The 144179-nt window shown below is 36.6% G+C and overlaps 4 protein-coding genes across 7 annotated transcripts in view; 2 read left to right on the top strand and 2 right to left on the bottom strand.

Annotated features, from left to right (window-relative positions):
• Window positions 1-514, bottom strand: part of LOC140141281 (uncharacterized) — a 106979-nt gene extending 106465 nt beyond the window's left edge. Inside the window, exon 1 of one of the 2 annotated variants that reach the window (XM_072163095.1) lies at window positions 331-514. In XM_072163095.1, the coding sequence (XP_072019196.1) occupies window positions 331-409 (79 nt within the window). In that variant the 5' untranslated portion in view covers window positions 410-514. The remainder of the gene's footprint in view (window positions 1-330) is intronic. The other variant, XM_072163094.1, reaches the window with a different exon arrangement.
• A 36456-nt stretch (window positions 515-36970) lies between these two features.
• Window positions 36971-45468, bottom strand: LOC140141280 (uncharacterized). Its single transcript, XM_072163092.1, has 2 exons — window positions 45369-45468; window positions 36971-38610 (listed from the first exon to the last, which is right to left on the bottom strand). The coding sequence occupies exon 2, from the start codon at window positions 38571-38573 to the stop codon at window positions 37509-37511; it is 1065 nt and encodes a 354-aa protein (XP_072019193.1). The 5' UTR covers window positions 38574-38610; window positions 45369-45468; the 3' UTR covers window positions 36971-37508.
• An 11916-nt stretch (window positions 45469-57384) lies between these two features.
• LOC140141279 (superoxide dismutase [Mn], mitochondrial-like) lies at window positions 57385-89480 on the top strand. The gene is made up of 5 exons (XM_072163091.1): window positions 57385-57507; window positions 70693-70892; window positions 74067-74183; window positions 75499-75678; window positions 85533-89480. The coding sequence occupies exons 1-5, from the start codon at window positions 57479-57481 to the stop codon at window positions 85688-85690; spliced, it is 684 nt and encodes a 227-aa protein (XP_072019192.1). The 5' UTR covers window positions 57385-57478; the 3' UTR covers window positions 85691-89480.
• A 4521-nt stretch (window positions 89481-94001) lies between these two features.
• Window positions 94002-142967, top strand: LOC140141277 (uncharacterized). Of its 3 annotated transcripts, none has more exons than XM_072163090.1 (9): window positions 94002-94275; window positions 106709-107205; window positions 108502-108744; window positions 123018-123053; window positions 136111-136245; window positions 137341-137445; window positions 138400-138498; window positions 139737-139778; window positions 141363-142967. In XM_072163090.1, the coding sequence occupies exon 9, from the start codon at window positions 141462-141464 to the stop codon at window positions 142518-142520; it is 1059 nt and encodes a 352-aa protein (XP_072019191.1). In that variant the 5' UTR covers window positions 94002-94275; window positions 106709-107205; window positions 108502-108744; window positions 123018-123053; window positions 136111-136245; window positions 137341-137445; window positions 138400-138498; window positions 139737-139778; window positions 141363-141461; the 3' UTR covers window positions 142521-142967. The 3 variants fall into 3 exon arrangements, with proteins under 3 accessions (XP_072019191.1, XP_072019188.1, XP_072019190.1); XM_072163087.1 differs by having other exon boundaries at window positions 106705-107205; XM_072163089.1 differs by lacking the exon at window positions 123018-123053 and having other exon boundaries at window positions 106705-107205.
• Window positions 142968-144179: the final 1212 nt, after the last annotated feature.

Below are 144179 nucleotides of genomic sequence, written 5' to 3'. Positions count from 1 at the left end.
ATAGATGTTAAAGAACCGGGATAAAGACCTGGATCATAATTCTATAGAACATTCATAACATGCTGATCACTCGCACTTGTAAGATTAGGCCTAGTATCTTTGAAAAGAGCGGTATTGTTGCCAATCTATGATTGCAGACTTACACAGGTGATGAGTTCAACCTGCTTGAAGTGCAGGGCGATATATTCATAACTTGTATTCACCTATTGATATCACTTCTACGGTGAATTGGTTAGATATCCTTAACCATGTCAATAGTCAAAAGTGGACGTATCTGATTGGAATACAGTGGAAATTGTTTTTGGTGATTTAGATAATAGCAAGACTTACTTTGCAAAGTGTTATCGTGTGAGGCCTCCGCGTACTTCAAGAAAATGAAGTAAGCAAACAGCAGAAATTTACATCCCATTTTCGTTTCACGTTTTACATAAATTTCAGATTTGTTGCAAGAGCAGAGTCAAAGAAATTTAAAACAGGAATGGTGCATCCCAGTGCATGACATAGAGAGAAACATTCAAATAATGTCGCTGTAATCAGTTAGCTGCTTTTCTTGTGACGTCTAGTCTACTAGACATTCAACAGGTTACTGTCATTAAAATAACTCTTGCATATCAAAAGTACCTACATTCATATCACCGACGAATATATACAAGGTCACTCAAAAATATCTCAACCTTATCTCTTCTTTTGTTGAAATTCTGCATGATCATGTATTGTATGCTTAAAGGTCCGTAACCGGTCGACAGCATCATCCCCCCGATATTTTTCATTGTTGATGAGGTTTTGGTACCACATAATAGATACTATTTTTCTCATTACTATCCTGAAATTTGACGCTCCAAGTCGATGTTTTTCGGAGAAATCATGAAACACAGCGGTTTTTTACAGGCTACAATTTTGTAAATAGTAAAAATTACTTCGGATTTCTGGGCAGGGAATTAATTGCGAATCAACAATCTCCTCAACAGCTACTTTGGTTTCGCGTCATACACATTCTGCGAAAAAATCGAACCACACTAACTGCTGAGGAGACGGTGCGCCGTATTTAGTTATAAAAATTCCTCGATGGACGTAGTGGGCTAAATAGCTCAATTGGTTAGCGCATCATGCTTTTACCCGGTTGTTTAAAAAACAAACAAATGATCCCAACAAACAACCGTGGGGACCTAGATCTTTAAAAAGAATAGTGACACTACACCACCATTGGGGATCGCTTGCTACTTTGGTTTCTTCGATGTTCAATAATTGAATCAATTACCATTATCCCATAGGAAGTTTTGAATACCTCTATATATCATCTTCTAATATGGACAAAGGAGGCATAAACATCTTGAAAAGTTGAAAAGTATATCTGACCAAACATGGTCAGATATTTTTTTGGCGCAGTATAGATAACCAAGTAGTATTTTGTGGATATTTTTGTCGATTTATGTTGTTTTTTTATATTTTTTATTTTTTGTATAACTTGTATATAATAAACGAAGCCGATGTTAGTTTAAAATGTTTTGCTTCATTAAATCTATTGAAACATTCCAGTCGTGTTGATATTTTAGCGCGAATGATATTGGATTAACCATTACCATGCTTACACAAGTTGTTCTGAAATTAAAATGCTGCAGTAGGGTACGGCAAAATACTTTGTTCTCGGATCAACTTTGAACTCTTGAAGAATATAATGTAATAATGATACAAGAATACTAAATCTGCGGCTCCTAATTGAAACTATTGTATACAGTGATAGGTGGCGAATTGAGTGAATTTGTACATTCAAAACAATTCAGTTGTGGCTAATACGTGGGTAAAACTATTATTGTAACATTGTAAATGCACTTTCTTGTGTTAGTACCCGGATTAGTACATTGAGTTGAACGAACGTGACGAAACTAAACTTATAGCTGTGATTTCTGACTTTTTTTTAGTAAAGTAGGGTGTCAGCATAATTTTGAGGATAATAATTTCGTGCTACACCAACACCCAATAATGATCACCGTCCGGGGTTGCTAAAATTTGCAAATCTTCTCGGGAAAATTACACCAATCGGTAAACGACCATTTGCCATGATAATATTGTGTATATTTAAAGCATCACCACATTTCGCAGTACAATGAATTGAGAACAATAAAACTGTTGTATTAAATTGTAAATTTGAAGGAAACAGAAATTGAGGTTTAATACAAGTTTGAACGAGGGAATAAAAAGTATGGTTTATTAAAAGGGCTCATTAACATGCAGGAAATATCTCTTTATTGATTGTGTAGGTCCCACGACAGTGACAATCCTATGGAAGGCATTTGGGAGTTATGAAAACACATGGAATAATTCTAGGACATTTCTGGTGGCCCACTCTCAGAAAAGATGTTTCGATGTCTGAATATTGCAAAACGTGTCACACATGTCAAGTAGTAGGGGAGCCAAATCAAAAAATACCTCATGCTCAATTGAAGCCAATTCCAGCTTTTGATGAGCCATTAAGTAGCGTTATTATTGATTGTGTAGACCCCATAGCAAAAACTAAGTCGGTTATTCATTACCTTTACGTGCGCGTCAACAGGCTTCCCCCAAACCAAACCCTTGAGATACATTAAGGGGGTACTACACCCCTGCCCAATTGTGTGCCTATTTTTTTTATTTTTCTCAAAAATTATAGTGCGTTGGGGACAAGTAAGATATGTATATTATAGGGGCAAGGACTACAACTAATGCACTGGAAATTTTATTTCAGCACGGACAACAGTTGTGGAGTTACAGTCAAAAATGAGGAAAAACTAATATTTGATCAATAAATCAATAACTACTTGCTTTGAGTTGCTTAATTTTCAGTACAGTAGTTGTAGTCCTTGCCCCTATAATATACATATCTTACTTGTCACCAATGTGCTATAATGTTTGAGAAAAATGCAAAAATAGGCAAAAAAAATGACCAGGTGTGTTGTACCCCCTTAAAGCAGTGACTGGCTGCTGTGACTGACACCAAGGGGGTGACACTAAATTCACGGTTGTTCTATTAGCAACGCAAAATCTATGAAAAATTCAGCTGGTTTACTAGCTAGAAAGTGAGGCCAGTTATCGATCCGTTATAGCTCGTTATGAATAATTCATGTTCGACCCCTTGGATCATGTTAATTGAGTTTGGCAAATAACAACGTTGTTAGTTTTGCGAACTTTGCCTGTTCAATGAGAGTATAGCGCGCCCCCAATACATCTGGGCACAAAACAGGCGAAAACGATCCAGTTTAATGAAATGGCGGACGGGTATTCCCATCAGGCACCAGTGATATGTTTTTTCAAAGAAAGTCTACTAATTTGATATGAAATGACATTTTGCAATAGCAAAGTCAAAATTAGGACTTGCTGTCAATAATATGAAGGAAATATGTGACAGAGGCAAGGTGGGAAATACAAGTAGTATTTAAGTTATAATAACCTTTGATACCCGACCTGACCTTCCATCATGGCGCCTTATTCGTCTTTATGTATTTCTATTATGCTCTCAAGTAAAATAAAATACCACTCTGCTCTGAGCAGACAATGTTACTTGCTCCCAGCATGAATTATTGATTTTATACGGAAGTAAAGAAATGCACAGTGTATGTGCATGATGTGCAAGCATACTCCAAATATTTACGGTAAATCTGAATAGTGGTCACATGTTAACATATCATGTGCTCGGGAAATCACGTGGCAACATTTTAAGATTTCAGGCTTGTTTACTAGTTAATTGCCATTTGTACTCTTTATTATTTATCTTTGTTAATTAACATATATTTTGAATGCTGGTAAATCGTGGTTGACTACCCATGATATCTGTTAAATTCAATGTTTTATGAATATAATTCTACCACGCAGAGGGGGTCACGCAGCAGAATTTCACATCACCTGACAAATTCATGTAAATTTCAAAGTTTATACATTTAATATATTTAATATGATACTAATTTTTGTTATAACCAACTGGTACACGAAATATACTAGCTTATTACCTATACAGAAAGGTGATTATCAGCCTTCACTCAGCAAATTGACATGCCCGGCATATGCAGCCATTCTCCGTCTGGATAACATGACTGTCGCCCTCAATACGTCTGGGCGCAAATTTAAATAACAATACGCTATTTACATATCAATGCGGCCTCATGCTAATTAAAGCTGCCCCATCCAGGAGTTCATCTATGCTGACACTCATTGACATTACTTGGTGTCTATGAGGTCGTGGCAGATTTTGAGTTCGAAGTCAAACAGGGGTAAAAATCACTATTTGCTGCATAATAAGTGTCAGGCCCATAGCTAGGATTTGGGGGGGGTGGGCGGTGCTGATTTTGCAAAAGTGGACTCATTTCCAAACAGGGGAGCAATTTTGTGAAAAGTGGACTCCTTCTCCAAATGTAGACCTTTTTGACCAAAAGCTTAAAAAATCTAATTTTTGGATCGCTACGTTCGCAAATTCTAATTTTTTTTGGACTTTTTGTATACTTTTGCACCCCGCACCGGCGCACCCCCCCGTCCACATGCCTGTTAAGTGCTGTTATTATCAGAATAATACCAAAACCCTCTAGCATTATGTTGCAATCAGATTTGGCTTAAACATGGATGATGTTGATATGATTAGGCGAAGCGTCCAAACAAATCCCTTTTTTGTAAGAGAAATCCCTTAGCAAATCCCGAAAGAGAAATTACTTATATTTTTTAGAGGAATCCTCAAAATTTGTGATTATTGATATGTTGGTATGGGTGATGGCTGGAAAGCTTCGAATCCCTTAGCTTGATACTGAGTTCGAGATTATACGAGATAATAGCCACTGGAGATTGTCAGATATCCCAATTACAGCTATTGTTATCAAGTGGCTGTAAAACCAGCTCCCGGGGAGCAGTGCTATAGATCGTGACCACAATGGTAAGGGCCGCTACAGACTCTGAGTATCCGACGTATAATATTTGATGTAACATATCTACGTTATTTAATCTAGTCCATTCTATTTCCAGTAATGTTTAAGTTCCAACGAATATTTGATGACGTAAAATCGATAATATGTTACGTATAATATCTGGTAGAAATATATTATCGATTTTACGTCATCAAACATTCGTTAGAACTTTAACATTACTGGAAATAGAATGGGACTATATTAAAAAAGTAGATATGTTACATCAAATATTTTACGTCGAATAAAAAGTCTGTAGGGTCACTAACTATAGGGGCCTATCTGTGTTTGGAATCGATAATGGATTAACTACGCCACTGTTAACAAATGACTCTAAAAATCACCAAAAATAGGTAAATAAATTACTTTTTTGCAATTATTTTCTCTTGTTTTGAATGTTTTCAGTCAAAATTAAATTTTTTGGCCTTAACAGCTGAATTTACATGCACACAACAATTTCCGTTAAACTCATTCCACTTATTTTTACATGTTATTTTGTAAATTAAAAGGGCATTTCGTGATCCACAGCCTCATTCCCCACTTTTCTCCAAAAAAATTGAGATTTTTATATCACTGGAATACTCTGGCTACATAATGTTTATGTACAAACTATTTATTGCAGATTAATTCGTTTAGCAAAGATATCGCGAAATTTGAATTTCGTTCTGGTGCACCAGAACGAAATTACAACGTATTGTCTATGGAGCAGTGTAATACACATAATCATGCATAACTCGCAAACGCAAAATCGGAATCAACTGAAATTTTGGGAATATGCTTTTTCGTGGATATGTACTGAAAAATGTCATAAAAAGAGTATGCTAGGATCACGAAATACTCCTTTAAATCAAATGCTGGAACTGAAATTTGCAACTCACTTTGTTACGTTATTTTTACATGCATACAGCAAATTAAAAAACAACTCAAACATAAACAGGGTGCTTTTTTCGTCGCCTTATGCATGTTTTTCTTGTTTAGATACTGGGTGGATTGATTCTTTTCAATTCCAAGGTGACTCGGTGTCCCTTTATCTAAAGTACTGAAAACAAGTTATAGCTAACCTTCGTGTTAATAACTATTCAGTAAATTTACATTGGATTATTAAAAGGGCATTTCGTGATCCACAGCCTCATCCCCCACTTTTCTCAAAAAAAGTTGAGATTTTTATATCACTGGAAACCTCTGGCTACATAATGTTTATGTACAAAATATTTCTTGCAGATTAATTCGTTTAGCAAAGATATCGTGAAAATTGAATTTCGTTCTGGTGCACCAGAACGAAATTACAACACGTGTCTATGGAGCAGTGTAATACACATAATCATGCATAACTCGCGAACGCAAAATCGGAATCAACTGAAATTTTGGGAATATGCTTTTTCGTGGATATGTACTGAAAAATGTCATAAAAAGAGGATGCTAGGATCACGAAATACTCCTTTAAATCAAATACTGGAACTGAAATTTGCAACTCACTTTGTTACGTTATTTTTACATGCATACAGCAAATTTTAAAAAACAACTCAAACATAAACAGGGTGCTTTTTTCGTCGCCTTATGCATGTTTTTCTTGTTTAGATACTGGGTGGATTGATTCTTTTCAATTTCAAGGTGACTCGGTGTCCCTTTATCTGAAGTAATGAAAACAAGTTATAGCTAACCTTCGTGTTAATAACTATTCAGTAAATTTACATTGAATTATTCAATTCAAGCAGACTGGAAAATATCGTCAAGTGCACGAATCAGTTATAATGATCATAAAGATAGTGACATGTCTTTATGTAAGACCAGTCATTTGTTAATGTTATTTATAAATTCCATCATACTGGAAAATGCGACAATTCGTGTTTGAAGAAATTGATTGAGAGACCATGAAGATTGTGAGACATAACACCCAAAGTTTGAACCCTTAAAAAAGTAAATGTGTATCGGTAGATTTGCATGAAATTAATGTTTGAATATACGTATTCCGGTGTGTTATTGCTAAGAGTTGGAATCTTAATCCTGCGATTTTTCAGTACATGTAATGATATGTATTGTAATACAATGTAATGTATAAATGTCAACCAATTTAATGGAATGTAATGTAATGTCAAGTTAGCTCAAACGTTAAGGCGTTCGACTATGGTGTGAGAGGTTGCGGGTTCGAACCCTGGCGGTGCCTAGTATACTCTCGTGGAAAATTGAGTTAGCTTGAAATTCCCCTGGACAAGGAACTTGCTGCTAATTGTCTCATTGTAACCGTACGAAACTCGGAGAGCTGATCCTGGTTGCGATGGTTATTTGTGGAAGGTCTAGGGTGTGCGCTGTTGTAGCAGTAAAGTCCCTGAATTGTTGTTAAATGGTTTATGGAATGATGTGGGGCCGTAGTGGTCAGCGACAACCTGTAAAGTGTGCTGAGGCTTGTGGATCAACGTCTATGCGTTGTGCCTGTGCGTAGCGCACTATAAATGACTGCGCTTTTTTTTCTTTTTTTTAAAATGTTATGTAAGCAATACTAAATTGTAATTAGACAGGGTTTAGTCTATTGCCAATCCAATATCATGTCATAATGGATGGGCTGGCGAATATTTTGAGAAGTGTCATTATCCCACGATCCATTGTCGTGGTAGGACAAGGTAGGTCAGTGTAAAAGGATGGTGCAATAATTATGTGTACCCCGGGGTGGTGAATTCTAAAAATGGTCTACCAAAAATCGCTTGACCACCCCCCTTTAGCCGTGTCACCCCCCCCCCCCACACACACACACACACCCCACACCCCAATCAGCCACTCGACGTTCTTCCAATATTGTCCATGATGATTCTTTTCTTAAAGATCAAAAAGTATAATTTTTCGGGGGTGTGGGCAGTAATGTTTCCAACAACTTACTCTGAAATGCATCCTCTCATAATTTGAAATCGTATTTTCCTTAGCATACATTCTACCGCCGTGAAAGAGATTATGACTAAAATACGTGTAAACAATTGTTGTTTATACCAAGGGTGGCAAACGCTTGAAATGGCTTGAGACTGAGAACGTTGCAATATAATACTCAGATTCTATATTATTATCTGTCACGACATGATATATATTTTGCTAGCATAAATTGTGCATGAAGGCATATAAATAAAGGTGCGTCAAAGCCGGGGCGTCAAAGCAATGTCAATCTTAAAAACGGTAAAGCACACCGCCGTTGCCGTCATTTGTTTTTCCACTTTTGTATTGAAATACATTTAATAGGCATGACCAGATATTTTGGTGGCAATGGGGTACTTGGTGTTATTTCATGGCTAATATTGTTAAAATCTGTCAAATAAATTATGACCTTATTTATTTGACCTGTCACGTTTCGCACTGATGCTTGTAATGGACCAACAAGTGGGAATTGTCTAGGGTGTGCGCCCTTGAAGCCCTGGATTGTTGTTTAATGGTTTATGCAATGATGTGGGGCCGTAATAGTCAGCGACAACCTGTGAGCTGAGGCTTGTAGATCAAAGTCTAGGCGTTGTTCCTGTGCGCAGCGCACAACAAATCACTGCGTTTTTTTGTGACTATTGCCTTCAATAGTTGTGAGACAATGGTGATTAAAAGATTTGATGGGTGTTCGTGTTAGAGGTGTGATAAATTATTATATTTTCCTACTCCCATCTACCTATCTAACAAATTTTCTGCTAGTTGCAACTAGCAGAAAATTTGTTAGATAGATTATTGTATGTCAAATCCAATAAATATTTACTCACTGACTTGAGCTTTTGCCATCCAGGCTGATGGCTTGATCACAAGTCATCTGGTCCATTGCATTTCCCGCGGTGTTTGGATGCAATCTCTCACTCCTCGGGATCCAAGTTTTCACCGCTTGGCAAAAACAATTTTTGCCAGCTTTTGACGGCAAAATGGCAAAAATTAACAAAGGGATTTATAGTTCAGTTTTTTCATCTCAAGGCCAGATTTTGTAATTATAAGTAACATATTAAGAAATTAAAGGCATGCGTTTTCATCGATCAAGTGCATTTAACCGAAATTTGGCATAATATCAAATTTAAAACTTTTTCATTTTAAGACTTGATGAGACAAAAAATATGTTGAATGATTCATTAAAAGTTGTGTGCTACTGTTTATGAGCTTTCTGTGTTATTTTTTAATATTTGAGTGACTATATGTGAGTTTTTGCCATTTTTGCCGGTTTAATCCGGGCAAAAGCTGGCAAAAACAGGTTTTTGCCAATTTTGCCACCGGCAACGGCAAAAACAGCGATGGATCATGTACGTGACTCAGAGAGAAAGAGCCGTCATCGCGGTTGATTGATTTGGCCCCCTTATTGCGGATCTGAATTGCTTCTCTGATTCTTCTTGATGCGGCGTTGGAGTCTTTGTCTAATATGCTGTCCCCTCCCAATTGAAGACATGATTTTCTTGAGGAAGTATGTCGTCCATGAAACTGTCAGGTCAGTGTCAAAAATTTGGTTTTGTAACATGAAAACTCTAAATTATAATTATCTACAAACCTGATGAATCTCTTCACAATAAAGAGTGAAGTACTCGTAACCTGCAACTTGAAGTTCATTTTTTAAAGCAGCTGTACCGCACTTTGATTCTTTTTTATTTGAAAATCCAGCAAGTCTTTTTTTTTTTTTTGCGACGGCCCTGTATCTTATGAGTACGGGTTGGAATTTTCGATATTTGACACTTACATTAGAGGGGAGGGGAAGGGGTAAGCGTCCAGTAGCGTAGCCAGCAGGGGGGGCAGGGGGTCAGAGTGCCCCCTGACAAAATATGAAAGAAAAAGTGCCCTCTGACAAAAAAATGAAAGAGAAAATCAGGAGGGCAAAGGAAAAGAAAAGGGCAAGGAGCCCTTTTCTAGCAAAATTCAGGGCCAAAATAGTGTAAAATACAAAATTTCGCACATTGTAACAATAAAGCCCTTTTTTAGCCGGATAATGGGCGAAAATAGTGTAAAATACCATTTTTTTCGCACTATGCGCGCACATCATCCCAATAAGGCCCTTTTCAGGGAAGCTCGAAGACCTACAGTCTCTATGTATTGTATGATGCAACTGCATTTTTTTTCGTCTGTGCCCCCAAAATTTTATTTTGCCCCCCCCCGACCAAGAAAGCTGGCTACGCCCCTGGGTAAGCCTTCTAACGAAAGGACTTATTTTATTTTTATTTTATTCATCTGGCAATTAACAATAAAATTGAGACAAAGCAACAAATTGGGTCTACTGAGCTGCCGGGGAACACTGAAAGCACAAAAGAGCACTGTCACCACAAGGCGCAGCGCTCCCAACTCAGCAGACCACACACATACAAATCATATTGGAAAAAAATACAAAAAGGCATCAATACAAATTAATCATCATGCTCCATATAGTGAGATTTGAATTGAGATTTAAAAGTAGACTTGCTACAGGTGAGATATGAGTCTCTGATATCAGATGGAATTGAAGACCATAACACTGGGAACTTAACTAAAAGACAGTTTTTGTAGGCATCTGTTTTAGGAGTGATTTATTGTTTAAAAATTAAAGCTTCATGTCTCGTATTAACACGCCACCTGGAAAAAAGAAAGGGATAGGCATTAGTAAGACATGAACAAGCGAACGAAACAGACAAATAAGTCCTTCTAGTTTTCAAAGTTGTGAGATTTAGAGTTCTGAGTCTGTCCTCGTATGATTGATCCCCCTACGTTGACAAAGAATTGACCTAGTAGGACGATGCTGTATTTGTTCCAATTTATCAATATTACATTTCTTGTAAACATTCCAAACAGGCGAGCAGTAATCTAGTATTGGCAAAATGAGCGACTGGTAAAGTTTGAGTAGAACATAGGAGTTCTTACTTCCCGCGACAATTCTGGTAAAACCAAGTAATTTATTGCACTTTTTGACAATGTTGTTGACATGACAATTCCATGAAAGATCACTGGAGACTATTACACCCAAGGTTATCAGTAGTAGCAAGACTAGTGTTATTGACATGGTAGACAGGAACAGGTTTGTTTTTGCGTCTGCTTATGCACATGACTTAGCAGGCGCGTATTTTGGGGGGTGCTTTGGGGGCGCCAGCCCCCCGGGGTAAAAGTTGGGGGCGGCCAAAAGGAAGAAGGGGCGGCAAAAACAGGGGCGGCAAAAACGAAGGGGCGGCAAAATGGAATTAGTAAATAAAAAAAAAGGGCTGTAAAATTTGAAAAAGCATAAAATTTTTTGAAAAAATGGTACTATACATGAAAATGTGCTGCTTTAAGGGCGCTAACGCATGAAACTAGCACCGCGAAACATGACACGTTGTCGGCGACCAGTAAGGAATGATGTTATCCATTGCAATAAAGGTCCGCGAATGCCGTAGGTCTTATGAAGCTTTTTAATGAGCACCTGGTGTGAAATAGAATCAAATGTGCGGCTGTAATCCACGGATATAAGATCGATAGCAGTTGGATTAGTCCGACGATCACGGGCACCAAGCCATTCTGTGGTGGCTTCACAAAGTGCCGTGGTGCATGATTTGCCTGGAGAGAACCCATGCTGATTTTCAAACATGAGACCATTTGTGAGCAGGTGACTTCTCAGCTCATCTATAGGTCTATAGTTAGGCAAAGTAGAACAATCACCCTTCTTGTACACAGGGACTACATGGCAATTTGCCTAATGCAGGACTTCCGTTTATAGGACTTCATCAAACTTTTGGGTTGTTCCATTTAGTTCATAGGGCATCCAGAGGACATATGGATCATTTAGCTGCCGCCTGATATTCGTGTCTCTTCAGGTACATCTTGTCTATATTTCGTAACGCTTACCGGTCAGTGATTCTGTGAAGGACGTCCCGTGATACCCCTGTTGTCCACTATAATTAAAGACAGAGATAAAAAGAATTTATCGCGTCTGATGTCACTGTCAATTACGATCCTTGATTGGTTTACACAGGTTAATAGCGCGTAAAAGGAAGACCGATCTATCTGATGCTGATCGGAGAAAAGGAATAGCAGCAAATGGCGAAAAATTACGTACTTTTACGAGGCAAAAAGCAGCTTTTCTAGGCATTGTTGACATGGTGCCTCCGCGAAAGAAAGTTTCCTGCTATAAAGACCTAACTTTTGAGATGATTTGCATGTTTGAAGGTGCAAAATTAACAATAAGGCGCCCGGTTATACCGCCGCGCACTGCGTCATCATCTCTATATCTTCGTGTCAAAAATTGCCGTGATAGTACCATGAATCCTCTCATTTTTCAAAAGCTACGCATGGCGATTTTGTTCGAGATAGGCCGAGCGACTCAGGCTAAGCATACCATTTACATGATATGAGATACCATAGCCCTGCCATAGAGCCTGCCGCTTAGTTTCTATTCTGCGATTTGCGCATGATCAGTACCACATACAGTGTTACTATTATAGAAAAAAGTTTTCAGGTAAAACGCAGATTTTGTTTCCAGTACACTAACTCGAAAAGCAATACACTAATTAGCGGGGCCTTGCTGTTTGCTGTGGATATCTTTAACTGCATTTTATAAGTAAAGATTTTGAAATCCAAAGTAAAAATTGTGATATTTTCAACTGTTTGAGAAATGAATTGAATACAAAGGAACCCGTGTAAAATCCAGCTGCTGGTATCTATAATACAATGTACATTTATCGACTTTCTTTATCTGCGTCAATAATAGAATATCGATTCAATCGAATTGAATACATGTCTCCATTTTGAGTTTGTACTACACCTCTGAGCGACAAAGCGATCGATTTCTAGCCAATCAGATACGGTAGGCCTCCTTTTCTTGCGTTCGGTGAAATACCAATCGCCCGTCGCGTCGCTCACCAACGGAGTATTAAGTTTATATTTATAACAATGGCTGTTGACACGGTGCCGCGTTCAGCAAGTCATCATCACAACACTTGTAAACAAACCGTGCTCGAATTTGATTGACAGATGACGTCAGACGCGATCAATTCTTTTTATCTATGTCTTTAATTATAACCGAATCTAACTGGCACGTGGCTATTTGAAAAAATATTTCTCAAAACGGCTACCTTACCTTGTATTGGACTTATTTTGAGTTATATTTAAGAAATAAAGGGTAATGCATTATCCTTTACACGAAAATAATGTGTCCGAGGCAGTAAAAACGTAAATAATGGGTGAGGCGCAGCCGAACCCATTATTTAAACGTTTTTACTGCCGAGGACACATTATTTACGTGTAAAGGATAATGCTGCGCCCTTTATTTCTATTCTATTACCAGAAAATAGTGCGATTTAAAGAGAATTTAAAGAGAAAATATCATTTATTGGCACAAATATTTTAAGTTGTTTACTTCAAGGTGGAGCGCGTACGCGTAAGGGACAGCGCGTATCGCGGAAATATTGCACGCGTAACCAAGCGTAATGCTGTGTTTAGAATGTGTTACGGCGCTTGACCCATTATTGCAGAATAATGGGCTCTCACGTGACGAGTTGCAACAAATCACAGTGCGCGATTTTGAATAATGGGTCGTGGGGGTAATAGAATACATAATAAACATGAGCATTTACGGACCTTTAGAAGACGCCAATTTGAAGACACACCCACTGGTAGCACCTCCTGTAATGCGAACAGATGCTGCAACTGTCACTACTGAGAGGAAGTTTTGAGTGAGAAAACGGACATTTTGGTGAGAAACGGCCAACATGGAAAGAATTTAAATGTTCTCATTCTTTTGGATGAGAAACTTAATTCAATATTTTTTCTTTGAACAAGTTCATTAGGAATGTTGATATCAACTGTGAATTTTGTTCATTTTGAACAATTCCAAGTAAAAACGAAGTTGGTTTACTCACGTTTTAGTGACGTTTTACCACTACACTAGTGGCTTCATCAGACTGGCAACTCATCACTTCTGACTGCTTGCTTTTATAGGCAACAGGAAGCACCGTAGAGGGCGTGATGAGTTGGTCAAAGATGTTGTTGAGCGAGTAGGCCCCCTCGTCCTTGTTTAGAGTGTCTTGTCCTTTTCGGCGGATCCAGATGGCTTCTTTCAGCCACCAGCCAAGTCCTTAGCTGATATTTTGAGCCCCATAGTTGGCCAATCTGAGCACCACGTTCTGAATTCGAAAAGTCTTGCGGAAGACCTAAAAGACATTGTCCTTACAGAAGATGAGATCCTCAATTCACATGATGTGGTGGCGCTGTTTACTAGTACCCCATCGATCTCACTCTTCATGTTCTTCGTGAAAAACTAAACGAAGACAAAGACCTCAAAAACAGAACACTCCTCAACATTGATGACATCATCGAACTTACCAAATTTTGTCTTGCCACGGTGGCCTACTTTAGCTACTCAGGTGATATTTACCGCCAACGGTTCGGTATGGCGATGGGTAGCCCTCTCAGCCCCCTTGCTTGTAATGTATTCATGGAGTGGCTAGAACAGAAAGCTATTTTCACAGCCCCGGTAGCCTGCCGCCCGCGTCTCTGGAAAAGATACGTAGATGACGTGTTGGAAATAGTACGCAAAGGAGAAGTAGACAACCTCACAGAACACTTAAATTCCATCGACCCTACCAACAGTGTCAAGTTCACTTACGAGCAAGAACAAGAAGGTTCGATTCCCTTCCTCGACACCTTAATTACTAGAAAGCCGGACGGATCAGTGAAACTTTGTATCTACCGCAAGAAAACGCACACTGACCAATATCTTCAGTTCTCCTCCCACCACCCCTTACATCAAAAGCTGGGTGTTGTTAGAACGCTGCTAGACAGGAGTGACGCGTTGGTTACCGAGGAAACGGACAGACAAAAGAGGAGGGTAACATCCGCGAAGCGTTGACCACGTGCGGTTACCCGGATTGGTCAATCAATAAAGTCAAAAAAGACAGATCCACTCCTAAGACAAAACTTTCCTCAAAACGAAAAGATGATAGTGAAAAAACCAAAGGCATGGTTGTGGTTCCCTATATAGAGGGCGTATCCGAGCGTGTGTCCAGGGTGTTTAAAAAACACGGATTTTCCACAGCCATGAAGCCGCATCGTACCATCCGCAATATGCTCGTCCATCCAAAGGATAAACTTCTCCCTCAACAGAAAGCGGAAGCCATATATGAAATACCCTGCAGGGACCGCCCAAGTTCCTACATTGGTGAAACTGGTCGCCCCTTTGGTATCCGACTCAAAGAACACCAGAAAGAGGTAGAGAAATTTGAATCAAAACCATTTACTCGAGCAAAACGCCAATCATCTGTCACGGACATTCACAAATCCGCCATCACTGATCATGTAGCCTCCACAAATCACTCTATCAACTGGGAGGACTCAAAAGTGATTGATCGCGAAGCCGACAAGACCACCAGGTGGCTGAAAGAAGCCATCTGGATCCGCCGAAAAGGACAAGACACTCTAAACAAGGACGAGGGGGCCTACTCGGTCAACAACATCTTTGACCAACTCATCACGCCCTCTACGGTGCTTCCTGTTGCCTATAAAAGCAAGCAGTCAGAAGTGATGAGTTGCCAGTCTGATGAAGCCACTAGTGTAGTGGTGAAACGTCACTAAAACGTGAGTAAACCAACTTCGTTTTTACTTGGAATTGTTCAAAATGAACAAAATTCACAGTTAATTCAATATTGTCTTATTAAAACTGGTGAGGATTTGTAATCCCCGCTGAGATCAAAACAAACATTATTATTTTCTCATCCAAAAGAATGAGAAAATTTAAATTTTACATTTTGGCCGTTTCTCACCAAAATGTCCGTTTTCTCATCCAAAATTTCGTCCAGTGTGTGCAAGTCATTCTTTGGTGAGAGTCTTGTATTGTGACTTCCCGGAAAAAAACTCTTGCTAATCACATTTGCGTATCTTATACCAAATTTAATTTGTGAAAATAGTTAAATTGGTAATTGGGTCCAAGCGAAAGAATAGATTTCCAACCTGTGATTGTGGTAACAATTTATTAAAGCAAACAACATCGAACAATAATTATTTACCATCTTTCCTGAGGGCATAATTTTACAATTTGCTGCTGTTGCGGTAAACAAATGAAAACCATTGATTCTGTTATCGAATCACCAGCAAGAAGTTGAAACCTTTATTATGTAAGTCTGACCAGCTTGTTGTGTAATTTGGTTTTCAAACCCTTCTAATTTAATATACGAGCGTAGATTTGTTTGAACCTCACCTATCACAATTTGTAATAGGTCACAAGATAACAATATTACTCCCTATTCCAGAAAAATACAGCACTTATTTTTTGGAATTGAAAAAAATTAAAAATATTATCCTAATTTGCCAAATGAAACATAGATAAATCCTAATTCTTTAGTTCTAACTTGCAATAAAAGTGAAATTTATATTTTTGCAATTTGAGGGAAAATGGGCCCAAAATATTGGGCTGTGAAAGTGGTCAAGGAAGCTGTTTTGTGTCAGTGCATTTTGCTGTTGTGTCAGTTGGACAACTGTTTGGTTACTGACATGTGTTTTGAGTAGAGTATTGAAGTAACCCTGTGTGTAATAATTATATTGATTCATTTTGATGGACAGGATTTTAAGCTACCGTCTTATTCACAAGTTGTGAAAATTATGATTTCTTTTTGAGTTCAGTTTATGAGCAACTGTTGCTATAATACGGAGTTATTATCATTGTATACAACTAAGTTAGTCGTTTAATTTTATTCGTTTTAATAATAATAATAATAATAATGTGAATTTCTAATGCGCTCATCTCCACCAAATCAATGGCGCTCAAGGCGCGATACATAGATTAACTTAAACTACAAAATAAAAATTAATTTACATTACAACTTAATCTACACATGAACAACAATCAACAATGATCAATAGGTGAACTAAATATGGTGATGCACATCAGTAAAATGCTTCTTTCATTAAGTGAGTTTTTAAAGAACTTTTAAACTGTGTTAAAGATGTACTTAGTTTAATGTGGGTTGGCAGAGTATTCCAGAGACGTGGTGAAGCAATTGAAAAGCCCTATCCCCCCATGAATGTTTTGAACGGGGTTCACAGAGAAGCGATTTGTCACTAGAACGGAGCATACGAGGAGGGTTATATGGTTGGAGGAGACATTTGATATATTCTGGTGCAAGATCATTTAGAGATTTAAAAACAATGAGCAACAGTTTGTAAACAATTCTGTAACCAACCGGCAGCCAATGTAACTCTCTTAAGACTGGAGTAATGTGAGATCTCTTTCTAGTTAATGTGACCAAGCGCGCAGCAGTGTTCTGAATACGCTGTAGACGTGCAATCTGATCTTGAGGAAGGCCAAACAAGAGGGAGTTGCCCATATCAAGCATTTTGAAATTTTGGCAGCCATCTTGGAATGATAGGTCCTAGGCTGTTGTAAATGACTCTATTGGATTCCTTGACCCTGAAAACATGGGTATAGACATCAGAATTGTGCTGCTGGGTGCTTCTCTGGCCAAGTTATGGTGATTTTAAGGGATTTTGGCGGCCATTTTGAAAAACACCCTCTAGCGAGAGTTCCCCACACTTTTCGATGGTGCAGACCCCTCTCATTTTATTCAGCGTCCTCAAGTCTATAAAGAAACACCTTCAAAACTTCTTGTACACAACCCGAGAACGGGACTTCCATTCTGTACCCTACTATAAATGAAATGATTGGAAATAAAGGAATAAGCTTTGCAGGTGACCGACAGAGCAGCTGATTGGCAATTCCAGTAGATATTTTGATTTATCAATGAAATGCCACAATGTCATTTCCACAATCGGAACAGCAGATGAATACACCCAAACGCACAAAATACATAGAAGTATTCGACGTTTAGATTGTAATTTGATGTATTTAGGATAAGGTTTAGACAAAAGAAGATATCGGTCGAGGCAGATCAATGCAGTAGTGTAGTATCCCGCCATCAGAAAGACAGTTGTATAATAAGCATAAAGCTGACAAGCAAGTTTTCCCCATGGCCAATATCCAAGGATTCTATAAGGAACAACTAAAATGAGCGTCAAACCAACACCAAAATCTGCAACAGACAGGTTCAGTATGAATAGGTTACTGGCTTTTTCTCGTAGAGCTCGTACCTTCCAAAACGCTGCTATGATTACGCAGTTTCCTATTATTGTCAATAATTATTGTTATTGGAATATGTGTAATCCCGTAAATGAGTGCTGAAGCCGAATTAAAATTCGAAGTCGTAAAGTTAATCGACTGATCAAATTCCATTTTAAATTCCGAACCGTTCAAGATATGGGCAGTATTATACAGAGCATAGCCAATTATAATAATTATAGTTATTATAATACGCAGAGCATTATAATAATGCTCTGCGTCCAACAGCGATTACAGGCCAGTGTGCTGAATTGCTGATACGAAATGACGTCACGAGGTAAGCTAATTATGAGGCGAAATGACACTTCTTTTCAAGCGTTTCTAAACCAGGTTTCTAACTTACTTGGGAGTAGTTGCAATAGTATGCATAACAGGACGACAACACAATAGACAATACAGGGTGTCCCAAAAAAAATTACCGGGCGAATGAATGAATTTGGATGTAAGTCGAGAAATAAACATCAGAATCCGCGATCAGAATCCACAAATCTGGAATCGGTTGACTGATCGCGAAGAAATGAGCGATTACATAACGCATGCGTCAATTCACTTCATTCCAAGTTTGAAAGAAAGATCGTTCAACACAATGCACACGATACTAGTGGTTAACTGTCAATGGGCTTCATATTTTGTTCTGTGAAATCCTTTTCGTTCTTTTCTTCAAACAATCTTTTTCTTGCAAAACATTTAATTAGGTTTTGTTCAAATTCGTTAATGTTGATACAAATATGCATAAAGAATTCCAGCTGGCTTTAAAAATTTCTCACACACATTAATGTTTTTGGAATATTTCCAAGAAATTGTAATGCAAAGTTTAAATCTTTTAAAACTTTAATGTTGCATGCAGGTATCAAAAATCACACGTAAAGCTGTAAACACTTGATCATTGTTATTCTTGACTCAAATGTTCTTTGGAAAGTTAAAATATAACATACTTGCGCAACAAAGAATTGAGGTTGGGAAGCTTCCAATTGCAGAAAATTTCTCGGACAAATATTCATCTTCAGTGAAAGCATGAATTACACAACACCGTCCGATTACAAAATAGATAATGTGGACTAAATTTAATGAGATACACAAAGCGGTGAGCGAGTGTGAACAAATCGCCTAATGATCAAACTTGGAATGAACTGAATTGATGCACGCATTATGTAATCGTTCATTTCTTCACAACCAGTCAACCGAGTCAAATACAATTTTCGTATGTGATGCACAACAAAATAAGCTTTGCGCTACATTTTAAATTTTTTATTTCTAATGTGTATTTCTCGACTTACGTTCAATTGTATTCGCTCGGTAATTTTTTCTGGGACACCCTGTATAAGATAAAACAGGAGATTATTTTTGATCAAAACATAAATTTTTATGCTTATAAAAAACCCGTAAGACTGATTCTACATTTCGGTGATAATCAGGATCAGCCATCCGCAGGAGATGTTGGTGAAATAAAGAAAATTCATAACCTCATTAATAAACGCGAAGCCTGTGATCCAATCAAAAGAAATTGATTGCAAGACCGCGCACTAGTTGTGCAGTCATTAACGCGATGCATGTGATCCAATCATATTTTATTATTTGTGAAAACGCGAACGCAAATCGAGGTCATTGATATCTCACAATTGGCCGCAAAATGCGTAATTGTTCCAATTTTTATTACCTAATAAAAACATAGGAGAGGATTGACGATATGTGAGTGGACACTACGAATGAGCCATATAAACTCGACGAATTGTATTCTGAGTTTCAGTGTAAAATGTGCCGCAAGGTCGTATTTATAGGTTTCTCAGTTATGTGCGACAAGCCCGGAGGGGCCACTTGTATTTCAAGGTGGACACCAGGCGGTGATGGAAGCGATATCGCCAATTTTGAGGTCGCCATTGCAGGGGCGTAAATCCATTTTTGAAAGTGGGGGGGACACAATGAAAATTATTAGTCATTGATACTTCGGCGCGATAGCGCCGCACGTCGCGCCCCCGCGACGCAGGGGAGTGTCTGAGGGGGGAAGACCTAATCGAAGCCATTTGGTGGACCATTTTTGCACTATTTTGTGTAAAATTTTAGCTTGAAACAGCTGGAAAATTGTGAAATGATGGCCTAATTAAGCCATTCGTGGACAAGTCTTCAGTAAAACAGAAACGAAAGTGACCACTTGTTTATGTATACGCAGGGGGGTGTCTGAGGGGGATGTTCCCCGTCAGAAGTAAGAACCTTTTGCAAAATGAAAACCTAATTGAAGCCATTTGGGGGACTATTTTGGCACTATTATTATGTAAAATTTTAGCTTGAAACAGCTGAAAATTGTGAAATGACGGCCTAACTTGTGGACAAGTCTTCACTAAAACAGAAGCGAAAGCGACCACTTGTTTATGTATACGCAGGGGGGTGTCCGAGGGGGGATGTTAAGACGTTGGAAAATTTTGCAAAACGAAGGTCCAATTGAAGTCATTTGGTGCATAATTTTTACACTGTTTGACTGTTATCATAAAAAAAGGGACTTCACTCAATTTGCAAAATTTTACTTGAGATTTGAGATTCGCAATTATTACTAAAGCATGCATGGATTGATGTTGAAGTCAGCATTGAGTCCGTCTTAAAACTGACTTTGGTGATAAAATGTGACGGGCCCTGCATATCGACGGGCCCGCAGTACAGGCTTTTGGGCTGAGGACTCGCCTTCAAGCAATGCCCAAAATAATCACAGGCCTATAATATATTATACTTACGATCGACCCGGCTGTGCGGATTTTTAGGTATGGGCAGTGATGGGCCTACTCAATTACGTGCAATTTAACATTTTTTCTTCTCTTTTCTCCTTTTCTCTTCTCTTTTCTCCTTTCTCTTTTCTTTTCTCCTTTTCTCCTTTTCTCTTCTCTCCTTTCCTTTTTTTTTTGGGGGTGGGGACCAAAATGTGGGGGTGACATTTGATATTGTGTCCCCCCCCCACTTTGAAAAGTGAGGGGGACGTGTCCCCCTGTCCCCCACCCGATTTACGCCCTTGCGCCATTGGATTAACACATAATCATGAAATCTTCACAAACAATTCTAAATTTGTTATGTGGTGTCAAAGCAAAATTATCTTACTCTAAAACCGTCGGGGTTCTGCAAAGTACCCCACTGCAAGTATGTTAACTTTCCATTTGTAATTGCTAACCGTGTATTTTGAATGGGGCTGTCAGCCCTGTATCTTCGCCAGCCTCGTACGTCACGGACGCGCTTCCTATGCCGCCTGGTGGACACCATGCTCGTGTACAAAAACAAGTAAAAAGGGTTGTTTTTCAGCATTGGGCAAGTACAGCGCTGTACCTGTTTAGGGTGTCAAAAATGCCAAAAATCAGGAAAAAGGGTATACTTTTCCAAGCAAAATACTTGCTTAGGGTACCAAAGTTTAATGGCAAAATAAAAAAGGGTGAAAAAGGCTATGTTTGGCTTCTATCAGATCACATCGTAGGGTAAAATGTTAAGAAACATCAAACTACTAATATTAAACAAGAACCTGAAGTCCTGAACATGAATTTTTACTTTCTTAGTGTTAAAAAAATGGCAAAATACTTGTTTAGGGTATGTTTTGCACGCGCCGAGCAATACTCGTTTAGGGTGCGTTTCGAGAGTCCATACATGAGCATGGTGTCCATCACGTAATGTAAGTGGCCCCCCTGGGGCGACAAGTATCTTATCAAACACTGTTTAAACCAATCAATAATCCTATTGCTGAAGAGAATAATAAGCTTCTACCTATTTCTATAGAATAGTTCTTGTCTTTGTTTGCTTTGGCTAAATCCTGTTCAAGTGGTGGATAACAATCAAGCATTGTATTTTGTCTAGGTATGTATAACCAACAATTAACAATGAGAGGACATTCCTGAACCTTGTTGACTTGGGGATGATTTGAAATGACCGCCAATTATGACTGTTTGATACTTATTACCAGAAATGTGGAAAAAGAGTCACAATGTAGAACCACAAAAATTTTGTTGAAGGAACAGAGTTCAACAAACCATAACCGCGCTTCTGGATATTGTTTGAAGTCAAATAATATACCATTTTAAAGCTTATGATATATTATTTTTCAAACTTGGGTTCAAAGGTCATTAAGGGGTCACTTCCGGTTTAAACCAAAATACCTTCAAAATGCTACTTCTCCCACAAATTTCGTAGGACAGTGACGCAACTTGCACACATGCATTGTGATAACTCAGTGTCTACGACTCATACACGAAATTGAGTTCAAAGGTCATTAATGGGACACTTATGGTATAAAAACCAAATACCTTCAAAAAATTTACTTACCTAAAAAACAAAGGAAAGTGGCGGTATGTTCACACATGAATTGTGTTTACCCAATGACCCAACGTGTAATATTGTTTATTTCGGGTCAAAGGTCATGAAGTGTTCACTTCCGGTATAGAACGAAATACCTTCAAACTGTTACGTATGACAATGACGCATGAGCGTGACGCAACTCGCACACATGCAATGCTATACCCCATGGCCAGTGTCTATGAATCATACACATATTTTGGTATAATGTCATTAAAGGGTCACTTCAGGTATAAAAACCAAATATCTTGAAAATAATTTATCAGCCAAGAACAACATAGCACAGTGACGGTATATTCACACATGAATTGATGTTACCCAGTGTACACTACGTAATTTTTATTTGGGGTCGAATGTTATTAAGGGATCACTTCCGGTCCGAGAAGAAAAACCTTCAAAATGCCCCTTCTGCCCCAAATAACATGGCAGTGATGCCAAGTGCACACATGCATTCGCATTTGCCAATGTCTATGGGATTTTCATAGATTTTGAGGTGAAAGGTCATTAAGAAGTCACAACACGGCTGTGTTCGTGGTCTTAGACCACAGCTATGTCTAGTTCGTCTTTCTTCCTCTGTCGACCTCTGTGAACCATCATTGACCATGCCCCTACATGAAATATTGTGCAATATTTTGTTGATATTTATTAATTACTGCTTTATAAAATTAAATTCTTTACAGCATCTGTGGTGTATGTGGGGGTGTGTATTATGGAGGGCTGATAGTTTGGGTGTGGGTGTATGTAAGGTGTGGGTGGAGATAAGGGCTGTGTGAGCTGTACATGAGTGTGAGATTTTGCCTCAACAAGTGCAATTAATTTCTTTGAGTAATTTTATGGTGTTTTTATGTATATTTTATATGTGTTTTGATGTCTTTTAATGTAAACAATGCAAATGTAATATTTCATGTAATTTGGCCTACGGGCCACGAATTTGAAATAAATTTAATCTGAATCTGAATCTGAAATTCGTGGGGTCAACGATCACGTAGGGGTCAAAAACGTGATTTCAACCCAAAATGCTTCTTCTCCCACCGCACAAATAACGTAGGAAAGTAACGCCACTTGCATACATTTGTTATTACCCAGTGTCTGTAAATCATGCACAGCTTTGAGGTCAAAAGTCATTAAGGAGTTACTTCCGGTGTAATTTTAATGTTGAAGAAACAAAAACGTCACACAATGATACCAACTTCATTACATTTTAATCCTGTTTAATAGTGACTACAAACATAACACAAGATTGATAGTGACTACAAACACAAGATTTCACACAGACGGAAGGATGAAACGGAATGATTCTGTCTTACTCTATTCTATAGCGTAGACAATTAAATGCATTTTGAAATCATTTAAGGAGTATATTATCCTGTTTTGCCAAATGAAACGCAGCTAAATCCTAATCCTTTATTTAGTTCTAACTGGCAATAAGAGTTAAATTTTAATGTTTGGTCAATTTTTGGAAATAAGGGACAAAAACATGCGTTTTTACAGCGTTTTTCGTATGCTGTGACAATCACGCCCAAAGACTTGTACGAAAGATTTATTTCAAATTATGCATTCTAAGTTTTAGAAAATGCATTTTTATAATATTTTCCATAACCAATATAACCAAAAATAACATAAAACATTTAAATTTTGAGATCACTCTTATTCTAAGACTTGTGCCAAGTCTTAGAATACTATGAAAACGTGCAAAATTGGTCATTTTTGGTCCATTTCCCCTCAAATTGTCCAAATATTACAATTTGACTTTTATTGCCAGTTAGAACTAAGTAAAGGATTAGGATTTAGCTGTTTTATTTGGTAAAACAAGATAATATTTTTTAATTCCAAAAATTAGTGCTGTATTTTTCTGGAATAGAGAGTAGGTACAGGGACACTCCAAAACCAATTTTAACATACGTTTACACGGTTAACCGACCGGATTGTGATCCATTTACACGGATAGACAAATAAACATTAATTTACACCTAACAGGGTTCCGTGCAACAGTTTTTAGACAAAGGTGACAGCTGGTTTAGAATTAATCGTTAGGGTCTCCTCTAAATTTTTAACCCGGCTGTCAATTGTGAGAAGTGACATGGGCTGAGCTAGATATTTTGCGTTGTTGTTTTTTTGACATTTTTATCATTTTTACACAAAGTAGCCACAAATGAAGTTGGTAAACAAATATTACAATATTTGTTCTGAATAATAGAAGGCATGTGAATATCTTTTGTTTTTAATCTATGAACCAAAATATTCCATATCATATCATATTGAGGCCAATTTTTACTTTTAACTCTAATTGCACAACCTGGTCTCCTTACTAAACTGCCATATAAACAAACTCCGTCTACAGATGATCTTAAATTGATCATACTCTGGTAGTTTGAGATATTTAAATAGAGTCCTGGGAAACCAGTTTTATTGCAATGCCTACACTGATAAGGTGTCTCTGAGAATGAATCCTTTCATATGTAGTTATGTTACTCCCCACCCCCGTTGTACACTATTCACACTGGTAAGGTTTCTCTTTGGTGTGGATCCTTTCATGTACGGTCTTAGCACTTCAAGAAAATATCTTGCAATACTTAGGGGCGGTGCAATAATTATGAACCCAGGGGCAGGTTAAAATTTGGGGAAAAGAAATTTTGGCCAGCCAAAGGGGGGGCAAGCAAATTTTGGCAAGCAATTTTTGGCAAACATTCATATATAATGGCACCTTTTAAATAAAACACTCTAAAAAGGACTTAGGAAAACAGCACAGATACACTTAATATGCAAATTGTCCTGCTCGCAATATATAACTAGGCCATTAAGGTTTGCAACTTGAGATCCCAAAATTTGTCATGTGGAAGGGGGCAAACATTTATTGGGGGCAAATATTTATTGGCAGGCCAGGGGGACACACAATTTTTGGCGGGCCGAGAGGGTGCAAGCGATTTTAAGTAGGCAGTTTGGACCCCCCTGGCTCATAATTGTTGCACAGCCCCTTATATTGGTAAAGTTTCTCTTTGGTATGAATCCTTGTTACTTGTATCTGAGAAATTCTTATTGTCTTTGGTGTGAGTCATTTCATGTCTAGTTTTGTCAGAAGAAAACGTCCTACTGCAATGCTTACATTGATATGGTTTCTCTTTGGTATGGATCCTTTCATGTATAGTCCTTTGACCTACCTGTGAGAAACCCTTGTCACAATATTTACATTGATATGGTTTCTCTTTACTATGAATCCATTCATGTCTAGTTCTATCACTTGCCTGTCCGAAACTTTTGGTATGAATCCTTTCATGTACAGTCTTGGCACCTGAAGTAGAAAACGTGTTCTTGCAATGCTTACATTGGAAAGGTTTCTCTTTGGTATGAACCCTTTCATGTACAGTCCTGGAACTTGAAGTACAAAATGTCTTCTTGCAATGCTTACATTGGTAAGGTTTCTCTTTGGTATGAATCCTTTCATGTACTGTCTTGGTACTTGGTCTTGAGAAACTCTTATTGCAATGCTTACATTGGTAAGGTTTCTCTTTGGCGAGTCTGGCGTGGATCATTTCATGTCTAGTTTTGTTACTTGAAGCAGTAAATGCCATGCTGCAATATTTACATTGATATGGTTTCTCTTTGGTATGGATCCGTTCATGTACAGTCCTTTGACTTGCTTGTGCGAAACCCTTGTCACAATATTTACATTGGAATGGTTTCTCTTTGGTGTGAATCCTTTCATGTTTAATTTTGCCAATTGCCTGTGTGAAACTCTTTTCACAGTATTTACATTAAGGTTTCCATAACCAATATAACCAAAAATAACATAAAACATTTAAATTTTGAGATCACTCTTATTCTAAGACTTGTGCCAATTCTTAGAATACTATGAAAACGTGCAAAATTGGTCATTTTGGTCCATTTCCTCAAATTGTCCAAATATTACAATTTGACTTTTATTGCCAGTTAGAACTAAGTAAAGGATTAGGATTTAGCTGTTTTATTTGGTAAAACAAGATAATATTTTTTTAATTCCAAAAAATTAGTGCTGTATTTTTCTGGAATAGAGAGTAGGTACAGGGACACTCCAAAACCAATTTTAACATACGTTTACACGGTTAACCGACCGGATTGTGATCCATTTACACGGATAGACAAATAAACATTAATTTACACCCCTAACAGGGTTCCGTGCAACAGTTTTAGACAAAGGTGACAGCTGGTTTAGAATTAATCGTTAGGGTCTCCTCTAAATTTTTAACCCGGCTGTCAATTGTGAGAAGTGACATGGGCTGAGCTAGATATTTTGCGTTGTTGTTTTTTTGACATTTTTATCATTTTTACACAAAGTAGCCACAAATGAAGTTGGTAAACAAATATTACAATATTTGTTCTGAATAATAGAAGGCATGTGAATATCTTTTGTTTTTAATCTATGAACCAAAATATTCCATATCATATCATATTGAGGCCAATTTTACTTTTAACTCTAATTGCACAACCTGGTCTCCTTTACTAAACTGCCATATAAACAAACTCCGTCTACAGATGATCTTAAATTGATCATACTACGGTAGTTTGAGATATTTAAATAGAGTCCTGGGAAACCAGTTTTATTGCAATGCCTACACTGATAAGGTGTCTCTGAGAATGAATCCTTTCATATGTAGTTATGTTACTCCCCCACCCCCGTTGTACACTATTCACACTGGTAAGGTTTCTCTTTGGTGTGGATCCTTTCATGTACGGTCTTAGCACTTCAAGAAAATATCTTGCAATACTTAGGGGCGGTGCAATAATTATGAACCCAGGGGCAGGTTAAAATTTGGGGAAAAGAAATTTTTGGCCAGCCAAAGGGGGGGGGGGGCAAGCAAATTTTGGCAAGCAATTTTTGGCAAACATTCATATATAATGGCACCTTTTAAATAAAACACTCTAAAAAGGACTTAGGAAAACAGCACAGATACACTTAATATGCAAATTGTCCTGCTCGCAATATATAACTAGGCCATTAAGGTTTGCAACTTGAGATCCCAAAATTTGTCATGTGGAAGGGGGCAAACATTTATTGGGGGCAAATATTTATTGGCAGGCCAGGGGGACACACAATTTTTGGCGGGCCGAGAGGGTGCAAGCGATTTTAAGTAGGCAGTTTGGACCCCCCTGGCTCATAATTGTTGCACAGCCCCTTATATTGGTAAAGTTTCTCTTTGGTATGAATCCTTGTTACTTGTATCTGAGAAATTCTTATTGTCTTTGGTGTGAGTCATTTCATGTCTAGTTTTGTCAGAAGAAAACGTCCTACTGCAATGCTTACATTGATATGGTTTCTCTTTGGTATGGATCCTTTCATGTATAGTCCTTTGACCTACCTGTGAGAAACCCTTGTCACAATATTTACATTGATATGGTTTCTCTTTACTATGAATCCATTCATGTCTAGTTCTATCACTTGCCTGTCCGAAACTTTTGGTATGAATCCTTTCATGTACAGTCTTGGCACCTGAAGTAGAAAACGTGTTCTTGCAATGCTTACATTGGAAAGGTTTCTCTTTGGTATGAACCCTTTCATGTACAGTCCTGGAACTTGAAGTACAAAATGTCTTCTTGCAATGCTTACATTGGTAAGGTTTCTCTTTGGTATGAATCCTTTCATGTACTGTCTTGGTACTTGGTCTTGAGAAACTCTTATTGCAATGCTTACATTGGTAAGGTTTCTCTTTAGGCGAGTCCGGCGTGGATCATTTCATGTCTAGTTTTGTTACTTGAAGCAGTAAATGCCATGCTGCAATATTTACATTGATATGGTTTCTCTTTGGTATGGATCCGTTCATGTACAGTCCTTTGACTTGCTTGTGCGAAACCCTTGTCACAATATTTACATTGGAATGGTTTCTCTTTGGTGTGAATCCTTTCATGTTTAATTTTGCCAATTGCCTGTGTGAAACTCTTTTCACAGTATTTACATTAAGGTTTCTCTTTGGTATGAATCTTTTCATGTACAGACCTGTGACCTACCTGTGAGAAACTCTTGTCACAATATTTACATTGATATTGTTTCTGTTTGGTATGAATCCACTCATGCCGAATCCTATGACATCGATGAAATATCGACATAGGTGAAATTCTTGTTACAATATTGGCACTTCAGTTCTCCGATGGCAGGTGCTTGTGTTAAACTCTCAAAACCAAATCTAAACAGATGGGTAAAATATTTCATTGTTTTCACAGGCTTTAGATGAACTTGATAGTAAGGTCTATACCAATAGGTGTGCACTTTATTTCCATATCTTCGCAGATGAGTATTATTGTTGTCACTGAAGAATTTCTTACAGTACCTGCACTTGAAAGGTCTGATATGACTTGCATACTCCATGCCAGAAATGATGTTTTCACAAATCCGAAAAGGGTTTATTCTGAAATTAGAAAAATAGTATTTTCAAGTTACTGTAATTGCAATGGAAAACAATTGCATACATCCAAAATCCTTCTTTCTACAATCCCCTGCATCTCTTTTAAAGAAAAACGTGTAATGATGTGTTCAAAGGATAAAATCATCACTATAAATTAATAGAGGCAGTTGCGGATGCAGACAGGGGCATATATGTGGCTGGTACGTGCCTCCCTTTTTGTGCTTAAAAAATGCTGTAAAAATAGAACTGTGCGGCAGCAGCCGGCAGGCACTAAAAAAAGGAAAAAGCCATGTCAATTGTGCATTCATGAAAAAAAAAAATCAATCTAAGGGGTAAACATCTATGGTTTTGCATTTTTCTCAAAAATTATAGCGCATTGGTGACAAGCAAGTTATATTATAGGGGCAAGGACTACAACTACTGCATTGAAAATTCAGCAACTAAAGGCAAGTAGTTATTGATTTATTGATCAAATATTGGTTTTCCCTCATTTTTGACTGTAACTCCACAACTGTTGTCTGTGTTGAAATAAAATTTCTAGTGCAGTAGTTGTAGTCCTTGCCCCTATAATATACATATCTTACCTGTCACCAATGCACTATAATTTTTGGGGAAAATGCAAAAAATAGGCACAAAATTGGGCAGGGGTTAAATAAATAAAAAATCACTGGTATGGCTTCTCTTTGGTATGAATCCTTTCATGTACTGTCTTGTTACTTGCATGTGAGAAACTTTTACCACAGTGTTTATATTGATATAGTTTCTCTTTGGTAAGAATCCTTTCATGTATAGTCTTGCTATTTGCATGCAAGAAACTTTTGTTGCAATGTTTGCAGTGACATGACATCTCTTTACCTTTTGTATGAATCCTTTCATGTGTAATCTTGTTCTCACAACACTTGCAATGTTTTCTCATACCACTTGCATCTGAAAAGCTCTTGTTGCAATCTGGGCTCTGATATGGTTTCTCTTTGGTATGAATCCTTTCATGTACGTACTGTCTTGTTACTTGCATCTGAGAAACTTTTACCACAGTGTTTTAATACATTGATATGGTTTCTCTTTGGTGTGAATCCTTTCATGCAAGAAAATTTTGTTGCAATGTTTACAGTGACATGAAATCTTTACCTTTTGTATGAATCCTGTCATATGTAATCTTGTTCTCACAGCACTTGCAACGTTTTCTCATACCACTTGCATCTGAAAAGCTTTTGTTGCAATCTGGGCACTGATATGGTTTCTCTTTGGTATGACTCCTTTCATGTGCAGTTTTGTTACTTCTATCTGAGAAACTCTTACCGCAGTGTTCACATTGATATGGTGTCTCTTTTGTATGAATCCTTTCATGTCTAAACTTGTGACCTGCCTGTGAAAAGCTCTTGTTGCAATATTTACATTGGTAAAGTTTCTCTTTGGTATGAATCCTTTCATGTACAGTCCTGTTACCTGGCTGGGTGAAACTCTTGTTGCAATATTTACATTGATACGGTTTCTCTTTGGTATGAATCCTTTCATGTATAATCTTGCTATTTGCATGCAAGAAACCTATGTTGCAATGTTTACAGTGATATGGCATCACTTTGCCTTTGGTATGAATCCTTTCATGGGAAGTCTTGTGACCTGCCCGTGAGAAATTCTTGTCACAATATTTACATTGATAAGGTTTCTCTTTGGTATGGATCCTTTCATGTACAGTCCTGTCCCCTGTCCGTGAGAAACTCTTATCGCAATATTTACAATGATATGGTTTCTCTCCAGTATGAATCCTTTCGTGCCGAATCCTTTTACTTGGCCAGATGAAATTCTTGTTGCAATATTGGCATTTATGTGCCCCGATAGCAGGTGCTGGTGTTAAACCCTCTAAACCAAATTTAAAATGAGGGGTACAATAATTTACTGTTTTCACATGCTGGAGACAAACTTGATAGTCAGATTTGTACCGATAGGTGTGCACTTTATTTCCATGTCTTCGCAGATGACTAAGATAGTAATTGCAGTCACTGAAGAATTTCTGACAGTACCTGCACATGAAAGGTCTGATATGTCTTGCATGCTTCATGGCAGAAAAGATGTTTTTCTATTTTCACAAATCTGAAATATAGTTATTCTGAAATTAGAAAAAAAAAGATTTCAAAATTACTGAAATAACAATGGTAATTAAACTTATTATTAATTTGTATAAAATAATCACCCAATTTTTTCTCCCATAGCAGTTTAACCCTGAAGTTACACTTAATTTAAGTGTAATTTGTACAATCTCTACCATGGAAAGTTTGCTATATCTTTACAAATATAATGTTGTACTAGATTTGGGGTTTTGCGTCTAACATTTGAAAGAACAAATGTTTAATTGCAATATTTCGAAGCCACAATCCAAAACTGGGTGATATGATACACGATATTGCTACGAGTATACATTTGACCAAGTTGGCAATAAGCTTTGCTTCATTTTGCATGACTTTGTTGTGATTACGTTCAAGATGTGTCTGTTTTTCAGAAAAAGATATGAGGTTTATTCTACTTGCAGAGTAGGCAGATGTGCTGGATAAGTTTTTTGTTCATGGATGAAATTTGCTGTATCAACAAAGTCTGGTCCCAGGAGTCTGTCCAATGGCTCATTTTCAATGCAGGTTGACACCCAACATATTCAAATTGATTTAAATTTGGACGAAAATATAATATTTTCTTTTGAATTAATACTTGTCCAATTGTTTTTTCCCGTATTAACCACATGGCAATGAAATTCCAAGTGGCCAAAGTTTCCTAAATATATAGTCAGTTATAGCACATACATCCATCCCTGGTATCTGAGTTTCTTCGTATTACTCAGAAATGGATTTTATTATAAGAAAGTTATCTAGTGTATGTAGTCTCCGTTAGAGCCGGTTTCTGTTTTGTATGTTTGCAATTGGGCTGCATGGAGTCTGGGCCGGTTCAAGACTACAAACGCAAAGTATCTGTTTTTGACTACAACAATGTAAATATTAGTAAGATAAGATCACAATTTTTTATAGTCTAGGCATACCAGCTAGTACTGATAGCTACTGAAAACTGAATTGTGTGCATGGGTAATTGAATCTGAACATACTAAAAGCTTATTTTGTAAACAGATAATACTACGTGATTATTTATGGATGAAAACTAAGGAAAATGCTATCAATGAATTAATATATTATACATACATTTTGTTTTGTTAACGATGAAAATCCTTTCACAAATAAAGTTTTTAAGACCTATAATATTTGAGATTAAACTCTACTTAAAAGAATCGGTACATTTGTCAGCACAATAACTTTGCAGAAGTATTATAGTCTTAGCAATCAATATAATTCAGAAATATACAAGATGAGTGTATAGATGATCCCGTACAGCTGTTGAAAGCGTGTGTTGTTCATTCAAATTATCTCCTTGTTAGAATATTCAAGGAAGTATATAAATTCATAAAATAATAATAAAGCCAGTAATGTAGCCAATTTATCAACTCATTTTGCAATTGAATACCTGAGTGGAAGAAGGGCCCAACTCCATTTTATAAAAATGAGTTTATCATATTTTAAAAGACCTATACCATTGCCATTGCAACATATATTATTTCACATGTATGTTATAATGTATGTTCATGTACCAGTACTAAAGGTCCCTCAAGATGAAAACAGTATGTCACTTAAAACTTTTCCAAATATTGTGTTTTTTTGTTAATATCTCAAAAAAAAAGTGTTGATGGCCCTTCTTCTACTCAGATATTCAATTATTTCTGCATACAGATATTTTTCGACCTAATAATAGGTTTTGCATAAATGTGACACGATCTGGTCCATGGGGGCCAAAGGAGGCATTTTTAAAAATTGAGTTACTGCAATTATTTCATTATACATACAATAGGCTATCATTTACTGAAAACACCAAAGGTCTGGCATACTTGGTTCTAAAGTTATGAAGTTTTTTTGATGTCTATTTTCTTATGTATTTTATTGTTTTTTAACTCCATATTTTTACCTTTATCTCAGTTTCAAATTTGCCGCCTTTGGCCCCCATCATGGACCAGATCGTGTCACAAATACAAAATTAATATTCTTTTTTGGCGCCCTCTACGGAGGCGCCAAAATATAGGCATGACTTTGTGATTCTTTGTGAAAAGCTTCTAATTTCACTCTTGCTAGATTGACTTCGCAATTGTTTTGCTAAAATTATGCCCAGCTCAGAAATAAAACCACAATTTGCTTGGATTTTATTTTATTATTGTTTTCTGATATGCACAGGATAAAATGGTGAGCGTATATTCTTTGTTTAAAATACAAAATTAGGATTTATAAAAACACCAAATAAATCCTGACCTTTGTATGGGTTCAACCAGTTTACCGTGTGCCTTAGAAACCCGATAGACGGTGACATTTGACCCCGCATTTGACCATACACTAGGATCCACAACATGCTCATCTATCATGGGAACAGTTCTTAAGCCCTAATACATTTGTAGGCCTACTTTCATCCTTTGAAAATTTGGGTACACAAACTCATACTCTGCAACTTGAGGTCAAATTTTGCACTATGATTATGTAATTGAGGTTATTGGACTATGCCATTGGGATGAGACTATTGTGGTCCATAGTGATAAGCTCAATTAACAAGGACTCTACTGATGGCTTTTGTTTGCTAATTACCATAGAATCTATATAGCGTTTATTGCCAAAGTTGCAATATGGTGGCACAATTGGGCGGAAAACTGTATGCAAACAACACGGCATATTAATTATACATGTTCTACATTGTTGTATTTTAAAACACTGAAGACCAAAATTGACGTTATTGCCATGATTGGATCATGGAGGTAGTAAGCCTACTACAACTCTGGCGGAAATTCGTTGCCACACCAGGGCCACACCAGCACGTTCTGGTGTTAAAAGCACGCAATCGAAGCTAAATATGGGATAGTTCCGTACTATTTTGTATAATAGTTGCAAATGCACATTCAGATTACACTTGCCCCTTCCCCCCCCCCACCCCCCATTTTCCAATGTTGGGAGACTGTAATGTAGAAATGATGACGATTTTGTCCAAATCAACATTGCAATAGGGGACTGGCGGGGAAGGATGTTGGCCAATTAACGCTCAGGTGTGGCAACATTTTTCGCCAAGGTTGTAGCTATACTACCTCCATGATTGGATTAAGTAAATAACTAAATCCTGTTATCTACCCAGCAATGTTTGCTTATCATAATAATTGTAACAAACTGTAGACAGAAAAGGCAAACAGACAGAAATTTAGAGTTTTAAATTAGAGAGTTGACAGGAAGTTGTAAGAGTTAAATTGTTATGGATATGATTGGTGTAAGAACGAAAAGTTGAATGTCAGATCAAAGTCATCCGAGGTGAATTAAGTAATGTCAATCACAAATTGTTACAGGTCATTTGAGGTGGACTAAGTTTATATTTGGATTGTCAGAACACCTTCCCCAATCAGACACATTTCTCTTGTTTGGCTTGACTTTGCAAAGAGCGTCTAATTTCGGTCTTGCTAGATTTACTTCATAACTGTTTTGCTTTAAAGTATGCCCAGCTTAGAAATAAAACCACAATTTGCTTGGATTTTATTTTATTATTGTTTTCTGATATGTTCGGGGATAAAATGTTGTGCGATATTCTTTGTTTAAAATACAAAATTAATGGACTTCTTTCTATGCTAATATTACATTATTGTTTTAAAGAGAAAAAAAAGTATCCAAACAGTTGGGCGCCCATTCCTTTTTTAAAGGAATTTTTATTGACTACAAGTATGTTTACTTTTTTTGTCTCGTTTTACTTTGACTAAATCAATTACCATTCAATCATTCAAATTCAATGCATTTTGATATCATTAATAGAGTATGACATGAAAACAAGTTTCATATTAAAAACAATTTTTTTTTTAGGTCAACCATGAATGATCCTAGCATTTGGGTCTACAATCAAGTGCAAATTTGCTGGGACACCTCCATCGTTCAATGACCGTCCCCGCTCCCCCGGGCCCCGCTCCCCTGTTTCAATGTTGTATACCAAACACATTCTTTTTGAAATGTGCTATATGTTTGCTCCAACATTGGTTGGGTGGGGGAGGGAGGGGATTCGAAATAGTTGGAAACTATACAAGTAAAATATCATATGGTGAACTTCTTATGACAGGTTTTATTGAACAGAGGGTGCGCAATATGAACAAGTGTCCCAGGGAAATTTGCACTTGATTGTAGGTCCAGGGACACTCCAAAACCGGAAAAAAAAACCTTTTTTACAATTTCTGGAATTTTTCGAAAAATGGGGGTGGGACTATACTCGAACGTGGGACTATACACACTTGGAAAAATGAAAAGTAAAAAGTACATGACACAAATAAAAAAAATATTTATGAGTTTTGGGGTCAAACTCATCCATTTTTGTATTGTTTTCAATTTACTTTTCAGGAAAACAGATCTCAAAAAAATATTTAAACTAAATATGATTTTCATGAAGCCATCTTTTAACAAAAATTTATATCATTTAGCAAAACATACTTAGTTGAAAATAACTTCATGCATTTCAATACTGTTTTCCAACCCAAATCAACTTATAGGAATATTATGACTTACTTGTCAATTTGTCAGAACAATTAAAAAATAAGCAATGTAGTAAAAATACTTTAATATGCTATAACATGTGAGTCTGACCCCCTCAGATGGGGTGTTTGGTACCAGTTGCAGGGGGTAGGGGGTGGGGGGCAAAGCTGCACTGCTACCAGAGATAGTTGACATCATGGGCTACACAAAAGCAATTGAACCGGAGAAGCTTCACACAGGGTCAAATTTCAAAGTTGCTCAACTTGTGTTAAACACTATTCCAATGCATTCCTCTAGTCACAAAGATTCAGAAAAGGCATAGTTTGACCTATCTAGGAAGTACCGTTCTTGAGTTACAACAAAAAAGGTCAAATGTCACGTTTTTGGTGCTCCGATTTCGATTTTGCCAAATGAGGTGTCAAATTGTTTGTTATTTTGATAAGGATAGGATTGCTTTCGTTGCCTAGGTAGCACAGTAAAATATGTCAAGGGCAATTATAGGCCTCAATTGCGATCAGGCATTTTTGTGTAGCCCATGATGATGTTCGCTTTAAACAGCTAAAATGTATAGCCATAAAAATAAACATGGGAGTGTGGGGAAATTATACATTTTCTGAAAGCTTATGCGGTAGCAAATCTAAATTTTCCAATTTCAAGGTCATTATACAGGGTGTGTAGAAAATAGGGGGTAACATAGAGAAATATGTTAAAAATACCACATACCAGATGATGTATTTCTTCGTAATCCTTAAAGTCCTTAGTACACAAAATTTTGTTGTTCCCAAAACAAAATATTGTCTCATGGGTGGGAGAAAGGTCATGTTGAAGGTTTGCGTACATATTAATATTAAGGTTTGTGTACATATTAAATTAAAACCTTCATATGGACCATGGAGGATGTCATTATCATATCCTGTATTGATTTGTGAATAAAAATAAAAATTAATGAAAAGCTTATTTTAAATGTATTCAATATCAATTTAGTCTTTTCAAGGGGAAAAAGCTGATGACAAAGTTTTTAGGAGGTATTTTACAAGCATAATTTATACATGCATAGTATGGAATAATGTACCCTATTTGACCAGTTAAATAAATAAATAGATCGGATTATTTTGTTTTATTATTAATTTATTCAATTATTAAAATATGATCTTCATCTATAACTTTATCTTTCTTAAAGACAGTTCTTGTTATGTCTTATCATGGAATAATACATGTATGTAAGAAAATCTTGTTGCAATCTTGATATTATTTATAAAAATTATGCACTAAATGGCTTCAATCGGACCTTCATTTTGCAATTTTTTTCCAACTTCTGCAGCAGGGAAAACTTTTGTTCCCAAAAGGCTTCATGGACCGTTATTTCACCAATTTTCCGCTTTTTCAAACTAAAATTTTACACACAAATAGTGCCCAAATTGTCGACCAAATCGCTTCAATTAGGTCTTCATTTTCCAAAAGTTTCTTCATTCTCAGGGGGCACATCCCCTCAGACACCCCTCGTGGCGCAAAGCGCAACGGGATGACGCTCTACGCTGCCATTTCTTTATTTTTGTGCTTTTTTGTCATCACACCCCCCTTGAAAAATTCCTGCGTACGCGCATGATGGTTTCTCTTTGGCATTTAAATTCTTTCACCTTCATCCCTGGGTCCTGCAGATGAGAACCTCCCTCTTGTAAAGCATTTTCCATCCTGATGTGGCGGTGACGTCAAAGCATTGAGGCAGCTGTTTTGAGTGTGTATCTATGCAGCATAAGCGTTTGTGTTTGTGTGCGTATGACAGCGCTTTGAGTGAATACTAGCGATTTGTAGCTGCACCCAATGAAATGCGTACTGACGTCACTGCCACATCAGGGTGGAAAATGCTTTAGCAGTGCTTATACGTTGATAAAGGTTTTTCTTTGGTATGAATCTGTTGATGTGTTCTCATAAAATTAAATGCATCTGATAAACTCTTGTTGCAATTTGGGCACTGGTATCTTTGGTATGAATCCTTTCATGCGTTATGTGTAGTCACATAAGCTGCAGATGAGAAACTCTTATTGTAATGTTTACATTGGTTTCTCATTGGTATGCATTCTTTCATGTATTGTCAGGCTACATGCATGTGAAAAAGTAAGTTGCAATGTTTACATTCATAAGCTTTCTCTTTGGTATGTCTTCTCATAGAATTTGCATCTGAGAAATCCATGTTGCAATGTGGGCATTGGTATGGCTTCTCTTTGGTATGAATCCTTTCATGTGTAGTTATATAGGCTGCAGATGAGCTCTTGATGCAATATTTACATTGGAATGGTTTCTATTTGGTATGGATCCTTTCATGTACTGTCTTGTTACTTGCATCTGAGAAACACTTATTGCAGTGTTTACATTGATATGGTTTCTCTTTGGTATGAATCATTTCATGCGTAGTTACATAAGCTGCAGATGAGAAGCTCTTGATGCAATATTTACATTGGAATGGTTTCTCTTTGGTATGGATCCTTTCATGTGCTGTCTTGTTACTTGCATTTGAGAAACACTTATTGCAGTGTTTACATTGATATGGTTTCTCTTTGGTATGAATCCTTTCATGAGTAGTTATATAAGCTGCAGATGAGAAGCTCTTGATGCAATATTTACATTGGAATGGTTTCTCTTTGGTATGGATCCTTTCATGTGCTGTCTTGTTACTTGCATTTGAGAAACACTTATTGCAGTGTTTACATTGATATGGTTTCTCTTTGGTATGAATTCTTTCATGTATTGTCAGGCTACATACATGTGAAAAACTCTTATTGCAATGTTTACATTGATAAGGTTTCTCTTTGGTGTGAATCCTTTCATGTACTGTCTTGTTACTTGCATCTGAGAAACTTTTATTGCAGTGTTTACACTGGTATGGTTTTTCGTTGGTATGAATCCTTTCATGTATAGTCTTGCGACCTGCCTCTGAGAAACCCTTGTAACAATATTTACATTGATAAGGTGTCTCTTTGGTATGAATCCTTTCATGTACAGTCCTTTGACCTGCCTGTGTGAAACTCTTGTCGCAATATTTACAACGATATGGTTTCTCTCTAGTATGAATCCTTTCGTGCCGAATCCTTTTACTTGGCCAAATGAAAATCTTGTTGCAATATTGGCATTTATGTTCCCCGATAGCAGGTGCTAGTGTTAAACTCTCTAGACCAAATTTAAAATGAGGGGTACAATAATTCACTGTCATCATATGCTTCAGACGAACTTGATAGTAACATCTGTACCAATAGGTGTGCACTTTATTTCCATGTCTTCGCAGATGACTAATATAGTAGTTGCAGTCACTGAAGACTTTCTGACAGTACCTGCACATCAAAGGTCTGATACATCTTACATTCGCCATGTCAGAAATGTTTTCACAAATCTGAAAAATGTTTATTCTGAAAATGAAATTAGAAAAAAATATTTCCAAATTAACTGAAAATTACAACATTGGAAATTCAAATTCTATTGTATCCAAATCCCAAAATTCTTTCTGCAAAGTCCAAAGACCTGTATCTCATTTAAGAGTAACGATGTGTTCGAGGCATGACTAGTTAACTATATAATGATAGAGTCAGTGGCAAATCCAGGCAGGGACACCTGGACACCTGCGGATTTTTTGTTTCAAGCAATTATAACAATAATATTGTGGAAATGATCACAAATGATTTCATCAAGGCCTTTTATTTTCAAAATCTTTCCAAATTCTCAGGAAGGCACATCCCCTTGAACACCATGCTGCCTCGCACAAGTGCGGCACGATCGACTTCAAACTGGGGTGGCAAATAATTAGATAGAGGTTTCTCTTTGGTATGAATCCTTTTGCTATTTGCCCATGAAAATCTCTTGTTGCAATGTTTGGTATGAATCCTTTCATGGACAGTTGAATATCTTGTGACAATACTGGCATTGGTAAGGTTTTTCATTGGTATGAGTCCTTTTATGTATATATTTTGTTTCTTTTGCATGAGCAACTCTTCTCACAATACTTGTATTGATATGGGTTCTCAACTTCTCTTTGGTATGAATTCTTTCATATATTATAGTCTTGTGACTTCCATCTGAGAAACTCTTGTTGCAATAGTTACATTGAAGAAACTCTTCCCTTACCAAACTTGAATGTCTTCCTGTTGTATTATTTTTAAGTATTCAGAATATATTCATAGAACATTAGTGGTTTGAATACCAGCTACCACATAATTCAACATGGTCATAGCAAGTCTTTCTGAATACCAATATCTAAATTAGAAGATTAATACCAGTATTTGAACAACTTAAAAGTAAATATTATCTTGTGTTGTAATACTAGCACTAGTATTCTGACCACTACCACTAGTATTCTAACCACTACCACTAGTATTTTAACAACCAACTAGTATTCTATTCGCTGGAGCTTGGGCGCCTGTGTTGGTTCAAGCGCGCTCGTAGAGATTGTTTTGTCTCGGTTGTGACACTTTCCGGAGGACATTCCGGAGGAAAAAGATCACCTGCAGAAAGCCCTTGGATTAAATTGTGGATACCCCGGTTGGGCGTTTAAAGCAAACAAAACCAAAGACTCTGCTAAATCTACCACAGGAGAGGCAAACTATGACAATCGCACACAGGTAACCATCCCATACATCGCTGGGCTTTCTGAAAGACTTTTCCTTCAAGCCCGTGGGCATCACTACATGCTTCAACCCTACTAACAGCCTACGGGGGAAGCTCGTACATGTCAAGGACAAACCCACCAGAGATAAACAGTGCAATCTAGTTTATGGCATTACCTGTGCTGCCCCGGACTGTGGAGACTCCTATGTAGGCGAGACAAAACAATCTCTACGAATGCGCTTGAACCAACATAGGTGCCCAAGCTCCAAGGAAACCCAAAACTCCACTGTTTACCACTGTAACAAGAACACTTCTTCAACCCTGAGTAAGCCATTATCCTCGATAAAGAGTTAAGGTGGTTCGAGAAAGGAGTTAGAGAATCCATATGGGAGAGGGTGGAGGAGCCCGCCATTAACAGAAAAGGGGGACTTCGGTTCCAATTGTCACACGCATGGACCCGGCGTTACGAGACATTCCTCCTCGTCTGACGTCACAACATCTGACGTCCTCACAACACCATCAATCAGATGCCGGATGAAGTCTGGTGCTTTCGGACGCAACGTAGCAAAGTGAGTTGCAAATTTTAGTTCAGTATTCGATTTAATTTACAAAATAATGTTTTGGAACTACTGGATGAATAATCTACACCAAGATAATAACACATACATGTACTGGTATTGACCTTGTCTTCTTGGCAGACAAACATGATCTGTAAGCACTAAATTCCCAAGGCTACTTAAATTGGAGCAAATTAGGCCATGCTCTGTCAAAATACAATTTTGGTGATCCCCATCCAATTTCTTTGACCATGAGATGACAAACATTTGTAGCACCAATGTATTAAGCACCAATTGGGGGATTATGGATCTCATATTGGTACTCAAATTCATTCTCAAATTGCATCTCAATTCTATCCAATTTGAGATGATTTTCAAAATGAGATCCATTTTCCAATATGAGATAGTTCTGTACAACAGTGAAAGGGGGGGGGGGGCAAAGATTTCTTGGCAGGCTGAGGAGGGGGGCATGCAATTTTTGGCAGGCCAGGGGGCAAGCTATTTTGGCAGGCCGTTTGGAAATTTTACCCGGGGGGGGTTCATAATTATTGAACAGCCCCTTAATAAGCTAGTTGCATTTAACGTAACATGTGACTGGTGCACACTTTTATAAATGTGAATTCACAGGGAAGTAAATTGGGTATTCATTGACATGCACATCCAGTATTAAAAACAAAAATTAATTTTTTACTGTTTAACTCTAACAAAGCATGGTTTGAAAACTATTTCCTTTAGTTCATTGGCATACTTGTATCTCACCTTTGAAATAGTATGCAATGTACATGTACTCAGTAAGTACAATACCTTTTGGTTTGTCATGGTAGGGATAATTTTCAGTTGTTCTGTGTGCACCCACCGTAAAGTATATTTGTATTGCGTCACTGTGCAGCATATTATTGTCACTTTTACACTTCACAGGAGATTGATTATAATTTGACAATATGACAACACCAATTCAAGGCCCATTCAGTGATTTGCTCATCCGGATGATCGGAAAAATCATCAAAATTTAGATTTTGGTACCTTCGTCATTGTCATAGATGTGCCAAAAATCTGTAATTTAGATACTGACAGTATCTAAATTAGCTACATGTATTTGAATGGGGCTTCAACTTCGTCAGTACTACTGTTTTCTTTGTTTTTTGCCAAATTTTGTCCTTTCAAAAACACCAAATAACAATTTGAATGACTTATCCTTCACTTTTAAGCAATTTATAAACAATTTAATTTTTTTTACACTTGCGCTGGGATCACTGAATGGGTCTTTAAGTAGTCCACAGGTTCCTCTTTCATTTGTTGTTTATATATCTTCTATCTTCTGGTATTAAACCAACATTTCAATGGTTCACGGTTTTGAAAATTTTCTGCACCTTTCTCAGCAACAGTGTGAAGGCCACATCCAATGCTAACTTTGGTGTTTGGATAATTTGTATTTTTCCCATTTGTCAAATTGTAATTACAGCATGTTCTTATATATAAATACGTACAATTTTTACACTTTGCTAACCACTTTACCAGTCCATGTTCAGAAGTTTGGTATTCTGCTAAACCTATTTAAGTTGTGATTACATTCTTTCTGACCCTGTGTGGCAACCTACATGTGGTAAAAACAAGGGACTTTCCATTGCATAGTAAATGCAATAATTATAGTTGAGATGTGTAGTCAAGCGTTAAAAGGAACCGAAACTTCTTGAATGCCTCATTAATCATTATTATGTACATGTTGTATTCAGAGTGAGTGTGCTTTATTGAATATTGGTTTTATAGCAAGCACACTTGTACTTCATACTTATTCACATCCACATATATTTTGTACCGGTACTCCAAAATAATGAATCTCTCAAGTGCTGATACTGCTCCGATACCAAGTAGCAGCTCCAACAGTGCATACAGTCTACATGTGTCTTACTGGGAGCAAATTCTAACTGCAGTCCTCATTGCCTTGATAGCCATCATTGGTATCATTGGCAACTCCTTGATCATATTGGCAGTCTCATTTTCACGCAAACTACAAACATCTACCAATGCATTTGTTACCAGTCTAAGCATAGCTGATCTCACAACATCTTTCTTTTTGATCTTCTACATCGTCGGCATACTTGGAAAGAACCGTTGGCCCTTACCCCAAGCTTACTGGCTTTGTGAGCTAACTGGTTTCATGATCTATGCTTGTACAGGGACAAGTCTATACACCTTGGGTGCAATCGGAGTAAACCGACTCGTACTGATCACGAAGCCACAACTCTACCCGAAGATATTCACATCGTGGAAGCTTGCCATTTGCATCGCTATTCCGTGGTTGATACCAATGGGTGGTCTCCTTACATCTCAGTACAGCGGATTGGGTAAATTTGGTTATGATCCAGGAGACCTCGCATGTGCTGCCATTGACACACCTGAAAATGATGTCACACTTTCTCTGGTAATCATTATTATTGGTTTCCCCATACCGTTATTCGTAATCGTCGCAACCTACACCTGGATTTTCATCTACTTGAAGAAACATTTTCATAAAAAGAAGCAAATGATGCTGTCTTCAAGGTATCACAAAGCAAGAAGTTCTTTAGAGACAATCAGCTCTCAAATGGAGACCACTACTATTTGTATGAACTCACAAATGGATTTAAACAGATCTTCATCATCAGTGTACCACCAGGACAAAATAAGTCGAGACCAGATCAGAATCACAAAGAATCTTTTCCTGGTTGTGTGTTCCTTCTTACTCTGTTTTCTACCATATTTCGCTCTCATATTCATCCCAAACATTCACCATGTGTTGTTTTACACTCGCGTGATAACGCTAGGCAACTGTGCCATCAACTTCGCTATTTACGCTTGTAAACATCCAGAATTCAAAGTGGTACTGCGTCACATGATTAGAGGTTCATACTCTGATATTCCACAGCCTTCTAGACTTCTACGGCTATTTCTGTCACAACAACATTCTAGACCCTCAGATGCACCGTATTTCGTCAAATAAACGCCCCGGGGGGGTTACATTTTCCAAACGGGGGCGTTTATTCAAGGTCAATTTTAGAACGATAATTCCTGTTAAAATCATTAGGTAAACTTAAAACTCACGCTAAAATGACGAACTATGAACTAGAAACACTGACTTCTGGTTCACTTCCGGGTTTCCAATCCAGATTCTCGTCAAAAAGTGACGCTATTATCGACCATGTGTGCAACTTGGTAAGCTTACTACACAAGATAGCATGGAAATATCGGCATTTTTGAAACATCTTGGTTGAAAAAAGTGGTGGGGGCGTTTATTTGAAGGGGGGCGACTATTTGACGAAATACGGTAATTATGTGATATGCACTGTACAGGAACCAACAAAAACTTCTGACATATAGTGTATTTCAAAATTCTAATAATGCCACATGGATAATAAGTTACCGTAACTTACATCACTCAGACATAAATTCTAGTTGGTTGATTACCATTCAATATTTTTATCATATCGCTATTTGATAAATTTTACCATCCCAAAGACGCTTATACTGCACAATAATGAGCCTTGGGCCCTTGGTCCAACACAGTATGCATGCAACTACATACATTGTGTATGCATGTCGTGAACATGCATGGAAGAGAGTAGTGCTCCTTAGCAAGATTTGCACAAAATGACGATAAGATTTGCACATGTGCATTACCGATTACAGTTAAATTTTGATAAAATTAATTAAGTTGTGGTAGAACTTAATTACATATGAATTGTAAAATACATTGAAATGTTTTATTTCTAAAAGATAATGGATCACTTGCGAGGTACTTAATTCCTTCCACATGGATGAATCCATAGTTTTTATCAAAAATTGCACGTAAATCAGGCTGCGGACATGGATTTTAAATACAGTAAGCCAAAAAATTTAGGTACCAGTTATGTTCACCCCTGTACATCCTAAATAAAGACAAATGTGTCAAAATTAAAGCAAGCAGTCAATACCTGTAATCTTTAACTCTGATTTAAGACCTTATTTGTTGAAATTGGTTGAGAATTAAAGAAATGGTGATCTAAAAACCTAATGAAGAAACAAAATCAAAAGTTGCACTATTGTATTCTAATCAATGAAAGCACAACGCTAGTTTTAACGTGCTAATCGATGGAAGCCCAGCGCTGGTTCTCTTGTTCACGAACGCTTTCTGTACAAATCAATAGGGAATGCACTGCAGCAAACTGCAACTTTTAAATTGGTATCTTCCTTGGGTTTTGGGATAGCTGTGTCTTTATTTCTTGAACAATTTCAACGAATGAGGTCTTCAATGCGAGCTAAAAGATGCAGATATTGGCTACTGGTTCCAATTATGACATACCTGTCTTTGTTTAGGATTATACAGGAGGTGAACACAACTGGTACCTTAATTTTTTTGGCTTACTGTATATACTTCAATTTGTTTGAGTCTTTAATTTATTGCAAAATGAGCGATATGGCAATCAATTTTGCTGCAATATCACAACATGGAAAACCCTGGAAAAAATCTGAACATTTTTTGCAAACATATTATTTTCTAAGCATTTTCAGCCAAAATTAATACATTTGGCCCAAAACAGCTGATTTTAAGCTTTAAAAAACAAACAAAAAAAACGCAAATTTTGGGTCGGTCTGGCCCGTAGAACATCTTTATTTTATTTTTGTCGCCTTACAATCATAATGCAAAAAATAGAAATTCAAGAAAAATTGAGGGCATTGGTGTGGTCCAGAGGGAGCAAATCACACACCGTAAAAACTCGATACATGTAGTTAGCATATGTCCTTACTATCAAGCGCTTTTGAAAACATGAAATTGTACCAAATTCCAACTGAGCTAATGGGGTTGAGACATACATTTGCAGGTTTACTTGTTCGTATATAACTGTGTATCGATGATTTGCTCAAAACCCTTTACACTTTTGTGGATATGACTCTTCCTTCATGTTTGCATGTTTTAAAAATGCTCGATAGTAAGCACATTTTACGGTATCATGGCTTTAATATTTACATACTACTGTAATAATAATACATACCTCTTGGGTGTCAAATCACGTTGATGCCTTGTAAAGATTCTCTCAACTTCTGCATTCTCTCAACTTGTACTGATGAGCTAGATGTAAACACACCTGCCTGTCAACAAAAAAGATAGAGGCTGATAAGTTTATGGATAAAACAGGGATGTTGCTGAGTAGAATTTTCATTGTCTACAATTAGCTCGTTCACGTAGCGGTTTCGTTGTCCCACTGGCAGGGTCTTAGCTAGAAATTGAGGGTTGCCCGTCATTTGAATAAAATTGCCTGTCCTAATTTGACCTTTAAAACATTTACCAGACATCTATAGCCCATTGGGGGTTCAAAGAGTTCAAATATGTATTGATATGGCCTTGTTCTACAAATTGGGTCTACTAAAAAGGTCAATTAGCTTCCCAAAACATACAATTTATAATATAGCATCTGTCAAAGGCATTACTTTTACCCGTCCCAGGAGCATACTGGCCGTCTAAAATGACGGCCAGACGGGTGGCTAGCTAAGACCCTGCCCACTGGCCTACTTATAAACGTAGATTGCCTGGCGATCGGAGTGTTATCGTCAGAGCACCTCGGACTAGTCTACAATCATCAAATTTCAAGATCCAACATCGGCAAGTTGTCGACATTGAAGCAATACCGGTACATCTTAACTTAATGAGTAGTTAAGTTACACATAAAAAACCATATATTTGGGTCAAGTGAAGTATAGACAACATATTTATGTAGGTTTCCTTGACCTAGCTGTTCTTGAAAAAGTTTTCAATTTCTATGTAATATATGTATTGTGTTTGGGCCCCGGTCTAGGCGAATTTGGCTGACTAGCAAATGTGTTAACTAAGGCCCGAACTAAGGTTTGCCTCTCATACAAAATATGTTGAATGATTGATCAAAAGTTGTGTGTTAAAATTATTGAATTGTGAGCTTTTGTTACTTTGTGATTAAAAAATCTCGCGGGTGGATAAAACTTAAAACTAACGTAAAAAAATAAAAACCAATACATTCGGCATAAATAAAGCATATAGCAGGCTCTCGATCGTTTGCACAATTTCAATTCAATTTTAATGCATATGAAGCCAGTGTGCTCTGGTTAAACATGCTATAAACTTTAGAGCCACCTTAAATAGCAGATACATGGTCTACTGCAAAATTTGGAAACAACAGCCAAGATTTTGTTTTTGGATGGATTATAATGAACAGTATTAACATTAATGTGGCGACTCGGTGGATTATTATTATACATCCATGGCTCAAGTACGGCCAAGTGATGGGATTCCCCGGCCCATAAATGCGGGCATCCTTACTAGTAAACCATGGCCATGTTCACGGGTCATTTTACTGGTTGGAAAACCCCGGGTAAGTTACGACATAATCCCGGCTCTCGCCCGGGTAAAGTCCCAGCCCAATTTCCTGGGGTTTCGGCCGACGTCAATTCTTATACTAGTCCCGGCTAACACCCGGCTCCCCCCGGGACTTATTTTCACTTAAATTTCAGTCAAATCGCGGGTCACATGATGTCAAGTCCCGGACCATCCCCGGGTCCAGACATAGACCTTATATAGGTACATATTTCGAGGAGCATAACAAACACCAAATTGGTGTCGTATGACCTTTATTAATTGACATGCATGCATTCTTTTGTCGAGAGTGACATGGTCTTTCAATTCGTGCCGAGTGTCCTTGCAGACTTGACTATGCTTCAGTGGTCATGAAAGGATTCAATAGATAACCTCTGCCCCAATAATCCCAAGCTATTGTCCGAAACTGCACCTCGAAAGATGTATCGTAAGAACTCAGTCCTCAAATGATAGTCATATAATGACCAAAAGATAAATGAGCATAGTCAAGTCTGCCAAGGACACTCGGCACGAATTGAAAGACCATGTCACTCTCGACAAAAGAATGCATGCATTAGGGTGCATCAAACGCCCCCTATGTCAACCGATTGTCTTCTAACTTGGTCAAAGTGTGCCACTTGCTAAAATATTAATCTCCACCAAATTTAAATTCAATTGGATGTCGTCTTCTGGGTCCACCGGGAGCTCAAAGTTTGACGGGATCTTTGCAGCAAATATCACAATTGCACATGAGGCAGCTTTTTATCTTCCCATTATTTGCACATAAAAATTATGGCTCCCGCTTGCATTTTGTATCTAATTACACTTAAAGAGGGGAAGTGGTATGTTTTATGGTTTCACATCATATTTTCAGTGATTGACAAGTGTAGTACAATAACTATTGCTTTAGAAATTGATAGCTGCCATATACCAACATGTTATTTTAATACTGTACAATTGCGGTTATTTGCACATAAAAATTATGGCTCAGAGTCCCGCATGTATTTTGTATCTGATTACACTTAAAGAGGGAAAGTGGTATGTTTTATGGTTTCACATCACATTATAGTGATTGACAAATGTTATTTGTACAATAACTATTGCTTAAGAAATTAATAGCTGCTATTAACAAGTTGCAGTTTGCGCTTTCACAGATTTGGCTTCTTTCTTCTGTCTTGTTCCACAACTTGTAAGACGTTTTGATAATCTTCCGCAGATTTGGCTGCTGATAAGAAGTCCGAGCTGAGCTTGAAAACCCCGCCTTGCAGCATCATTCACCACATTGATGGCACAAATATTGACTACCATGGTCTGGAAAGCTGGGAATTTAGGCAAAGTGTCAACATTGTCTGCAAGAAATCCATGGTCAAGCTGCAGCATGTGCATGGTGATTGGTGAACCATGAGTCCAAGCCCGCCAAGTCAGCTAGTGTTGTTGCTTCAGTGAAGCTATTTGGAAACACATTTTTTTTAAACCTGTGCCATAACGATTACTTGGTATGATCATTTCCTCATCTGGTTTGACTGCTAGTAGTCTTCAGTGAGATACCGTACCACAAATGGTGCTTCATGGCTTTGACAGGGCTTGCAGAAATACTAAAATTCACATCTGGTAAATGATGCTGCAGAGCATGGTGTCAAGCTCAGCTCGGACTTCTTATCAGCAGCCCAATCTGAGGAACAAACAAAACATCTTTGAAGTTGTGGAACAAGACAGAAAAATGAAGCCAAATCTGCGAAAGGGCAAATTGCAACTTTAATGAAACTGGTGACTTGATTTTGTAGGACATGGTTAATTTTAAACACTGGATTTTCATTTAAAACAATGACAATCTACATGTACATGTATCTCATTTTATTATGATGAAGACATGTTTATGTTCTCAAAGAAGCTTTGTAATGAACATCGGCGTGCCTTTGTACTAGACTTGTAAACCTTAAACAGGTAAATTGCATGGAATTAACCGCAAATGTATTAAAATAACATGTTGGTATATATGGCAGCTATGAATTTCTAAAGCAATAGTTATTGTACAACATTTGTGATTGCACAATCACTAAAAATATGATGTGAAACCATAAAACATACCACTAACCCTCAATAAGTGTAATCAGATACAAAATGCATGCGGAAGCTATGACATTCATGTGCAAATAACCGCAAATGTATTAAAATAACATGTTGGTAATGGTATATATGGCAGCTATTAATTTCCAAAGCAATAGTTACTGTACAACACTTTCTTGTCAATCACTAAAAATATGATGTGAAATCATAAAACATTCCACTTCCCCTCTTTAAGTGTAATTAGATACAAAATGTAAGCGGGAGCCATGATTTTTATGTGGAATTAGTGGGAAGATAAAAAGCTGCCTCATGTGTAATTGTGATATTTGCTGCAAAGATCCCGTCAAACTTTGAGCTCCCGGTGGACCCAGAAGACGACATCCGATTGAATTTAAATTTGGTGGAGATTAATATTTTAGTAAGTGGCACACTTTGACCAAGTTAGAAGAAAATCGGTTGACATAGGGGGCGTTTGATGCACCCTAGCATGCATGTCAATTAATAAAGGTCATACGACACCAATTTGGTGTTTGTTATGCTCCTCGAAATATGTACCTATATAAGGTCATGTCTGGACCCGGGATGGTCCGGGACTTGACATCATGTGACCCATGATTTGACTGAAATTTAAGTGAAAATAAGTCCCGGGGAGCCGGTGTTAGCCGGACTAGTATAAGAATTGACGTCGGCGAAACCCCAGGAAATTGGGCTGGGACTTTACCCGGCGAGAGCCGGATTATGTCGTAATCTTACCGGGTTTTCCAACCAGTAAAATGACCCGTGAACATGGCCATGGTTTACTAGTAAGGATGCCCGCATTTATGGGCCGGGGAATCCCATCACTTGGCCGTACTTGATCCATGGATGTATAATAATAATCCACCGAGTCGCCACATTAATGTTAATACTGTTCATTATAATCCATCCAAAAACAAAATCTTGGCTGTTGTTTCCGCAGTCTACCCCGGGTCCCCAGGGGCCGTAGACTATGCCATAGTCGATTTTTGATAAATAAAAATGTTATTAATCATGATGAACGCATTCAGTTGAACTCGAAATTATACTGATATTTAGTAGGCCTACATCAAAATACTAGTATAAAATGGTTATGAAAAAGTTTAGGCTATATAATTATATTTGTGACAGTAAAAGTAAAGTATAGGCCCTACGTGAGGCTTATATTATTGAATGCAACATATCATAATGGCATAATTATAATGACACTTCAATACTGAACAATTCTAATTTTAGAATCTGCCAGTTTATTATCCGAAAAACCGACTATGGACTTTCACTTTTAAGCAGAACTTTACCCCGGGACTTACACACTGTCAATCATACTTGTTTATCAATAAAATCTAACCACAAGACTAAGCATGGTGGTACAATACGCGCTAGATGCATACGTTCATCCACCAGCACAAAAGCGCCGCATTCCCTAGATAGTTGTGTACCATGTATAGTTATAATGGTACCAGTACGCGTCGGGAGGATTTAAACAATAACGAGATCTGGGCGACCAATCACAAGCCAGATTCATTTTTAAAGATGCATTGCATCATCACCAATTTTAGTTAGGCCAGAAATTGGCCTAACTCTCAAGGCAAAGTCAGTAGTCCACTTGGGAAGCTAACAAACAGAGGGCGTACGGTGACTGAAAAGATCAGCATGATCAGTTGTGAAAATCTATCAATTGTGCACTCATTAATTAAATCAGAGTTTTAAGCTTAAATGTAATAGCCAGAGTAGTGCACAATTGGCAAGTGGACTACGGAGAAGTCTACAGGGGCCGGGGTTGCATTTGATATGTGCATAACTTTTTTGAATACATACAGTGTAGGGCCTACATCACATGTGTACAATGTTTACTGTTATAGGGGCATTTCGTGATCCACAGCCTCATCCCCCCACTTTTCTCAAACAAAGTTGAGATTTTTATATCAGTAGAATCCTACATGTTTATGTACAAAATATGTCTTGCAGATTAATTCGTTTTGCAAAGATATCCCGAAATTTGAATTTCGTTCTGGTGCACCAGAAGCAGAACGAAATTAATACAACGCAGTCTATGGAGCAGTGAAAGTTGTTTTCTTTAAACTTCCGTGGTCGTGCCTGTGCGTATCGCGTACACGAGCGTAAACACAAAAGCAATAAACAATCACGCTGATTGGCTGATCAATGCACTTGACAACAAGCCGGCTGACCCATTGGTCTTGGCCGCGGTAGCGTAGTAGGCGACCTTGTCACTTCTACGCGATCGCAATTCACCAGCGCGTACCCGGACCACGGAAGTTTAAAGAAAACAACTTTAATACTAATACTAGGGGGGTCACACATTAGCTCATTAGGTGTCTGCATACGACCCATAAATGAACAATGGCATGTTTTGAGCATAAAAAAATATCAAATTGTTTTCTTCATAGAGACCTAAACATTTTCAAATATTTATTTAGTATATGTGTAGTTACAAAAAAAATATTTTTAGGTCTATTGACCTTTTGAATTTTACACGGCAGCTCTGTGAAAGCACCAGATTATTTATCAGCAAAGACCAGTGTCTGGATCCATAGAAGAAATTAAGAAATTGCCTTTAGAAAGTGAGTTTTTCGACCGGTGCCAACGATGTAGTGAATTTTAAAGTTACTTTTTCTGAACCATGAGAAATGTATCTTTATTTTGGCACAACTTGTTTTTTTCTCACGATAAATTTGAAAATTTGATGTTTTTTTTGCCCGAAACGTGTGTATTTTCCCATAGGAAACACTGTCCAAGGGTGAAATTTTGATATGATGACTGTAGATGATGAGTTACCCTACTGTGTGCCACATGTGCAATCAAATTGAGACTCCTTTTTCCTGAATCTCCACAAAATATCTTTCTTTTGACGTAAACAAGAAATTTCTAGGATGTTGGGTTAAAAATGGCAATATATTGAAACATTTGTTTTTTGGCCATTTTCCTGTGTATTTTCCCATAGAAATTGTTGACCTTACTTGTGAAGTTTTCATATTTTTCCATTTCTGGAGTGTAGTTATCAACATATTATGACCAACTTGTTGTTTTTATCTACTGCAGTGGTCCAACTTGAAGTCCTAGAGTTGTTTTACCTTGAATATGGATGTACAAAGTTGATATTTTTTATTCCGAGGGTGTCCGTAACTTGCTGTTTCATTCTGCAGCACTTTTTTTACATTGAGCGGCAATTTCCTTGATTTTCTAGATTTTTCCCACTTTGGAGGCAATTTCTCACAATATTTTGATGCACATGAAGCTTTTGTTGTTGTTTTGTGTTTCAACCCAAGGGTTAGAGTTGGCTTAGTGTAAATGCAGCCATTCACAATTCATATTTTTAATCTGAGATTGTCGTAAATCTGCAATTTTATTCTGCAAGGGGTTAAAATGAGAGTGCGACGATCCTTGATTTTGGTGTTTTAGTCCATATTTGGAGTAATCTTTTTCAAAAACTGAAGCAAATGATGTACCTCTTGACATATCTATGTTGAAAGACTCAGTTATACAGCAACTTTAAGTGAAAATCGGACATAGGAAGCATATTATACATGTAATTTTGATTTTTTTAGGCTTCAAACATGCCATATTGTCGAAAACATGCGTTTTTATCAAAATCATGCTGAAAAACAGCCATTTTTCGAACTTTTAAATTGGCGTAACTTCGAAAACGCTTTATCCAATTTGAACCATTTAAATTGCTATCTTCATCATTTTGCAAGATGCTTCTGAAAAACTTAATGCCAAACATTTATATTGTAGATAAAAGAATGATGTGACCCCCCTACTAATACACATAATCATGCACATGTGCATAACTCGCAAACGCAAAATCGGAATCAACTGAAATTTTGGGAATAGGCTTTTTTCGTGGATATGACAAATGTCATAAAAAGAGGATGCTATCACGAAATACTCCTTTAACTCATGAACTGTACAAACCTAGACTCGCTGAGTCTCATGGACGCCGTTCCTATGTCCATCAGACTCGTATTTCCCATTTGGATGTCAATGGGAAATACACACTTAACGATTTGCGCCGGTTAGAAACTTGAAAAAAATCTTTAAAATTTCATCAATGTATATAAAAGTGGTACCAACCGTATTGTGCTTGCTAATTTAAGACTCGGTTGAAACAAAATTAAGGATCGAAAGCATTTTAGTGTCCAAAAAGGCAAAATTATCGTCAAAGTTCTGCCGAAATCGGCACCCTTGCGAAGGGTTCAGAATTCGAATCGGGAACGAAAATATCCGATATTTGCGATCAAAAACACAAAATTACAACTTTAAACATACTATTGGCAAAAGACATTATTACCAAACAATACAGAATAGAAAATTTGACATCATTTTCTCAAAATGTTGAAAAATTTGCTCACTAGACATCGAAAAAGTACGCAATCCAATTCCCGTTCAAACGCGTGGGAAACTGAAAGTGCGATAATCGTGACTAGTACAAACCTAGACTCGCTCGCCAGTCCTACGAGTTAATATACAAACCTGCTGGCCTGCTGGTGGTAGATGACGACTTATGACATTGACATGTATGAAGACACGCTGTTGTCATTCTAACAATTACATGCAAAACGTGCATATTGGGCAAAATCTAAATCTAAGCAGTATTAATTTCTTCATGCATCATTGTATCATGTTTGTAATGTGTATATTTTGTGTTTGTTCGCTGGTATCCAAATTTATTCGGTCTTTCAATGCCCACATGTTTATATGACATAATTTGAACCATATAAACAACGAGAACCATACCAAGGATAATAGAATCAGGATGTGACAATCACTTAAAGTTGTTTTCTTTAAACTTCCGTGGTCTGGGTACCCGCTGGTGAATTGCGATCGCGTAGAAGTGACAAGGGCGCCTACTACGCGCCGCGCCGAAGACCAATGGGTCAGCCGGCTTGTTGTCAAGTGCATTGATCAGCCAATCAGCGTGATTGTTTATTGCTTTTGTGTTTACGCTCGTGTACGCGATACGCACAGGCACGACCACGGAAGTTTAAAGAAAACAACTTTAGCATAGCCCGCTCCTCAACACAAAAGTTGGCAACCATGAGAGTTAGCAAAATGCCGAAAAGGGGTAATTTTTTTACCAGTAGCAAGGACCGTGAAATGTGCAAAATAGGGGGGGGGGGGTTACTTTGCACTGTCCGCGAAATTTGACTGTCAAATCAGCAAAATAGGTAGTATTTAATTTGCACTGTCCACGAACCGGTAATCTACTAATTATCAATATTTGAAGAGCTCTGTTGCAAAAGCCCTTACATCCACTTCTGGCTGAAATTTAGTCATTGACATGACATTGACATTACAGTGTGAGTAAAAATACACATTTTGGTGGTTGTTTGACCTTCATACCACCTTCCCTTCCGAAGATGATGTCGTATATTTCCCGTTTGGGAAATCTTGGGGAATTTCCGGAAATCTGAACTTAAATTGAATATAAAATTTTAGGAAAATAATTTTTATATGTATAATAGTAGCCTTGAATGTTTCTTTAACTATTAAAACCAAAAAGAACTGTTTTGGGGTCACTGTGTTTGAAAAAAAAATCATTGTAGAGTTGTAGCTTCGGAAAGTTTTCTCATGTAAAATATGTAAAAACTATGTGCATAAGAAATGTATAAACCTCAGTCGAAAAGAAAATTCGTTACTTAGAATAGATGAATATGTTAATTACATACAATGTATGTAATAAATGTTCCAAAATCAATAATGAGAATATTGAACATGGCGATAATGACCTTATGAATGAATCTGGAGAAACAATCCACGTATCGGATATCAATACAAATATGATCAAATGATGTTTTAAATGCTCAGTCAAAATATGTCATTGCCGGATTTAATTAAAAATTCATAATTAAAAAAGTAAATGAGATATTTCAATGTTTCTTTTTGATTTTGAAAGCATTAGTCAAGCAAACAAATGGACTCAAATTTGATTGCAAAGGTGGTTTCTAGTAAAGGGGTAAATTTATTTTGTTGCAAAAGCCCTCACATCCCTAAAAGGCGCGATATAAAAGAACTAATGAAATAAATAGGAAGGCTGGAAAATTGTACCAAACATATTCTTTTAGTTTCTCATCAACACTTTATCCAAACCCAAATTGAATCAAATCGAACAAGTAGGCCTATACCCATAACATGGCGATATTGGTCCGCGTCCGATGTTGGCCCGATATATATGTTCAATAATGGCCCAATATCATTTGCTCAAGATTGGTCCAAGATTGGGCTTAGGCCAAATATTGGGCCTATATTGGACCAATTTAGGCTGCCAATATGAAGATTACCGATGGTAAGCCAAGATAATGGGCAGTACTTTTTGAAATAATGCCGCCGATGCCAAGATTGACGTTCGAAAACCAACGTTGGGCTAATATATGCATGTTATCTGGGTAATACTTGCCGATTAAAAAAGCTGGGTTTTTTTTATCCCCATATTTTCCAATGTGACGTCATTGCCCGGCAGTATGCGCGCGCATTATGGCCATTTCCATTGTTCTTTGCCCTGCAGTGTGCGTACGCATCGTAGTTTGCTAAGGGCACGTGCATTTTAAATCGCCCGCCACATTTCATATCATAGACAAGAAAGCCATTGAACAGTGTAGCGACTCGTTCAGGCCTATCGATAGACGAGTCCCGCGCGCTTTTGTTGATAAACAGTCATGTCAAGTGGTCTATACCCCCTACCAGTTCCGAAAAATGGCAAAAAGCGTTTTTAAAAATAGAAAAAAAGGAAATGAGGTGGCTGATTTGCATATTTTGTGACAAAAATAGCATCTGATCTAAGATTGCTCTTAACCATCACCCCACCAAATTATATTTCTATATGCCTCACCAGTTCCGAAAAATGGCCAAAAGCATTTCGCCAAAAGCATTTCGACAAATAAAAAATAGGCAAATGTGGTGACTAATTTGCATATCTTATGCGACAAAAATCGCATCGGATCTTACGACTGCCACTTACCACAACCTCATCAAGTGACATCCCTATACGCCTCACCAGTTCTTCGAAATGGAAAAAAAACACCACAATTTTAAAGTTAAATATGCAAATTAGATACCTAATTTGCATATTTTGCGCCAAAAATTGCATCAAGTCTTAGGGCAGCCACTTAACCACCACCCTACCAAGTTACACCCCAATACACCTCACCAGCTCCGAGAACTAATCTGGAAGCCAAAGGCATTTAAAAACAAAGTTCACACAATACAAAAGGAAATTTATAAGTGATTTTAAATGTGACGTATAAAATTTGTCTATAACACAGGGAGATATAAAATGTAGGGATTGGGGTACTTTTTGTTCAATTTTCACAGAAATTGAAGGATTTTGACCCATGTTTTTGTTTGTCTGTTTACCCCAGGGTCGCTGAAACAAAGAATTATATTAATTAAATCACCTAATTTATAATTAATAAAGGACAAAGAAAGATAAAAGCAAAAGTATGCTTCATTTAGTTAAACAATAGTAACATCCCTGTTGTGTACAAAAATAACTCTATACGACAATGCAAATCAGGATCAATTCATGGACTAAGTGCACAGGGAAATGTTGATTTCTCAGCGGATGGAACAGCCATTATTTTTCAGAGGGAGTACTAGTATGTAAATTAAATGAAACAGCTATTTTGGGGCTATTATTTCAGAGGGAGTATGTAAATTAAATGGAACAGCCAAATTGCCAATGGGTAGGCCTATGTAATTTAACTAGAACAGCCTTATTGAGATGGTCTTTTTATCAACAAATTTAGGCAATAATGTAAATGAAAGTTTTGACGACTATAATGAAATTTCCAAAATAATGAATAATGAAATCATGACCTCATATTTCACTGAAAAAAATGTGGCGGGAAACTTATCATTTCATTTCCGTTAGCCTTACCTCAACACAAAGCAATCGCACTCATTTACCTGTCATGTGTGGGGACTGGGGAGTGTGGTCTTCATCATGTTCATGACTAAATCTAGAAACTTCTCATAAAATGCCTCAATTTAGTGAGTTTCTTGTTCACTTTAAAGGGCTAAGGGCATGGTGATGCACAGACCCCCCCCCCTTCTCAAAAAATGTTGATACCACTGGAAACCTCTGGCTACGTAGTGTTTAGGCGGCAGGCCTATGTACCAAGAGTGCAGATTAATTTGTTGAGCAAAAATATCGTCAAATTTGACGACAGTGGCCTATGGAGCAGTGTAACACACAAAATCATGCATAACTCGCAAACGCAAAATCGGAATCAACTGAAATTTTGGGAATAAGCTTTTTTCGTGGATATCTACCGGTACTGAAAAAAATGTCATAAAAAGAGGATGCTAGGATCACGAAATCCTCCTTTAATCATTTATTCCAGAATACTCCATGAATCTCTAGAATGTTCCAAATTCAAACAAATGGAGATAAATATCAAAGTGAAAATTAATGTTTTGATGACAAAATACCTAACTTTTCATGTTATGGAATATTTTGGGGCACATAACACTTGCCTCACTTTGTTGAAAGCAAACCAACAAAATTCGCCATAGGTTTGCGTTGCTAATACAAAAACCGTGAATTTAGTGCCACCCCGGCAATGCCATCTGATGAGTTCCGCGAGGTGAAAGGTTAAAGTTCATTGGTGCCCAGAGCTAGCTGATTTCGGAAAGAAGGAGCTGTTTTACTAACACTGGACAGCAAATCTTGTCACAATGTTCTCACGAATAGCATCATCTGGAAGGTAATCACACGGAATGATGTTTGTAAAAATGGTTTTAATCTGAGTAGTCAGTCTAGTGATCCCGGGCTAGTGATATCATGGATATATCATAAATATCATGATTGAATGCATTTATAAATGATGTATTTTAAAAAGCTTAAAAATAAAAGGGCATTTTGTCAATCCACAACCTCAGCCCCTCACTTTTCTCCAAAAAAAGTTGAGATTTTTATACCACTACTGGAAACCTCTGGCTCAGCGTTTGAAATAGGGCCGGTCAGCCGGCCATTGGCCTGTAACTTTTTGGCCTGGCCGGTAACTTTTCTGACTGGCATCTAGTTGCCGGCCCGGGCCCGGCTCAGACATTTAACCCTAACACGCCTGAATACTACAAAATACTACTTGATATATGCGCTGTTCGTGCATGCATCCCACGTGGTGTGATGATGCAATCGCCCTAATATAGGCACGGTTTCGCTGGCCAGCAAAGCCCAAGACCCGTGGCAAAGTGTCGCCGACCGAGTGCTTGGCATGCGAGGGTCTCGGTTCGAATCCCACCCAGAGCAAACAACTTCTTTCCTTCTTTTCTCTCTTTATTCTTTCCTTCTTTCCCTTCCCATTGACTGTAAACTCTTCTTAGGGTTAGGTTACCACTATCGAAACTCAGTATAGGCTTCCTTAACCCTAACACGCCTGAATACTACAAAATACTACTTGATTATGATATATGGTCATTTTCACGGTAAAGGGTGTAACTTTGGATTTTTAACATTAATCCGTAGTGTTCTAATAAAGCCACAGAATTCCATGATTTTTGGCCACATAAGTCATCTAGTTAGCAGCTACCTTGGGTAGCATAATCATCTTCGGGAGTTACTGCGTTCAGTTTTAGCAGGCTTAAATGTACCTAATATTGCCATTTTGAAAAACTATAAAAAACAGTAACATTTTTGTAAAACCCTGTGTTTTCTTCAGTTAGTTCATGGATAATTTTTCTTATCCTGAAAGTACAGTCATATGTTCAGTAAACACTGCCACATTAGATTTAATTGTGAACAGCCCTGTATTTTTGAGAACCGGACTTCGATATTTGTCGTTTCGAGGTTTCATTTTCCGTTAACAATTGTTAACAAACTTTGTGGGTGTAGCTTTGGTTCATAATTCTTGGTTATTTCTTCACTTCTTCTTGATTCATAACAGTTGTTATCTTAACTTGAAATGGGTAACAAAAATTAGTCGATTTGCAAGCTTTTAAAATTTTTATAAAATCTTGACTTCAAAGAGCCGTTTTTCCGTTAACTTTTTGAAGCCTCGAAACAAACTGTTCAGCAAGCTTGTGCAAATATAAATAAAAGAGCTCATCCAATCTATTTATCAAAATGTAGCAAAGTAGATCCTCAAGTCACATGTTTTTAAATCGTGGAGATATATATCACCGTTTGAAAATGGGACCCAATACAAACTTTCCGTTAACAATTGAAGCCTCCGAAACAAATGAAGCCTCCGAAACAATAATAAGATTAATTATCATCTATGCATATATATCTAAATTGGTGTGTTTCATACTGATATCTGCATTGTAATTATTACTTGATATGTGCAGAATGTCATAAATTAAAAAAAAAATTGACATTATGGTTAATGTTTGAAAAATATACTGATACCCAAAAATCCTGTTTCGGAGGCTTCACATGCAAAAAACACCATACTTAGCAAATGGGTGAAAAAATTAACATGTGATAAATCTGCAATATCTGCCGCATAGAATCATTGATTCAATACACACAAGAAAATAACAGCTTAGATGATCCCAACACTGTTGTTTTCAAAAAAACTACTTCTGCAATGTTTAACAATTGTTAACATGAAGCCTCCGAAACAAAAAAAAAATGACTTGCTGTGATAATTTAATTTTTGTCACAACTGAAATTCAATACTTAGAGGCAAAGCATGAAAATTGGTAATTGTGATATTTTTTATCTATTTTTTTATGTCAACTTGTAGTAGTTAGCTAAATATTTTACTTTTATGATCACCTGTGTTGTTAACTGAAGCCTCCGAAACACAAATCGCTTCAATTGCCAATTCTAAAAAATAACTCCAATTTCTGTGAAACTTGGCTGGGAGGTTCCCTTCATCAAGTAGTATTTGTACATGAAGTTAGACATTCAAATTATTTTAGGAACCCAATTAAAACTTAAAAAATATGTTTAAGGTTTGGAAATTTCCATTGTAAATGACACTTGATGTTAAAAATTTTCAAAACTGCAATTACAAACATAGCAAAACATGGTATAAAATTTAACTTATATCTGTTGACTTACTTTGGAATGGGATTTCACATGTATTCCACCTTTCATGTCATAATTTTCTGAGGTTATGTAAAATACATTTTTTCTTAGATTTTAACCAAAATGTTATGGAAATGTCAAATTTTTTATTAGAAATCAAAAGGTTTAAGCCTTGAAACATTATTTTACTGGAATTTAAGTTGCTTCTATGCATGATTTCAGTAAACAGAAACATATTTAAGTGGTTTGAAATTTTGACCCTAAAAATCAAAAGTTACACCCTTTACTGTGAAAATGACCATATGCGCTGTTCGTGCATGCATCCCACGTGGTGTGATGACGCAATCGCCTAAGTGATATATAGGCACGGTTTCGCTGGCCAGCTGAAGCCCAAGACCCGTGGCAAAGTGTCGCCGACCGAGTGCTTGGCATGCGAGGGGTCTCGGTTCGAATCCCACCCAGAGCAAACAACTTCTTTCCTTCTTTTCTCTCTTTATTCTTTCCTTCTTTCCTTCCCGTCACGAAAAGCCCTTAGGGGTTAGGGTTAGGGTACTAATTTCGAGGAGCATAACAAACACCAAATTGGTGTCGTATGACCTTTGACATGCATGCATTTGTCGAGAGTTGACATGGTCTTTCAATTTGTGCCGAGTGTCCTTGGCAGACTTGACTATGCTTCAGTGGTCATGAAAGGATTCAATAGATAACCTCTGCCCCACTAATCCCCAGCCCAGCTATTGTCTGAAATTGCTCCTCGGAAGATATATCATAACAACTCGGTCCTCAAATGATAGTCATATAACGACCAAAAGATAAATGACTGACTATCATCTAGGCCCGGCTGGCCGGTAACTTTTTAAGGTCAAGCCCGGCTGGCCTGTAACTTTTTGAGGCATATTTCGATTTTCGAACACTAGCTGCTCTGGCTACATAATGTTTATGTACCAAAAATTTTCTTGCAGATTATAGGTATGAGAGATTGAGAGGCAAACCTTAAGGGAACTGGAATGAGCGTTTCGACAGCATTTTTTGTGGGACACGAGCTCGAGAGCACATCAGACCTATCGAATTGCATGAATTCTGAATACGAAGAATGTGTTTCTGATTTAATATCAAATAATTTTCATTTTATGAAATTCACGATATTTTACACCGTAACTCAGAATACAATTTAGGGAATTTACGGCTCATTTGTGCTGCCGGGTCACAATTATTAAAATTTGATATTTTTCACATTTTGGAGATATAGCAGTCCTCAAAGCAAATTTTTATAAATTTAATGATATCATCACCTCTTCAAATCATCACCTAGTCACATGGTTTAGGATAGGAATACAGAGAACATTCCTTAAACATGTGACTTGGGATGATTTGAAGTGACCTACACTTGAGATGAGTCTGGTATTTATTCCTAGCTATTATGTGAAATGAGACACATGTAGCAGTCGACAAGTGCATCGTTTTGATATGGATGTACACATATATGATTTTTTATGGTGATGAGACACTCGCACATGGAATTTTAGAGGGATTTTGATATTGATAGCAGTTCCACCCCGGGAGTTCCACATTCACTCGGCCGGACATCCGGGAACATTGTCCCCTTCGTCCCCTTTGCACAAGCGTGCGCCATTACGAAAAGTTTAGCGTGCTGGGTTGAATTCTGGCTTGCACTAACCCTGTGTAAGACTGCAATCCATAATTCAAATTTTGACAGGCCTTGGGGACTCTTGTTGATCAGAAATCTTGTAGTGGGTGAAATCAGTAATTGGATAGGTCATGGAGGTCAAGTGTATTGTTTATCAAGTTTCATTCATAACACATCTGTTGGTCCAATTACAACCTGAACTTGAACTTGAACAGGTCAGAGACACTGAAATTTAATACCAAACTGATACATGCACTATGGACCACAGTGGCCTCATCCCAATGGCATAGTTCAATAATCTCAATTAAACACTAATATTGCAAAATAACCTCTAATTGCAGAGTATGAGTTTGTGTACTCAAATTTTCAAAGGTCATTCAATGAATGTACAAATGTATTGGTGTTAAAGAACTGTGCCCTGATAGATGAACATGTTGTGGATCCTAGTGATGTATGTTGAGGACTGCTTGAGTTCTGTCAGATGCTTAAAGTTTTTGTTCGGACTAGCACAGCAGCACTACACTAGCTATGTCAGGCTATACATGATATAATGTGTTTAAGGTTGGGAATAGCTATAGACCACATTGGCAGATGAGAACCTTACTGCACCATCCACACTGATGATGAAAATCAATATGAAGTAAAGTTTCTTGGATTGGATTCGATCATCATTTAATCATTTAAAAACATGCTCGTCGAGATATGGTGAGTACATAATTTCAGTATATTATTTTTTTTTTTTTTAATGTTCAATATGTGAATAATTGTTATCCATGTGTAAAGTAAGAAAAATTGCCATAGTATTGTAAAGGGTAAAACAAAATCATAATATGAGAGAGATTAAAAAGACCTTTACTGACTTCAAACTTTAACTGCATGTTACTGTCACATAATAAAATTGCAAACAATGCAACTGCCCAAATTCAGAAAAATAACCCAAAATCATTTTTGTTTTGACTATACTAGATAGGTTTTAAGTAATAGCTGTAGACAGAAAATTTTACATTAGAAATGACCTAGATTAGCACATATGTTTTGTTGATATTTTCAACCTAAAATATTTGTTTCACACCTTTGTCAGTCAAATGGGAGCAAGTTCTTGAACCTTTAATTGTCATATAAAACCTCACACAATGCAAATAATTATAACTGCCCAAATTTAGAATATTAGGATATCTAGGCCTATTCGATCTTTTTACCATTTACAGTGCATAACCCTTATTTTTGCTTGTGATGTACTTTGCAATGCTTCAGGAATTCAAATGTGATACCATTGGTGGTGTTGGCGCAATATTAACCTGATGTAAATGAAAACTATCGGGATTAATATTAGGCCTACAAATATTTGAAATCATCATGAACATTTATTTCAATACTTATGTTAAACTACTTTAATTAATAGAATGTAAGACAAATTTTGCATGTAATATGAATGTGAACCAAATCAGGAAAATATTCACCTTAAAGTAGGCCTATAGCAATGGTTGCAATGGAAACTGCAAGTTCAAAACATCCTCTACAATAGTGTAGCCAGCAGTGGGCAGGAATCAGAGTGCCCCCCCTCCCCCCACCTGACAAAAAACAATTAAAGAGAAAAGTATTTCCCTGACAAAAAATGAAAGAGAAATTTGGGAAGTCAAAGGAAAAGAAATTTTTTCTATCCTTGACCAAGAAAACTGGCTATATGCCCCTGACTTTCACCATTACAAACTTATAACAGGCAAATATGCTTGTGAACTTGACACACATAAACCATATTAACAGAGCAAGAGTGCTGGGAGTTTGCATATGGGTAGATTATTAATGATATGCATGACTATGAACTGACCTCATTTAGGCCTACTGGTTTTAATAGGCATGTTTGTTTTAAAATGGGATAGACTCTTATGTTTTTTTAATTATATTTTGCAGGTTTTCAAAGAAGAGGAAGATAGAATGTTTGTGAAAAAAACCTACTCATCAACCTTTGACTTGGATTCAACAATGTGCAATAATCAACATAATTATCTCATCATCCACTTCCATTCACTGTGGAATATATAAAAAAAAAAAAAGCAGTGATTTATAGTGCGCTACCCACAGGCACAACGCCTAGACGTTGATCCACAAGCCTCCACACACTTTACAGAACAATTTGAAATATAGAAACGAAGGAAAGGCCTTTGTGTCACATCAAACAGTCTAGTGACGTTGTCATCAAACTTGATTGTACATGCACCAGAATTATTTTCAGAATTGTGTAACTGCAAAGCTGACGCTTATCACTCCATCCATCTTGTAATACAGATCTGCATGCCATAAACCAAATGGAATAGGCAAATTATCAATGAACATGGAAATATGTACTGTCATTGGAAGCGTAGAGGTACATAACATTAAAGAACCATCCAGGTTATTTTAAGGAATACATCGGAGACGACAATTATATCGTGGAACAGTGGCGTGAGAGAGTGCCTCTTATATTTTTCGCTTGTTCGTAAACTGCATCATCTGGATTAGCCTGTTTAAAAGCCATCAAAATGCAAGGATTATATTGCATGTGACGACATGAATAGGGCCTATGAGATGTATTTTAGAATTTTCAATATGGATCTCCCAGGGTGTAATTAAGCATCTTTATTTAAATTATCAGTGTGGTATTACTGAAATCGTCTGTTTGGTTAAAAATTATTCTAAAATTAAGATTATTTGTGATGTGGTATATCCAAAGCAGACACTCTTGGGCAGGATCATAAATGGAGGAATAGCCAAAAATCTGCCTGGGGTGATTTTTTTTTTCACAATTTGGGTTTGTTATAATTTGTGATGTTATTAATGTTTCAAATATTGTCTGATAGTTTCAGACCGAATATAACTGGCATCCTGTATTTTTTGAGACATTTTTTTTTTTTATTCCTACTCTCAACATTGTCAATGATATTTTTAAAGGCTGATATCTCAATTTCTAATTTTATAATACCATAACTTACAAACTCAATATCTTTGCTAAGGAATGTCTGATTTCATTAGGGAAAATGGCGTTGTGGAGCAAAATATCTCTAAATTTAAGATAGGCCTATGTAAAAACCTCAAAATTGGTAACCTGCCCAAAAGTGTCTGTTTTTGAAATGACATGTCACACTTTGTGGATGGATCTTTATTAGACAAAATTTAAAAGACATGTCTCTTTGTTGTGTATAAGAAGTCTATGTTTAACAAGTGTACATATTGTGTAACAAGTCTTGAAATTGGCCATGCGTTGCATTGATAAATTATTCACAAACCTTAATACAGCAGTATTTGTGCATTAGAGCTATATGAATAAAGATAAATGAAAATATTTGAATTATGTCAGTAGGGCCTACTAGAATCATAAATATATAGCACTTAATTGTTTTGTGTAGTCCATCAGTTACAACTTTTTCAGTTGGCTTGTCTTCTCTTTCATCATAGGTTCATCATCATTATGATGGCTTTTTTTAGAATGAGAATTTGAATGTTTCCCAAATGTTTTTGTACAATGTCTTTATGATATGAACAAGTTACTGTTATGTAAAGATGACATATATGTACAATCTGTGACTGTGAGCATGTGTTTGAGGCCATTTGCCAAAGTCAGGACGTCAGTCAACATTTTAAAAGTATACAGAGCACATTAAAATGCTAATTCAAACCAAGGTGTGCACATCACCCAATTTAGGAAAACTGGCAAAAGAACGAATGCAAAGAACTAAGAAGAATCAATTAAAACTTTAACATGGCCTTTAAAACTCCTTGTAGTGAATGTGATGCTCATGCATGCGGCAACATTGTAAAATGAATGTCAGACACTCTGTTATAAAATGCAGCTCTGTTATAAATACGCCTATAGCTTCAGAACTAATAATTGTTTTCACAATATTGCAACATAGATAGTTCTACTAGGATGATTCATTTTGATACCACATTCATCCAATTTCGTTCAATATTAAAAACACAGCAGTATTTTTAAAGAAAAATCCCCAAATTTAAAAGTTGCAGCTAGATTTGTATTAATTTGAATTCAGCACAAAGATAATGGAGGGTTTTACGTGTCCCAATGCTGCATAATAACCATTGATCGTTGTGAACGGCAACTTTTAAATTCGGGTATTTTTCTTTAAAAGCTCTACTGTGTTCCTAATATTGAACGAAATTTGACAAATGGGGTATCAAAATGCATGCAAATAAATCACCCTTCTTTCTATGTTGAAATATTGTGAAAACAATTATTAGTTCTATAAGCTATAGGCGTATTTATAACAGCTGTGTTACTTTTTGTGCAGATTTTATGTAATCAAAATAGTATTTAACTCCCAGGATTTAACTTTAAGAATTGACCATACATCATGTGGTTGGGAGAGGAGTGATGTTTCACAAGTGTTACAACTTTTTTTATCAGATGTTTTCTTAAAAGTTACAATGAAAATAAAATGGACAATGTGTGATTTCTTTATGATACATGGATGCATGATCAAAAGACGCCATGCATGCATATGTATATCCTCAGTATGTTGTAGACAAATAATATTTGTAAAAAAATATTTAAGTAATATAAACAAGACCCAAGACACAAACTAAAATGTATGCTGTATTATCCATACAACCCAGATATAATTAAAGCATTTAAATTAAAATGTGGAACAATATACAATAATTGCCTTTGTCTCATATCTCTGGTGCAACTTATAAGTTTAAATTATTTGTTCAAATGAAGATTTTTGAAACAAAATTCTTTCTTTGGAAACTTAACTATTTAATAAAAGACCTGCCAACTGCAAGTTGAATAACCCAATTCACAAATCACAAATGGAATGTATAAACTGCATGCAGCTGACCCGGGAGCTGACCTTCACCCTGAATTCAAGTCTGGGAGTACTACAAAGTCCCTGCTATTTACCCATGGTAGTAATTCTACTTAATTGAGTGTGACAGTAGGGGCAACCTGCTTTGACCCACCAGTGATTGTTTAAGTCCCATGTGAATCTGACTGGTGGGCTCAAAAAAGCACGCTACAATTTTTCGTAAATACAAACATAGCAACCAGCACGAGAAAGGGGAACTGCACATACATGTACATGTATGCGCACACTGGTTTTACAAGGCTATTTCCCCTTTGTGACGTCAGTCCGACCAAGAGAATAGAAAAGATATGCTATCATCATGAGACTTAAGATCTAGAAACACCACCGAAATGCTGTTTTGTTAGCTGAATCTTTTTGATGAAAGTCAATCTTTGACAAGATGTAACTTTAATTTGCTACGGAAAGTGCTACATGACAAAAAGGTTTTCAGTTTTGGCTTTCTTTTATAAAATGATGCAGTTTGATGGCAAATATGAATTCACCTAGCATAGTCAAAGCCCGGGAGTCAAAGCCTGTAAAGGTTGATAGTCAAAGCCGTAATACCTTATTGACTTGAATAATTTAGTTGGGGTGAAAGAAGTTTGTGTATTTACACCTTCTAGGGCGGTAACTGAAATGGTAGTATAAGATGCATTGAGATTACTAAGTAGATGGAGTGGCAGAATGGATAGAGACTGTAGACAATTTGCTCGAGAACTCTAGCCAAGAATTTGCTCACTGATAGCTTCACATTCTAGGCTAGAGACAAGTTGCATTCAAAATCTAGTCGGATTCGCTGAAGCATGACACCGTGTAAAGCAATGGAAGGTCAGAAGTAAACACAGCCGATCACGACAGGCGATTGCATCAAAAATGTTGCTAAAATTACACTTCAGCAAAATTTTAGACTGTCCAAAATATGCAAATCTTGCTCAAAAGATACAGTTGACTCATCGAAATAACTTTCATTCAAATTTCAACATTAACAGAATAAATAACCTCCGGTGTAAAAAATTGAACCGCTGTCTGACCGAAAAACCATAGTAAAGTACTCGAGCATCGAATGCGTAACTATCGTGTGCAAATTCAAAGCTAGAGTTCTTGAGCAATAGACAATGTTAGACCTGGTTGAGTTAAGGGATCTGGAATGAGCATTTTGAGCGTTTCGACAGTATTTTTTGTGGGACATGAGAGCTCTTCAGACGTATCGAATTGCATTCTGAATACAAGGCATGTCTTTCTGATATCAAATAATTTTCATTTTTGAAATTCACGATATAATACAAATTTTATGACAAATTATAAAAATTGATATTTTTCAAATTTTGATATATAACAGTCCTCAAGTAAATTTTATAAATCTAATGATGTATTCTTAAAGTGTATGTAGCTGGGAGGAAAAGCCGACGATCAATTGAAAATGTTGACCTTTCATATTGAAGATATTGATTTTTTTTCCCAAAAAGACCTAATTTTTTTTGTGTTTTGGGAAAAAATTCCATATCTTCAATACGAAAGGTCAAAATTTTTAATTGATCGTCGGCTTTTCATCCCACCTAAAAGTATAAATCATCAGATTTATAAAGTTTACTTTTAGTACTGTTAAATATCAAAAATATCAATTTTAATGATTTGCCATAAAATGTGTATTACGCTGCTAATTTCAAAAATCAAAATTATTTGATATCAGAAAGACATTCTTCAGATTCAGAATGCAATTCGATATGTCTGATGTGCTCCAATGTCCCACAATAAATACTGTCCAAACGTTCATACCCCTTCCCTTAATGGAATGGCTCCACAGTATTGCACACTTCAGCATGCTTTCACAAAGCTCTAGAAAAGATCTAGTTTCCAAGAGCAAGGAGGGTCCCATGCAAACATGCTATAACTTACAATGTTTAAAAATTTGATATGGGCAGTTACAGAATGGATCCATCCCAGGTGTTATTGTTAAGTTCATTCAAAATAGGGCTTCACCTCACACTGCCAGAGTCGTAAGGCAGAGACTTCAGGAACTATCTTTCTAAAAGTATGTGTAAAGCAATTTTATGTTATGTAGACTGAAGTGAGATATTGAGCATGTATGCAATAAATAGTTCAAGCAGTACGTATACGTGAACCTATTCATCTTGTGTAAGTAAATAAAACCATGATTACATGTACGTCGATCTTTGTTTAAATGACAATAGCTCCTAGATGCATCAACCTATTTTGTTCAGATTATTAGATCAATAAGTTAACATGCCCCTTTCTATCTATAGTACAAAAACTATATTTGGCAATTTTATATTTTTGATATATTTTTGAAATTGTCACATATCCGGTACCAATCATTTTGATACACCCTGTACATGGTGCTCAGCCCAAATTACCCTGATTGTAAAACAAATTAAACCTTTTAATTGTTTTCTGCAAGGTTCAAAGGTGTGGTGGGTAGAATAGTACTGAAAAGGTTAGGCATATATATGCCCGTTCGTGCAAGAAGCCAGTTTATGCCAGCATTTATGATTCTTGCTTCTCCTTCTCCTCCATCCACATGAGTGTCAAGGCTAGCAGCCCTAAAATTAACAAAAATATTAGGCCCGGTATGTGGCACACCTAGGGCCCTACCCCGAAAAGTTGCATTTTGCCTGTTTTGGCCCCAGCAAGAGGTCAAAGGTCAAGGGCCATCTTATCAGCAGTGAGGACCCCATAGGTGTGGTCTTAAGGCCATATCCATATGAAGTGTTGTGCACAAGTTTTGACATTACAAGTTATGATGTTATGGCGATAAAGGCCTTTCATAGCCGTCAACTAGTCCTTGTATCCACGCAAAGCCACATACTTGCGTAGTGTTGTGCATAAGTTATGGTGGTTATCAGTGGCGTAGCTGGGATTTTTTCCAGGGGGGGCAAGCCTGTATGGGGCGGGGGCCCAAATCCACCAAACGAAAATTGGGGTAGGTGCGAGTGGTGCGACGCACTCCCATCGAAAAGAAAGTGTAAGAAAAGTACACTCAAGAAAAATAAAAAATACGTTTAAATTTGGCAATACAGTGGCCCAAGAGAGATAATGGTAAACCAGGTTATTACTGAGGAAATTTGCTTTTTTATTACTAATTTGGTCTTAATAAATGAATTTTGGCCATAATTCTTGCTAATTTTCTGGTTAAAGTGCGCGCAAAATTTAGCAATGTTACCATATTTCGGTCCAAAACATGGTGTTTTGGGGAACATACCTTAGGCTATTTTAGGGGCCTGGACCCGGTACCCATCTGGTCTAATCATAAATCCGGCCCCAAGTTTGAAATGGCTCAATGGTAAATGACTTAATCGGCCAATTTTGTGTCGATACTGAAAATTTTCGGTTGGGGCATGCTACAAGAAACATGTCGGACACAGCCTTCTTGACCACCTTTTTCGACTTTTCTTTTTGGGTTGACCATTTTATTGTTTTAGTCAATATACTGTTCCTATAGGTGCTTTTGTGCAATTAGCATTTCAAAAGATTTATATTTCTTTGTCTTCAAGAAGTCATTACAAGTTTATTGTCGAGTATATTGATAATAATTGTATGGCCCTACATATCGTAGGCCTATGGATTCCCTCTTTCTCTTTCCCTTCTCTTCCCCATATTTTTCCTCTCTCTCCATCCTTTCTCTTTTTTCCCCGCACTAGGGGGGCGGGGGCCCAAATAGACAATTGTTGCCAGGCTTATTGACAATAATCGTATGGCATTGCATATCGTATGGATTCCCCATCTCTTTTCCCCTCCTCTCCCTATCTCCCCTCGCTTTTCCCCTTCTTTTCCTGTCTTTTTCCTCTCTCTCTTTTTCCTTTTTTTTTTTCCTTCGCTAGGGGCGGGGGGGTCCCAAATAGCTAGGGGGCGAGGGTCTGAGGGGCGGGGGGGGCCCAAATAGGCAATTTTGCCAGGGGCAGTGCCCCCCGCCAGCTACGCCACTGGCGGTTATGGCCTTCCATACATGTAGGTGTGGGTCATTGATACGGTCTTAATGATTGTATCCAAAATTTCCTCGCAGGAGGTTAAGAATACCAGATATAAAAAATAATAAAATGTTGATATTTATGAGTATGTCATCTAACCACACACTCCCACCTTTACCTTTTAATTTGGCCTAAAAAAATTGTTTGATTGGCGTAACATAAAAAAATTAGGGTAGGTCGGTCGGTAATTGGTTTGGTTTTTTGTTTTTGTTTTTTTACACACATTTTAAGCTGTAAATCGCGTATGATAACGGCTTTGGGACTTCTTTTTTTTTTTTTTTTTTTTTTTTTTTGCAAAAAATAAGAAAAATAAGTCTAGGGTCGGGCCTGTTTTTAGGGTCGGTCGGGTTACGACTTACGCCAATCAAACATTTTTTAGGCCTTGAATATGCAATCTATGATATTAATCGTTTCGATTGCATAATTTTTTTGTTTCACAGGTTCTTGGCCTCAAGGGCTATCTCATCAGCAGTGAGGACTCAGCAGGCTCACACACTCCCACCTTTACCCTATGCATATGATGCCTTAGCACCCATTATTAACAAAGACATCATGGAGCTTCATCACATGAAACATCACCAGACCTATGTCAATAATCTCAATGCTACAGAGGAGAAGCTAGCAGAGGCGCATGAAAAAGGTATGAAATAGAAGGTGTGTCAATAGTTACACTTTTCAGTCACATTTAAGGGATCTGGAATGAGCGTTTCGACAGTATTTTTTGTGGGACATGAGAGCACATCAGACATATCGAATTGCATTCTGAATACGAAGAATGTCTTTCTGATATCAAATAATTTTCATTTTTTGAAATTCACGATATAATACAAATTTTATGACAAATTATTAAAATTTGATATTTTTCACATTTTTGATATATATATATAACAGTCATAACAGAAGTAAATTTTATAAATCTAATGATATATTCTTAAAGTGTAACAAATTCAAAGTATAGACCTCTGGCAAGGCAACCGTTACTTAAAGTTTCACGGAATATTCTTAAAGTGTATGTAGTTGGGAGGAAAAGCCTATGATCAAGTGAAATTTTCAATTGATCGTCGACCTTTCATCCCACCTACATACACTTTAAGTATAAATCATCAGATTTATAAAGTTTACTTGAGTACTTTTAAATATCAATTTTAATCATTTGCCATAAAATGTGTATTACATTGCAATTTCAAAAAATCTAAATTATTTGATATCAGAAGGACATTCTTCGTATTCAGAATGCAATTCGATATGTAGTCTAATGTGCTCTCATGTCCCACAATAAATACTGTCCAAACGTTCATACCCCATCCCTTAACAGACTGCAAATGCACTATCCATTTACATTTTTTTAAACATTCATTTGGTCGCATGTCATAAGTTGGGTATGCTAAAAAGGTGGAGGGATTACACTTTTCTGAAAATTGTGATACAAAATTGATTGGCTTTCCGTAACCCCATATCCTATAGCAGTGGTTGATACCTCATTTTAAGCCTAATATTATACTCTTTCAGTCTACTGAAGCATATAATTATACATTATTCAGTAAAAAAATCACATCAGTTGAAATGAAAAATGCCAGGGGTGGAGGAGCAGGCGGATGTGGAGCAGGCGGATGCGGGAGTGTGCAATAGGGGCTATGTGAAAATTCACATGTCAGCATGTCAAAACTACTGGTTACTTTTTCAAATCTAGGGAGGGTATGATGTATTGACAGCTTTGAATGTTGAATTTGTACAACTAAAACAATTACTGACTACTTAAGGTGGTACTACACCCCTGATAAATTTTGTGACTAATTTTGCATTTTTCTCAAAAAGTAACTACACACTGGTAACAAAAGTTATATACGTATATTATAGGGGCAAGGAATCCAATTACTTCACTGAAATTTCAGTGATTCAAGACAAGGGGTTCATTATATATATGTTAAGAAATGAGGTACATTCTAGCGGTACCTCTTTTCTTATCATAAATAATGTACCGCTTGTCTTGAGTCACTGCAATTCCAGTGTAGTAACTGGATTCCTTGCCCCTATAATATACATACCTTTGTTACCAGTGTGATATTATTTTTTGAGAAAAATGCAAAAATATTCACAAATTTATCAAGGTGTGTAGTACCACCTTAAAGGGTTATTACATGTATGTTCCATTTTTTCATTTTTAATGAAATCCTAGTTGAATTTCAGTACTTTTAGCAATTTAAGCTAATGTACATTCTCTTCTTGATATTCATTTCCTCAATAATAGAATAACCATCTCGCTAATTTCTCGTAAAAAGGTCATTGACCTTCACAATGTAATTAACATACATACAATTATTTTAAATAGTTCATTTGAAGCATTAATGTATTGAGAACATATCCTCTAAATCTGATGACATTCTTGCATAAAATAAAAATTTTACAGTCATTTTTGTAATTGAGGTCCGATTTGAGAAAAACGCATTTGAAAATTGAGATTTACATAGACGCCTGTGTATTAATTAATTAGTAATTAAGCATTATCTCAAAAATTAAGCATGTGTTAAGGTTAAAAATGGTGTTCATTATTAGAGATTGTCAATATATGATACAACATATATATCAAAAAATACATTTTTGTCATTTTTGACCATGTAATGGAAATTGTACCCAACTTATGACATGCGACCATTTACATGGTTAACCGACCGGATTGTGGTCTGTTTAAGTGGATAGACAAAAACTGTTTTTAAATATACACCTCTAGACTGAGTAATTTTCATGTATCATTGTGGCTCTACATGTACATACCTAAAAAGTTATGACCTTAACTTTCCACACAGGGAGTGTGAATTTCAAATAGGGATACCTGAATTTATGGTTCCATTTGAAATCTACACTCCTTGTGTGGAAGATCAAGGTCATGTCTTCCATGTCAGAGGTGTATTATAGATATCAAGTTATTTGATTTTTTTTAATTAGCAATATAATACAAAATTTTTAATTCCTATTCATAACCTCATGAATAAACGCGCGATGCGTGCGATCCAATTACATTTAGTTATTTGTGAAAACGCAAACGCAATTGAGGTCATTAATATCTCACAATTGACCGCAAAATGCGTAATTGTTCCAATGTCGCACACAATTGACAGGCGTTTGCGTGTTGTTGTGTGTCGAACAAACTGCGCGCGCGCTGGCTGCCATATTTGGATTGCGCGCTACCATATTTGCACAGATTGTGATACGCACTTTTGTTATTGGTCGTCCTGTTTTAGCCTCATTGATTTTTGGAAAGGGAAGATGTAAAAATCATCTATTTGAGCAAACTTTGTGTTATTTTCCTTTGTCAGGTGAAGAGATTAAAGTGACGGTTATGAATGAGGTTAATAACTTTGCATCGGTAATATGTCGGGCATTGTGAAAAATCTAAACATTTTGCTTTGGACCTCGGAATATGCCTCGGGGCTACGCCCCTCGGGATATTCCTCGGTTCCAAAGGCAAAATGTTTAGATTTTTCACAATACCCTCCAAATAACCGATGCGCAGTTATTAACCTCTAAATAGGGGTCAAAGGTCATGTTGGGGTAATTTCTGCTTAACGGCTAGTCAGCTACGGCTAGGTTCAGATCTGTAGCTAGATCAAGTTTGTATTGTGCTACAAACCGATCATGACCCGATGCACAGTGTAGTGTCACTCACAAATACGTAACCCTACTTTCACAGGTTCGCATGTTGTACATAGATATAGAATCAAAGGTCATTAACAGGTCACAATTTGCCAGCTGTGTTCGTGCTCTGTGAGCACAAATGTCCATCTAGTTTATTATTGTTTTGTTTGTTTGCTTTTAGGTGATGTTATCTCTATGATCGGTCTTCAATCAGCACTTAAATTCAATGGAGGAGGACATATTAATCACTGCATATTCTGGGAAATTTTATCACCCGGTGGTGGAGGTGTACCAGCAGGTAAGCTTTTATGTTTTATTTAGGCTGTGTTCACATAACACAATGCACACCGACACCGCCTGGCTAATAATTATTTGGTGCAGCAGAGACACTAAAATGAATACACAGGATCGATACACATGAATTGCTATGCACGATTTTGATATCAGACGAAAATCTTCGGATACCGGGTTAGAAAATGATGAATATCTCCCGTAAATGAATTTTTCTCAAGAAACCAGATGTGGTCTCATACACTTGAAAATATGTGTTGAACAGATATGATGGTCGCTAGAATGCGCTTTGAAAATTGGCCGTGCGCTTTGAACTCAAAATCGGACCAAAACTCTAATTTTATATTGCGTTGGTCCTGTATGGACTACATCGTGTAGTACAGCTGCACTCACTAGGCAGTATAAAAGTCGATGACCATTGACCTCAATGGGGTATACAAGCTTATTCACGCACAACCAAGATCAATTACCCGCCTATTGTGAGTAGCCTTAGACATGTCCCTCGACTAATTATTCGTCTCAAACAGCTTCAAAGGTCTGAACCAAATGGCCAATCGTGGCTGTGGATTCAACCTACCATGGCGATTTCTGCCATGAAGATATAGGGTCGATGACACTGTGCAATGTGGGTATGGACCTGGTAGTAATGTGGTGTCGATCCACATCAATTGAATCCACATTGATTTCGCCTTCACACTACCGGGCTTATCTACATGGAAAGTGGGTTATGACAGAAATTGGAGCGAATCCACATATCCGGATGTTAGAACGACCATAAGTAAAGCGCCATTACCACGAGCATAAATACCAAATTTCATAAAGCCATAACCCCAGACAAGCGATGATATTGTGGCGGCTATCGACCAACGCTGAATACAGAACCATAAGCCATTTATTCGGGATTGCCTGTAACACGGCCTGTCTGATCATAAAACAAGTAATTTATGTAAGCTTATGTTAAGCATGCTGTCAACTGAAATATTTTTTAGCATGTACATGTAAATGTGATGAAGTCAATTCCCAGTGAATACAGTTCGCTTTGTTCCATTGACGTACACCATCTCGGCCCATACGACTACGACCAAGGCCACTTGCGGTATATGTGGAGTCGATATCAACTCCACATTATCGCATTCACATTATGAAATTTAACCCATCTTGTAGGGTCAAAACTATCTCAACCAGGTAATTTTGATCCACATTGTTATCAGGGCTGGTCCTCAACCAAATTTAATATACTGTATGTCAGCACTTAAGAAACAAAGGTGCTCTACCAGAATGTGAAATTTACTTCTTTGTGGCATAACCTCTTGATGTTGCAGGTGATCTTGGTGAGGCCATTACCAGAGACTTTGGATCCTTTGACAAGATGAAGGATAAGCTGAGTGCTGCTTCCATTGGTATCCAAGGATCAGGTTGGGGATGGCTGGGCTACCAAAAGAATATCGGCTCCTTGACTATTGCTACATGTGCTAACCAAGATCCTCTGGAACCCACAACAGGTAGAGTATGGGCTACTGACCAGCAGGGGTGTCTATTCTTCCAGAAAATTGAAATTATTCCCTCACCCTACCGCGCTGTGTCACATCCGTCCTCAGATTCTTCCCCAATTAAAGAGATCCCAAAAAATGGACCCAAAAGGCAGGGGCGGACTGGTGGTTTTAGGCGGCCGTGGCAAATTTATTAAGACCGGCCCTATTACCCAAATAGAGCGCAGCGAGCTAAGCAGCGTGGCGATTAGATAGGGGGTCCAGGGGCCCGCGTAAGGGCCCCTGGTAGGGTCCAGGGCAAAGCCCCTGGTGGGAATCCAGGGCGAAGCCCCGGACAACTAAGGGTTTTAGCTATTCTAGGGGTCAGGAAGCCCGGATTTGACAACGATTTCTGAAGCCAAATTCCATTTGTACACAGAGCCTGACTTGAAATATTCTCTATCCATTGTCACTCACTTGCAATAATCAAGATCAAACCAACAGTTAGGGGTGGTGCAATAATTATGTGTACCCCGGGGTGAATTATAAGGGGGGCAAAGATTTTTGGCACGCCAGAGGGGGGGGCAAGCGATTTTTGGCAGACCATTTTGAGAATTCACCCCGGGGTACACATAATTATTGCACCACCCTTATTCAATTTATAAGTAGGCCCCTAGTGTGCATGTTTTATGTTTTGACTCATTTGCACACATAGGCTATATAATTACATCTTTGCAGAACTGTGTTATCATATCGTGAGTATATTCAATCATTAAAAATTGTTTAGGCCTACTGGGTAAAGGTTAATAGCAACTTTTTTAAACTATTGCGATTTGGTAGTTCACAGCATCTAGCGAATAGTAGGCCTAGTTAGCTTTGGCAAAAATTGCATTGATCATTTCATAGCGAGCGTGATAAAACTCCACAGTGGCGTAGATCAGTGTTTTTGACATTGGAAAAATATTCTTTTGGCGACATTATAAGTAAAGTTTATTGTACAAATGTGCGCGAAGCGCACAGACATTTTTGGCATATTGAAGCTAAACTGGTGATGATGCAGTGGAATAGATTCGCGCGAAGCGCGAAAAAATGGACACTTTTTAGGCTAAAATGGCCAAATATGAGATTGATTTGGTCAGAAACTCACATAGGCCTACAGGTGTCATCATGGGGGCTTGTATGGACCATCCCCTTTAAAATATTTGAGGGGGATTTATCCCCATCCCCAGTATCTACGCCTATGAGTTGAAACATCAAAAGGGAAAGAAATTGGTTTGAGTATTGAACTGAGTGATGTGGCTGTAAGTATTATGTAATGTAATCCCTGCATTACATGGAGCACCCTAGCCCAGAGGTTTATCGAATGATGGTCTAGCCGGCCGTGCTAGTTTTGACAGCTGATGGTGGTCCGAAGGGCCAAAGGCTGAGAGGGGGGCACTCACTAAAAATGAGTGAAGCGATGTGCGTGCAGTGCGGCCACAACCCACATTAACCCCCATTTTTCAACTCCCTCTCACTCAATGACCACTTTTTTATTTTTTATTTTACTGAATTACTGAACTCCTCACTCAATGACCCCTATTTTTTCTTTTCCTGTCACAAAAAGACCTCCCTTTGTAAAGATTTTTTGACAAATTTTTTGATCACTTTTGAAAAACAATTATCAAAAATTTGTCAACTTTTATATTTTGACCCAAGTTTTGTCCCAGTCTCACTGAAAGAACCCCCTTTGAGGCCTCCTTACTGAATGACCCCTTGGTTGTATATGGCGTCAAGCTCTCACCAAAAGACCCCTATAGCATGTATAGTTTCAAACTGGTGTCCCATGTCCGCACATCCCCGTCACTTCGAAAGTCGAGTGCCCCTATTTCTACAGGCCTTAGGCCCTATATCACTATGCAGACAAACAGCGGGCACACTGTGTAGGCCCTTATATTACTCATCCCCCTCAATGATCTCCCTCCTTTCTTCTCTTTTCCTTTCTTTCTCATATGTCTGCCTAATACCAAATGCCCATACCGGCCCTAGCCTCATTCCGCAGCCGCAATGAAATACCAATATTCCATTGACAGCCAGCCCAATATTTTGCTGTTGGCTTAAAATTTAAAAAATTTTACTGTATCGCATCTAGAGTATTGGCCTTTTGCTGTGTTTACTTTCTAGAGAATTGATTCAAAAGGCCATTTATAGGTGATCATGGTGATGCGCGACGGTGTACTAGTGGCCGGCCTATAATAGCTTAGTACCAGGGCCTATACCTTAAGCCCTAGGGCCTATGTATTAGGCCTTACGCCTTCGGCTCTCGGACATATGCCTCAGGCCCTAGGGCCTATGTCTTAAGATACTCCTTCCCAATTCTCTCCCTTTTCTTCTATTTTCCTTTCATTCTCCTCTTTTCCTTTTCTCTCTTTCTTTTTTCTCCCCTTCTCCTTTCTTTTCCTTTTTCTTTCTTTTTCTCTTCTTTTTGAGCAACCGGCCCTGAGCGGCCCAGAACCAAGCGGCCCATGTGGCGATCGCCACAACGCCACAGTGGCCAGTCCGCCCCTGCCAAAAGGTACAATTTTAGGCTGGTTGCTATCTACATGTAATTTTCCTTATTTTCTTGTTCCCTCCCTTCCCTGCCTAAATATAGGTGTGTTGTCAGACCCAGAAACTTCTTCTTTATATATATAAACCTTTAGGCTAAGTTGTGAGTTGTTCTATTCCGTCTTCCCTAAAAACATCAAATTCTTTCCTAGATGGTACACTGAACCATTGCATCTAAAGACTAATGGTTCAAAGGCAAACACCTCTAGGCTCTTTATTATTTTCAGAGCTAGCTGTGATTTATTATTTAAAAGGGTGTGAGAGTTCAGCTTTTTTGTTTTGATTTTCAGCTTTTTTTGTACCAGTACACTTGCTCTGTACAAAAGTATAGGGTCTTCCCAAATTGCTGCTTTTTGCTAGGCGTTTTTAGCTTTTTGCTAACTGTTTGCAGCGTTTTCAGCTCATTTATATACATGTTTGTGGTGACTCGCATGCCCCTGATTTATAAAGCCTTAGAATTAAAATTCTTCTGTAACAGAGTTCGAAGATTGAAACTGAACTATTGCATCTACATGTAGGCCTAGGGAAGGATAATCAAGGATTTGGATCTGAAGCTGAGGTTGAGCTGTTAACTAATTGATGATTCTGTCTTCCCTTAGAATCCCAAATGCTTCCCTACATGTAGATAGGCAGATGTCCAAACTAAAAAGAAAATGGATTTTGTATGAAATATGCAAAGAAGAGCTCCCTTAATCTTTGTGTGCATTATTAACTATAGTATAACCACTAGTCACTATTGCCCAGGCAGGGAAGAATTACTGACCCAACTTTTCCCTGTTTTTTAATAATTATTTTTGGGATGGAAATGGGTAAAGCCAAGGGACCACTACATGCATGCTAATGCTATGTTAATGTACCCATTATAATTCTTCCCTAAATGACACTTGATGAATTCACCTACCCTGTAGAGCAGTCAATGCCAGCCAGTGACCATCTATTTCATTCCAAAAATAGTCATAATACATGTTCCAGTTATACATTTTTCCCCAAATTAGTTAATTTTAATTTAACCTTCCTTGAACCCTGTTGACTTTCTTCTGTTTTTCCCCTCTATTTTTTGTTCTTTTTCAAAATGCAAAATTCTTCCCCAAGGGGGTAAAATTATTCCCTCCCCTTTGGGGGCGATTAACGGAAGAATAAACGCCCCTGCTGACCAGAGTTGTAACAAGTCGAGTCATTTCATGGTTGAGTTGAGTTATTTCTAGCAATATCTCGAGTCAAGTCGAGTCAAATGACTCGAGTCACTGTACAATCTCTATGGAGAAAATTTGAAAATCCGAGTCGTCATTTCAATTTTGAAAAGTCGACTCTCGAGTCATGACTCGTTACAAGTCTGGGCTACTCAATAAGGTATATTGCTGATCGAGATCGATGGGCAAACATGATGCATGCTGGGAATGAAAAGGGCTCAAAAGCTATAGAATTTGTCACCTGAGATCGGGAATTTGAACCCTTTTCCATCCCAGCATGCATCACTTTTGCCTATCGATCGCTATCAGCAATATGCCTTATACACCCCCCTATGGAAGACATGACCTTAATCTTCCACACAGGGAGTGGTAATTTCAAATGAGGTTACTTGAATGGGTGAGTCAAATTGAAATCTACACTCCCTGCCTAAGAGATATTAAGTCATGTCTTTCATAGGGTGTATGGATTTCAATTTGAATAGCCCATTATTATATACATATGAAATGACTCAACTTTGGTTTAACTCAAGTTCGGTATTGACATAGGTGTATATTTCGATTGGTCTAGTATCAATTTGGGCGTAAAAACTAATTCCGCAGAGCTTATAAACTAATGTACATACACCAGAGATGCCAGTTTTCAGGTTTTAACCTGAATTTAGGTTTTTTGTGAGTTCAAATTCCAGTGTTTTTATTTATTTTCAGCCTGTTTTTTGGGCTTTTTGGCCTGCATTCACACGCTTTTCAGGTTTTTGAGTGGAACTGACTGGTATCTCTGATACACCATTATAAAATAATATGTTTGGGGCTGGATCAAATTGACACACAAAAATAATATTAAAAAATCCATGGCGTATCACAACAGGTTTTCATATTTCTAATTCGGAAAAGAAATGTAGTTTGTATAGGCCTGATCTTTGAAACACCTCTCACAATTAAGGATCATGAATACAGTGCGGTGTGTGTATTGGTCATCAATGGAAATGAGTACCGGGCTGATTACCGGCTATAAGTGGCTAGCTGGCATGGCACTAGCTAAAACGCTTACCCATTGTCAGAATCTGACAAAATGTGCCCTGTCATCATTCAAGCATGCATTGGGCTATTCCATTTAAAATCCACACTACCCCTGTGGAAGATATAGCTCAAGTCTTCCACAGAGGGAGTTTGAATTTTGAATAGAATAGACGGTTGGATAACTTCTATTTGAAATACTCACTACAGTTGTAGAAGATATAGGTAAAACCATAATACAGAGGGAGTATGGCAAAATGATTAACCCTGACCAATTACATTTGAAATACATGCTCCCTCTGTAGAAGTTATTTCCCAAATCTTCCACAGGGGTAGTGTGGATTTTAAATGGAATAGCCTATTCCCATAATAAACATCTATTTTCCAGGGTATCATTCATTGGATTTTGATCTTAGTGGCACTAAAACTTACAAATCATATCAATTATAGTCACTCAGTCACACATTCACAATTATACTGCCATGCTCACCGCACTCAGTGTTGGCTCCTATATGGTCATTTTCACAGTAAAGGGTGTAACTTTTGATTTTTTGGGTCAAAATTTTAAACCACTTAAATAGGTTTCTGTGTACTTAAATCATGCATAGAAGCAACTTAAATTCCAGTAAAATAATGTTTCAAGGCTTAAACCTTTTGATTTCTAATAAAAATTTGACATTTCCATAACATTTTGGTTAAAATCTAAGAAAAAATGTATTTTACATAACCTCAGAAAATTATGACATGAAAGCTGGAATACATGTGAAATCCCATTCCAAAGTAAGTCAACAGATATAAGTTAAATTTTATACCATGTTTTGCTATGTTTGTAATTGCAGTTTTGAAAAATTTTAACATCAAGTGTCATTTACAATGGAAATTTCCAAACCTTAAACATATTTTTAAGTTTTAATTGGGTTCCTAAAATAATTTGAATGTCTAACTTCATGTACAAATACTACTTGATGAAAGGAACCTCCCAGCCAAGTTTCACAGAAATTGGAGTTATTTTTAGAATTGGCAATTCAAGCGATTTGTGTTTCGGAGGCTTCAGTTAACAACACAGGTGATCATAAAGTAAAATATTTGGCTAACCACTACAAGTTGACTTAAAAAATAGGTAAAAAATATCACAATTACCAATTTTCATGCTTTGCTTCTAAGTATTGAATTTCAGTTGTGACAAAATTTAATTATCACAGCAAGTCATTTTTTTTGTTTCGGATGCTTCATGTTAACAATTGTTAAACATTGCAGAAGTAGTTTTTTTGAAAACAACAGTGTTGGGATCATCTAAGCTGTTATTGTGTATATTGAATCAATGATTCTATGCGGCAGATATTGTAGATTTATCACATGTTAATTTTTTCACCCATTTGTTAAGTATGGTGTTTTTTGCATGTGAAGCCTCCGAAACAGGCTTTTTGGGTATCAGTATATTTTTCAAACATTAACCATAATGTCAAATTTTTTTTTTTTTTATGACATTCTGCACATATCAAGTAATAATTACAATGCAGATATCAGTATGAAACACACCAATTTAGATATGCATAGATGATAATTAATGTTATTGTTGTTTCGGAGGCTTCAATTGTTTCGGAGGCTTCAATTGTTAACAGAAAGTTTGTATTGGGTCCCATTTTCAAACGGTGATATATATCTCCACGATTTAAAAACATGTGACTTGAGGATCTACTTTGCTACATTTTGATAAATAGATTGGATGAGCTCTTTTATTTATATTTGCACAAGCTTGCTGAACAGTTTGTTTCGGAGGCTTCAAAAAGTTAACGGAAAACGGCTCTTTGAAGTCAAGATTTTATAAAAATTTAAAAGCTTGCAAATCGACTAATTTTTGTTACCCATTTCAAGTTAAGATAACAACTGTTATGAATCAAGAAGAAGTGAAGAAATAACCAAGAATTATGAACCAAAGCTACACCCACAAAGTTTGTTAACAATTGTTAACGGAAAATGAAGCCTCGAAACAACAAATATCAAGTCCGGTTCTCAAAAATACAGGGCTGTTCACAAATAAATCTAATGTGGCAGTGTTTACTGAACATATGACTGTACTTTCAGGATAAGAAAAATTATCCATGAACTAACTGAAGAAAACACAGGGTTTTACAAAAATGTTACTGTTTTTTATAGTTTTTCAAAATGGCAATATTAAGTACATTTAAGCCTGCTTAAACTGAACGCAGTAACTCCCAAAGCTGATTATGCTACCCAAGGTAGCTGCTAACTAAATGACTTATGTGGCCAAAAATCATGGAATTCTGTGGCTTTATTAGAACACTACGGATTAAAATGTTAAAAATCCAAAGTTACACCCTTTACCGTGAAAATGACCATATACCAGCACGCATAATCAGTCACTGCCACAACAATGGGGGTAAACACACTCGGTGGTTCCCGTTTGGATTTGGGAAGTATCATGCATATGGGCTATTGTTATATGAAGGCAAGGAGCGTTTAGAGACAAAGTGTCATGAATAATTAATTTAATACATCCCAAACATTATTTGCATATATGTGACATGATCAAGGGGAATGAGTCGCATGTCGACCCTGGTCAAAAATGTGTTTTACACATGTTTCTAGAAAGGACATTTAGAGCTTTCAGACACTGAAAACCCCATGTTGATACAACTTTTCTTTGCGGTTATGTCAATTTATCAATCGCTAAAAACAATATAAAACAAAGGAATTGGGTGGAAGAGCACTTGACTTGTAAACATCTGGTAATTAAGGCTACATGCTCTTTTTGGTTGCAATTTTTGGCGGGAAATAATCCCGCCAAAACATTAAAGTAATCTTTTCCCACAGCTAAATATCATAGTCAGGAAATTAGTGATGCATCTGGTAGCTTAGATCATAACTTTCATTATACTTAGTTGCAATTATCCCAGATAATTCTTGATTTGTTTTTACAGAGTCTTGAATTGTCAATGTTTTTGATCAAAAAACATCACTCGGTGTATTTTGAAACTCGAGGCATTAAGGGGTGGGGTATGAACGTTTGGGCAGTATTTATTGTGGGACATTAGAGCACATCAGACATATCGAATTGCATTCTGAATACGAAGAATGTCCTTCTGATATCAAATAATTTTGATTTTTTGAAATTTGCAATGTAATACACATTTTATGGCAAATGATTAAAAATTGATATTTTTGATATTTAACAGTACTCGAAGTAAACTTTATAAATCTGATGATTTATAGTTAAAGTGTATGTAGGTGGGATGAAAAGCCGACGATCAATTGAAAATATTGACCTTTCGTATTGAAGATATGAATTTTTTTTTCCCAAAACACCAAAAACAATTATGTCTTTTTGGGAAAAAAATCCATATCTTCAATATGAAAGGTCAGAATTTTCAATTGATCGTCGGCTTTTCCTTCCAGCTACATACACTTTAAGAATATGTCATTAGATTTATAAAATTTACTTTGAGGACTGTTGTATATCAAAAATGTGAAAAATATCAAATTTTAATAATTTGTCATAAAATTTGTATTACATCGTGAATTTCAAAAAATTAAATTATTTGATATCAGAAAGACATTCTTCGTATTCAGAATGCAATTCGATATGTCTGATGTGCTCTCATGTCCCACAAAACTACTGTCGAAACGCTCAAAACGCTCATTCCGGATCCCTTAACTCTTCTCAAATTAGCCCCAAATCATAATTTATTATATGCACGTGTAGCAAACACCAATGGGAATAATTGGACATTGTTTGCGGAGCCTAAATTTGGTTTGATTTTATTTCACAATAATTCTAAGGTGAGAATTTTGACCTGACATTTCCTTTTTGGATTTCCAATTTAAATTAATTGATATGTGATATTTTGAATAAATAAAGAGTACGCTTACCTTTCCGCAACACTTCCCGGTATCATTGAGCATCTGCTGATAGCCAACATTTTAGCTGAAAACAGTCCCTTCCTATCATTTTTGAACAAAATATGGTATATAGTATATCTTCCATAAGTGACAAGATGTGTCAAGCAGGTGCATACATAAGGGCGGTATATTCAAACGGTATTGTCTGGATCATTGAGTATCGATTATGCACATATACACGGATGTGTGTGGTCCTCCCAGGTTTTGACATGAATTACAAATGACGCCGTGAATGACCCAGCGTTTTCGTTTTATTATTACAAAATTAATCGTCGTTTATCACGAGTCCTAAGAGTCGTACCAGTTCAATTCATCAAAATTAATTTGTATTAAATGAAAAACAAACAGACAAGTAGAGTCATATGTCTTTCTATGACTGTATTCCTACCAAAATCTGATTTTCAATAAACTAGAAACGTGTTGATATGTATCTTTGAAAATCGCCGAATGTTAAGCACAGTCACCGTGGCACAATAGGCATCTTTAGCATTCATAGTGCCTTGGCAGTGGTTCGAACCCTGGTGAAAATTTTAGTATTTTTTATTCTTTTTACTAATGCGCTGTGCCGTTTTTCAAACATGCCCCTGAATGAAATTGATGGGCAAGTACCCTTAATGGGAAGTTACTAACTGATCAATAAATGGTCACAAAACCCATCGTTTGTGCAATTTGGAGCTTCAGAGATTCAAAACATTTATAACTGTGATAGGCCAAGTGAAAGAAAATACTATATCGTCCCGCTCACTTCCTTTTTTGAAACCGCCTCAAAAAGTAGTTATTTATTATTTCATTTTTATCTATAAAATCCTATTTATTGCTAATATTTTTACTCTCTTTCTGTTCTTTTGAAATATATCTCGTAATTTAGACTCTTCAAAATACAGGACCAACCCACTTACTACTAGTTACTTTAGTGTGCATAAGCACTATAAAGCCTCGAAGCATACTTTCCTGCCGCTTGCATGGCGGCAAGCGGCAGGGCGCTTCAACCAATGACAAGCCTTTATTGTGTCCATTTGTCTGCAATGCGGCAGGGTAGTATGAAACCAGCATAAAACTTGCGATAAAGTGTATCAACCTTTAATTTAATTTGGGATTAAGTGGTCATTGGTTGCATGATTGAGTCTCTTTATAAATTATTGCTAAAACATTTATCAATTTTATCTCTCATTGCAGGGTTAGTACCACTCTTTGGAATTGATGTATGGGAGCATGCCTACTACCTACAATACAAAAATGTCCGTCCGGATTACGTGAAACAGATTTGGAATGTAGCAAATTGGGAAAACGTGGCCGAGAGGTACAGAAAAGCTATTGCACAAAGCCCTGCATAAAATGTATCTCAAAAATACATTCGGATGTTGATATCCAACTTGGACAGTGTGATGCAAATGAGGCGTAATGCTGGTTTCATACTTTCCTGCCGCTTACCGCTTTGCCGTTCTGAATATTGTTTTATTTCACTGCGCAGTCGCACCAGAAACGCTAGTGGTGACCAGCGGCAAGCCGATATATTGATTACTCCACCGCTTTGCCGCCGCGGCAGCACCGCTGGGAGTTGAATTCAAGTCAACTCGGAGCGGTGCCGCTCTAACGTATGTGAAAAAAATACGATTTTGGAGCAGTGCTGAGCGGCAAGAGTGGCTTTCAGAGTCATGCCGCTCAGTGGTGTGCCGCTCCGTTTGCAGACAAGTGCAAGCAGCATGATGAAGCGTCACACGGCAAGCGGCAGAAAGTATAAAACAAGCATAACAGGGCACACTAGTTTGGCATGCATATCCTTAAATGTGAGAATCTTTGCAATCTTTCAATTAACAATGTTTATAAAATCATGGATCTTTGATGAATGCATGGGTGATGGGCTTCAGTGTGACAAGGCAGAAAACGTGTGTTACAATCAGCCACCCACCTACATATATAAAGGAGGAGCACATGTTTGGACACCAGTCTGCTTTTTTGCATTTGAAGAAAGTGGTTTCTCTTCTGCAGCTCCCCTCCAGCACTCAAAATTGATGGGAGCTAAAATGATTTTCCCCCAGAAATGCCAAAATAGCCCTTGAAAATTTAATTTTGGGGGTGATTTTTAATAGAAAGTAGCCCCTGAAAGGAAACTATTTTGTGGCTTTTTCAAAAGTGGCCCCAAAAATTAACGTATTTTGAGGCCTGATTCATGGCACATGGCATGGGTGAATTCCCCCGGTCAGAAATCTTGTGCCCTCTTAATTTTGATGTATTTTTGTGAGCGAACTGGTAACAGGGTGAAATGTCTCAAATTCATCCCGATTGCATTCCTCGGCTACCCACAATTCGCTAAAATTGGTAATCACAAAATGACTGTATTTTCATGATGGTAATGAGAAAAATATGATCTATTGTATGATTTCAAAAACTCATCAACAACGAGAAAAATCTGGGGGATGAGGCTGCCGATCGGGTTACAGACCTTTAAACTGAGCTTCCATGTAATGTTTAGTCTTTTTTTTAGTTTTTTCCCCAGGTCTATCATTAAGTGAAAGTAAATTGTAATGGGCTATATTCCAGTTGAAATCCATAGACACCCCTTATGGAAGATATGACCTTGATCTTCCATACAGGGGTGTGAATTTCAAATGGGGGCTACCTGAATGGGTAACACCATTTGAAATCTACACCCCCTGTGTGGGAGATAACAGTCATATCTGTGTTTATTTCAACTGGAATTGCCCTTAATTCAAATGGGATAAGAAATAGGAATGACTTTTTTACTATAATAACTATACTCCTGGTTTAAAAAAATGCCCTATCTGGCTGTCATTAACTGCGAAATTAAACTAAGTGTTTCTGTTGCGTTCAGTGGTTAATTTGCAGTATCTAATGAGCTTCCTACCTATCCTATTGATGAATCAATATGTCGGCCGATCAACATGTAATTATGATATATTGATAAGTCAGTATGTGAAATTGCTGATAAATTGTCAGAGGGCGCTATTCACAAAAACAAACATCGTATGTTTCCTTTGACAAAATGTTAGTGCTAACACTAAACAGAGATTCATTCATTTTGTCTGATAATAATTTTTAATATTAATATTAATATTATAATTATTTTAAATACTGCAAAGGTTCGTTAGCACTGGCACCAGTGTAAAGCAAGCTAACACCAACTCATGCATGTGCAAGCTAGTACAAACCTTATGACGGCAGAAGGGAGGTAATATTTTTAAAACTAGGGAGTATGGTTTTAGTGTGATCAAAATATTATATACCATCCAATTAAAGAAGAAATGTGTATTATAATCCATTATATCCTGCATAATGTGAAGTACTATTTTATTTTTTGTGTAATCAAACAAACAGTATTTTTTTTATTTTTAAGAAGCAAGGCTGCATGTATCTAGGTGAGGTGAGAAGAGTGCACATTTTTTGTGCTATTCCACTTGAACCTAATTTTTAATCTTCCACACAGGGAGTGTGTATTCCTAATAGGGTTACTTGTAGTCCATTTGAAATATGTATGTACATTCATTTCAAAACGATGCACTTGTCGGCTGCTACATACATGTGTCTAATTTCACATAATAGCTACATGTAGGAATAAATATTAAAATACCAGACTCATCTCCGAAATGGAGGTCTCTTCAAAATACCCAAGTCACATGGTTTAGGAATACAGAGAACATTCCTTATACAATTTGGCTTGGGGATGATTTGAGGTGACCTACACTTGATATGAGTCTAGTATTTATTCCTAGCTATTATGTGGCATGTGACACATGTAGCAGCCGACAAGTGCATCGTTTTGATATGGATGTACACAAAACTACACATATGCACCCCCTCTGTGGGAAATGATAGCCATGTCTTCCATAGGGGATATGTATGGATTTCAACTGGAATAGTCTTATTTCGAAAATAAGTTTACATTTTGTGGCAGGGTAAAAAGTAACAAATGGCTACATCCCAGTTGTGATTTGTTTCAAGGGAAGTTTAAAGAAAATTAGGTTACATGCAATTGAACTGGGATAAAAAAAAAAGAAACTAGAATCAGTGAAAAAATAGACTACAAGTTCAAATGCATGCCATATCAATGGTGGTGAGTGAAACAAGTCTGACATTTTGTACTTACAAACTCTGCCCTGTATTCGGTCCTCTGCCACTGCCTGCCTTTCAATGTTGGAGGGTCTCGCAAACGGATGGACCTGTCTACAGCATGGCTCTTTTCCTATATTGTTTGAGCGTTGGTAGAGCTTCACCAAAAGACAGTCAAAGTGTGCCAACATTTCTTTTACGATTTTTTTGCTTTAGGCACAGCAGCCTAATTTGTTTGATATTTGGATCAACCAACAATACTACTGCCTTGATGCTTGTAATTGATGAACTATCAACTAATTATTCAGAATTCATGTTAACTTTGTATCAGTCAATATATATTAATATTATTACAACCAAAGATTAAATGTTATCACAATTAGCAATAGTTACTTAATTGATATGTCATAGATAATAAAGTTCAAGCACTGACCTCTATACATGGATAGCGGGTGGCGACCAAAAAAGTGAAACCACTTGCCCTCCAAATTGGTGAGGGCAAAAAAAAATTTCACCTCACTGATGAGTAAAAAATCCACCCCAACTCTGTATAAATTAAAATTAAAATTGAAAAAAAAAATTCACTTCCGAGGCGGCGTAAAAAAAATTCAAATCGTCCTCCAGAAAACATGCAAATGCATGGAGTACAAAGGAACCAATACCACGAACAGGTGATTGGTATTGTACTCATTGACCTCCTACCATATTGGTAAGGGTAAAAAGTCATGAAGTCAGTGGTTTGAATCGGCGACTATCCTATTATGTGAGAGCCCGCTATCCATGTATAGAGGTCAGGGGGTTCAACCAAGCATTGATGGTTGATCGGAAGATTGAACAAATTTGAAGCAATTGCCTTGCTTCAGTTAAGATCATAATTTTGATTGTAATGCCTCAAAGCATGCCCCTAGCAGCTCTCATTAGAGTGCTTGGTAGTCGATTTCCTGATGAGCTGGGTAAATCCTCTTATATCAAAAACAATTATGTATGTAGTGTATTTTCATCAAAAACCGCTATTATGTGAATTCACAATAAAAATGTGTGTATTATAGATTTAAATCATGAAACCGAAATATGAATTTTATTTTTCTGTAAAGTGTGATTTGTCATTACGTTTTGTTACCTGGAGAGATTTGATCATGTTTCACCTCCTTTTTCAACCAAATCGACGGTAATAACTCTTGTAGTGAGGGATCAGGATCAACATTTAACCACAAATTGCCTCAGGCAAAACTCACTTCCTGGGAACCAAATACCACACAAGGTCATTTTTTATGTAACTCATTGACCCATTTGTGTTATATACTGCCTCTGGCTATAATGACATCCTTGTGATCTGGTCAACTCATTGACAGATACAAACCTCAGGAGGGAATTCAATTTTTTATCAATTCTCTCCAGGTAGTGAAACGTAATGTTTCTTTTGGAGATGATGGATCTGATCTTCTAAAGGAGTCACCTAACCCCATTTGAAATTTACACCCCTTGTCTGGGAGATTAAGGTCATGTCTTCCACAGGGGGTGTATGGATTTCAGATACACACATTTGTTTCATAGGGTTAGGACCAGGCCCGTACGCAGTTTTTTAACGCTTTTTGGACAAAAAAGTCCATATTTTGTCCACTTTTCACAAAACTGTCCCCCCCCTTGGAAAAAAGTCCACTTTTTCAAAATCAGCACCCCCAATGAAATCCTGCGTGACGAGCCTGGTAAGGACATTTTTGTTTTAGTTATAGCCCCTCTTCAGAAGTATTGTATTATATTTGTACTTGCTCATTGAGCATTTACAAATGTACCAAATGTACAAGCATCAAATATTACTTGAGCAACTTGTTACTTGTTATAGCCCCCTCTCCAGAAGTATTGAATTATATATTTGTACTTGTAATGTCATATTCGATGCAAATTTTGTTACACAATTCCATGCGATTCTTTTTATGTGCTTAAAACAGCTTAAAATGAGGCTATAGCACCCTTTCCAGCCTTCTCTAATTGTAATCTCCATAGACTTTACATGTAAAATGAAAAGGTCCATGAAAAAGGCTGGCATCAAATTGTGTAATAAAATTTGCACAAAATGCTAATTGAGCAAGTACTAGTTTTTGAGAGGGAGCTATACGAAATATTTTTTATGTGTTGTATGTCACTGGTATGTATGTTCTTTTCAAAAATAAAAGGTCCATCTGAAACATAGGTGTACAACCCACTATGTCAAAGGTCAGCTACATTTGAGGTACGCTATGTCTGTCTACACAGTCGCTCCGTGCAGAGACACACTTGGGTCCTGATGGGACCAGGATCAAATTGAAGCCAGGCTAAAAAGCCTATATGAACATGCTGGCCTATGTGGAAAGTAAAGAGAGTTAAACAGATTTGAGGATAAGTCTCGATCAAGGAATACAGGGCTGGCAATTTACCAGAAAATTCTTGTATATAGTACAGTATTCATCAGCCAGCAAGCATAGGTTTTAATTATAAATCCATGTATTTTGTTAACAATAGTTACCAATTTGTATTTATTTTTAGATGTTTTTGCTCAATTTCATAATTATGCTTGTGCAGGGTTTTAAATCCCGGGGGCACATCAAAAAATTTTGGTTGGTATGTTCCCCCGGAATTTTGGGTCTTTGGGAGCTGACGGTGTAACGGTAAAAGGGGGGTCTTTTGAAGCTGCGAATCGGGCTGCAAACAAGTAAAATGGGGACTTTTGGAGCTGCGAACAGTCAAAATCAAGGGTCTTTCTTGGCTCTTTGGTTGAAAATCGCCTGAAGAAAAAAAAACTGAAATATGAGGAATGAGCAATATTTTGGTCTTTTAGAGCTGAAATTATTCAAATCAAGGGTCTTTCGGAGCTCTATTTTGGTCAAATATAAGGCGTCTTTTGGAGCTGCGAAATCCGAAAAAGGGGGATCTTTCCGGGGAGCATACCCGTATGGTAAGTCCCCCCCCAGGGTTTGCCCATTTTTGTAATGAAAGTTAAATCCCATACCTGGTCTGTTGATGTGAGACAGTGAGGTTTGTTTGGAAATGCAACTTTAGGAGTATTTCCAAGTGCAGGCCCATCTGGGATTTTTAGAGCAGGTGTGGATTTTCCAAATGCAGATCTTCATTCAGACATTTACATTTACCCCCTCTACAAATTTCAAAGAAAGTTCCAAGATTTTTTGGTAGGCCTATAGGCCTATCTATCTAAGATTATGACATTTTTAGCCCAAATTGCTCTGTTTTTTGCAGAAGCAGATCGTTTTATAGCCTGGACTGGTCTAAGATCATGCTGCAGTATTCAAACGTTTCCAAATGCCTTCATCAAGCTTTTATGTTATACAATGATGGTGATTGACATATTATAAGCACTCCAGCAAACAAAAATGTTTCAAAAGGGTTTTGGTTTTGTTCAAAACGGTTTAATGTTGGGTTATTATATAGGTCGTGAAAACTGTTCTTTTCTGATCAAATACTTCCAAAGTATGATGCACTACCCAGCAACATTGAAAATGTTTTTAAAACGTTTTAAGGGCTGGGGTATGAACGTTTGGACAGTATTTATTGTGGGACATTAGAGCACATCAGACATATCGAATTGCATTCTGAATACGAAGAATGTCCTTCTGATATCAAATAATTTTGATTTTTGAATTCGCAATGCAATACACATTTTATGGCAAATGATTAAAAATCGATATTTTTGATATTTAACAGTACTCGAAGTAAACTTAAAAAATCTGACGATTTATACTTAAAGTGTATGTAGGTGGGATGAAAAGCCGACGATCAATTGAAAATTTTGACCTTTCGTATTGAAGATATGGATTTTTTCCCAAAAACACAAAAAAAAATTAGGTCTTTTTGGGAAAAAAATCCGTAACTTCAATATGAAAGGTCAAAATTTTCAATTGATCGTCGGCTTTTCCTCCCAGCTACATACACTTTAAGAATATGTCATTAGATTTATAACATTTACTTCGAGGACTGTTATATATCAAAAATGTGAAAAATATCATATTTTACTAATTTGTCATAAAATTTGTATCATATCGTGAATTTCAAAAAATGAAAATTATTTGATATCAGAAAGACATTCTTCGTATTCAGAATGCAATTCGATATGTCTGGTGTGCTCTCATGTCCCACAAAAAATACTGTCGAAACGCTCAAAACGCTCATTCCAGATCCCTTAAACATATTATATTTTAGGGTTTGGAGTCGGTAAAAACGTTTTTTTAAATAACATTAAATGTCGGGTGTTAAACGGCCTCATGAAAATGTTTTAAAGCGTTTTGTGTGAGAATACACTGCAACAACAATTTTTAAATGTTGTCAAAATGTTATTGCTGACAATTTTGCAGTAATGTTTTAAAAAGATATTTTTGAATGTTATGAAAACGTTTTATACCCTTCATATAACCCGACATTTAAACGCCGTTCTCCAGCAACCTTAATTTTCTAACCTTTTGCGAATAATGTCGAAAACGTTCTGTGTTCGTTGGGTATAACTTGGGACTGAATACAAATATACCAAAAAATCAGGTTTGAAAAAAAATTAACCAATTTCATATTATAAAATCGTACATAAAATATGGTTTTAAAAGGGCATTTCGTGATCCACAGCCTCACCTCATCCCCCCACTTTTCTCAAAAAAGTGTTGAGATTTTGTACCACTTGAATTTCTGAAACCTCTGGCTAAATAATGTTTATTTACCAAAAATGTCTTTCAGATTAATTCGTTGACCAAAAATATCGCCAAATTTGAATTTCGTTCTGGTATACCAGAACGAAATTACAACCGTGGCCTATGGAGGAGTGTAATACACATAATCATGCATAACTCGCAAACGCAAAATCGGAATCAACTGAAATTTTGGGAATAAGCTTTTTTCGTGGATAGGCCTAATCTACTAAAAATGTCATAAAAAGAGGATGCTAATCCTTTTAAATGTTCATTTATTCCATCCCTCCCCTCCCACATCTTCTCCGTCACTTCTTCTTCAGCTTCCTCCTTTTTAATAGTCTGCTCTTGGGGTTGAAGTTGTTCAGTGAAATCTCACTAGCTACCTTATGGTTGATGATGCTAAGACAAAGCACGTTTTCCTCGTGCTCTCATTTCAGTTTGATTATTTTTCCAAGTGTTCCTTTAATTGACACAGGAGACATCAAAATCTCCGCTCGATCAGCCCTCGTGATCGTGGACTTCGCCTACTTCAATCTGCTGTCCAGCCTGGTCTGCATAACTCGCCTATGCGGGCGCATACAGGGAAATTCTCTGACGTAGTACTTTGAACAATTTTAAAGACCAAAATGTTTCCAATTGTAACCATTCTGTTTAATCTGCAGTTGTAGTTTATAATTCCACTAACTCTGTTATGACTTAAAAGTACACAAGATCATATATGTTCGTAGAATAATATTTTTGCGACGTTCTTTGACTTTTGTAAAATCGCAAAAATTAAAGCATCTTGAATATTTAAGCTATGCGAGTAAAAAAACGCAGCATATGATTGAGTCGATGTAATCAAGTCTATCTACTCCGTGTAAACATAACAGTCAGCTGCAATGCGGAAACAAAATATACACACACTAAGCTACACTACACTGTATCAAAAAAAATCACTCTCTATACTCTTCCTGGTGATGTGTAGGCACGGATTTGAACTTAACCAAATGCTTCCGAATGTTGTCTATATATATAGCTAACACCACGTGAGAGCTATTTGGTTTATACAAGCAAGGAAAAAGAAATTCAATTTGATTCCTTTTCTTACTCAAGAAAAGATGCTGCTATAGTAATAACAACATCTCGTGTGATAAGACGCGGAAGAAGTGTGGAATATAATAAAGGCATTCTGTTTGTGAGAGGTAAGTATGTTGCTTCAGATTTAATTTGTTTAGCAAGCTTGAGCGTTTGAATGTCATGCAAGAATTGTTGTTTACATGGATAGACAGCGGGCTCTCGTATGTGTTTATATCATTTAAAGGAGGATTTCGTGATCCTAGCATCCTCTTTTTATGGCATTTGTCAGTAGATATCCACGAAAAAAGCTTATTCCCAAAATTTCAGTTGATTCCGATTTTGCGTTTAAGAGTTATGCATGATTTACTGCTCCATAGGCCACTGTTGTAATTTCGTTCTGGTATACCAGAACGAAATTCAAATTTGGCGATATTTTTGCTAAACGAATTAATTTGCAAGAAATTTTTGGTACATCAACACTATGTAGCCAGGGGTATCCAGTGGTATAAAAATCTCAACTTTTTTTGAGAAAAGTGGGGGCATGAGACGAAATGCCCTTTTAAGGTGGTATTGGAAGTATTTTCTAGAAATTAGGAAATGCTTTGAGCATGTTTTAAACAGATTAATTGAGTATAATAGGGTAAAGTACACTGATCAATATGCCTTTTGTTTGGAGCAAATCGGACATACGGTTTCCATAATACATCAATTTATATTTTCTTTGTATCCTATTGTTTTTGTCAATAATCAATATAGTTAATGAGCTAAAAGGACTGGAAAGGCTCATTAATATGTAATTTTTGCCAATAATTTGCTAAAAATCAATGCATAAATGTTAAGGGTACTTTTACTTTGCAAACTTTTGTCCTGAAACTTGGTCAAATTGTTTCTAATATATAGTGAAGCCGCCATGTAATTTGCACAATTAATGAGCTAATTTGCATAAATTATCTCGCCATTCACCTTTCACATATTCGGTGAATGCCATGTATATAATTATGGAGAGGTGTTTAACGTGTTTCCTACTCAAATGTAGATTTAGTATACTTCTGGAAGTAACTTGAGCTTCTGTTAACCATGTTAACAAAACTCTTTTATGTTTTCAGAAGCCTGTGGCGTGATGGTATTTCAACCAAATGCGTGATGACATTTAACTTCATCAGTGTTATCATGGTTAGGCCACATAAAAAATAATTCGTTTCACGTCCGCTTTCCTCCTCTCTTGGATCAGTTCAATTTTTTTTCCAATTTTCTTATCAAATTTAACATTTTAATAATTTGTTACAATGTTCATGCTGATATTAAGCAAGTTTATTATTCAGTATGAATCACTGTGTTGTTTGGCACTCTAATGGTTCTAACCCTTATAGGGTCTAACCCTTACACCCTTATAATTTTAAATTGAAAATCGTTTTCCTCAAAGATGCTGAAAACTGTTAGCAATGTCAATTTTACGGCTATAACAAAGTTTATTTTACAACAAAAAGAAAACACCTCCCTCTTCCATCCTCACTTTTCCAAAAATGGGGGGAAGTGAAACGAATTTTTAATAATATGTGGCCTTATGTCTTTCTTTTTGTTGTGAATATTGGAAACATTGTGATTTTGCGCTTGAAAGTAACTTGAGCTGCTGTTAGTGTTAACAAAACTCTTTCATGTCTTCAGAAGCCTGTGGCTTGATGCATTGTATAGTTCAACCAAATGCGCAATGACATTTAACATTATTACTGTTATTTACTCATTTTGGTGATGTTGCTGAAATTATGTAAAAGTAAATTGATTTGGTTTTTCGGGGTTTTTGTTTTTCTTTTTTGTTTTGTTTTTTCTTCTTACTTTGGATTGGCAAACTGGCAAATACTTATACCTATAACTTACAGGATGTTAGCAATACACAAAATTATAAGTTTGATTCCCCAGTGGCAAAAACTTGATTTTGTCAGGAAACTGTATACATACATACTTGAAGGATCATTCATGTTTTTTATTATGTGACTTATATGTTGTGTAGTGAAGTGTTGGGGTGTGTTGTGTTGTATTGTGTAGTGATGTGTTGTGTTGTGTTGTGTTGTGTTGTGTTGTGATGTGTTGTGTTGTGTTATGCTATGTTATGTTATGTTATGTTATATGTTATGTTATGTTATGTTATGTTATGTTATGTTATGTTATGTTATGTTATAGCTTGTTATGTTATCTAATGTTATGTTTCATATGCTATGTTATGCTATGCTATGTTGTTATGTTATGTTACGTTTTGTTATGTTATGTTATGATATGTTATGGCTATGTTATGTTATGTTATGTTATGTTATGTTATGTTATGTTATGTTATGTTATGTTATGTTATGTTATATTATGTTATGTTATGTTATGTTATGTTATGTTATGTTATGTTATGTTATGTTATGTTATGTTATGTAATGTTATGTAATGTAATGTTATGGCTATGTTATGTTATGTTATGTTATGTTATGTTATGTTATGTTATGTTATATTATGTTATATTATGTTATGTTATGTTATGTTATGTTATATATATGTTATGTTATGTTATATTAAATTATGTTATGTTATGTTATGTTATGTTATGTTACGTTACGTTACGTTACGTTACGTTATGTTATGTTATGTTGTATGGTATGTTACATGTTATATGTTATGTTATGTTATGGTTAGGTTAGATTATGTTACGTTACGTTATGTTATGTTATGTTGTATGGTATGTTACATGTTATATGTTATGTTATGTTGTATGTAGTAATATACGTTATGTTGTGTTGTGTTATGGTATAATATGTTGTATATATGTTAGTTTTGTTGTGTTGTGTTGTGTTATGTTACATGTGTGTTGCAACTTGCTTAGACCTATATATTATATTATATTATATTATATTATATTATATTATATTATATTATATTATATTATATTATATTATAATAATATATTACGTTATATTACATTACGTTATCGAACCTTAAACCTTAATATCAAAGAGGAGCAACAGAATCACAACTTTATTATCAAGTTCACGTCGTCCTACTTCATGCTTCACGAATCTGATCAACACAGATCTCACGGCTTGAAACATGTGCGTTTTTACAGCTGAATTATACTTAGGCCTATATGAATTCAGCATTGATTTAGCATTCGTCATCCACACAAAATTATGGTGGTAAATTCATCACAGCTGCACAAACGCGTGAAGAAGAAAAATATCAGATTTGAAAAGCATGATTTTATGTTTCATTTAATATATTGATTGTAAGCAAGGTCGGGCTGCAGACAACACCATCCTCTGTCATGTTTAATGCCTCGGTTGTAATTGTGATAAGCCTCAAAATGAGTCAGAAGTCGGATGGATTCAAAATCGGGATTTTATCAGTTTTTACCTATCGGTGATGAATGATACAAATATTGTAACATGCTTTTCGAATGACGGTAATCACTGCGGAATTGGATCATTTATGATACAATATATGCTCACCATCAACGGCGCGCCAAAAATGCGTGCCCCCTCTCCGACCTGCCCAAAATCCCCCGTTCTCCCAATGTAGGCCTACATATCAGTTGTTTTTTTGGTGTGGGTGGGTTTTTTTGGGGGGGATCCAATTTGCAAGCCACTTTGGCAAAGATTTGCAAACCTTTTTGCAAAGATTTTTTTGCCAGCCAAGAGGGGTAGCATTTAGCAGGCCGAGGGACGGGCAAGCAATTTTGGCACGCCCTTCGGAAAGATGACCCCGCTGGCTCATAATAATAGCACAGTCCCTAAATGTATATATAATTATTTAAAATGCGACATAAAATAATGTTGTTGTTTTCTTGTCGACAAATGACTGGTATTGTTTAAATCATGGTTTCTAAAAATTAAACGCTTCGGTAAATATACGTGTGAATACTGTTGATCAGTTACAACAATAAGTGCATTTTGAAACAGAAAATGATTCAATATAATATAGACGAATTAATTTCATAATATAGTTAAAACAATATTGAAACATTTATTAAAATACATATAGAATTTATATAGAGGCATTTCATGATCCGTCATTTCTTATATAAACCTCGCGTGTAAATTGATTGTAAAAAGCAATTAAACTACTATAATTTAGCAATGTACAAAACATAATTAGTTTCAAAACGTCGCATAAAACCCCGCATAAAAATAATGGTAATCTGGACATTCAGAGTATCGGGAGGGTTATATCCTTTGATTACCAAAATCAATGGTCTTTCGGAGCTTTATTTTGGTCAAATATAGGGGGTCTTTCGGAGCTGCGAAATCCAAAAAGGATTTTTTTTCCAGGGGAACATACCCTTATGGTCATTTGTGTTAAGTGCCCCCCCCCCCGGGCATTTCCCCTCAAATTTGGCCCAGAAAAGTGTTCACGAGTGCCCCCTTTCAAAAAACAAGGATCTGCCCTGGGGTAACCTCCATGGCGATGACTGTCTATAGACGACATGGACGAAGAGACTGAAGAAGATGATCAAATTATAAAAATATTTGCGAATACGTAAAATATATGTACCACGAAAATAAATCTCGTGAAAATAGTTATGTTTAGAACACTCTGGGAATTAAATGTGCGCATCTTATAGGTCGCCTATATATCAAGGAGGAGGAAGAGGAGAGACAAGAAGAAGATGAATGCCTTGGGGGTCACAAGAATGTGAAGATGTAAATGTGTGTCATTTATAGGATCCCGCTATACAGGGTGTACAAAGAATACAAACCCGAATGCCCAGCAAACAACAAAATGTTTTTAAAACGTATCGTTTAATAACCAACAAACATTGTGGTCTTGGTCAATAAAAATTCCTTTAAAAAAGGAATGGGGCGCCCAATGTGAGCTTGGACGTGATATGGTGAATTCCATGGTGTGTAGATTTGGTATTATAATGATTTTTCTAGGGAAGAGTAGAAGATGATCAAATGCAAGAGAAATGTGTTTGATTGGGGAAGGTGTTCTGACAATCCAAATATAAACTTAGTCCACCTCAAATGACCTGTAACAATTGGTAATTGACATTACTTAATTCACCTCGGATGACTTTGATCTGACATTCAACATTTTCGCGCTTACACCAATCATATCCATAACAATTTAACTCTTACAACTTCCTGTCAACTCTCTAATTTAAAACTCTAAATTTCTGTCTGTTTGCCTTTTCTGTCTTGTACCATTTAGTACACTACAGTTTGTTACAATTATTAAGATAAGCAAACATTGCTGGGTAGATAACAGGATTTAGTTATTTACTTAATCCAATCATGGAGGTAGTAGCTAGTACTACCTCTATGATCCAATCATGGCATTAACGTCAATTTTGGTCTTCTGTGTTTTAAAATACAACAATGTAGAACATGTATAATTAGTATGCCGTGTTGTTTGCCGCCCAATTGTGCCACCATATTGCAACTTTGGCAATAACCGCTATATAGCTTCTATGGTAATTAGCAAACAAAAGCCATCAGTTTAAGAGCCTCGTTAATTGATCTTATCACTATGGACCACAAGAGTCTCATCCCAATGGCATAGCCCAATAACCTCAATTACATAATCATAGTGCAATCATAGTGCAAAATTTGACCTCAAGTTGCAGAGTATGAGTTTCTGTACCCAAATTTTCAAAGGATGAATGTACAAATGTATTAGGGTTTAAGAACTGTTCCCATGATAGATGAGCATGTTGTGGATCCTAGTGTATGGTCAAATGTCACCGTCTATCGGGTTCTAAGGCACACGGTAAACTGGTTGAACGCATACAAAGGTCAGGATTTATTTGGTGTTTTTATAAGTCCTAATTTTGTATTTTAAACAAAGAATATACGCTCACCATTTTATCCCGTGCATATCAGAAAACAATAATAAAATAAAATCCAAGCAAATTGTGGTTTTATTTCTGAGCTGGGCATAATTTTAGCAAAACAATTGCGAAGTCAATCTAGCAAGAGTGAAATTAGAATCTTTTCACAAAGTCATGCCTATATGGTGGCGCCTCCGTAGAGGGCGCCCCAAAAACTATAGTGGCATGGCACTTCCTTGGTCAAAACGTTTCAATGACATTTCAATAACATTTAAATGTAGGGTTTTATAAAGGTCACAAAAATGTTTTTTAATCATTTCATATGAACACTATACAACAACATTAAAAATGTTGTTAAAATGTTATTGTTATTTATTTTTTGGTTAACATTTTTGCAAAAGATAATTATTGCCATCACCTATATAGCATGTTTTGCAGCAAATATTTTTGAATTGCATATTATAGTTCTTTACAGCATCACAAAAACAACATTTGCATAATGCATCTCCGTTGTTGTTGTTGTTGGTATTGTTGTTTTCGTTTTGTTTTTCGATCTCGACACAATGGGCCCATTGGTTTCAGATTAATCATGTTAATTGAGGTACACGGTAATGATACCAACCATTATAGACCCTAGAAAAGGGATATCAACATAATTGTATGACCATAGACTCTAAACTTTTTTCAGGGTCTAGCTACTACGGTATGACCATGTAATTGTGTGACACGCTGCTGGTCGTGTTTGGTTGGACATCACTGAAAAGAGGGTCTATGGTTTGGAGAAACATAATACCGAAGAATATGGCCCAATAATCTAGTGAATTGTAACAACCTAGTAAATTGAAATTCATGCAATTAAAAACGGCCGTTTGATTGTGGCCAAAATATTTTGAAAAATTTTGATTTGATTTTTCTTCTTTAATAACATTTTTTTTCTTAAAACTGTAGTCTCTTCCGCATGCCCGTAGAACATGGTTTTCTTTTCTCGTCGCCAAATAAACATAATAAAGCCGATTGGGCTATTCCAGTTGAACTCGCTGCACCCTATGGAAGACATGACCTTAATCTCCCAGTTGCACCCTATAGAAGACATGGCCTTAATCTGACACACAGGGAGTGTAGATTTCAAATAGAGCCACCCATTCATGTAACTCCTATTTGAAATTCACACTCCCTATGTGGAAGATTTAGGTCATGTCTTCAACGGGAGGTGTATGGATTTCATCCAGAACAGCCCGATACAATTAAATACAGGTTCGTGCACCCATATATAATTTAATCAATATATGACCATCGCTCTACTATTTTATAATGTATTTAATCTTTGAATCAGTAATATATCCTCTGAAAGATATAATCTTGAAAATAATATCGCTACGATAATGCCGGAAGACATGACTTTCAACATGGTTCTTAAACCAAGTTAGATTGTGATGATAGTATATTTTAGAGCGATGCAAATTTAATGTCATCATGCTCACGGTATAGGAAATTAAGTATACAGACCTAAGGTCCGTTCATACTACCATTGCGATGCGGTGCGTTACCGCACTGCGTCGTACTGCAAACTACTGCATTGCGTTATCGCAATGAAGTTAAATACATTTTAACTTGGAAATGCGACGAGTTGCGTTGAGTTGCGGCAAAAAGTAATCGATATCGGCATCGCAAAGCAACGCATCGCAAATGCGGTGGTAGTATGAACGAACCTTTATTCTCTCAAATTTGTTAAATAGACGATAAATAATAATAAATTTATTACAATTTATTCATTTAAATGTGGATTAAAATTAACTCATTTGGACGAGAAAAATATGTTGGGGGGGGTGGCACGAGCGATAGAGTAGGCCTATTCCGATACATAAAAGAGAGAGAGGGGTCAAGATCTGCGACGAGATACATTTTTGCCAATGCCACAGAAAATATAGCAAATACACTCTTAAAACAACGTGGTAAATTTTTTAACCCATTACGGGTCACTTTTATTTGACGCTATTCGTGATTGAAATTAACCACGCGTTGTTGTACTGTAGGCCTACGCATCATATTAAAATGACCCCCTAAAATGGTCATTTTTGAAATAACGTGCAGGCCTAGTCTTTTATTGACCCCAAGAGGTGACATTTTCTTTATCGTCCCCATTTTAACCCCCAATCATTAAATGACCCTATTAAAAACATAGTCATTTTAACCCCCAAAGGGTTTTTTTTAAAGAGATATAAAGTCATTTTAACACCGACGGGAGTAATAATTGAAACCATAATTTGGGATCAAATATATACATTAAATAATTAACGACAACATAATTTGACCCTTTTTTAGTTGGTGCATAGGCCTAATTGACAAAAATGATTGATTCAGAATAAACTGGGTCAAAAATTACCCTTTGTGGTCGAACTTTGACACCGTAGTTTTAAGTGTGTATAGGCCTTAATTCACCATAACGCAAATACTAAGGAAGTAACACAACTATGCCAATACAAATATTTGCCACCGAAATGTGATCGAATACCGTAATACAACTACTATATCTTACAAGGCTGTATTTTGTGCTTCCTACTTCCTTATAACATAATTATTATTAAACTGCATGTCCTATAAGTTTACTTTAGAGTGTTTTCGTTTTCAACTTTTAATGACTTTTAACTTCAACAGTGTTCAGTCTGTGCAATAATTTAGCCCCCCCCCCCCCAAAAAAACTTTCCAAACGGCGTGTCACATTACAAAACTCCTTGCTCCCATTTTTCCACCGACCTGCCTAAAATGGCTTGACCCCTCCCCCTTTTGGTTTGGCAACAACATTATCCCCATGCATCCACCCCATTATGTCTCTCCCGGGGCTCATAATTATTGCACAGCCCCTAATCCACTGATTAAAACCGTAGTCCCCACCCCGAGCCTGCCAATTCGAATTTTTAAAAACCACTTTTTCTGTAAAATGTTAAAAATCAGCGGTTTTTTTTGTTGTTGTTGTTGAAGGAAAAAATCATAAAAGGTCCACTTCTCCCGCCGCATCTCTCATCAACCCTGGGTAAGGGCCTGCTAATAGAAGAATATTCAAATATCACTCCACCGTGGTGGGATAATTCTGAATTGACACTTAATTTGGGTGTACTTTGTCTTGGGTCCAATCTCTATCATGGAAAGTTTGCTATATCTTTCTAAATATATGATTGTTTGTTCTAGATTTGGGTTTTAGCGTTTCATATTTGAAAGAACTAATGTTTAATTGCAACATTTCGAAACCACAAACCAAAACTGGGTGCTATGATGTAGGCCTACAAGATTGGGCTACGAGTATGCATTTTACCAAGTTAGCAATAGGTAATTGCTTCATTTTGCATATGCATGACTTTCTTTATTATACTCAAAATCGGATTTTATTATACATGTTATAAGGAAGTTGTTTACGTGCATTAGGCTCCTTCACAGCCGGTTTCTGTCGTGTATATGTTTGCGAGTGAGCCACAAGCAGACTGGGTTGCCAAGGACTACAGGACAAAATACCTGTTTCTGACTATAACTATTAGGAAGGTCTGGATTTGGCACCATACTGATAATGGTTAATTGGAAATCTGAAAATAAACACTTATTTTGTAAACAGATGATACTCTGTGATTATTTATGGATGGAAACTTAGGAAATTGCTGTTAATGGAATAATTGATATATTAAACATACATTTTGTTTCGTTAACGATAAAAAATCCATTCACAAATAAGGTTTTAGGAACCATTTGACATTAAATATTTTGAACAATTGCTCTATGAAAAATGATATAAATGCACCCCTGCTGATCCATGCTACTGATAAGCTGTCAACAAGTGACCACTAATTCAACAATTATAATGAGCAATTATCTGACCAGACAGGAACCAAGCTAGGTATAAGGTGCCCAGGCACCTGCACTGTTAACTAGGGTTAGTTTATACCATCACTAATTGATGTTGACGGAGTGACACTAGTAGTCGGGGTAAAATACCAGTAATTGGGGGTAGATAGTTGCTTTGGTTTTATACATTTTGGTAGAGCAACTGGGCAGTTAGTAGTAACAATTATAATCAACACATTCAGAAAATAAAGATCGAATTGAGCCAGGGAACCCCTGGGATTGAGTAATCAGTCTTTTTGATTATAATTGTTAAAGGTCATCTGAGCCTGAGGTGGAATAAGTATATATTGTTGGATTGTCAGAATGTTCAAAGTCATGTCATAAAACGTAATCACAAAGTCGTCTGAATATAGATTGTTGGATTGATGCGAAACTCGGTGGATGTGATTTCCATTGATCCCTTTGTTTGTACAAGTATAAATTAAGTATAAATTAAATGTAGACCTATTTAACACACATTTTTTCAATTTAGCTTATAGTAGGCCTATGTCATTGGTGGTATTCGTGGTAACAACATTTCCAACCCGGTTAGTTGTGCATGTGCTACACACACAAAATTACTAGCATTCCAAGTACTTGTCAATGTAAAATTATGAAACATGAATTTCATCCATGGTGTTGTCTTTTTAAAGACATTTCTTGTTTCCTTTTATTCTTTTATTGACATTTATGAAGTTTTTCATGTTGGAAATACTTTCCTAAGGCAGTTGTTGTAATTTAAACGAAACGAATTGACGCAATTTAAATAATTCAGTTGTAATAACCTGCTCAGGCTAAATGATCTTGAGTTAAGGGATGGGGTATGAACGTTTGGACAGTATTTATTGTGGGACATTGGAGCACATCAGACATATCGAATTACATTCTGAATATGAAGAATGTCCTTCTGATATCAAATAATTTTGATTTTTGAAATTCGCAATGTAATACACATTTTATGGCAAATGATTAAAATTGATATTTTTGATATTTAACAGTACTCGAAGTAAACTTTATAAATCTGATGATTTATACTTAAAGTGTATGTAGATGGAATGAAAAGCCGACGATCAATTGAATAGTTTGACCTTTAGTATTGAAGATATGGATTTTTTTCCCAAAACACCAGAAAAAATTAGGTCTTTTTGGGAAAAATTCCATATCTTCAATATGAAAGGTCAAAATGTTCAATTGATCGTCGGCTTTTCCTCCCAGCTACATACACTTTAAGAATATATCATTAGATTTATAAAATTTACTTCGAGGACTGTTATGTATCAAAATGTGAAAAATATCAAATTTTAATAATTTGTCATAAAATTTGTATTATATCGTGAATTTCAAAAATGAAAATTATTTGATATCAGAAAGACATTCTTCGTATTCAGAATGCAATTCGATATGTCTGATGTGCTCTCATGTCCCACAAAAATACTGTCGAAACGAACGCTCATTCCAGATCCCTTAAGGAATTGGATATTAACGTTTGCACAGTATTTTTGTGGGAAATGAGATTACACCAGACCTATCGAGTTGCATTCTGAATACGAGGAATGTCCTTCTGATATCAAATAATTTTGATTGTATGACAAATTATTCAAATTTGATATTTTTAAAATATTGATATTTAAGTAAACTTTATAAATCTAATGATATGTGAAGTGATATAGCTGGAATGAAAAGCCGACGTTCAATTGAAAATGTTGACCTTTCATATGGAAGATATACATTATTTTTTTTAACCAAAAAGACCTAATTTATTTTGGTGTTTTCGGGAAAAAAATCTATATTAAACTTCAATACGAATGGTCAAAATTTTCAATAACTTTTCGGCAATATAAAGTTTACTTCGAGAACTGTTAAATATCAAAAATATCAATTTTTAATAATTTCCCATAAAATGTGTATTCATCGCGATTTTTTTTAAATATCAAAATTATTTGATATCAGAAGGATATTCTTCGTATTCATAATGCAATTCGATATGTTGGATGTGCTCTCATGTCCCACAAAACATACTGTCCAAACGTTGCTTATACTCAGAAAAGTTGAGGCAGCTGTTTACCTCAATACCCAGGGGCCTCATGGAAGAACAGAGGATACCTTAAAACATCCACTGAATGAGTAACCCAGGCAAAAGAAGAAATAAAACAAAACAAAACAAAGTAAATCCAAGAAATGCATGTAATTTCCATGAGTGTACATTAACTTATTTAAAAAGGAAAATTTTTCCTTTTTTTTTATATCTACACGTCAACTAGCATGATTGATTATAATTATGATATTATAGTTTTGAGTTAGAACCATGGTAACATTAACAAGGCTTACGTGTTATTACGATGATTTCAATTTCGTTGAATTGCTGACTAATTTCAGTTTTGGCTCAAAGTTTTGCTAGATTTATTCTTCGTATAATGCAAAGAATTACTAAGAGAGTTCCGAATTACAGGGGGAGATTGTTATATTTGAAGACATGAGCGCAAGAAGACGTAAGTCCACTTGGCCCCTCAACATGTATACACTAAAGTTACGTATAGTTTCTTAGGGTTTTATAATGTTTAATACATGTTCCAGGGTGAAAACATCATGAAAGGTTGTGAAAGATTTGTTTTGGCCCCTGAACATGTATAAAACATTACCAAACTATACGAAACTATACGCAATTTTAGTGTATAGATGTTGAGGGGCCAAGTGGACTTACGGTCTTCTTGCGCTCAGGTCTTCATTTGTTAATGTCGCTTTTGCCAATTGTCTACAGACTTTTACTAAATTTAGATGTTAAATTTCATTTAGTTTTTCGTCTTGTGCCAAAAATATAGTTAGAATTCTATAATTAGACAAATAAACATTTATGTAAATTTGTTATCTCTTCTTACTACAGACAGACAGACAGACGGAAGGTAGCATCATCATCGCGAGGTCAAGCTTCAATCTCTATCCTGCATTCTTGGATAGATAAGACGCCTGAAATTTACATCAGATGCGGGATCAAGAGTTTCCCATCAAGCCAACACATACGCATTTCATCAACCAGCGCAAATCATCCTCACATGCGTCTCCTTGCATCATTCGTAGAGATGGTATAGCCTACTGGGTACGAGATAGGGAGATGATACACATGTATGAAATTTAAACCTCAAGGATTCTGAGCATCATTAAGAACGAATTGCCATAATCATCTGTTCTTGAAGATGATACTAGTAGTCTGCAAATCTGAGCCATATACTGTCATGATCGTGTAACAGAGACTCTTACAGAGACAAATTAATACTGCACATAAATGTGCGCTTCGTTTTGAACCATGTTTGGTGTACAAAACTAATGCTAAGACGGATTTTCTGTTACCTGGAACTACTATCATATTGGTATTGCCATTTATACTGTGAGTACATGCATTGACTGAACTCGTTTGGTTGTTTGTTTGTTTGTTTGTTTGTTTGTTTAAACGGTTGCTCCATGCAGAGACACACTTGGACTCTTCGTGGTATTGTTGAACTCAGTTGATGTGATATTGTCACTGTCACATGTTTCGGGATTTTTTTATCTATAACATAATGCTACTAAAATACAAGCAGTTTAGATGTGAAAACTTTAATATTCTTGGATTGTGACCTCTTCCGATTGCCATTTATAAGTTATTTCGACTTTTGCTTCCATAATATGATATTATAGCACTTTTTACCACACCGTACATGCTGCATGGACAACACGTGAAGATATTTTTGTGGTATATAAGCTCGGCATTGATGACATATGCATGTTTCAACTTTTGAACTGTACTCACGAATGAGGTTAATATTACGGAAAAGTTGAACAACTTATTTCCCGGATTCGATATGCTGTTCATGATAATGAAGTTAGTATGTGAACACAGAAGCCGGGCACAGAAGTGTGATATTAAAACAGGCGAGCCAAATGCTTATGATTTTTTTATTCTATAAAATAGTGGACTTAAAGAATTTAATTTGTACGATTCTGTCGATCAGTTGGAAAGAAACCTCTTATTTCTTGGATTCGGTTACATGTGGACCATTATCACTTTTAATATCATCGTTCAACTAGTCATAGTGACATGATTTGATGTTGAGATGGAATACAGGCGGTATCAAAATGATTGTACCCCGGATTGGTACGTCAGTTTCAGTGATTATGGCAATGAATTGCCACATCAAATACAACATGGATCCGCATAATTTGTTGATTAATATCATAAACAATCATATAACAATATATTATGGTAATTTCAAGAGTATCCAATGTTGCATTTGGAAGAGACAGGCTTTTCAATAGCCATCAAAATTAATGGATACCAATCATTTTGATACAGCCTGTATAGAATAGATAGCTATACGGACGTTTTATATGCAGAATTCAACTGGTTAATTTCAGCAAGCTGTGTCGATTTCATGAAATAGTATCCTGACACGATATTTCTTCGATGGGTGTCAAAATTGCTTGACACTGATTATATCTTCTTCTTGCATTTTTTGACAATTAACCAGTGGGGTTTCTTCCACTTTATCTTGTTTTTCAGTTTAAAATGGACAGAAACTATTACTATTTTGGCATTTTGGGTAAAGAATTTATAACAAAATTTAAATTTGACAGAAATCGTACATTATGGCTTTAATTACTTGACACTGATTATCTTATAGTCTTCTTTTTTTTTTTTTTGCAGATTTTATGTAAGAAATAGAAGAGATTTAATACTTCCAGACGAATGAGTTAAGGAAATTACGTTGACTTCAAATTTTGAGAGGATTTTGTGAAGAATTCTTGAGACAATGCCAGCAGCAACTGAAGACCAAGGGGAAGAAGTAACTGGCTTCTTGAATGTGAGATACAAAGGGGTAAGAAGTTCAGATGGAAGAGGAAGTTTGCTGTTCTGAAGAGTGATGCCATCTATTTAGCTGACGAAAAGGTACGTGGGTATTTATAGATGAGTTGACCTAAATGTTTATCAACAAAGGCAAGGGACTGGCATATCGATTTGCTTGAGTGAACCCCATGCAACCCGCTACACCGGGTTCAATAGCCTTATTGTGATGTGGCGGGAGGTTTAAAAACACGAGCCCTGAACAAAATATGATGCGCGCGCATACTGCCAGGCAAAAAACAACGTAGTCTCCTCCGCAGCCAGTTTGGTTACGCTCCCTCCACACAAACAGTCTGCCAATGGCCACTTATAACGCCGTTTCTGATTGGCTACACAAATCTAGCCGTAGAGCTGTACATACGGGAACTTGATTGACCTCAGTCAGCTGGCGAGCAGATGGCGAGATGGCGGGTCAAACTTGCTCATGAATAATAAAGTAGCCGTCTAGCCGATCGACCAATTGAAAGCTTTGTTTGACGTCAAGCTGGATGACGTCGGCAGAAAACCGTTAGCGAATCAAAGAGGACCAGTTCGTGACCATTGGCAGACTGTTTGTGTGGAGGGAGCGGAACCAAACTGGCTGCTGTGGAGACTAAAAACAATGGAAATTGTGATGATGCGTGCGCATCCTTGGAAGGAAGAAAATTCATTAAGATAGGGTCCGCCTTCTAGGTACAAACACGAAGTCCAAATAAATCCACTTCTGAGAATTAAAGTACTTTAATATAAATAATATTTTTAATTGTAATATCTTTGTAATACAACCCCGTTTGTTTTCCGAGAGAGGTCTATACATTAGGTATAGGCCTAGCCCGCACGCATCCAAAAGTGTTTGGTTGAATTCGTCTTGGCCAAAAACGAATTGTAACACTGAAGTACTGTCTTACAACTTCTAAGCCGTTACTATAATCGTATGTTTTAAAAAGGTATATTATGAAATTATATAGGTTCACACGAGCCTGGTCCTTCATATCAAGACCCAAGTGTTTCTACGCACGGAGGCTACGGAGCGATCGTTCAAACAAACAAACAAACGTTTACATTCATTGCGGATGCGATTGCGGCAGAGGCGATTGCGGGTTATTGCAAACGCTACAGGATACACACCACTAAATCGAGTATAGACCATTCCTATAATTGATACTTTCCTGCCGTTGAAGGGGTGAACATTGATATTACATAACGAAAGCCAGGACAAGAAGATTATCATGTGATTATAAAGTATCAAAAGCGAGGTCAAGAAGAGTGCGTTATCGATGTTCGCAACATCAACGGCAAGAAAGTACCAATAATATGGTCTTTACATCGTCGCTCTTCTTAGTATTAAATTCAATTCATCGAAAAACAAAACAATTTTACATTGTCAAATGTAAAAGAGAGATTTCCTATTCTGAAAGTGTTTCAGAGGGGGCATTTTTAAAGAGTTGGAATTGCACTCTTCGGTGATGTGAGGATATTTTAAACTTTTTATAACAAACTTGCGATAAAACGCTTTTTGCAAAGGAGGAGTAATTCGTGGTCTACTTGTGCCGTGAAGGGCTCTCTGATGAGTGCTTTTGCACACTTTCACGTATTTTCAGATCCCCTTTTTTTCTTCTAGAATTCAGACGCACCCTGCATGTTGTATTTCATGTTAAAGTCTATAATGTTTTCACTTGCGTTATTCTGAGTCTATTCTGAATAAGAGTGAAATTTCACGGAGCTGTATTCGGCATACGTACCTAAGAGTCTGTCATGAATTTTCTCTAATTCTATTAAAGGTGCAACAGAACAAGTCGCAAATTACACATGATAATCCTCTAAAATATATATTGGTCATGAACTTAAATTTGCATAGAAAGTATCCCTGGGGACACTCACTAAAAATGGGTATTAAACGGGGATGTGCGGCCACATTGACCCCCATTTTCCAACTCCCTCTCACCCAATAGATGACCCCCTTTTTTATCTTCTCACCCAATGATCCCCTTGTTTTCCTGTCACAAAAGACCCCTTTTTTTTAAAATAATTTTGGGGAAATTTCTGATAATCTCTCACTGAATGACCGCGTTTTATTTTTAAATTATATTTCCTCAAATTTTTTCAAATTTTTCAAAAAATTTTTTTCAAATTTTTGATTTTTATGAACTTTTATATTGACCCAAAATTTATCCCAGTCTCACTGAATGAACCCCACCCCGGAGGAAATTTTGACAGAGCCTGCTCTAGGCCCTATACTATATATGCAATATTGATGGCATTATTAAAGTTATTAACTGCAAGACAAAGTGGCAGTGTATAAGGACGTACATAAACCAACCCTCAATCAAACCAAAGTATTCTAGCAATCAAACCAATATAGCTCGGTCATAACGATTTGTTTCATTAATATTTGATCAAATATTTCGCTTAGCCTTTGGCATTTGGAGGTTTGGGTTAAGCACACATATCACTTAAAGAATGCCTCTTCATTTCTGCGTTACTATAAATTAAGGTGAGGATGGCCAATCATTTTTGAAAAATAAAAGTCATTTTGAAATTGACTTTAAAGGCGTTAGAAACATCTGTTTTTGAAGCTTTTTGAGGCGGAAATAGCGCATAAACACGTTTGAAATATCCATTATTTTTAAAGGGGAAAACATTACTTCCATGTTTTTTCAGAAAGAAAAAAACACACGTCAGTCATACATTTAGTTTATGCATGAATGTAGTTAATTAAATTGTATTCTTGAGAGTGTGTAAATTTCACTACGTTTTCTCTTGCCTATATACTGTAAAACTAAAGTCATAGATAGAACACTAGTGTTCTGTCTCTGTTTCCAAGAGTTATGAAAAGATGTCTGCATATCTATACTAAAATTTGCCTTAAATAGTGTCTCCTTACCTAGCACTATCACAAAAAGGAAACATTGTTACATTAATATTTTATTTTGAAAAATAAGACAACATTTTCAAAACTTAGAACGCATATGTAACACCTTTTGAACACTTGACACATGTTCAAAATTTCCTTATGTCTTTCTTTTTGTTTCATTTGAACACTGGTGTTCTTGTAGTTTGAACACTGATGTTCTGAAATATTTTAGAACACTTATTACACATGTGTCATGTGTTCAACTGTATCTTATGAACACGTCTCAGGTGTTCACATTATAGTGTTCTCTAAATAAGTTGAACACGTGTCATGTGTTAAAAAAACGTTATATTAATGAACGCGTTCCATGTGTTCAATTTACAGTGTAGGGATTTTCCCAAACGAAGTTTATAGCCTATCATTCCATCTGAAGAGAAGTTCCAATTATACAAGTCAACTACCCAATTGATTCAATAAAAGTTTTAGTTTACTTTTCCAAATACCAAATGTTGACATCTTGATTTAGAATTAGGTCGGGTCATTGTCTCCTTAAAGGTTATGTCAGATCAAATTATGACGAATTAGAAACATATCTGATGTACTTGATAGCACGGGTTGATGGAGAATAGACAATCCAAGAAAATATACCGCCTATACATGTGGTGTAAACTTATCAATTTCATGGGGGGAGGGGTTGCAATTTTCAATTGGAAGGGTCAAAATTTACAAACTAAGAAATATGAGGGCCATTCAAAAAGTTATACCTCCATCATCACATCTCTGTTATTTTACGTGCCAAGATATTGAAATTACCAATGATTATCTGTATACTCTTAAATCTCCGCTACCAAACAAAAGTTATTTGATGAAAATGTGATTTTTGGTTGTTAAGATATGTTGGTTAAAGCAAATACAGATTTGGTACATCGGAAACGGTTAAAAACTGAAGCCAAAAGTTTAGTAAGCATCATATTGTAGCTTTGGATAATCTCCATAAAAATGTTTTCAAGATTAAATTATTTGAAGGAAAATAAAGCAATTTAATAATTTTCAGAAATATATCTGTAATGATTTCTACAGAGATGTTACTGTTAGGCAACCTTTTTAATCAAAATTGACCTTTCTTTTCAGATCGTTTCCGACGAACCAAATCTATATTCACTTTAACCAACACATCTTAACAACCAACAATCACATTTTAATCAAATAATTTTTAATTTGTAGCGTAGATTTAAGAGTATAACCTTTGGTAATTTCAATATCATGGCACGTAAGATAACAGACAGAGATATGATCATGGAGGAAACAACTTTTTGAATGACCCTCGTAATATACAGAGGCAAAATTTCTTTGTACATGTACATTTGAGAGGGTTGGAGCTTCATTTGGCAGTCGGAGGCAATCTGCGCTCATTACACTGCCTTGATTTTTGTACATATCATAAAAATGTTGAATAACTTGATTTTAAAAAAACATCGTCGCCTTAAAAGTGATATAGGAACTTGTCAATTTATGAGAAATCAAAAAACACGTCTTGTGGAGTTGATAGAAAGAGAACAGTCAACTTAAAATGTATTTTGAGATAGTTGATACAGGAGGTCGGATCATCACGTATGATCTATTCCACACCACACATCCATCATCGGGATATAAGTATAGAAATGATTCATACAGGGTGTCTCCCGTAAAATATGAATGAAGTATAAATATAGGTCTCGGGTAAACCATATTGAACCAATATTTGAACTTCGCTACTGATAAACACATTAAAATTACTATCACAAATATGTTTAACTTCAACATTGAAAAATTAAACTGGAAATTGGAACAAAATGACATCTTATTTTTGGAATTATAGCAAAAACAAGAATCAAACAACAACGTCGTTGTGTTAACAAAACATAAATATAAATTTGACGATATTTTTGCTTAGCGAATGATCCGGCAAGATTTTTATTTATTTATTTATTTATTTATTTTAACATAAACATTATAGCCAGGGATTTCCAGTGGTATTAAAGTGAATTGTTTTTGAGAAAAATGGGGACGAGGCTGGATCACAAAATGCCCATTTACTACTCTGCGTTCAATTTTTGATATCGCATTTCAACATGTGATCAGGGGTTTACTTATCTGCAGATTTGCAGTTTAAGGTTATTAATTATTTTAAACTGTTGTAATTTGGTAGTTCACAGCATCTTACGAATGGTAGTGAGCTTTGGGAAAAAACTGCATTGCTTAATTCATAGCGAGCGTGTAGAAGAATTAAAATATCACAGATATACTTTTATAGGTGCTGCGGTTCTTGAGTTACGTTGTAAAGAGGGCTGAAACAACAACACTTTTTAAAACGTACATAACTCATTAACAACAATAAATTAAGCAAGTTTGCAAAGTATACGATTTGTAGAACTAACTTTTGCAACACATCAATGTGTTAAATTTCAATAATATATTGATCTAGATAATGAAAATCGATTTTAGGTTGCTTTTCGACCAACAATACCTCGTCTACCCTTAATATAGCTTATCGGCAGATTTGCCGTTTCTAGAACTTCAACAGAGTCAGTCTTTCAACATACATCATGTCACAACAAAAATAATTTCTTGAACTTATCGATGATTGCACCACGAATTACATGAAGACATTGACTATCGTATAGGAATACAAAATGGACGACACATCTTTCATCATTGTTTCTTACATAAACAACAATTGCACAATTGCTTGTCTTGCTTTAAAAATAGAAGGAAATGATGAGTTCCACGGTATGCTTTTCTATTTGCAATTTAATCATAGAATTCTCTCACTCTGATTTAATTAGGCCTACACATAATCCGCCATAGAGGACTGTGTGTGTAGTAGAACTGCTCCCACAATGCATTTCGAAATAAATACAGGTATAGTGTGGTTTGCAATTACTAGTATTTGACCAGATTATCCATTTCAATTTGAAAAGGTTCTATTATATCCCCATCGGAGAAGGCAAACTATTCAAATTTCATTTTTTGGTCATTTTTGATAAGAACCTATTTATTTTTGACAAGAACCTATTCTTAAAATGACATGACAATCCTATCACATTTGATGAGTTTCTTGTCATTTTGATGAGAATCCGATTCATTTTGAAGAGCAATCTGTTGTAGGCCTACATCCCCATTCGAATAATTTGAGTTTCCCTTGTTAAATTTGACAAGTTTCTATTCAAAAATGAGCAGTTCGTTTTAAGAGTGTAGTATTTTACTCCACGCCTAAACATTTTAGGCCTGGAACATGTGTGTTGGTTTAGGCGGTGTTAATTTAGTGATATCATCTATGGACCCCTAGGATACACAATTTTGCGTATAGAATCTGGAGCAATTTAACTTAAAAAGGGCTAAAAACTGGAAATAAGAATGTTTGGGTGATGGGCCTCAAATTCAGGTAGAAAACACCAAAGGACCACTATTAAATTGAAGACCGAATTAAAAAGACTAGTTTGCGTCTGACGTCAGGGCAAAGGCGCGGCGTGATTGGTTGCTGACCTGCGCAGTACAGCATTTTGGGGCTAGTTGACAGGACGTCATACGCAAACTAGCCTTTTTAATTCAGTCTTCAAATTCATTGTATCGCATTCGAACTTTTCATCGTATTTTATCATCAAAGTGTGTGCAACTTTGCCATTTCCACGTGACATATACGGCATGTACGGTATACTGCACACATACTGCTTCCTACATCATTTGCGCAATGCATTATGGTACATGATTAATTCGTCCTTTGGTAGAGGAACTGTGGAAGATTGGAGTATGTCAAATAACGAGTTCTCTATCCATCAGATATGAGCTTTGTAGCTTGTTGCTGAGTGACGAAGAACAAATTTGATTTATTGGTAAACATGAAGCACATCAAAACTGACAGGATACGTTTTCGCCCATACATTGGCATGGTGTAATAAAATTGTAATAAGGCAAGGCTAGGCGAATTTCCTATTTTGAAATCCCGTATACATGTATACATGGCACAGTGTCGACTTCCTATTCGATAAATATAAATTTAATACTCCGTTGGTGAGCGACGGGCGACTGGTATTTCACCGAACGCAAGAAAAGGAGTTCTATCTGATTGGCTAGCAATCGATCGCTTAGGTCGCTTAGTAGTCAACTACAAACTCAAAACTGAGCATCGTATTCAATTCGATTGAAATCGATATTCTATTATTGCCGTAGATAAAGAGGGTGATAGTGTGTCAATAATGTACATTGTATTGCAGCTGGATTTTACATGCATTCTTTTATATAAATTTTTTCTCAAAGAGTTGAATATGATCAAAATTTTTACTCAGGATTTCAAATTTTTTACCCGCAAATTGCAGTTAAACATATCCACAGCAAAATACCGGTCCTCACTAATAGTGTATTTAATTTCCAGTTAGTGTATTTAAGATAAAACCTGACAACAAATAAAATTTTCTTGCAATAGAAATATCATATGGGATACTGATATGGTAGGCCGCAACCGCCACAACGTGGAGCTGGATATACGCGTAGCTGACTTTTTGCTCCGTGGAGCCAAATTGACCAATCATGATCATGTTAGAGTTTTTCATTACTCGGAGGTAAAACTGACTAATTAAGTACCGGTACGACTTACTCATTACGTGAAGCGAATTTATTCATTAAGAATTTGCCAGACGAGCGTCACGTAGTTGCAAGATATCCTCGGTCACGAAAGTTATGATTCAAAAAGTAGTTTATGAAAAGTACGAACTGACTTATTATTAAGACTAGCGGGACACCCGCGCTACGCGCGGGTCCCCGCTAGGTGAGTAAATGGGAGCGTTCACTAAAACGGGAGGAATTACTGAACAGGTAGAATCATTGAAAAGGTAAATTTCATTTATCTGAGTCTGACCCTCGTTAAGCCTAGTTTCCATTTTAGCTTCTTTCTTTCTTTTTAGTTTCTTCTACATGGGCCAATTTTGTTCCATTTTTTAAAAACATTTTGCTGCTAAGCTTGCAAATTTCCGTTACCATGTTTTTTATTTACTCAATCCCGTTCCCATTATTTTCTAAATCTGTCCTTTCTTACATTTCCCCGTTGACTTCATTTTTTATTTTGCTGCTTAGCTTGTGATTTCCCGTTTTCATGTTATTTATTTAGTTTAATAGCTTTTTTTATTTAAATCATCTAATTTTATTAGATTTTATTATTCTTTCCTTCTTTAGCCTATTTTATTCCCGTTTTCATTTTCTTACTGTGACTAACTATAGGCTAACCCACATACTCGTAGGCCTACCTGTTTGTCCTCATTTTGTTTTCTTTTTTAATTACAGTAGGCCTACCTCTTCATGTTGTTTATACTTTTTAACACACATCTTTTCCCCGTATTTATTACGCCTACGGTCGGTCGTTCACCCGTATTATCATTCATTGCGCGACTCTGCGTCGTTTACGCGCGGCATGGCGTAGTGCTGCGTTACCCGCGCGCTATCGCTGCGATACGCGAGCGGCTTGGCATTAGATACGCCCGTACGACGCGCACGGGCTACCTTGACAACTGACTCCCTTTTTTGTTTACCCAGCATAGCAACGTACCACATTTTCACTGATTTTTAGGCCAATTCTTGACCGTTTTCAACCAAATAAAGTTTAAACACGTTCCCGTATATTCCTCGATCTCCCGTATGAATTTGGCGACATTTGGATCGAAACTGACGGAGCCTTTATAGCGATACATACATAGATACATACATACATAGATAGATACATACAACATTCCCTTATTTATAGTAAGATGGACATGCACTCATAAGAAACTCATACAGTATTGTACATAACTACACATCCAGATTCTCATTCACGGTTTACCACCGCGGCAGATTACCTTCGCGGCTACACCTGGTGTAGCCCTGAAGCTACACCTTAATGGAGCTACTCTGAAGCTACTTCGAAGTAGCTACACCTTAGCAAACCCCATGTGGATGCACCATATCAGAGCTACTTCGCTGTTACTCCATCCATAGTCTGTCTAGAAGCCAACTCCGGTGCTACACTAGTGCCAACTTCTGGATACGCCATATCGGAGCTACTCCAAAGGTACTCTTAAGAAGCTACTCTGAAGTACATCTGATAGCTAGGCAGAGTGGTGGTAAACTATGCACACAGTTCTGCGATCTGCAGTGTATCGCCGGGAGCTAATTTGTATAACTTGCGCGGTGTCCCTGCGGAATTCGACCTTCAGCAAACTGCAAACCAGTTCGGATCAGTTTACTTTATATACTAGTAGTAGGCCATACATACTGTAGTTACTGTCCGTTTTCCTATACACAATACTCAGTGCGCTCACCATTGACGCGTGACCTCTACAAATAGTGTATGTTAGAAGTATAGGCCATTGCCTAGTTGACGTCACTACTGTGTAAAAAATAACCGACCAATATTTAAAGTATTCTCTGCAATTCTAGAAAATATAGTTTTGTAACATGTCCTAAATTTTTAGCTAATTTAGGTGTTTGGAAATATTGGTACTTTTGTACCAAAAAATATGAAGAAATTATTTCTAAAACGTGTTAAGTCATTAAGCTTCTCATTTTCAAGAACGCTGGTTAACAATAAGCAGACTATTGTCTCATTTCGTAAACAAAAGCCCACAGTATTGTTACCTTGCGTTCGCTTTATAATCGTTCACCCAACTGAAACTATAATACCAGCTCATTGCTCATTGCACAGGTAAAACAGACACAAGTGCAGTGTGTATTTAACCAGAGAAGATCTGATGTAACATAGTTGAGCCGTTTTCATTGAGTGTTATCTTGGTTTAATAGCTTTTAATAGGGTTTAAGTCCTTCAAAGGTCGTGGTGAGTTCTACTGTAGACATGACTGCATCATGATTATTTTTAGTCAACAACATTCAACAATATGATCACCGTGATAGTATGAGAGTATTCAGTACCGTGGGTGTCAGTGATCCTGGCCTGACACAGTAGACAAACAAACAAACAAACACGCCACACACATGACACATGCATGCAAGGTAACATTGACTATACACTAATCAAACAATGGTATTGATCCTGTACAACTGGTCGTAGTTTATTTACAATCGATTCATTTAAAATCCCCATAGTAAACATTAATTTTGGCAATAGTTTTCTCTCTCTGGAACGAGGATGCATCCACTGGCTCCGCGTAATGAAAAGATCTAACATGATTGGTCAATTTAGCTCCGCGAAGCGAAAAGTAAGCTACGCGTAGCAGCTCCACGTTGTGGCGGTTACGGCCAGCCATATATTGATCATGCGAAAATCGTAAAACATAGAATAGAAACAGTGTGGCAGGCGCTCAAAATCTCAAATTGTATGCTTAGCCTGAGTTGCACGGCCTATCTCGAATAAAATCACCATGCGTAGTTGTTGAAAAACGTGAGGATTCATCGTACTATCACGGCAATTTTTAACACGAAGATATAGGGATGATGACGGTGTGCATGGTATACACAGCATCATGACATAATTATCTTACACGTAATTTTGTTTTTCTCAGAGAGTTTGATTATATATCATTTCGGCAAAATGTTTAAAACCTTTTTTTTTTCATCTCCATATTCTGCGAAATCCTATACAAAGTGTCACATTTTTGTACGCATTGAGTATTTACCTAAACCCCCCAGCTAGGTATTGTAATCGTTCGGGTTCTTCCGCTGGAAAACAAACAAACAAAAGTTTTGCGAGCTAATTACCTAGTTGATGATTTGTGTTTCAATTATAGTATTGTTGTAGTTTGTGGTTGTAGCCTCATTTTTGTGACATGGTTTGATTTCAGTGTGGAAGATCATGGGTAGATTCAGTGAAAATTTAGTTACTGGGGTTTGAAATCTCATCCCCTGTGAGTGAGGCTGAAGGTATGGATACACAGAGTTTGTTTAATATGTATTGAAACTGTGACAGAATATGAGAAGCAGTAATGGCATGTTTATATAGGGGTTTTTTAATAGGAATTTGATTTTTGATATTAACCAGGTGTGTTAAAGGCTCTACTTCACAGTAATTGTAGTAGAAATTCCTGGGTTTAACATTATGTTTACTATTTGAAGTATTAGGCTCTGGCTTTATTATTGTTTGCTTTGTATGTTTGGAAACAGGTGATTAATAAGCCAGCTTTAAAATGTGTAGCATTTATTTCTGTATGGTTATGTGGGCTCTCTTTCTTTGTAGTGTTCTCTGGGCTCTTTCTTTGTAATGAAGGTGTTTTGGCCTGAGTTAGTAATTGCAATGTTAGTATCAGTATATATGAAACTATTGTTTTATACTTGCATGTATATCTTAGAGTATGTATCTTATTTTGTTTGATTAAAAACATCTGGCATTAAGTTTTATATTTGCTTCCCAGTTCCTGATTTGTGTGGTTTAAAACATTAACAATTAGTGTTCTTGTATGTTACAGTGAAATTAAACATGGTTAAAGATTATGCATAACACAAAATAGCTTTCAAATGGACTAGGCTTACACCGGGGGGCTTACATGAAAGTGGGACATGAATTGATTTGTTTTCCCTATTTGTTTTTGTTTATGAGGTTTGGGGAAATAGTATAAAAGCCTTTAAAATTGTAATAATTCGAAACTGTTGAAGAAGTGCAGGAGCACTCTACTGGGTATAACTCGGTGCCGGAGTACTGTGGTATCACCTTACATTTGATGTAGTAAAAGGGGTCAATTGGTCAGACTATACACGGTACATGTATATTATAAATCATTTCTATTGCACAACCTTATGCCCTAGTAGGAATAGGCCTGCTATACTATTACAAGTTAAAATTATACATGTAAACCTTACCAAGAAGTTTCAGTGTTATAAATGAAGTGGTCAGTGCATCGTGGTATGATAACCGGGTATGATAAATGTTTATAAATATGTACAGTTTAATGGTACCAGTACATTTTATTGTTATCACCCATTTGCTGTTTTCTGTGATCATGATGATCTTGAATGAGAAATACTAACAAGGTAAGACTGATCATAGTATATTAATGTAATTCTAAGTTTGATAGTTACAGGACTATTCATGGGTATTGGAAGAATTCTGGTATACCCTGCGCACAAGTATAACCCTAACCCTAAGCAACCCCAATTATACCCCTGACCCTAATCCTCACTGTTTATAAACCTAACCCTAATCCTAACCCTAATTTAAATTATAAGGGGCTGTCATTTTCTTCGGAAGGGGGGTCGTGAATATACTGGGGTCATAGAATTTTAGACCAAATATAGGGGGTTATAATTTTCAACACCCAAAATAGGGGGTTATAGAATTATTAAGGGCTGGTGACTCAAAATTTCATTTTGCGCACTGCGCACGCATTCTTTTAATTTAACAATCAAAATGTGCATACAATCTTTCGTTTTAACTTATATAATGCTTGTCTTGAGTCTGTGTAGGTGGGGGGGGGGGGCATAAAGATTTTCGACCCAAGATAGGGGTGGTAGTAAAAAAATTTAAATTTGTTACTCCGGTCACAGACAAATTCATGACCCCCCCCCCCCCCCGCAAAAGAAAATGACATCTCCTAACCAAACCCTAACCCTAAACACAGGGTAAACCAGAATTATACCTGGGTAATAATAATAATTCCTATTTATTCATGTTTTAGTCCAAGACACCATGTTTATCATCACCGTTCACCATCTTGTGACTCCCTACATTTTGGTCATCAAAATTGTTATGCGCCCTCCGTACTTTTCTTTCCGAAAATGTATGACCCCCCTGTATATATATGATATGATAGCCCCCTATGGGCTCAAACTCAGTGACAACAAACCTCACAACCAGGGGAACATTTTGCAGGGGTCAGGTCAAAGATCATGCAGAGGTCAAATCTTAGAAATGCTGCATTTTCTGGCCATATCTAAGGGGTACGGGGCTCAAACTCAGTGACAATAAACTTGATGACAAGAGTAACATTTTGGAATATTTTGCAGGGATCAGGTCAAAGGTCAGCTGGGGTCAAATCTTCGAATATCAATGTCTGGACGTCTGTCAGGGGTACGGGGCTCAATCTCGGCGACAACCTCGTGACCATGGGAACATGTTGGAACATTTTGCAGGGGTCAGGTCAAAGGTCAGTTGGGGTCGAATCTTTGAATTTCAATATCTAGACATCTGTAAGGGGTACGGGGCTCAATTTCGGTGACAACCTCATGACCAGGGGAACATGTTGGAACATTTTGCATGGGTCAGGTCAAAGGACATCATTCTGGGGCCAAATCTTAGAATTGCGTTATCTGGACATCTGTAAGAGGTACAGGGCTCAAACTCGGTGACAACAAACCTCATGACCAGGGGGGAATTATGGAACATCTTGTAGGGATCAGGTCAAAGGTCATCTGGGGTCAAATCTTATAATTGCATTTTCTGGACATCTGTAAGGAGTACAGGACTCAAAACTCGGTGACAACAAACCTCATGACAGGGGAACATTTTTGGAACATTTTGCAGGGGTCAGATACCTCCACAACACCAACATGCCCCAGCTAGGTTTGTGGTCTATGACCATCATTTGCCTCTAGTAACTATTATAATTTCCACATAATGGACATTTTTCCGCACATTTTTCCGTTATTTGTGGGAGGGTTGGGATAATTCCGCGCAATTTGCCATTTTCATCAAATTGGGAAATAACAGAGACAAAAAGATAGATGTAAATTTGTAAATGTCAGATTGTGTATGGCATATACTCGACTCATGGTTCCGATGTTTACCCCGTTTACACAAAGCCAGAGAAGCCGAGCTTTATTCATGCAAAATATTATTAGTGTGCATATTGCATATTGTGAACGGCTCTTTTCAGAGCCACCGATCAACACGTTATCTCTCAAGAACCCGCATCGTAATTCTGATATTTTCCACACTTATATTTTTTTTCTCCCCTATTGTTCGTCCTATATCCCTTCAGCTCCCTTCATCTTACTTCTCGGTCTCTTTGTTTGTTTATTTGTGTGTTTGCGTGTTTGTTTGTTTGTTTGTTTGTTTGTTTGTTTGTTTGTTTAACCGGTCGGTCTAGGTGGATACACGCTTGGGTCCTGATGGGACCAGGCTCAAGCAAAATGCTAAAGCCAAGCCTTCTGCTTCTAACGCTTACTTCATATCATTTTATTTGCTTCGTCTTTCTGCATGTCCTGTAATTCAGAACCATTTTGTACCACAGCTTCCTTTCACATGACCTCAAGCATGGTCATCTATCAGACCGCAGTTCTGTGACCTCAATAGGCTTGTTAAATCATTAAATGACCTTCAAATGTCGTAGGTACCAAACCTCATTCTCCGTAACTTGAGGTCAAATTTTGAGTAATGGTTATTAAATGGAGCTTATTGAACGGTGCAATTGAAGATGAGATCAGTGTATAGGTCATTTTGAGTGCTACTGTAAATTATCTCACATTAAGAATGATATAAGGAAGTAGTACAATGTTATTTTATTTTGACTATTTGTTATCATGATTATAGAAAGGAAGAAGACACAGACGTTCAGCTGTAAAGGAAGTATGGACATAAATGTTGACTTGATGGGCCGATTTCACAAAGGTGCGCAATTGTGACAAAACGCAAAGAGGGCTGTTCACGAAAGAGGGCTTGCTGGGTTTTTATACCGCTTTGGTAAAGAACGAGAACGAAGGTAGTCCTCAGTCATTTGTGAATATCGAATGTAAGCTTTCAAGACATTTATAAGCCCTTAGGGACCATTCACAAACACTTGTAAAGGGGGGAGGGGTCTGATGAAAAAAAAAGAGGCCCCTTTTGGCCATGAAAACTGTACGTCATCCAACCCCATAGAAAATAGTGTAAACTCATGTTCGACGAGAGAAGTGTTTGTGAAGGGTCCTTTATAATTGTTGAGACGCTTGTGAGACGTTTAGCAAGTTAGCATCTTTGAGAAATCGGACCCTTATCCATTGTTTGTAATCTGATCCATTCTTAAAGCCTGATTTCGGAAATGATGGGAATTTTCCTGTAGCCTATAATGAAAATAATACTTTCAAATCTGGTCTATATCATTTTTAATTTTGATATTTTAGTATTGATCTGTTGCATTGGTTTCACTTTGTCGTGGGTCATTGAACATAATAATATTATTTGAGAAACATTCATGACTGGATCAGATGAAAGTTTGTAATTGATTAATTCTATAACACACGTGTGAGTTCTAGTTATTCTTTAAACGTGTTAAATGCACATTTGTGACCGTACACCACGAATGAGCCGTAAAGTCGGCCCGGTCAATTTTGTTTTATTTTGTGTTTAGAAAATATATCATTATTGTAAGCTTTATAATGGTATATCATTGACTTCAAACGATATCCAGAAGCGGGGTTATGGTTTGTTGAACTTTGCTCCTTTAACAATACCTTTTTCGGTTCTACATGTGTCTCTTTTCCCACATTGCTGATAAATATCAAACAGATAATTGGCGGTCATTTCAAATCATCCCCAAATCAACGAGGTTCAGGAATGTCCTCTCATTGTTTTGTTGGTTATACATACCTAGACAAAATACAATGCTTTGTAACCCACCACTTGAGCAGGATTTAGCCAAAGCAAACAAAGACTAGAGCTATTTAAGAATTCTATAGACATACGTAGTTCTAAGAAAATCCTCTTCAACAATAGGATTATTGATTGGTTTGAAAGGTGTTTGACTAGCGCTATCAAAATGAGATACATGTAGAACCAAATTGAGGTATCTATGAATATGACCTTCATGCAAATTTTACACTGTAGCTCAGAATACAATTTAGGACATTTACGGCTCATTCGTGGTGTACGGTCACATTTAAAAGTGTTTCGTTTAACCATAACCTTCATTATAGAGCATGTGTTCATGTTCAAGTTCTCTATAACAATAAACATGATAAAGATAATTATGCAAAATACAGATACCGTGTATGCATGTACGATGTGGTATGTCGTTATTGTTTCAAAAAAAGTAATTACTTAAAAATCCCGGCCATTCTGCTGTGTTGGTTTTTACGGTTATGAAGTTCATCATCAGTTGGATAAAATTTTTAATGCTTCTTTTGCAGCCATGGATTATTATCAGTGTAAATATTATTTGTGCACGAATCTTTCTTATTTGCTCACCACATCAAGTCACTATCCTATAATAATGTTATACATGTCGCTATTTTTAAAAGGCAAATTATTTACATCTTTTCGAGTTGCGGGTAGTCTTTAGACATGTTAGAACATCATAAAACACAACTGAAAAACATTTAAAAACACTCATATTGAACAAGCTGAGTGCACGTAGGCATACAATTAAAGTATAAACTGAATATAAATAATTTTAAGTGGGTGACGTTTTTTCTTTCAAATTTGTATACTAAAACAACCATTATTAGGGACCGTTCACAAACACTTGGGCCTGATGCAAAAAGGGGGCCCTGGAAAAGTTTTGAGGGTGGGGGTGACCCGAAATTTTTGAGGTCTGTAAAAAGGGCCCGAAAAATTTTCGCGATGAATTTTTTTTGCATCAGGCTCCTCCCCTTAGGCCTACAAGTGTTTGTGAACGGTCCCTTATATTGATGGTTTTAAGTGTAATATACAGGGTGTCCCAGAAAAAATTACCGGGCGAATGAATTTGGACGTAAGTCGAGAAATAGACATCAAAATCTATATCTAAACATCAGCGTGTAGCCCATCTTATTCCGCATCATATACGTCAATTACTGGAATTGGTTAACTGATTGCGAAGAAATGAGCGATTACATAACGAATGCGTCAATTCACTTCATTCCAAGTTTGAAAGAAAGATCATTCAACACAATGCGCACTATTAGTGGTTACCTGTCAATGAGCTTCATGATTTGTTCTGTGAAATCCTTTTCGTTCTTTTTAAACGATCTGTTTCTTGCAAAACATTTAATTAGGTTTTGTTCAAATTTGAAAACCTGCACGATATTGAAAATGAAAGCTTGCATGTAAGATGATGCTCGGTACTTGTAAATATATGTTTTTGTTAATGTTGATATAAATGTTGCATAAAGGATTATTGCATAAAAGAATTCCAGCTGGCTTAAACAATTTCTCACACACATTTAAGTTTATGGACTATTTTGAAGAAATTGTAATGCAAAGTTTAAATCTTTTAAAACGTCAACATTAATGTTGCATGGTATCAAAAATCGCATGTCACGTAAACTGTAAGCACTTGATCATTGTCATTCTGGGCTCAAATGTTCTTTGGAAAGTTAAAATATAACATATTTGCACAACCTAAATAATTAAAGTTGGAAAGCTTCCAATTACAGAAATCAAAGTTTTCTCGGACAAACTGTTATTCATCTTCAGTGAAAGCATGAATAACATAAGCATAACACCGTCGGATTATAAAATTGATAATGTGAACTAAATTTAATACACAAACTTTAGAAAGCGGTTAACGAGTATGAAAAAAGCGCCTGTGATCAAACTTGGAATGAACTGCATTGATGCGCACATTATGAAATCGTTAATTTCTTCGCAACCAGTCAAACGAATCAAACAAAATTTTCGTATGTGATGCACATTAAAATAGGCTATGCGCGACATTTTCAATTTTCTGATTCTAATGTCTACTTCTCGACTTACGTTCAATTTTATTCACTCGGTAATTTTTTCTGGGACACACTGTATAGCCTAATTATGCATTATTCACCGATATAGACTATAGGGTTATTGGCTGTCCTGTATAATATAAACATTAAGGGTTTATGAAACCTAAAAGAAAACCAAGTACCAAAATAGCTCCTTCAAGCCTTTTTAGATCCCTTTGGTTCTGCATAGAACCGTTCAGGTTCTACATAGGACGTCTCTAGAACCTTTTTAGGTTCTACTTATAGAACCCGTTTTTCTAATTTGTTAAAAAATTATTTCCGGGGCATAATTATTATCATTTAAGTCTTTAGATGAGGAGCTATAAGCATTTTATTACATAAAGCAGTATGCAGACTTTTTATTAGACGTGCGATATTGTATGTAACTTATCTACGTTATTTAATCTATTGCCATTCTATCATTCCAGTATTAAAATGTTTAAGTTCTAACGAATGTTTGATGAGGTAAAATCGATAATATATTTCTACCAGACATATTACCGATTTTACGTCATCAAACATTCGTTAGAACTTAAACATTACTGGAAATAGAATGACAATAGATTAAATAACGTAGATATGTTACATACAATATTGTACGTCTAATAAAAAGTCTGTATACTGCTTAATGGTATGGTGGAATTATTTTAATAGGAGGATATAATATACTAGCACTGGCGTTTCACCCCGTGTGATAGGAAAAAGGGGAGAATTGTAAAGAAAATGATGAAAATTGTGAATTAAACGCCTATTATCCTCTTTTTTTTTTTTTTTTTTTTTTTTTTTTTGCTCTTCACTTTTTCAAACCATGCAAAAAATGTTGGGGTCAATAATCACAACTTCCGTCGGTAAAAATATTTCCGTCGGTACATTTACAAGTTGTGCCCCCTCGGTTCCAAAATCCTGGCTACGCCACTGTATACTAGTATGCTAAACAACACTTCCAAAATTATTAATTTCTAAAACATCTTCATTTTTATAATATTCCACATGTGTAACTGTACACCAATTCTGTGCTCCTCATATAAGCGTTGCCCATCACATATCATCATTTACAAAGCAAGCACACGTCAATTGCTGTGATTAGAAACGCGTGCCTTATTAGATCAATTAACACATAGGTCATTACCAAATGAACCCTCTAAATGCTTTCCCATAATCCATTGCGATTTCTACCAAGATTTCACTGGATCTAAATATCCACAATATGTTGGCTCTTGAATTTGATGTTATGACTTGATTTTATTGGAAACGAAAAAAATAAAATAAAAACATAGCATCCCAGCAAACACAAAACGTTTTCGACATCATTCGCAAAAGGTTGTCAGAAAACGTTTAAATGTCGGGTTATATAAAGGGTACATTAAGAGTATAAAACGTTTTCATAACCTTAAAAAACATTTTTGCTAATCTACTGCTCAGCAAACAAAAATGTTTTACAGAAAACGTTTAAATGTCGGCTTATATAAAGGGTATAAAAACGTTTTAATAACATCCCAAAAACATCCTTGAAAACTTGATACAAAACATTATTAACAGAATGTTATTTTGGGGTTGAAAAAATATTTTGCAAAAAATGTTTGCCCAAAATATTTTCAATAACGTTTTAAAAACGTTTTCATGACCTTTATATAACCCGACATTTAAATGTTATTAAAAGGTTTTGAAAAAACATTTTAAGAACATTTCTGTGTTTGCTGGGTTCAAATATTTTAACATAATGTTATTTAAGTATTGACACAATATTTGGCAAAAATGTTTGCAAAAATAGTTTACAATAACATTTTTGAAAACATTTAAAAGATATTGTTGTAGTGTGTTTTCATACAAAACGTTTTAAAATGTTATCATGACCTTTATATAACCCGACATTTTAATGTCATTAAAACGTTTTAACCTAAACCAAAAGCCAAAATATAACTTATTTAAAATGTTTTTAAACGTTTTTGTGTTTGCTGGGATATTATGCAACTTTTGGATTATATAGGCCAAAGCCAATAAAAATATGAATCTAACGATATCAAATAATGCACAATATTTTCGCCAAATGCATGACGGGAATATATTTACTAATCATCTAGTTCATTGCCATTGCCATGTAGGTTAGTCACTGGTACGCCAGCCCAAGGCAACATTACCTATCACGGCTAATTAGACTAAAGCATTAATTGGACAGAAAGGTTACTACTATTGAATGTCAATGTTATGAAAGACGTTGATAATGTCCTTGTTGTGTATGTTTTTTGAAACATAATTTTGTGCATGGATGATGCACTTGATTTAGGGGCGCACATTTTGATTTCCAGGGGGGCATGGGAGTTTTTTCAACAAAAAGACTTCGCCCACTTTATGTGACGAAAACAAAATACGCCTCACTGATGAATTAAAAAAATCATGGTTAATGCCTCATTTGAGACACACCATCACGATATGCTAATTAGGGTCAGGGTTTACTAACCCTAACCATAACCCGAACCCTAACCCTAATCTTAACCCCAAACTTAACCCTAACTCCGTAACCCCAGACCCTAATTAGCATATCGCGATGGTTTGTCTTAAATGAGACCCCGGGAATGAGACGTCTACCAAATAAAATATCCCTCCGGCAACTCTGTATAAAAGAAATATGCGTAATTGTAAATTATACGTGTGCAAACTTGACAAATCTCTCGTTTAAGGGATCTGGAATGAGCGTTTTGAGCGTTTCAACCGTATTTTTTGTGGGACATGAGAGCACATCAGACATATCGAATTGCATTCTGAATACGAAGAATGTCTTTCTGATATCAAATAATTTTCATTTTTTGAAATACACGATATAATACAAATTTTATGACAAATTATTAAAATTTGATATTATTCACATTTTTGATATATAACAGTCCTCGAAGTAAATTTTATAAATCTAATGATATATTCTTAAAGTGTATGTAGCTGGGAGGAAAACCCGACGATCAATTGAAAATGTTGACCTTTCATATTGAATAATATGGATTTTTTTCCCAAAAAGACCTCATTTTTGTTCGTGTTTTGGGGGAAAATCCATATCTTCAATACGATATTGATCGTCGGCTTTTCATCCCACCTAAGTATAAATCACTAAGTATAAATCATCAGATTTATAAAGTTTATTTCGAGTACTGTTAAATATCAATTTTTAATAATTTGCCATAAAATGTGTATGACATTGCGAATTTCAAAAAATCAAAATTATTTGATATCAGAAGGACATTCTTCGTATTCAGAATGCAATTCGATATGTCTAATGTCCCACAATAAATACTGTCCAAACGTTCATACCCCACCCCTTAATATATTGAATGTGGCTGCGAAGAAAGTAAGATATGTAAATTCCAAAGAAAATACATCATATCAAACTATGGTATATAGCCCACACAATATATTGCCAGTGTTGTTTACACATATGAATTTTAATAATGGTCAATGCGTTTTTAATATCAATTCCATATTCACAGATACAAAGATGATTGAATTTTGAATTAAAATTTATCAATAGACAAATGACGCGTTGTTTTGATTCCTTCAGGGTTTTTCAGTTTCGTCGGCACGCGACCAATATATCAATTGCATTGCGATTTCTATTTGCCAGACTTTTGATTTTGTAAGTTGAAAACTGTGGTCAGGCTTATTTTGAAGATGATGTTATTGACACCAGTTAAGGAATCGGATAGCAAGTAAACTTTATAGATCTAATGATAATGTACTTAAAGTGCATTTAGCTGGGATGAAAAGCCGACCATCAATTGAAAATTTTTTGACCAGTTTCATATTGAAGATATACATTTTCCCCCCAAAAGACCTACATTTTTTGGTGTTTGGGTGGAAAATCTATCTTCAATACGAATGGTCAAAATGTTCATGTGATGGACGGCTTTTCATCCTAGACATATATTTTAAGTACATATCATTAGATTTATACAATTTACCTTGAGGACTGTTAAAATTTTTTATGTGTATTATATCGCGAATTTCAAAAAATTATTTGATATTAAGGACATTCCTCGTTTACACTGTAATCCGATATGTCTAATGTGCTCTCATGTCTCACTAAAAATACGTGAAAACGTCGCTATCCGAGCCCTTAATGCTGGGTAATTAATTGCTTGGTCAAGCTTGTCGCAGTCGTCGGTATCATCCGCACTGCATGTCATTTTAGCCAAACAACTAAATCTTCAACTTCAAGGAAATCCGGAACACGGAAAACTACCTTACTATACCAGTGGTTGAAAATGATGATGACGTTAATTGCATAACCCAATGGAAGAAATGCAAACAAAAAAACACGCGGCTTAAAAATTCTCAAATCTAGTCCATGTATTAAGGCCTATATATAAAAGTCACGTAGTTTCCGACTTCACCAATTTCCTCCATTCTGTCACCACCATCTTGTTTCATTAAATCGGGCATTACATCATGATTGCCGTCTAAAGAGAAGCATCCCTTCAAGACTTCCATCACCGCGCGAGTATATAGTAGCTTTGAACGATTTTTGATTTTTGATTATTTCTATCCGTATCGTCGCGCACAGAGTTTGCAGCAAATTGAATATAATAAATAACTTTAAAGCAGCAATTCAGAACTTTTTCTGACTTTTCTTCCTCCCCTTTATTTTTAAATTCAGAACTTTTTGATAACTTTTTCTCTATATTTGTATTCCTTCCATAAATCTAAGATAGTGTTAAAACCGTGCTTTTTAACATTATCTTGTGTTAAAAAACATAAACATCTTCATATTTTTACATGTTTTAGTGTTTATCCTCTTTAACACTATTTGTGTTAAAAAAACATAAACATCTTCATATTTTTACGTGTTTTAGTGTTTCTATTAACACCCCTATACCTTCACTGTATAAACGTTAGCGAAGTGTTCAAGTGTTTATTAAGTGTTGCTCTGCTGTTTTTACAGTGTTAATTACAAGATTCTAAAAATCATCAGTATAGGCGTACACAAAAATGATTGAATTTAACAAATTTGAACATAATATTGATCCCATCGTCTCCTGATGAACCTTGTCAAAAAGTACAAATCTCTCGATTCTTGCCAAAGGCAGCCATTTGGATTTTTATGCATGACTTTAAACATGTTTAACATTTCTACGCGCTCAAAATGATTGGTATCCAAGTGACGTACCTGTGCCTTCCGCGGTACCGGAGTACGACACGAGGGATCTAACGGTGGTGATTTGGGGCCATTCTGTGTGGAAACGCTAAAAAATTGGGTGTCACATTGTCCGTAAAAAGAACTTTCTGGGCAAAAATTTGCACAATTTTCCATTTTAAAGCTAAATTTGCTCAAAATTGTTCAAAATTCCCGCAAAAGATGTGTAGATTTGGTGTCATTAAAAAAAGAAAGAAAAAAAGAGGGGTTCGTTAGGTGTAAGCTGATGATAAAAAGGGGTCATTAGGTGGTAGATTTGCTGAAAAAGGGGGTCTATTTTAGAAAAATATCTAATGTTATAATATACTACATTTCGGTAGAAGCAGGCTTTTAAATAAAAAATCAAAACTGGGTACCAATTGTTTTGATACGGTCTGTATGAATAAATGCGATATAGCCGTGTGCAGAGTCAGCAATCAGGTCGGCTTCACTTTTCATCGCTGGTCCGGAAATTGGAAAAGGAGAAGCGATTTATTTTGGTAATGCTGAATGAAATTTGCCTAGCCAAATCTTGAAAGATTTTCATTATTTTTATTACAATTCAGTTCTATAACAGATATCAATGAAATATGTAATATTGCAAAGTAATTAAATTGTGCATTTATAGCTGCAAATCAAATGGGGATTATTATTACTGTTAGAATTTGATCAAGCGCCAACTATTATAGAACTATATGATTTTATCCAATATTTTTACTATATACTGGTACTCGGAAATATGTGATGCGATCAAGCAAAATTAGTCGGAACTCGAACTCGGCAATCCTTTTTTTTTTTTTTTTTTTTTTTTTTTTTTTTTTTTTGAGATATGGCCAAATAATGTGGTGAAAAAATCAAAATTGACTTTTTGCAAAAAGGGAAGGGAAAAACATTCTTCTTTCACATGAAATTATTTTTTAATGAAATTCCAAAGGGAAAATGCTAACAAATTCAATGTCACGACTATTTTAGCCCAAAATGAAGGTGAATTTTAGCGCGGGCGAAGCGTGCAAAGCAAGGTAATTCTGTAATGCGCCACGGGAGGGGGTGCTCCATAAACCTTTGTTTTGCCCATCCCCGGTTTTAGCCCAGTCAGAACCAAAATGTATCTATTAAACTCTCACTTTGGGGGCAAAAAATGCCAAATTGTCAGATTTCTGCTCCCCCGAAAAAATTCAAAATGAAAAAAACCCTCATTTTTATAGTAACTTATTTACAATATTGTGGGTTTATTTTCATTACCAACATCGATTCGCGTATCATTATTTTTACACTAAAGGCTATTAATAAGTACAGTAGATGATCTTTTCGTTTTGAAAGTACATTGAAATGTATAAATATGAAACCCTTATTAATGCAAAATGGAGTTGTGGTGTTAAAATAATACTAAACATCCCTTTCAAAGGAAACATACTAAGCATCTTCAAATCTTGGCATATCGATACTTGAACCCCGTAAACTCAAAAAAAATTTAAAACGTTATAACGCGTTATTGGTTTTGGTCAAAACGTCTCTCAGTAACATTTAAATGTCGGGTTGTATGTATAAAGGCCACGAAAACACTTTTAAACGTTTTATACGAAAAAGCATTACAATAACATTTAACAAATGTTGTCAAAATCTTATTGCAAAACATTACTGATACTGTTGATAAAATATTAAAACATTATGTTAAAATGTTTGCATCAAGATTTTTCAAAAAAACATTTTCTGATTGTTATTAAAACGTTTAACCATTAAAATAACCCGACATTTAAACATTTTCTGCAAGTATATATACGTTGCAGTTTATTAAGGCACGTACAATTTTGTAGTTTTCAATCGCCCTACAAATCTCGTAAAATCCCTCTATGCTATTTTTAATCAATCCATTTATCTTTGGGTCATATTTTTAGTGTGAAATGTTGTGATATAATAATTACTCATCGGATTAAAAGCAATATTAATATGGTTATGCTTATGCTTGTGTGATTAATTCAATGACGAAATGTATGCGTGGCCGGGATGCGTGGCTAATTTGTTCACGCGGTCTTTAATTTTACAGTTATTCGCTATTTCGCCCATGGCTTTAGGAAAATCCGGGATTTCTCCCGTTATGTAGTTGGTCGCATGTCATAATTAAATAGGTCACCCAAAAATGGAGGAACCGTAACATAAAAATGTTTTTTTCACACTTAAAGTTTGATTTATTCTAAAAGTATAATACCCATTTTAGACAGTTTGGTGTCATTTTGTAGATAATTATGTTCTTTGTCATATGCAAAAATTCACAAGTCAATTGGACAACTACTTTGAGATTTATACTTCAAAATGTAAGATGTGTCAATGGAGGAGCCGGGCAGGGGGAGCCCCATAGGGTTGTACACAAAATTGTGAAAATATGGCAAACTTCAAACCTTTGTACATTTATGCTATTAGTTTTAGTGCCAGAAATGGAAGAAAAAACTTGATTGATAATGTCATAAAAATTGTAAAATTATTGTACAATTTTTGACCATGCACCCTACAAGAGATGTCAAACGCTTTCTTCCTAATTTGTTTGAAGGGCCCATGAAATGCCTTTCTGAATCCATTTATTTTGAGCTACATAGCTTTCAGAAAAAGAAAATATGGGGTTCACCATGACAAGAAAGATGCTAATTTTGTTGATGTTCCACCCTGTATATTTCTTACACAACCTGTATTATGATGTTATACTTTGATGATTTGGCATCCTTGTAAGCTTTCCAGAAATATATACAAATAAATATATCTATGCCTATATCGTCTAAAATGTACGGTATTCATTAAAAGTTGTGTTGAAGTGAATCAAAATTGGTGATATTTTTCTCATCATTGGTGATATTTTTCTCATTTTACACAAAAGATGACCAATTCATGACATGCGACCTCTAAGATGGTGTATAGTCAGTTGTCGAGGGGGGGGGTATATGAATTTCCCGATGGGCATCATTCTTGCCCGGGTTCATAGAACCCCGCGAAATTTTGTATTAGAGACGTGCCATTAGATATCAATGCAAGGTGGCTGAAGTTTAAAAAAATATTGTCCCGCATTTTGTATGGGGCATTTTGAGGCGAAATACAAACATTTGTAATTACATTGCAAAAAAAATGATGAAAACGGGACAATTGCCCCCCAATCACTGAAAACTTGCAATGGAGTCACCCATTCAGGTAACCCCATTTGAAATTCATACTCCCTGTCTGGAAGATAACGGTTATGTCTTTCAAATAGGGGGTGTTTGGATTTCAACTGCAATGCAGATACACCTCCGATCATGATAATATATCACGTTTTCTTTTTTAATCAAGTGTGTAATGTCATTGATTTCTAAAAAGTATTTTGTGGTGATGAAATTTAACCAAATAATTTTGTTTCAGTATAATTTTGTCGTTTATACTAACATTGTGCTATGTTACAACTTACGAGGGGGTATCCAAAAGTTTTTGACATCACCCAGAAGGAAAAGAGTTATATTGATGAAATTTTGTCAGTGTAATCACTGGTCCTTATGTACATTATGGTCCAAAAATGGTCTCATAAGTATGTTTACTTTCTTCACAGCTGGCACTTAGATGGGGAGTAGGCGCATAACCTTTTCATGATAAGGTCCTCCACTTTCTTGAATTTCTTCACTGTGGCCGCATCATCCGTAAGTGATGGACGTCCCGGCTCATCTGTGAGGGACATGTGGCCAGTTTGGAAATTCCTTTTTCAAAAAGCAACAGTGCCATATGATGGGCAATCATAGCTTTCATTTCATCATAGATTTTCTGAGCATTGTAGGCCTAACCCTCCAAATGCAGAAACTTAATCACGCTGCGTGCCTCAATTTTCACCATCTTTCAGGTTATACGCCTACTGCCCATCTAGCGCCACCTGTAAAGAAAGTAAACATACTTAGGAGACCATTTTTGGACCATAATGTACATAAGGACCAGTGATTACACTAGCTCTTTTCCTTCTGGGTGATGTCAAAAACTTTTGGATACCCCCTCGTATATACATTTTGTCGTGATCAATTCGTTTTAACATTTTTTCTATAGAATATATTTCAACAGATCCTCTTCTCTTGTTGAGGACCTGTGTTTCAACATGCTATTCGTATACTCCCCCGATATCTAGGTTTAAAAAAATACTTATTATTTTCAGGTCTATAGATGATAGGCCTAAAAGACACTTTTGGTGTCACGAACCCGGTCATAGGCTCGCGACTTTTTTCCGGTGAGATTTTGGTATATCGATGGGTGGACTTTCAGTGGAGATATATGCGCACAATAGGCGCATTATGGTCAAAAGTCCTTTGAATTTGAGTTAATTTGGGTGCTTTTTGTAAAAATTGGTATAATGATAGGTTATAAAGGCAGCAAAAGGTAGGTATAGAGAAAGTCATCATCCAAAAGTCTGCGTGGCACATCCACGTAAATATTTTTTTGAAGAACCCCTCCCCCTGGACGTTTGTTCGCGAGCAGTCACTGTTTCACGAGTTTACGAGTTTTACGAGTTTACGAGTTTCACGAGTTTACATTATCTTCATTGCACGGTAAACTTGGAAAGGCTTACATTTTGGACTAAAATCTTATTTTTAATATATTTCTGTTATCTCTGTTTCACGAGTTTACATTATCTTCATTGCACGGTAAACTTGGAAAGGCTTACATTTTGGACTAAAATCTTATTTTTAATATATTTCTGTTATCTCTGTTTCACGAGTTTACATTATCTTCATTGCACGGTAAACTTAGAAAGGCTTACATTTTGGACTAAAAATCTTATTTTTAATATATTTCTTTGATCTTTATCAATCAGACAAGTCTACCTGAGGACACGTCAGAACTACGATTATCAGGGGTCTTCAATACATGTGAAGCATATAGCGACAAGAAAGCAAGAAAAAAGTTTGGTTTTGTGTTGGACCCAGTCGACACAGAGAACAATGACCAGGTGAGTACTTATGATAATAATACCGGAGCACTCAATAAAACCCCCTGTTTTTTGCCTGTTTTTCCCCAAAGACCCCTTCCTCCAAGACCCCAAAGTTATCTTTCTTGTTTGCTCCCCAAGACAAAGTTTTGTGGAAAAATTTCTACTGTGACGGCATCTGCCCTCAAAAGACCCATTTTAGCAGCTGTCCCTGAAAACCCTCATTTTAAGATCTTCCTTCATAAGACCCCCATTTGTTTTTGGCATCTGCCCCGAAATACCTATTATAGAGTCTTACCATAAAGGACCCCAAATGTCCTTTATGATAAAATCGGAAGCTTCACGTCCAATATTTATTGGTTTCGCTATGAGTTTTAAAATATTGGACTCGACTACGTCTCGTCAAATATTTTAAAACAATTTTGCCCCGAAAGCTTGGAAGTTGCGGCCCACATGCGTGTCACTTTACTTTTGGAGTGTCAAAAAAACAAAAATAGTGGCTTGTTGAGAATTTTCAGTGGTGTTTAATATTTTCCATTTTCCAAGTCGTCCCATGCATTGATCGCTCCCTAATAAAACCTATAAGTAATTTTATATTAGGAAAGTAAAACCCAGAAACAGAAATGTTTTGATAAATTAGATATTTTCTTTACGCGTAACATCATAATATCCCATGACAAGTATCGATTTAATAGTACCGTAATTATTGCTGTAAGACTAAATATATAATTTGTCAGCTATAGGCCTTTTGCTTTTCACATACTTGTTGAATTTAGGACCCGTTCACAAATACTTGTAACGGGGAGTGATGCGAAAATGGGGGCCTGGACATTTTTACCCCACTGAAAGAGGGCCTTTTGTTTAAAAATCATCTTATTTTTTCTCGTATATTATTATTTTCTATGGGATTGGCGTACATTTATCATTGCCAAAAGGGGCTCTGAAAATAATTTGTGAATTGTTCCGTTTGCATCAGCCCCCCCCGTTACAAGTGAACGGTCCCTAATTAAAGCTGTTTTAACTTGATATAAAATTGCATACCGTGAATATCATAATAAATGATATAGGTACGATATAGGAAATTAAAGTTTCCATATAAATGTCCTCTATTTATAGTGGTATTTTACGTGTGATGATCTGGAACAGCAGCAGAAGTGGTTACAAGCTATCAATGACATCATATCTAAAAATAAAGTACAGAAAGCAGTCAGCTGTCCGGAGGTAAGGCATTCATACAGGGTGTCCAATAAAAAGCGGTCTCCATCGAAAGTAGGGCTATTTAAAATGTGTTTTTAACCATCATTCAGTGTTTACATATGCGAAAGCCCCGTAGGCTTATATATTTTAAACTATATAATTTGCAACAAGCCAGAGAGTCCATTTTAATATAAAAAAAGTTTTAAACATATGACCCCATATGACCTCGCATGTAAATTTGCAGGACCAATTTTGCAGTGGGTGTAGGCTGAGACGAATATATTCGTCTCAGGGTGTAGGCGCAATTCACAGTCCACCCGTGGATCAATTTTCTATGCCTGAAAGGAAATCGTTAGACGACACGATAAAATGCTTTGGAGGGACTACCATCTCTTGGGAATGTGAATGAATATACATTCCATGGTGTCAACACAGACAAAGTCTATCCCAGAGTCAGTCTGTCTATCGGAGCCTCCGTAGTCAGAAAGTGTTCAACTGCAAAAATATATGGGCCTACTTCTTTTTTTAAGTTATAAGTTATTGGCCAAAATAATAGAGAACTTGCACTTTTTACATTTCTTACCTAACTCTAGAACCGCAAATCCTTTTTTAATGTAATTTTTGACATTGTCATAAAATATCCTTTAAGAAATACGTGTCACTTTTGTACGAAAAGGATTTGATTTTTAACGAAAAATGATACAGATATAGCCATAAACGGACGAATTTTAAGTCTCAAAAAACTCTGCATAAATTATAGAGTGAGCATTATGCGCGTCCAATCAACCAGAATAACGTGCGAATTGAATCAATAGAAATTGTTTTTAAATGATCTCGCAACCATTGCATTATCGCGATCATATCTTCAAAACATTTTTTTTTTCAAAGAGGTGATTGTTTCTTGTTCAAAGAATATGTATTATCCTTAGCTTAATAAATTATTTAAATCATTTATCCAATATTATTACTTAAATTTAGTTTGATGAAATCATAGTTCAATCTACAACACTACAACATCTGGCCAAGGATCGACCAAGATTCCACGGACGGCGGTTACCAGCAAAACGACCAAGATCTGTAAGTAAGAGAGTACGCGACACTGAGACAGAACGGGCTTACTTTTCGTTGTATAATTTGTTTTAGATGCACTAGCTGTAAAGCCTTCTCACGTGTTTTATCTGTGATTACTGGGGCCATAGGTCTATACATCTTAGGCCTACATCAAATTCTAGATTAAGTAGCATTATTTTCAGTACTTTCGACTGACACTAGAATATGCATAACCATTTGTTTTCATGTTTTCGTATTGCTTAACTAAAATTAAAGCCAATTAATGCTGTAAAAACAAATTATATCATCCATGATCCATATATTTGATCATCGCATATGGACGAATAGCATAAAAATATAATCCGTCTGCTATCGCATGGTATTATTTTGACTACAGAGGGCGGTGTTACCGATTGTTTACAGTGCAAAGCCTCTGTTGCAGATTGGATTACGATTTTCGTCTCTCTTGCGACAGCAAAATTATTGGTCACATGATTTGTTGAGTCTTGTTTTGCGTATTCTTTAGGCTAATTGCTATTAACTTTCGCGTCACCTATCCTTTTCGAAGCATGTGGTAAAACCCGCCAAATTCAAAAGCCTTTACCCATTTCGTGCAGCGCCATCCTAGATTGTGTCCGCCATACCTCTAAAAGGCTAATTGTTGTTGTAAGACCAAGGATTCTCGAGTAATAATATACTAGAGTAATAATATACTAGACTACAGTATGACGGGGATTAATGCTTATCCTTAGACACATTTTGTAACAGATTGAGAAAATTATTTGAATTTGTTTTTATTAAAATGAAAAGAAATTTGCCATTTTTGTAATCACCAGAAACATGATGACTACTATTGACTACATCCTCTACCCCTACAACTAAGAAAACCTACTGATACAGGCTGTATCAAAATGATTTGTACTCATCAGTTTCCAGTGATGTGGATGGCTGTCACATCAAAATGCAACATAGGATCCACATAATGTGTTGGTTAATGTCATATAAACTATAACTGGTGGTCATTTCAAGAAGGCCATATGTTGTATTTGAAAGAAGCAGGGTGTTTAAAAGCCATCAAAACTGGTGGGTACCAATCATTTTGATACAGCCTGTATGATCAACAATTTTGATTATTTCAATCCCGATTTTCAAATAAGTGACTTTTTCATGAAAATGATGACAGTTTTGTCTAAATGAAAAAGTGAGGGGGAAATAACGACACTAATTATAATAAACACAATATAACGTTATTTTATTTTTTGCAGGAGAATGCGTTGAATGGTATTCCAGAAAATGCAGACACACTGGTATGTTAGCCTATGAAAGCTAAATTTATAAAGGCATCATGCAGTTATTGTTGCCTACATGCATGCACACAACACAGGGGCACTCACAATAGGCAATTGACCCTTCAGTGGCGTACCGTGGCCGCCCCAACCCCGGGGGGCTGAAGAAAATTCAATTTTGCCGCCCCTTCCTCAACAGCCCGAAAAGGTTGACCCAATTTTTTTCTCGGTCGTTTGAAAAAGTGAAGAGGCGCTAGCGCCCTAAAAGCAGCACATTTTGATCTTTTAAAAATTGTTATGCTTTATCAAATTTTTCCGCCCTTTTTGATTTACTAATTCATTTTGCCGCCCCTTCGTTTTTGCCGCCCCTGTTTTTGCCGCATCTTCTTACGCCGCCCCTTCATTTTGGCCGCCCCCTGGCGCCCCCAAAGCCCCCCCAAAAAAAAAATACGCGCATGCTACTGGTAGCGCTGTGTTGTAGATATAGGAGATGAACTAATTAGCGTCCGAGTCATTATATCAAAAAGTATAAAAGCTATGATTTTAGTACTTGCTCTATGTTTCAATTACTTATTCTTTTAAAAATAGCTGAATTTTCAACCCGGTACAAGCTTTAATAACGGGGGACCATACAACATTTGTATGAGAAAGAAATCTACCATCTATATCCAAACTCCCGTGTTATTCCAATGCCCATTTTGCTTCACCGGGCCGCCCTGGCTTGGTCGGGTTTGGAAGAGGGGTGTCACCTAGGTACAAATTTAGTACTTTCTGTCAACCAAGTATGGTTTATTCTCTACATGTCAATCTTTAAATCATTGGCATAGACCATTGAAAAATACCCTAAAACTCGGTCAGTGGAGCTCTGCCCGTACATGTCAATAGCGTCATTATCGATTGGATTAGTGGACCGTAGCGGACAATTCGATCGCACATTAGATTAATATTATCACGTGGTAATAAATCTGCATTGGACAATCGATTACTATAATGGTTTAGTACTGCATATCTCGGTTTAATCTTCACTAAGCGGGTTTATGGCTGGAAAGGTCACGGTGAATTTGCCGTGGACATAACTGCACTATGGATTACGTATTTTCCTTTATCAAACTCATCACAAAATATGTTCCCTCAAAAAAATCAAACAGAAAGCCAAGAAAAGCTAAGAAAGACCCTTGATTTTCACCGTTCGCAGCTCCAAAAGACCCTTTTTTTACCGGTCATCTCAAATTCCAGGGGAACGTGTCCACCAAAAATTGATGATGTGCCCCCCCCCCCTCCGCCGTGAGTGGAACAAGATATTAAAAACAGATATCACTTTGTATAATTTACCAAGTCTGTTGCTTTTCTATAACCTGGAAACTGAGCTAATGAGATAATGAATCAGGTGACAGGGAACGAGACATTATTTCAGGATTCAGGAATTTGATCTAATTTTACGTAATTCTGTGGCCATTTCATATCCCTCTTGTCCCTCTTGATTAAGAAAATCTGCTGTCACATATCCTCCAAGTAACCTCAGAAGTTAAAAATATGCATGTATCAGCAGTTACACCTACATGATGACATTGATATTAATCTATTTTTAACTTCTTCCACCCACAGAGTGAAACACCAGACAGCTCCTTAGCCAACAGTCCAGCTAGAGAGCTTTCACCAAACGGTGCATCCACATCAGCTCCGGCATCACCAGCAGGTAAAGCCATGAAGGACTCTAGCTCTCCAGCCGTGAAGAGACGGGATAAGAAAAAAGCAACGTTCTTAAGAGGAATCGGTGCAAGGGTGTCAAGAATTTTTGGGACTCAACCTCCTAGGAGCCCGACATCACCTGCTCGTCTGGATCATGAAACGGCGCAACCAAGGGTACCAGTAATCACTACAACCGATGGGGATGACGGGAAGATTGCCGTTACTAAGGTAGAGGAAGAAGATGATGATGTCCCGGATGTTGTAACTAAGGAAGACATTATCAAAATGTTAGATTTTGTTTCTGAGACCACAGAACAAGCTGTGTACAAATGTGTTGAAATTCGAGGTACGATCTCGTCAGTGGATGAGACGAAATCAGAGCAAGAATTACGCGATGCGTCAAGAGCACTACGGAAAGCTGTCAAGTCGTTGACAGGGACTATGGATAGTTTAACTAAAGTTGAAGAGGTTTTGAAATCTGCTCCTGAACTGGTTTCTGAGCAGAAACCATCTCCCGAGGAAGATAAGCCAGCTGCACCAGTTCCAATGGCTTCAGCTCCAATCGCTGTTGATGAACTGGATGAAGAAGCTTCTGATCAAAAGGATTCAAAACCTGGTGAATTTGAGGCAAATGAGGACAAACATGTAGCATTGAATGACAGTTTGGACACAGTTGAAGACTTTGAAGAGCGCAAACAATCAGTGTCATTGATGGAAGCCATCCAAAATACACTAAACGGTGGCCATTCAATGTCAAGGTCCACCAATGAGAAAGTTGAGGAAGAACCCGCGGTACAGGTTGAACCGGAAGTTAATGACAACGACAAAATAACGAAAGATGAAAACGAGGAGAAAGAGTCTAAGATTAAAGACGCGCTTGAAGTAACGGGATCTGAAGATCAAACGATGGAAGATATTGCAATGAAAGACAAAGAAGAAGAGAAAGTCAAAGAAGAAGAGAAAATCATACACGAGGAAGAAGTGAAAGAGGACAATAAGTCTGCTGAAAGTATTTCAGATGAGAAAAAGGAAGAGCACGACGAGGAAACATCAAAAGCAACGGATAATGAATGATTTTAAACACCTTTTGTACTAAATTTTGTAAAGCTTCAAAAGCACTCTTGTATACTTAAATCTTTGATACAAACCCAAATTGTAATTTTACACGGTTTTGATAAATTTGATATAGTTCTTCACAATTTTGTCCAGCAAACGAGAAACTCATATAAGGGAAGAAATCAAAACTCGACCGGCGGTTGACCGCTGGTTTCGTCTGGTTCCGTTCGGCTACTATTGTTCTAAACAAATAGAAACTGGACAGAACCGGCGGTTAATTGATTCGTAACGAAGTTTGCACTTTGTACACTCTGATCTAAACGCTGGTTAAAAATTGGTTGCAAAACATATTACCCAACAACATTGGTAGAAGTTTTGCTTTTTAGATATTTAACCAACAGTGGTTGATTGAAACAATTTTACCCAACAATTAAAATTACATTAATGTGGACACGCACATTTTAACCAACTTGGGTAAAAAACCAAACCACCAGATTATTAAGCAGTGTTTTGAGATTGTATAAATGAACTGGAACCGTAAATTCAAACTTTTATGTTCACTTTTCATCGAAAACAAAAATAAATACGGCTTCTTTTTTAATGAGGGTCGTTGAGGCATAACTGGTATGAACTGGAGCCGTAAATACAAACTTTAATGTTAACTTGTCAATGAAAAAAAATTAAATACGGCTACTTTTGTTTTTTAATGAGGGTCGTTGAGGTATAAACTGGGAGTTGTGGTTGAACGAGGAAAATATCAGCACACTTCGTGATATAACCTATGTACAATTACGCTGTTCACACCTGACGGATGTTATAAATATTAGGTTTACGTTTTAAGCATGTGGTTGAAGATTCTTTGCCAACTATTATGACTAACAATATAATAATGATATCATATTCTAAATTTTGACGATGCCTACTTCAATGTCAAATATAATATGTATAAAATAATTGTATTTGCCAAACAAGTGTTAATGTACACGTACATATGTCATAAGTAGGCCTACAAGATGGCCACAAAGTGAATATTCAAGAGTATTCGTGCACAGTTAGTCTCAGGCTGAGACCGAGATTACGTGTACATGTAGTGCTCGTGGGTGGCTATATGTTGTTTGCTATACCTTGTAAATGGTGCAGCACGCATTTATTACGTAAAGCTCCCTCAGCATAACATGTTGAAGGAGCCTCAATTTTTCGGGCTATAATGAACCCGTTACAAAAGGGCTATCAGTGCGGAGTATAGGTGGATTGGACTTCTGCACATCGGCCGGTTCAATGTAGTATTGGTGTAGTGTTGAATGTCTGATGCAATCATTTTGCGCAATCGTGTAAATCATTGTCAGGTATGTTCAAAATCAAACTGATTGATAAGGTGTAGGCCATAATATAAACATGATTGGCTAGAATTAATGATCTATCAATGGGCCTACTGATTGAACTTCAGACAGGTTTTGCAGGATAGTTTGCAAATGGCGCATAATTTTTGTCAGAACTGTTAAAGATTCTTCTTTTCGGTCAATTATTGTGACAATGCAATATAGAACGCATCAGTTGCCTCCGATTCTACATCCACAAACAAGGCAACTGTTGCACAAAAACAGCAGACGACAGGCGTAGGCTTTAACGAAATCCCCGCCATTCCCGCCCATTTTGTGGAGATCAAAGTTTATATGG

This window comes from Amphiura filiformis, chromosome 19 (genome assembly GCF_039555335.1).
Source record: "Amphiura filiformis chromosome 19, Afil_fr2py, whole genome shotgun sequence".
NCBI classification, from domain to species: domain Eukaryota; kingdom Metazoa; phylum Echinodermata; class Ophiuroidea; order Amphilepidida; family Amphiuridae; genus Amphiura; species Amphiura filiformis.
Note: the sequence above shows the minus strand (reverse complement) of the source record. Positions and strands in the feature narration are given on the sequence as shown.

Coding starts and splice junctions, on each gene's coding strand:
- LOC140141277 (XM_072163090.1), top strand. CDS start 141,462: ATGAAGGACTCTAGCTCTCCAGCCGTGAAGAGACGGGATAAGAAAAAA.
- LOC140141279 (XM_072163091.1), top strand. CDS start 57,479: ATGTTCTCACGAATAGCATCATCTGGAAG. Junction 57,508..70,692: donor CGAATAGCATCATCTGGAAG/GTAATCACACGG, acceptor TTTGTTTCACAG/GTTCTTGGCCTCAAGGGCTA. Junction 75,679..85,532: donor TCCTCTGGAACCCACAACAG/GTAGAGTATGGG, acceptor CTCTCATTGCAG/GGTTAGTACCACTCTTTGGA.
- LOC140141280 (XM_072163092.1), bottom strand. CDS start 38,573: ATGGCGAATGTAAGATGTATCAGACCTTTGATGTGCAGGTACTGTCAG.